The sequence below is a fragment of the Schistocerca nitens genome, chromosome 8, assembly GCF_023898315.1.
Source record: "Schistocerca nitens isolate TAMUIC-IGC-003100 chromosome 8, iqSchNite1.1, whole genome shotgun sequence".
In the NCBI taxonomy this organism is placed as follows: Eukaryota; Metazoa; Arthropoda; class Insecta; order Orthoptera; family Acrididae; genus Schistocerca; species Schistocerca nitens.
In genome coordinates, this window is record NC_064621.1 from 136,907,008 (window position 1) to 137,051,186 (window position 144,179).

At 43.5% G+C, this 144,179-nt stretch overlaps 1 protein-coding gene across 1 annotated transcript; it reads left to right on the forward strand.

Moving 5' to 3' along the window:
• Positions 1-20,139: 20,139 nt before the first annotated feature.
• LOC126199449 (uncharacterized) lies at positions 20,140-109,177 on the forward strand. Its single transcript, XM_049936368.1, has 3 exons — positions 20,140-20,262; positions 52,476-52,660; positions 109,066-109,177. Exons 1-3 carry the CDS (start codon positions 20,140-20,142, stop codon positions 109,175-109,177), a joined length of 420 nt encoding a protein of 139 aa, XP_049792325.1.
• The last annotated feature ends 35,002 nt before the right edge of the window (positions 109,178-144,179 follow it).

Consider the following 144,179-nt stretch of genomic DNA (forward strand, 5'->3'; position numbering starts at 1 on the left):
TTCCCGAAACATCTACGTAACACCTGCGTGTTGTCCGAACCTGCAGGTGACAAACTAAATTTTAACGTCGTGCAGCGCCTCACACGAGGCGACTGGTGACACTAGTGGGCGTAAGCTTCGGGATCGCCGCGCGCCAGCGCCTCTGGCCCGCAGGTAACGGTCTGAGGCGGACCAAACCAGTATACTGAGCGCTCCTCAGTCGTTCCGTGGTGCGCGGACAGCAATGCAGCTCTAGGTGACACTTCACTGCTGTGCGTTTGCTAGTGATTTCAGTAGAGTTTGTGCGATCGGCTGGTGTACAGTGATGCCTCACCGTTAACGCGACCGGCCTGAACTCTTGGAGCATAAAGAAGACATTGTCGCGGTATAACAGGTGCCACATCTCACTGTAGTTTCCTAATAATGTCATAATCTCATTTTAGTTTGTTCCCCCTTAACATTCTGCAAAGTCAGTAGCCTTCGTATGACTAGAAAACGCATTTTTATTGGATTCGTTTCCTTAACCCACTAATTGCCGAATTTTCTTTTTTGAATCTACATTTAATTCTGGGTTGGTTGACTGACATAGAGACTGAAAAAAAGAATGTAAAGTAAAAACGTTAAAAAACTTGAAATAAACAATGTAGTTTAGTCGATTCCCAAATGGAGATCATGGCACATGCCAATCTCTTTTTACATTTTCTTTTATTTTCGTGCCAGGCAACGCATTCCATATGGAGTCCCACACTGCACATAGAGCACTACTTCCTTGCATTTTTCTAGCAAATCCCTCATTTTCTTTGATTCCCAAAATGTCATGCGTTCAATCACGTGTCCAATTCCAGATATCGTTTATTCAGTTGCTGCACGTGAAGTGGATGCTTTAGAATATGATGGATGTCCTGCCGTTTTTGGATCAGAAGCAGCGGATGATTGAGCAAGATACACCATTGCCACCATATTTCTGAATAGGAGCAGTGATATATTTTCGTTTGCGATGCAATAGATATAAGAACAAGAGATGGCCCACTGAATCCAAATCTCACTGCTTCCGCGTGAAAGAATTCTTCCTACTCAAGAGTGGCGCCACAGGCCAGGGACTATGTGATACTTTCAACTGTAATTCAGTAGTTGCCTTTACAATTCACCAGTCGTTGAGAGAATGAGCGTGTCATCTCAATCCAGAAGTCTTTGTTTTTCAAAATGTAACTAGATCTAAAAGCCTTAACATCTCAAATAAATTGTCAAGGTTTACTCCTAGATGATCAGCACATGTCATCTTTGTCAAGCTGCCGAGCCGTCGAAACACTTGCGAATTTGCAGCTTTAGTGCGTCCATCTACTGCAGCATATCTGTAGAAATTACCCAAAATCAGCATCCTTGCAAAACGTAATTCTGTTGGAGTTGTGTCGTGGTCTTCAAATGAAGACTGGTTTGATGCTAATCCGGCCTATGCTAGCACCTCTTTGCATAACCACCTCAACACTATCCACTTGAACCTACTTATTATAATCAAATCTTGGTCTCCTTCTACAATTTTTACCTACCAAACAACAATTCCTTGATGGCTCATGACCTGTCCCGTCAAATGATCGCTTCTTTTAATCATTCTAATAAAGTCGTGTCAGAAATCTTTACTTCAACACCCCTTCGTTATCACATCCGTCCATCAAACCTTCAGCATTCTTTCGTAGCACCACATTTTAAAATCTTCTATTCACTTCTTTATCTGAACTGCTGATCGTCATCGTTTCATAGTCGTTCAAGGCTAATCTCCACAAACGCTTTCATCGATGGTTTCCTAGTACTTACTTAAATGTAAGTTAGCAAATTTCACTTTTTCAGAAAAGCTATCCCATGCTATAGCCAGTCTGCATTTTATCTCCTCTGTAGTTCAGTCGCCGGCCGCCGTGGTCTCGCGGTTCTGGGCGCTCAGTCCGGAACCGCGCGACTGCTACGGTCGCAGGTTCGAATCCTGCCTCGGGCATGGACGTGTGTGATGTCCGTAGGTTAGTTATGTTTAAGTGGTTCTAAGTTCTAGGGGACTGATGACCACAGATGTTAAGTCCCATAGTGCTCAGAGCCATTTGAACCATTTTTGTAGTTCAGTCACCGTCAATTATGTTGCTGCCTGAATAGTAACACTCGTATATTAGTTTTGCAGTCTTATTCCCTAATCTACTTCCTTCAGCATCGCCTATTCTAATTCAGTTAGATTCCATTACTCTAGTTTTACTTTTGTTAATATCCACCTTACAACCACTTTCCAAAGCGCTAACCATCTCAGTTTCTGTGTAATGGCAAACCTTAAACTTTTTATTCCTTCTCCACGAGCTTTAATACCTCCTCCAAATTTCACCTGGTTTATTTTACTGCATCATCAATGTACAGTATGAATAAGGTAGGAGATACGCAATAGCCCCATCTCACATTCTTCTCAACTATTGCTTCCCTTTCGTATCCGCCAACTCTTACAACTGCAATCTGTATCTCCAAATCTACATATGCTGATAAACATAGGTTTGCCTATCTTGTAAAGTAGTGGAATTAATACAGTAGTTCTTGACTTGACAAAAGTCTGTCGTCTTTCCCTCAGAAAGCGCTAAACAGCACTGCGACTGAACAGATCATGAAATGAGTGTTAACGGCAATATTTCTCGGAAAATGAAGAAGCGGTAGAAAACTGTGACAGCAACTAAACTGCTGTCGGCTGCGCGTTCCTCCTAGTGATATAAAGCAAACAGGACGCGAAATTTTGAGCTCTGTTTCATTCTGCAGTGCTCAGTTTCCCAATTCTTTGATGTTATTTTACACGCACTATCCTCAGTAATATGTGTTACATGCCATAATCCTTGTAATTTCCACAACGTTTGTAAGTAGGCTGTTTAGGTTTTTATGCTGGTAACGCCACGTAGCGCTCTATATGAAAATCACTGACTGTGCTGTGTGAAGTCTGTGGCTGGTTTGCATTGTGGGAATATTCGCTATTGTAGTGTTGGGCAGTTGGATGTGAACAGCGAGTAGCGTTGCGCAGTTGGAGGTGAGCCGCCAGCAGTGGTGGATGTGGGGAGAGAGATGGCAGAATTTTGAGAGCGAACGATCTGGACGTGTGTCCATCAGAAAGAGTAAATTTGTAATATTGGATATCATGAACTGATATATATATATATATATATATATATATATATATATATATATATATATATATATATATATATATATATGATGACTTTTGAACATTATTAAGGTAAATACATTGTTTGTTCTCCATCAAAATCTTCCATTTGCTAACTATGGCTATCAGTAGTTAGTGCCTTCAGTAGATAGAATCTTTTATTCAGCTGGCAGTATTGGCGCACGCTGTATTGCAGTAGTTTGAGTAACGAAGATTTTGTGAGGTAAGTGATTCATGAAAGGTATAGGTTATTGTTAGTCAGGGCCATTCTTTTGTAGGGATTATTGAAAGTCAGATTCAGTTGCTAAAAAAAAAAAATGATCAGAATAAGTAAAGAGAGAAATGTCTGAGTACGTTCAGTTTTGCTCAGGTGTCTGAAAATCAAATAACGTAGAGGTTTTCCAGCACTGCCATTTATAAAATTTTTCTAAAGGGATGTTTCACGTTTCATCTCTGCTTCTCGCTTCACAACCGTATTACTTAGCACCCGAACTCTTATCAGTCATATAATTTTGTTTTGGAAAGGAACTCTGCCGTGAGCAAACGTAAACAGTCTTCTTTTCACGCACACTTGTTTCAGAAAAGTTTCACCATCTCAGTAAAGAGTGAGACAGTTTGCTCCTCAACACAATTTCACAAGGTCATGGTAACATGGAAACCACAAAAACTGCAGATTACAAAGTGAATAAAAATATCAGTTATACAGCAGAAAACAGATCGTTACATGGACATTAGTATGTTTTTTTAATCATCAGTCTTCTGACTGGTTTGATTTTGCCCACCACGAATTCCACTCTATCATACATATCCCAGAGTACCCTTGCATCCTACACCCTCAATTATTTCCTGGATGCATTCCAAACTCTGTCTTCCCATGAGGTCTCTTAAATATAATAGATGTTATTTGCTGATGTCTTAACACATGCCTGTCATCCTGTCTCTTCTTCTTATCACTGTTCTTTATACGTCCTTTCCTCACCGATTCTGCAGAGAACTTTATCATTTCATATCGTCAAATTCCACCTTATTTTCAAAATCCTTTCCTAGCACAACATCTCGGACACTGTGTTTCTCTTCTGTTCCAGTTTTCCCACATTTTGTGATTCACTGTCACACAATGCTGTGATCCAAACGTACATTCTCGGAAATTTCTTCCTCAAATTAATTGATATTAGTAGTCTCCGATTGGCCAGGAATGCTCCCTTTAACTCTCTAGTCTGCTTTTCGTGACCACCTTCCGACGTCCGTTATATGGTTCCAAGGTAGCGGAATTCCTTAACTTCGACTACTTCGTGATCACCAACTTTGAAAAGTTTATCATTAATCTCATTTCTCCTACTCCTCATAGCTTTCTTTTCCTTCACGTTAGTCTCAATCCATATTCCGTACTCATTAGGCTGTTCATTTCATTCATCAGATCCCGCAATTCTCTACACTTTCACCGAAAAATAGAAATGTCATCAGCGAATCTTATCGCCGATACCCATTCACGTTGAACTTTAATCCCACTCTCAAAACTTTCTTTTATTTCCTTCACTGCTTCTTCGATGTACAGCTAAGTAGTAGAGGCGAAAGACTACAATACTGTTTTCAACATATTTTTTGAATCCGAGCATTTCCTTCCATGGTTGTTTTGCTGTCTGGCTTCTTGTATATATCGTCTATTACTCGTCTTTCTTATGTCTTGTACTTATTTTCCTGAGCATGCATTTCGAACATGTTGCAACTTTTTACATTGTCCAACGCTGTTCCTAGATCGACAAACCCTTTAAAGGTGTCTTGATTTATCTTAAATCTTGCTTCCCCTCTGCTGCCTTTACTTCTTTGAAAGCAAAACTGATTGTCATACAAAATATCCTCAATTTTGTTTTCCATTCTTCTTTATTTCTTGTCCTCTCCTTGGATGCATGACATGTTTGGCTGATTGTGCGTTAGCTGCCCTTGATATCTTTGAGATGTGTAGGTGATATTTTTGCAAAAATTTCATGGTATGTCTCCGGTCTTACAGATTCTACACACCAACTTGAATAGCCATTTGGCTGTCAATACCCCAATGTTTTAAGAAATTCCGAAGAAATATTATAGATCCCTTCCGCCTTATTTGATCATAAGTCTTCCAAATCACGGTTGAATACTGCCTCTAATATTGGATCTCCTATGACACCCGTTTCTTTTACTGTCACTTCATCAGAAAAGTCCTCCGCCTCATAAAAGGCCCGCCATGTGCTCTCTCCACATATTCGCTCATCATCTGCATTTAACAGTGGAATTTCGATTGCACTCTTAATGTTGGCATTCCTGCTTTTAGCTTCATCGAATGTCGTTTTTACTTTTCTGTAAGCTGAAGCCTTTCTTCCGGCGACCATTTGCTTTTCGATTTCTGCAGATTTTCCTTGTAGGCATTTAGCCTTGACTTCTTTGCGCGCTGCCTAAAAATGGTTCAAATGGCTCTGAGCACTATGAGACTTAATATCGGAGGTCATCAGTTCCCTAGACTTAGAACTACTTAAACCTAAGTAACCTAAGGACATCACACACTGCCATGCCAGAGGCAGGATTCGAACCTGCGACCGTTGCAGCAGCGCGGTTACAGACTGAAGCGCCTAGAACCGCTCGGCCACAACGGCCGGCTTGCGCTTCCTATCTATTTGATTCGTAAGGAATTATATTGCTGTCTTTCTTTCATTCTTTGAATATTCTTCTATTTCTTTCTTTCGTCTATGAACTGAAATATTTCTTCTGTTACCTGTTGTTTCTCCTCAGTTACCTTCCTTGTAGGCCTATCTATATTTCTTTCACTTCAGTGATTGCGACTTTAATGATAATCATTCCTGTTCAACTGATCTGCCTACTGTGATATTCTTTGTCGTGGAATCTACAACCTTAAAGAAATTCAAGGTCATCTCAGAGTATAAAACCTTAAAGAAATTCAACCTCATCACTCCTCGTCGCTTCAGTTTCCGATTGTTTCAATACGATTCTCTTTCAATTTCAGTCTAGTCTTCATCATTACTAGATTGTGGTCCGAATCTGTATATGCTCATGGGTACTCGTTACACTGACATATCTGATTTCATAATCTCTGTCTGACCATGCTGTAATCTTCCCGTGTCTCCTGGCCTTTTAAATGCAGAAATTTTTGAAAATTTTGAAATTTCGAGGAACTATCCTCTCTCATCGCTTCTTTCGGCCTATAGTCCCCATTACCTTTGCTTTTATTCGTATCAGCTTCGTTCGCGGTTGATTCCAGTCTGTCTTAAAAACGCGACATGTGAAAATACTGCAGATCCGCAACGTTGATACCCGTTGATGTATTCTAAGAATATGAAGAAAATAAAACGAAGTCATTGACGATGATGGAACTTCACCAAAACATGTATGCAAGGAAGAGCAGTAATTGTGTTTATTCGAAGCAAATGCCGTGTGTAAAAAGTATTTACTTGAAAGAAAGTAAGTACAAAAAGTGAACTTTAACCTCAAGACTTAATAGACAAATCACTGATGTCTGTATTTTGCTAGAAAATGACTTCTTTACATCTCCCGGAACTATTTGCACAGTGATTAATTACAACAGGGGACACACTATTCGCAAGAGTTTTGGTCGAGACTTTCAGCCATAGAATAACAGTGGTTTCCGTAATAATTTAAGCGACTGCTGAGAACAGTCTCATTGAAAAGCCTGCTGCTTATTTTCTACTCCACCTTCGCCAACTCCTAAATTCTCATTCATCTCTAATGACTCCTCCCATTGTTTGTACCTTTGTTCTGCTTATAGTATATCATTGTTACTTTTCGGAATCTATCCATCCACTTCAGTTGTAACATCCATTTATAGCACTACGATTCATCATCAGTCTTCAATATAGTTGATGTCTTACTTTTTTATTTTACTTCATTTAAATTTGTTCTCCCGTAACTGATTTCAGTTTATTCTTCACTAAGAATAATTAGGTGACAATTAGCGCATATGATAATATTAATAAACAATAGAGTCGTTAAAATATTTTAACGATACGTTGTTTAAATACATTTTCGTATTGCAAGTTCTCCTGTAGTCTGCTAAGTCTTAAGAGTGACGATACGAATTTATAGGAAGAAGGTTCAGAAGCGCGATCACAGTTGAGAGGGACATGATGTCAATGATAAGATCCGCTGATCACGTTGCTCTCCATTGTGGTAGTAAGGAAGAATTACGGGACGTGTTGATACGATTGTACAGTCTAATGAGCTCGTTATATGGCCTGACGGAAAACCAAAGAACGAGGAAAGTAAACAGGTGCAGCAGGAATGAGACTTGTCACAATCTTAGTAGCAATATTTAGGACGACGTAGTACACGAAGTGTAACCTTGAAAGTAATATAATGCATGAAGGAAGAAGAAAGGACGAAATAAAAATCGGACTAGCACGGTAAAGAAGCATTTTTCACTGAGAAAAGCCTATTAGTATTGATCATAGATTTGAATTTGACAAATAAATTCTATAGAAAGCTGCAAAAGTAGAGAATCGAAACGTGGGAGATGTGGCGTTATAGAAGAATTTGAAAAATTAAGTAGCTACGTTAAATAAGGAACGAAGAGATCCAGAGTAGAATCGGAGCTAGGATAATAAAAGGAGGCCAACACTAAGTAGAAGAGAAAGAGAGTGAGGCAGCATGGGCTTTTTTTTTGGGGGGGGGGGGAGGAGGGAGAAGTACGGAGGGCATGATAAGACATGTGCTATGACGTCAGGGAATAACTTTCATGGTGCTGAAGTGAGCTGTGGACGGAAAAACAGAACAAATAACCTAGGACATTAGGTGTAAGTGCTACTCTGAGATTAAGATACTGGCACAGGACAACACGTTATGGCAGGCAGCACTAAACAAGTCAGAAAATTAACGTCTCCGCAGATAAAACAGGAATCGCTGTGTCGAACGCTCAAGCCGATTGTGGGCGTTCGTAAATCCTTGGGTGCTGAAAAACAATTTTACGTGATTCGTAACAGACTCTTATGCAACATATGAGGAATACATGCGTGTTCAAATACATAGTACATATGAATATACAACTTCCAGTTTTAGCAGGTGATAAGTAAGTAACCTTTATTCGAGCATGTGCAATTTTCGCAGTGTGTCCATGCATCTTCTCGGGTTATTAACTGCGTCTGTTCGTAGAGTGTTCACTTTGCCAAAAGATTGGAGGAGACACCATGCAAATTGTTAGTTAGTTGCTTATTAAGTCACAGAACTTTTTGCAGAGATTTTAGACGTCAAGTTCATACAACAATAATACACTCCTGGAAATTGAAATAAGAACACCGTGAATTCATTGTCCCAGGAAGGGGAAACTTTATTGACACATTCCTGGGGTCAGATACATCACATGATCACACTGACAGAACCACAGGCACATAGACACAGGCAACAGAGCATGCACAATGTCGGCACTAGTACAGTGTATATCCACCTTTCGCAGCAATGCAGGCTGCTATTCTCCCATGGAGACGATCGTAGAGATGCTGGATGTAGTCCTGTGGAACGGCTTGCCATGCCATTTCCACCTGGCGCCTCAGTTGGACCAGCGTTCGTGCTGGACGTGCAGACCGCGTGAGACGACGCTTCATCCAGTCCCAAACATGCTCAATGGGGGACAGATCCGGAGATCTTGCTGGCCAGGGTAGTTGACTTACACCTTCTAGAGCACGTTGGGTGGCACGGGATACATGCGGACGTGCATTGTCCTGTTGGAACAGCAAGTTCCCTTGCCGGTCTAGGAATGGTAGAACGATGGGTTCGATGACAGTTTGGATGTACCGTGCACTATTCAGTGTCCCCTCGACGATCACCAGTGGTGTACGGCCAGTGTAAGAGATCGCTCCCCACACCATGATGCCGGGTGTTGGCCCTGTGTGCCTCGGTCGTATGCAGTCCTGATTGTGGCGCTCACCTGCACGGCGCCAAACACGCATACGACCATCATTGGCACCAAGGCAGAAGCGACTCTCATCGCTGAAGACGACACGTCTCCATTCGTCCCTCCATTCACGCCTGTCGCGACACCACTGGAGGCGGGCTGCACGATGTTGGGGCGTGAGCGGAAGACGGCCTAACGGTGTGCGGGACCGTAGCCCAGCTTCATGGAGACGGTTGCGAATGGTCCTCGCCGATACCCCAGGAGCAACAGTGTCCCTAATTTGCTGGGAAGTGGCGGTGCGGTCCCCTACGGCACTGCGTAGGATCCTACGGTCTTGGCGTGCATCCGTGCGTCGCTGCGGTCCGGTCCCAGGTCGACGGGCACGTGCACCTTCCGCCGACCACTGGCGACAACATCGATGTACTGTGGAGACCTCACGCCCCACGTGTTGAGCAATTCGGCGGTACGTCCACCCGGCCTCCCGCATGCCCACTATACGCCCTCGCCCAAAGTCCGTCAACTGCACATACGGTTCACGTCCACGCTGTCGCGGCATGCTACCAGTGTTAAAGACTGCGATGGAGCTCCGTATGCCACGGCAAACTGGCTGACACTGACGGCGGCGGTGCACAAATGCTGCGCAGCTAGCGCCATTCGACGGCCAACACCGCGGTTCCTGGTGTGTCCGCTGTGCCGTGCGTGTGATCATTGCTTGTACAGCCCTCTCGCAGTGTCCGGAGCAAGTATGGTGGGTCTGACACACCGGTGTCAATGTGTTCTTTTTTCCATTTCCAGGAGTGTACGAAAGCAAAAGTTATCCCACAAGTAGGCATAAAATTACCTACAGTCCTAGTGAATTACATTCTAAGACAAAGAAAGCGACACACCACGAAGGATTTATCCGAATGGGACAGAAATTGGCAGATGCGATGTACATGTGCAGTGAAACAAACGCTTACAATTTCAGAAAAAATGCATGATTTATTCAAGAGACAGAGTTTCACAAACTGGCCCACATCTGGCCCTTATGCAAGCAGTTATTCGATTTGGTATTGATTGACAAGTTGTTGGGCGTTCACCTGAGGGATATCGAGCCAAACTCTGTCCAATTGGCGCGTTAAATCGTTAAAATCCAGAACTGGTTTCAGGGCCCTGCCGATAATGCTCCAAAATTTCTTAATTGGGGAGGTATCGCGTTCCGGAGTAACGACAAGCGCCGGTATTAAGAGCAAGATCGTAACCGCAGAGAAGGCGGTGAGGCGACGTCAGCAAATAGTACGCCGACTAGGACCGCACCACGAAAGGAGCGGGCTCTAGAAGAAGAGAATATAAGCGCCGCTCCTGCCACCCTCGGCCGGATACCAACCTCCACATCCGGTTCAGCGACAAAAATCTCCCATGGTCAGACACAGCAAAATACCTTGGCATCAAGCTAGATAAGAGGATGACATTTCGAGAGCACGTCACAGACATCTGCAACAAGACTACAGGAACGAATTTCAGACTCTACCCCATCATTAAATGCAACAGAATAAACATGCAAGCCAAAAAGAAGATCTTTAAAACCACCATCGAACGAACCATCACCTACGGTTCTGAAATCTGGTCAATGGCCGCAGACACCAACATAGCAAAACTACAGAAAATCAAAAACAAATACTTCAGAATTGCTGCTGATGCTAGCCAGTACCAGTCAAACAGAGACATCTACACATATCATAACATACCTAATATTCCGAAAATCATCCAAAAGAAATGCATAAAATTTTTCCACCAAACTTCCGACTCCAACCACCTGCTCATCAGGAATTTGGGACAAAATCCACCCAACCCCAGAACAAAATTTCCCACCATGACCAATACCAGGAACTTTAACATACCATTATAAGTATTGCACCTTAAATGCAAACACCATAACACTCACACTCAAACACTAAATATACATGCGCAATCACGACAGTCTCATCCCATCATTTCGATACCATCAGACAGAAGGAGGGATCACATCAGATCCAATCCTTTGAACATTTAAATACCCATACGACCATCTCCCCCCCCCCCCTCGGCCCCTCGGCCCCTCGGACCCCTCGGCCCCTCGTCCGAACGGTAGAAGACGCGCACTATCAGAGACACTAATAGACCCGGACTACAAGAGAGCACTAGAAGTGCCTTCATCGCAACTTTTATACTGACTTGTGCCTTGTACTAAATGCTTGTATGGGCATTGATTATTTGCGTGTCGCCATTTGATTGCGACCCAATGTTTTGTCAATCTACATTATTGTAATAAAAAGCATTAATGTGATTTGCTTGTGTGTTGTTTAGCTATCCGAGAACAGCTTCCTAGGCACCCTGTAAGAGACGAGTGGGCAGGACCCCACATGTCGGTCGACCTTGCGGGCCAAGATAGGGTTGACAAGCAGGAAGACAAGCAGTAGAAACTCTCACCGTGTGCGGGTGGGCACTACCCTCATGAAGTGTAAGCTTGCCACGAAGGGCAACAAAACGGGGCGTAAAATATCGTCGACGTACTCCTGTGCTGCAAGAGTGCCGCGGATAAAGCGAAAGGGGTCATGCTATAAAATAAAATGGTAACCCAGACCATCATTTCTGGTTGTTTGGCAATCAAGTTGGTATCCCACCACCGCCGGTGGCGACTCCACACATGTATTCGCTGGCCATAGGGATTCAGTTCGAAGCGGGTCTCATTGCTGAAGAAGAATGTTCCCGCTATCGTCGCAAACGGGCTTCTTGGTGTGCAGAAAAAAATGTTCAAATGTGTGTGAAATCTTATGGGACTTAACTGCTAATGTCATCAGTCCCTAAGCTTACACACTACTTAACCTAAATTATCCTTAAGGACAAAAACATACACCCATGCCCGAGGGAGGAATCGAACCTCCGCCGGGACCAGCCGCTCAGTCCATGACAGCAGCGCCTTAGACTGGTGTACAGAGGTCAATGGTAGTCGGCGCAAGGTGCGCCATGAGCTCAACCACTTTTCAGTCAGCCACCTGGTAATGGTCCTTATGGTCACTGAAGCACCAGTTGGACGTCGGATCGATGATAGTGAGCCGGCCGAAGTGGCCGTGCGGTTAAAGACGCTGCAGTCTGGAACCGCAAGACCGCTACGGTCGCAGGTTCGAATCCTGCCTCGGGCATGGATGTTTGTGATGTCCGTAGGTTAGTTAGGTTTAACTAGTTCTAAGTTCTAGGGGACTAATGACCTCAGAAGTTGAGTCCCATAGTGCTCAGAGCCATTTGAACCATTTGATGATAGTGATGGTTCCGGGGCTGTGAGCGCCTCTCTGACTACTGCTCGGTCCACGCGTTCAGTAGCCTCTCTGGGTCGAACACTTCCTTCTTGACAATGTGTGCGGCCATGTTTCTCAGAGTGCTACCAACATCGTCGAATAGTGGTATCACTCCTATACAAAACGCTGACGTCTGCTTATATTGTTCACGTACCTGTCTGCGAGGAGTAGTTATTATCCAACTGAGAACACCGAATGAAATTCGCAAAGACTTTATATCCTAGTGTCGAATGTCCCCTGTCCCAGCTGCGTGGTGAAACTGCTCTGCTACTTCACACATTTATCCGTCGGCCGCCGAAGTTTACAGTTCTGCATTTGCCGTCGACACCTGTATGAACACCAATCTGTCACGAATTTGCATAACTCCTTCGTTGTGTCTTTTTTTCTTAGCGTGTACAAAAGAAGTGCTACGCTATTTGCACACATCCCATCATGCGACACTACATATATATTGCACTCAGTGACAAGCTAAAAGTGGCAGACACATTTACGCGGTTGGTAACAACTTAATAGTTTCATCGATGAAATAATAACTCGCAATATTCACGAAACTTTCGCAATTTCTAGCCACAACATAAGCAAATTGTGTCTCAGTCTGTGATTTCATAACCAACCCAGCAGCTTTTACGAATTATCCATATGTTTTTCAACTTCAAAACGCCTTGTGTATATACGTCTGTTAATCAGACGTGTGTTCCCATAATTTCATAATACAATATTTTTTCTTTAGGTACTGGCTAAATACTGTCAGCTAGCAATCGGAAAAGCAGGTGTGCCGTATGCGTAGCGTCAGTGTTCGGACTCTTCACTACCCATCTTCTTTTAAACATATTCAAGTTAGCATGGTTGGAACCGACTGTTACCAGAACACCATAAAAAATAAAAATTATCTGTAAGCAGGTATCGAAGTTACTTGTGAATCCCTCACGACGTTTCTTAACGAACTGGATGAAAGATTCAATACACAACAAGTTATTCCGACACAGAGCCTACTTTATGTTGAGTTGTGCGTTTGTGAAAGGACTTGAACAATGTTTCTTGCATTCAACTTATTTAAATGGCTTATATTTTGCCATATAAATAAATACACTCCTGGAAATTGAAATAAGAACACCGTGAATTCATTGTCCCAGGAAGGGGAAACTTTATTGACACATTCCTGGGGTCAGATACATCACATGATCACACTGACAGAACCACAGGCACATAGACACAGGCAACAGAGCATGCACAATGTCGGCACTAGTACAGTGTATATCCACCTTTCGCAGCAATGCAGGCTGCTGTTCTCCCATGGAGACGATCGTAGAGATGCTGGATGTAGTCCTGTGGAACGGCTTGCCATGCCATTTCCACCTGGCGCCCCAGTTGGACCAGCGTTCGTGCTGGACGTGCAGACCGCGTGAGACGACGCTTCATCCAGTCCCAAACATGCTCAATGGGGGACAGATCCGCAGATATTGCTGGCCAGGGTAGTTGACTTACACCTTCTAGAGCACGTTGGGTGGCACGGGATACATGCGGACGTGCATTGTCCTGTTGGAACAGCAAGTTCCCTTGCCGGTCTAGGAATGGTAGAACGATGGGTTCGATGACGGTTTGGATGTACCGTGCACTATTCAGTGTCCCCTCGACGATCACCAGTGGTGTACGGCCAGTGTAGGAGATCGCTCCCCACACCATGATGCCGGGTGTTGGCCCTGTGTGCCTCGGTCGTATGCAGTCCTGATTGTGGCGCTCACCTGCACGGCGCCAAACACGCATACGACCATCATTGGCACCAAGGCAGAAGCGACTCTCATCGCTGAAGACGACACGTCTCCATTCGTCCCTCCATTCACGCCTGTCGCGACACCACTGGAGGCGGGCTGCACGATGTTGGGGCGTGAGCGGAAGACGGCCTAACGGTGTGCGGGACCGTAGCCCAGCTTCATGGAGACGGTTGCGAATGGTCCTCGCCGATACCCCAGGAGCAACAGTGTCCCTAATTTGCTGGGAAGTGGCGGTGCGGTCCCCTACGGCACTGCGTAGGATCCTACGGTCTTGGCGTGCATCCGTGCGTCGCTGCGGTCCGGTCCCAGGTCGACGGGCACGTGCACCTTCCGCCGACCACTGGCGACAACATCGATGTACTGTGGAGACCTCACGCCCCACGTGTTGAGCAATTCGGCGGTACGTCCACCCGGCCTCCCGCATGCCCACTATACGCCCTCGCTCAAAGTCCGTCAACTGCACATACGGTTCACGTCCACGCTGTCGCGGCATGCTACCAGTGTTAAAGACTGCGATGGAGCTCCGTATGCCACGGCAAACTGGCTGACACTGACGGCGGCGGTGCACAAATGCTGCGCAGCTAGCGCCATTCGACGGCCAACACCGCGGTTCCTGGTGTGTCCGCTGTGCCGTGCGTGTGATCATTGCTTGTACAGCCCTCTCGCAGTGTCCGGAGCAAGTATGGTGGGTCTGACACACCGGTGTCAATGTGTTCTTTTTTCCATTTCCAGGAGTGTAGGTGCTTCCTAACCCTTTCTATATTTAGTTAATGGTCAAAAAATTTTATTTGCGTTTTCATACAGTTATTTTGCGTTTGGTGCAAAATTATGCCGAGCAAAGAAACACATAGGTTTTATAGTGCTTTAGTGTAAATTATGCATGCGAGTATTTTAAGTATCGTCAGAAATTAGGGAAAATACTAAGAGAAGACAAATCAAGTACATGTAGTTTTATTTACATTACTTGATATGATAATAAGGATAACAATCTTTTCTTATTAGGCAGAGAATCACATTGCAAAATGAAGATTTAGAATGAGATTTTGAATGTATTTTTCGCTTTGAACACATTTCACACCGCCCGGTCTTTTGAGGACTTCAGGCATAAGATTTTGCTTCCTTCCTTCAGACACATAAAAGCCACTCTTCCTTCTCTTATTTAGTTTCTCCGGCATGGTGCTGACTGCTGGATGTCGTCGTTACAGAGCTACAGCGCCATTGCACGCTGACGTATGAGAATTGCACGCCAAAGATGAAACGCTCATAGCACAAACATGGAGGTTTCTGCGTTCAGCCACAGTATAACATAACAGTCGAGATGCTTCGTCTCGTTTTTCTTCCATCCAGCGACAGCAGCGTCCCAATCGGCCAGCAAACGACACTTGTCAATACGATATCGGATGAGTGCAAGTACTAACGTTTATGTTGATCTACATCATAATTCTTCCAGTAGGGAGTGTATTTAGTGCCATAAAAATCTATAATAACGAAAAAATTACATCACATTTGTCATTGTTTAGTGTCCTAAGGACCCTGGGATATACGAACCGTCCGTTACAGGACAATTTATTTCCGATTCTCTTGTAACGTACAAACTTTTACTGACAAGGGAACCTCCCCATCGCACCCCCCTCAGATTTAGTTATAAGTTGGCACAGTGGATAGGCCTTGAAAAATTGAACATAGATCAATCGAGAAAACAGGAAGAAGTTGTGTGGAACTATAAAAAAATAAGCAAAATATACAAACTCAGTAGTCCATGCATAAGATAGGCAAGAGCATGGCTAATGTAAACACAGGAGCGCCGTGGTCCCGCGGTTAGCGTTAGCAGCTGCGGAACGAGAGGTCCTTGGTTCAAGTCTTCCCTCGAGTGAAAAGTTTACTTTCTTTATTTTCGCAAAGTTATGATCTGTCCATTCGTTCATTGACGTCTCTGTTCACTGTAATAAGTTTAGTGTCTGTGTTTTGCGACCGCACCGCAATACCGTGTGATTAGTAGACGATAGGACGTGCCTCTCCAATGGGAACCAACCGAAAACATTTGATCGCAAGGTCATAGGTCAACCGATTCCTCCACAGGAAAACACGTCTGATATGTTCTATACGAGAATGGTGACGGCATGTGCGTCACATGACAGCAATATGTTGTCGACCCACCTAACTTGTACCCTTGGCGAATGGGTAAAAAGATTCTTCTACCTTGCCCGATTTAGGTTTTCTTGTGGATGTGATAATCACTCCCAAAAAAGTTAAGAAAACATAAGAGTTTGTCACATAAACTGCAACGAATGAATGCAACAGTTTCACAGTCGCACAGTTTTCCCTGTGCTCTGTCAGAACACATGTTTTTAACGTTTTCAAATTTTTCCGTGTGTAGACCATCAAATCCTGCATATGTCCAAGGAAATCTGAACATGTCCTGGAATATTGGAGAGCGAATTTGATTATGTGTGAGTGCCTGAACTTTGATAATTGTCTGAAAATAAAAAATTAAACTTTTCACTCGAGGGAGGACTTGAACCAAGGATCTCTCGTTCCGCAGCTGCTCACGCTAACCACGGGACCACGACGCTCCTGAGCTCAGATTATCCTTGATGTTGCCTATATTCACATGGACTACTCAGTTTGTATATTTTGCTTATTTTTTCATAGTTCCACTCAACTTCTTCCTGTTTTCTCGATGTGTTCAGTTTTTCAAGGCCTATCCACTGTGCCAACTTATAACTAAATCTGAGGGGGGTGCGATGGGGAGGTTCCCTTGTGAGCACTGTCGTTTTGTTTTAATAACAAAGAAATTGCTAGCAAACACCAGAAGACCTGACATTTTAAGGAAAGGCGTCGTATCTCTGTCCCACAAAGCAGAATTTTGTTCGTTACACTTTCAGTCAAATCAGTGAATATGCAACGTAGGAAACTTATATGCAACGTAATACCAATATTATTTAACCTATCAAACAAGCCACCACAACTGTAGTTTAAGCGAAAACCACGCAGACGTGATAGTACATCGTCAAAAGTAATAAAATTGTTTCCAACACAAAAGAAACCAATTCCTCAATAGTTGCTAAATATGAGGCAAAAACGGCAATAATCTTTAACGCATTTGCTTTTGAAGCAAAAGTAATTACATTTACAAAATATACGTGTACTAGAGAGTCGAGTGAAGCGTAAGAAGGGGCGAATCATCGGACTTCATTAAAAAATTTTAAGTATTTCTCATGCATGAAATTTGTTTATATTCGCTTGCTTTGAATGGAATAAGCTGCAAGTCTAAGCATATTCGAAAGTATTTCTTCATGAATTAGTTGTAGCTTATGTCATTGAGTCAGTGTGATATGGCGGTTTTTACAAGTATTTCAGGACAATTCATGTCTCTCGGTAACTTACCAACACATGGAACACAAAAATATAACATTTATTCTGTTACTTAAATAGAAAATAATTAAAAACAAACATCATCTTTGCAAGTGACCGTTAACTTTCTCACCACTTGAAGCGCTAGTGTCGCTCCAGCTGTCAAACTGTAACAAATTTCGCACCAGGGAGTGTCGTGACTGTATTTATTAGACTGTGGTTCTACCGTCATTTCTTATCTTCTGTTGGAACTAGAATTTTTGCTTATTTGTGAGCAACGTCAGCGTAAGTGGTGTTACTATGAGTATATTAAAATTAAAGGTGGCGGTTGTTAAAAGTACCGTCAGTATCAAAATATTAAAGCTCTCTCTTCGTGGCCGATGACTGTTACTTTAGGAGTAGATGAAGTGTATCCAGTCGATTCAAAATCCATTTGGTAAATTAAACACATTTTTATCCCCAAATTAAGTGCAAGAGAAGTAAATATAACGTCGTCCATTTTCTTGTAATCTTACTGCACGCAATGGTCCTGCAATGAATTCAGCGCATTCCGCGATGTGTTTTAGGAAATGAGAGGCACACGAAGTGGCTGTTTGTGATCCAGTTTTCAGAAGAGGCAGTTAGGTACTGTGACCTCTTGCTGAATTTCAGCAGCAGTAAGCAGAATGTGGGCACCGGATTGACAACTCTTCTATCGTTTCTTTAGTGCCAGAACTGGGACAGTATTATTGTGAATAAAAACTTCTTATAACAATACACGGGAATCATTAGGTATTGGCTGGCCGGTGTGGCCGTTCGTTTCTAGGCGCTTCAGTCTGGAACCGCGTGGCCACTACAGTCACAGGTTCGAATCCTGCCTCGGGCATATATGTGTGATGTCCTTAGGTTAGTTAGGTTTAAGTAGTTCTAAGTTCTAGGCGACTGATGACCTCAGAAGTTAAGTCACATAGTGCTCAGAGCCATTTGAACAATTTTTTCGTTAGGTATTTGACTCTTTAGTACAGGCCTGAAAAGAAGTAACAGTCCCACTGAAACATTATCAAGACATCAATGGAGGATTACCGAGTGGGTTTTCCATTTCTTAACTTCATTGTGACCATCAACCATATGTCACACACCACTTGATAAAGATCTCCTCTGTATTCTTCAACGCAATACTATTTCCAATGATAATCATACATATTTCTTCTGCACGTTCCCTGATGTTAGACACGCACCTTTCATTCAGTCGTCGTTCCTTTCTCATCTCTGTTACTAAACAGCTAAAGCGATCATCCGATTCCAGGTGCAGGCTGCTCCCATTGACAACAAAAATTTGGTTTTCAGTATTTCATACAATTATTCACAGAATTCAAAAAATTTAAATACTACCATTGCATTGTAACGTATTGTATGTTAACCGGGGACCTAGAAACGACGGAGAAGCTTCGTCCCCGCCGCAGCCGCAGTGGTCCACAACCCCACGACGACTACCGAGGTTCTAGGCGCTACAGTCTGGAACCGCGTGACCGCTACGGTCGCAGGTTCGAATCCTGCCTCGGGCATGGATGTGTGTGATCTCCTTAGGTTAGTTAGGTTTAAGTAGTTCTAAGTTCTAGGGGAGTTATGACCTCAGAAGTTAAGTCCCATAGAGCTCAGAGCCATTTGAACCATTTGAACGGCTACCGCTGTCCACCACTCCGCCGCATCACACAGAACCCAGGGTTATTGTGCGGTTCGGCCCCCGGTGGACCCCCCAGGGAACGACTCACACCAAATGAGTGTAACCCCTATGTTTGCGTGGTAGAGTAATGGTGGTGTACGCATACGTGGAGAACTTGTTTGCGCAGCAATCGCCGACATAGTGTAACTGAGGCGGAATAAGGGGAACCAGCCCGCATTCGGCGAGGCAGATGGAAAACCGCCTAAAAACCATCCACAGACTGGCAGGTTCACCGGACCTCGACACAAATCCGCCGGACGGATTCGTGCCGGGGACCAGGCGCTTCTTCGCGCCCGGAAAGCTGTGAATACTACCATAGTCTATATATACACACATAAAAAAAGTTTTGCATCACCCCAGTTCGCAGAACTCCTGAAGATAGACGTTGACAGTGGATATTGTATCACAGACACAGTCCCTTTGAATGTTCAGAGATGTCATTAAACGCGCCCAAAGATGTGAACAACCATGCATGAGCAGCGCCTATTAGACGGATGGTGCCCGATCTGTTCGTCATTCCACCAGGAAGGAGGTACACGGCGCGTGTTGTCTGTAGTTAAACCATGTCTAGACGGTCAATACCGAGGTACGATCACGTCCGCATTGTTACTTTATTCCGTCTTCATCTATCCTCGCAATGGTAATAGATGCATTAACCCCACCCACCTCTTTACCTTTTCGTTCTATTTCTTTTACTTTTTCTACTACCTAATTGTGCTATCTAACACAATGATAAACGTTTCTAACGCTCTTTCTTTATTTTTGTTGAAGGCAACAAAGAAACGTAGTACACCATTTTTTTCCCTTATTACGAGTCAACTTGTTTGAATGTTTTCAAATTTGGAATACCTCACCATTTGTGCAGAAGAAAAGAAATCGCAAACAGCACCGATTTGCTAAAGTTTTGCTTCCCTACAGGAGGAGAGCGGACGACACGACTGCCGGGCAGGATGAGGCGGGGCTGCTGCGTCGCCCTGCTGCTGGTCCTCCTTGCGTTCCAGCCGCAGAGCTGGGCGCGCCGGGGGCGGCTGCGCAGACACCTCGTGTGGCCAGACGCCGGCCCAGTGCTGGAGGTAAGCCGCGGACCCCGCACTGCAGCGACATGCAGGTGTGTGTGTGTGGCGACTGTGATGCAATGCTCTCATTAGCACTATCCACATTTTCTTCCCAGCTCACAGCATGACAGCAGTAACATTCGTTCTCTGACATTAAGACCTTTCCCTGTGTAACACGTAACTAGCGAAAAGGTGACACAGCCTTCTGGGTTACCTACACGGTCCAACATAGAGTATGTGAAACAACTTGTTCCTCAGCGGTCGCTGGTTCGTCGCTGGAGGAACAAACTGTTCGAAGCAATAGGAAAACCGCGCAAGTCCTTCCTGTTATTCAAGAAAGGCCGCTGAACATACACTACTGGCCATTAAAATTGCTACACCAAGAAGAAATGCAGATGATAACCGGGTATTCATTGGACAAATATACACTCCTGGAAATGGAAAAAAGAACACATTGACACCGGTGTGTCAGACCCACCATACTTGCTCCGGACACTGCGAGAGGGCTGTACAAGCAATGATCACACGCACGGCACAGCGGACACACCAGGAACCGCGGTGTTGGCCGTCGAATGGCGCTAGCTGCGCAGCATTTGTGCACCGCCGCCGTCAGTGTCAGCCAGTTTGCCGTGGCATACGGAGCTCCATCGCAGTCTTTAACACTGGTAGCATGCCGCGACAGCGTGGACTTGAACCGTATGTGCAGTTGACGGACTTTGAGCGAGGGCGTATAGTGGGCATGCGGGAGGCCGGGTGGACGTACCGCCGAATTGCTCAACACGTGGGGCGTGAGGTCTCCACAGTACATCGATGTTGTCGCCAGTGGTCGGCGGAAGGTGCACGTGCCCGTCGACCTGGGACCGGACCGCAGCGACGCACGGATGCACGCCAAGACCGTAGGATCCTACGCAGTGCCGTAGGGGACCGCACCGCCACTTCCCAGCAAATTAGGGACACTGTTGCTCCTGGGGTATCGGCGAGGACCATTCGCAACCGTCTCCATGAAGCTGGGCTACGGTCCCGCACACCGTTAGGCCGTCTTCCGCTCACGCCCCAACATCGTGCAGCCCGCCTCCAGTGGTGTCGCGACAGGCGTGAATGGAGGGACGAATGGAGACGTGTCGTCTTCAGCGATGAGAATCGCTTCTGCCTTGGTGCCAATGATGGTCGTATGCGTGTTTGGCGCCGTGCAGGTGAGCGCCACAATCAGGACTGCATACGACCGAGGCACACAGGGCCAACACCCGGCATCATGGTGTGGGGAGCGATCTCCTACACTGGCCGTACACCACTGGTGATCGTCGAGGGGACACTGAATAGTGCACGGTACATCCAAACCGTCATCGAACCCATCGTTCTACCATTCCTAGACCGGCAAGGGAACTTGCTGTTCCAACAGGACAATGCACGTCCGCATGTATCCCGTGCCACCCAACGTGCTCTAGAAGGTGTAAATCAACTACCCTGGCCAGCAAGATCTCCGGATCTGTCCCCCATTGAGCATGTTTGGGACTGGATGAAGCGTCGTCTCACGCGGTCTGCACGTCCAGCACGAACGCTGGTCCAACTGAGGCGCCAGGTGGAAATGGCATGGCAAGCCGTTCCACAGGACTACATCCAGCATCTCTACGATCGTCTCCATGGGAGAATAGCAGCCTGCATTGCTGCGAAAGATGGATATACACTGTACTAGTGCCGACATTGTGCATGCTCTGTTGCCTGTGTCTATGTGCCTGTGGTTCTGTCAGTGTGATCATGTGATGTATCTGACCCCAGGAATGTTACAATAAAGTTTCCCCTTCCTGGGACAATGAATTCCCGGTGTTCTTATTTCAATTTGCAGGAGTGTATATGCATAGATCCTGAGAAATCAGTACCCAGAACAACCACCTCTGAACGTAATAACGGCCTTGATACGCCTGGGCAATGAGTCAAACAGAGCTTGAATGGCGTGTACACGTAAAGCTGCCCATGCAGCTTCAACACGATACCACAGGTCGTCAAGAGTAGTGACAGGCGTATCGAGACGAGTCAGTTGCTCGGCCACCATCGACCAGACGTTTTCAATTGGTGAGAGATGTGGAGAATGTGCTGGCCAGGGTAGCAGTCGAACATTTTCTGTATCCAGAAAGGTCCGTACAGGACCTGCAACATGCGGTCGTGCATTATCCTGCTGAAATGTAGGGTTTCGCAGGGATCGAATGAAGGGTAGAGCCACGGGTCGTAACACATCTGAAATGTAACGTCCACTGTACAAAGTGCCGTCAGTGTCAACAAGAGGTGACCGAGACGTGTAACCAATGGCACCCCATACCATCACATCGGGTGATATGCCAGTATGGCGATGACGAATACATGCTTTCAATGTTCCTTCACAGCGATGTCGCCAAACACGGATGCGAGCATCATGATGCTGTAAACAGAACCTGGATCATCAGAAAAAAATGACGTTTTGCGATTCGTGCACTCAGGTTCGTCGTTGAGTACACCATCGCAGGCGCTCCTGTCTGTGATGCAGCGTCAACCGTAACCGCAGCCATGGTCTCCGAGCTGGTAGTCCATGCTGCTGCAAACGTCGTCAAACTGTCCAGATGGTTGTTGTCTTGCAAACGTCCCCATCTGTTGACTCAGGGATCCGTTACATCCGTGCGGATAAGATGCCTGTCTCTCGACTGCTAGTGATACGAGGCCGTTGGGATCCAGCACGGCATTTCGTATTACCCTCCTGAACCCATAAATTCCTTATTCTGCTAACAGTAATTGGATCTCGACCAACGCGAGCAGCAATGTCGCGATACGATAAACCGCAATCGCGATAGGCTACAATCCGACCTTTATCAAAGTCGGAAACGTGATGGTACGCATTTCTCCTCCTTACACGAGGCATCACAATAACGTTTCACCAGGTAACGCCGGTCAACTGCTGTTTGTGTATGAGAAATCGGTTGGAAACTTTCCTCATGTCAGCACGTTGTAGGTGTCGCCACCAGCGCCAACCCTGGGTCCTCTGAAAAGCTAATCATTTGCATATCACAGCATCTTCTTCCTGTCGGTTAAATTTCGCGTCTGTAGCACGTTATCTTCGTGGTGTAGCAGTTTTAATGTCCAGTAGTGTATGTACACAACTTTATATCTGTACTGCTGATGTGAAACTGTTGTAGAACTTTGGAACACCTTCTACACTCACGTATAACTTTGTACAGACTAAAATATCTCCTCTGTAGCAGTCGACATGGATTCAGCATACTAAGCTGCTGCCAGCCCGCCCCCTTCGGGGGGAATTGAAATTCAATAAAGAAAAAAAAAACATGGATTCCGCAACGATCAATGGAATCCTAACTCTGTTCTTGCGTGTCACTCAGAGGCAGGAAGATAGATACGGATGCCCAGGTTATTGCCTTTTCCTTTACTTTCGGAAAGTGTTCGCAACAGCTCCGCACTGACGGCAGATGAACAAAATATGAACGTACAGAAAATCAACTAACTTTTTGATTGGACAGACATTCCAAGCCAATAAAACAGTCTCACCCGTAATCCTTGTCTCGCACGTACCCTCTCAAAGTAAATAAATAAATAGTTACGAGGGAAACTCACAACAAAAAATTATTAATGTTGAGTAATGAAATTTCGGGAACACATCTATCTAGGTAACATACTTAAATGATTAACATTGCAAGATCACAACGTAACCGTGAAATAAGCCTTTGCCATGGTACATTAACAACCAGTGTAACTGCAAGGATGTTGAATGCAAGCCTGCAAATGTGAATGCATTGTGTTGTACAGGCGCTGGATGTCAGTCTGTGTGATGGAATTCCATGCCTGTTGCATTTGGTCGGTCAATATAGGACGTTAATGCTGTTTGTGGATGACGCTGGAGTTGTCATCCATTGATGTCCAATATGTGCTCGACTGGAGACATATACTCCTGGAAATGGAAAAAAGAACACATTGACACCGGTGTGTCAGACCCACCATACTTGCTCCGGACACTGCGAGAGGGCTGTACAAGCAATGATCACACGCACGGCACAGCGGACACACCAGGAACCACGGTGTTGGCCGTCGAATGGCGCTAGCTGCGCAGCATTTGTGCACCGCCGCCGTCAGTGTCAGCCAGTTTGCCGTGGCATACGGAGCTCCATCGCAGTCTTTAACACTGGTAGCATGCCGCGACAGCGTGGACGTGAACCGTATGTGCAGTTGACGGACTTTGAGCGAGGGCGTATAGTGGGCATGCGGGAGGCCGGGTGGACGTACCGCCGAATTGCTCAACACGTGGGGCGTGAGGTCTCCACAGTACATCGATGTTGTCGCCAGTGGTCGGCGGAAGGTGCACGTGCCCGTCGACCTGGGACCGGACCGCAGCGACGCACGGATGTACGCCAAGACCGTAGGATCCTACGCAGTGCCGTAGGGGACCGCACCGCCACTTCCCAGCAAATTAGGGACACTGTTGCTCCTGGGGTATCGGCGAGGACCATTCGCAACCGTCTCCATGAAGCTGGGCTACGGTCCCGCACACCGTTAGGCCGTCTTCCGCTCACGCCCCAACATCGTGCAGCCCGCCTCCAGTGGTGTCGCGACAGGCGTGAATGGAGGGACGAATGGAGACGTGTCGTCTTCAGCGATGAGAGTCGCTTCTGCCTTGGTGCCAATGATGGTCGTATGCGTGTTTGGCGCCGTGCAGGTGAGCGCCACAATCAGGACTGCATACGACCGAGGCACACAGGGCCAACACCCGGCATCATGGTGTGGGGAGCGATCTCCTACACTGGCTGTACACCACTGGTGATCGTCGAGGGGACACTGAATAGTGCACGGTACATCCAAACCGTCATCGAACCCATCGTTCTACCATTCCTAGACCGGCATGGGAACTTGCTGTTCCAACAGGACAATGCACGTCCGCATGTATCCCGTGCCACCCAACGTGCTCTAGAAGGTGTAAGTCAACTACCCTGGCCAGCAAGATCTCCGGATCTGTCCCCCATTGAGCATGTTTGGGACTGGATGAAGCGTCGTGTCACGCGGTCTGCACATCCAGCACGAACGCTGGTCCAACTGAGGCGCCAGGTGGAAATGGCATGGCAAGCCGTTCCACAGGACTACATCCAGCATCTCTACGATCGTCTCCATGGGAGAATAGCAGCCTGCATTGCTGCGAAAGGTGGATATACACTGTACTAGTGCCGACATTGTGCATGCTCTGTTGCCTGTGTCTATGTGCCTGTGGTTCTGTCAGTGTGATCATGTGATGTATCTGACCCCAGGAATGTGTCAATAAAGTTTCCCCTTCCTGGGACAATGAATTCACGGTGTTCTTATTTCAATTTCCAGGAGTGTATTTGGTGATCGAACAGGCCAAAGAACTCCTGTGGAGCATGATGGATTGTAACAGCGGCATACGGACGAGACCTGTTGGAAGACACACCGTGGAAAGCTGTTCACGAATGGCAAGATAACACGTCGAATCACCACACTGACTTTCAATTCTGCAATCATGGTTAGTGGAATAACCACAAGAGAGCTCCTGCTGTCATATGAAATCGCACCGCCGACCATGACTCCAGGTGTAGGTCCAATGTGTCTAGTGTGCAGACAGGTTGGTTACAGGCCCTAACCAGGTCTCATTCGAACCAACACACGGCCATCATTGGCACCGAGGCAGAACCAACTTTTATCAGAAAACACAGCAAACCTCCACCCTGCCCTCCAATAGCTGTCGTCTGATACCGAGTGGCGGTGGTATGGAGTCAGTGGAATGTACGCTACAGGGCGTCTGGCTCTGAGCTATCCTTGAAGTAGCATATTTGTAACGCTTCGATGTGTCACAGTGGTGCCAACTGCTGCTCAGATTGCTGCTGCAGATGCTGTGCGACGCGACAGAGCCATACACCGAAAACGATGGTCTTCCCTCTAGGAATTGCCACGGGGCAGTCCAGAGCCCAGTCTTCTTACGACAGTACATTCTGGTGACTATCGCTGCCAGCAATCCTGTACAATGGCTTCATTCCTGCCAAGTATTTCTGCAGTATCGCAGAAAGAACATACAGCTACTCGTAGTCCCATTACACGACCTCGTTCGAACGCAGTGAGGCGTCACCTTAAAGACATTTTTTGACTAACAGCAACGCATCATGTCCAATCTCAAAGGTAACTAATGCTCACGAACGTTGCAACATGTATCCAAAGCAAATCTAATTTGCGCCCCCATAGTAGCCCTAATAGCGCCGCTCTTACGCGATTGGTGTGAAATTTGAATAGACGTCATCCTTCAGATGCAGAAATACGCCTACCATCTTCAGTTTATGTTGACCAACTCTATTCATTTTAACTGAAGACATTGAAATAGCTCTAAAACCACACATCGGATCAAAAAAGTCATAATTCGAATTTCTTTGTCTTGGACATCCAATTACACCACTCTCGAACCCTACCCTGCCCTGTGCGTGGGTGGCTGGGGGCAACTTTTAAATCTTCAATGGAAACACTCGTTATTTATTGCAAATTACGATTCTATACAAAATTCTGCATCTGTTTTGCCCGAAGAATTTTCTTCGTCTCGCCACAGATGGCGCTGTAGTCATAGGAATCGAAATGGGTACGCAGTCGTGCTTTACGACATTCTACTCAATGGTCCTCGAATATACACTGCCACGTGGGACCCCACCTCCATGCTGCGAGCACAGGATAGTCCAGTATTTCATAACGTCTAATTCTAAATCCTATTCGCAACGTTGTATTCCTCCGACATACCGAACATGGGACTACTCGACGTGCCTCTGGGGCCTTAGCTCGAGGCGAACTCTACTCTACTTTTCCAATTAGAGTAAGTGTTCAAACATAATATCGCCATCTTCAATACTCCTTGTGAACCGCTTTTCAAATGACCGTACACAGGACAGAGCCTTATCTGCGATACAGTACAGGCGTTTCTGATGCGGTCGACCATGTCTTCACGACCTGTTGGCACTTGCTGGTACATCTTATCTTTTAAATTCCCACAGAAGGAAACCCGGAACCGTCAAATCCGTCAATCCAGCGGGAGGGCGACGTCTTCCGATCCATCGACCAGTGTGAACATGGTCTAATACCTCCTGCGCTTCAATTGCGTAATGCGCCGGGTAACCGCCATGCTGAAACCACATGCGTTGTCGAACGTCCAAGGCAACATTTTGCAGTATTACCGGTAGTTCCTGCTCCAAAACCGTTCGATATTTGCGTTTATATAAAGTGCCGCCAATAAAATGAATTGTTCGCCGTGATGCCACACCATAGTCAACCGACAAAGGACGTTGATGGTCAGCTTGGCGTTATCAGTGGAGATTATCTACTGTCCAGTAATGCATGCATGTTATGCCGGGCCGGCCGGTGTGGCCAAGCGATTCTAGGCGCTACAGTCTGGAACCGCGCGACCGCTACGGTCGCAGGTTCGAATCCTGCCTCGGGCATGGATGTGTGTGATGTCCTTAGGTTAGTTAGGTTTAAGTAGTTCTAAGTTATAGGGGACTGATGACCTCAGATGTTAAGTACCATAGTGCTCAGAGCCATTTGAGCCATTTGTTATGCCGGTTACCACTACCAAAGTTGGTGAATGTAGATTCGTCGGAAAACAGTGCCTTGGCAAAGAACGTGCTCTTCGTTTGCAGTTGTCGACGTGCCTATTCACAAGACACTACCTGGTTATTGAAATCGACTTCATGAAGTTCTTAATGCAGCGACACGTAGTATGGATGATACTTATGACGATGCAGTATTGTGACAATACCACCTAGGGACATAACGGAATCGCTAGTTGTGATGCACGGCCGCTAGTAGAGCTATTTCATTAGCTTCTCCTGTAACACGGTTTCTTCGCTCCCTTTCGCCGGTCTATACAGGGTGGCCCATTGATAGTGACCGGGCCAAATATCTCGTGAAATAAGCATCAAACGAAAAAACTACAAAGAACGAAACTCGTCTAGCCTGAAGGGGGAAACCAGATGGCGCTATGGTTGGCCCGCTAGATGGCGCTGCCATAGTTCAAACGGATATCAACTGCATTTTTTAAAATGGGAACCCCCATTTTTATTACATATTCGTGTAGTACGTAAATAAGTATAAGTGTTTTAGTTGGACCACTTTTTTCGCTTTGTGGTAGATGGCGCTGTAACAGTCATAAATCTGTAAGTACGTGGTATCACGTAACATCCGCCAGTGCGGACGGTATTTGCTTCGTGATACATTACCCGTGTTAAATTGGACCGTTTATCAATTGCGGAAAAGGTCGATATCATGTTGATGTATGGCTATTGTGATCATAATGCCCAACGGGCGTGTGCTATGTATGCTGCTCAGTATCCTGGACGACATCATCCAAGCGTCCGGACCGTTCGCCGGATACTTACGTTATTTAAGGAAACAGGAAGTGTTCAGTCACATGTGAAACGTCAACCACGACCTGCAACAAATGATGACGCCCAAGTAGGTGTTTTAGCTGCTGTCGCGGCTAATCCGCACATGAGTCGCAGACAAATTCCGCGGGAATCGGGAATCTCAAAAAAGTCTGCGTTGAGAATGCTACATTAACATCGATTGCACCCGTACCATATTTTTATGCACCAAGAATTCCATGGCGACGACTTTTAACGTCGTGTACAGTTCTGCCACTGGGCACAAGAGAAATTACGGGGCGATGACAGATATTTTGCACGCCTTCTACTAGCGACGAAGCGTCATTCACCAACAGCGGTAACGTAAACCGGCATAATATGCACTATTTGGCAACGGAAAATCTACGATGGCTACGACAAGTGGAACTTCAGCGACCTTGGCGGGTTAATGTATGGTGCGGCATTATGGGAGGAAGGATAATTGGCCCCTATTTTATCGATGGCAATCTAAATGGTGCAATGTATGCTGATTTCCTACCTAATGTTCTACCGATGTTACTACAAGATGTTTCACTGCATGACAGAATGGCGATGTACTTCCAACATGATGGATGTCCGGCACATAGCTCGTGTGTGGTTGAAGCTGTATTGAATAGCATATTTCATGATAGGTGGATTGGTCGTCGAAGCACCACACTATGGAACGCACGTTCACCAGATCTGACGTCCCCCGAATTTCTTTCTGTGGGGAAAGTTGAAGGATAATTGCTATCGTGATCCACCGACAACGCCTGACAACATGCGTCAGCGCATTGTCAATGCATGTGCTAACATTGCGGAAGGTGAACTACTAACTGTTGAGAGGAATGTCGTTACACGTCTTGCCAAATGCACTGGGGTTGACGGACATCATTCTGAGCATTTATTGCATTAATGTGGTATTTACAGGTAATTACGCTGTAACAGCATGCGTTCTCAGAAATAAGTTCACAAAGGTACATGTATCACATTGGAACAACCGAGAATAAAATGTTCAAACGTACCTACGTTCTGTATTTTAAGTTAAAAAACATACATGTTACCAACTGTTCGTCTAAAATTGTGAGCTATATCTTTGTGACTATTACAGCGCCATCTAACACAAAGCGAAAAAAATGGTCCAACTAAAACAATCACATTTCTTTACGTACTACACGAATACGTAATAAGAAATGGGGGTTCCCATTTAAAAAAAACGCAGTTGACATCCGTTTGACCTATGGCAGCGCCATCTAGCGGGCCAACCATAGCGCCATATGGTTTCCCCCCTTCAAGCTAGACAAGTTTCGTTCTTTGTAGTTTTTTTTCGTTTGACGCTTATTTCGTGAGATATTTGGCCCGGTCACGATCAACTGACCACCCTGTATATGTATGAGACTAATCAGACTATTGAAATGGCGGACATACTGGAAAGTGAAGATACCGAACGTATGGAATAATTTTCAAACTCTTCTGACCTAAATCCTACGCTCTTGGCAGACGTGTGTATCAACGAGCACCTCTTCCCCGAGCCGTGCAAAAACTGAAAACCGCCCTGAGAGAGCAGTTGAACAATATTCCCCAACGATTCCTCAACAGTTTGGTAGCCTGCACGAATACCATGCGCTTACGCTGATTTCCCATGTGGTGAAATCTGTGCCGTTTTTCGTTGTTACTCTGTTACGTATGCGCTGTGTTTCATGTCGTCCATAACTACATGTGATTATTCCCGTCGAGCAGTGTCTCTGTTCCTTAGAAATTGTCAAAGAGTATACGAGTATTTTGACCAGCTTAAACACACACACCCTCTTAGACAACAGTACAGAGAGTGCCTAAGGGAAGCTTGCCCTGTGTCATAACTACATCACTTCTCTCCACACCCAGCATCGCGACTTCACTATTGTCCACTACGTATCAAACTTTCTCACAATTCTTGAGCTGGGCTTGTTGTACACTACAGTGCAGTTAAAACGTATAGAAAAGGGAGCTGCATTGTTTTTAATCCTGAAGGACAAGGGTAAAAGCTATCATGCAAAGCGCCATGTGTGCAATGTGTAGTAACCTTAGTCATAAAGTTAATTATGAGACACACCCGTAAGACCGAAGCTAAATTACTATACGCTAACCGATTAATTAAAGCAATTATATGTTAAGGTCTTAGCTGTGGATTCTACAGGGGGGGAATTGCCTAATACCAAAACTTAAAATATTTGAGGTGTTAACAAAACCAAGATTTGAATGTGCACATTAATTTATTCAAAGAAAGAAAGACCTGTCTGACAATAAACATAGATAAAAATACATAAATGTACCATGAACTTCAAAAAACCGATTCCTCCTGTAGGGAAGCAGCCTACTCACGCTGTAGTAAATTCACATCAGTTTCCATTGTGTGCCAGCCAGTCTGCTGTAACAAGCTCTGACGTCATAAATGTTGCGCAATACCTTAAAAATCAAGCAAATAACCTAAAACTTTTCTGGCATGTCAGAAGTAATACTAAATTAATATGTGTTAAATATCAGTTCGATAACTTAAGCCATTTCCGAAATTTGGACGTTTTTCTGTAAAAATCATTGGCGCAACAGAAAAGAGCTAGAGATTTCAAAATTTATATTTAGATTCATCTTTCATAATGATTTAATAAAAACAGTACTTTGGATTTCACAAATTAAGATTTTAGTGGAAATTCATGATTTTCTGGTTTTCGTCTCAAAACTGAAGGAAGCAAGATAGATTAAGTAGGCTAATAAATAAGGTTAGGATGTTTAGATTTAAATAGGTTGGAGGTCCGCTATGACTATGAAGATGTGAAAAGTTTCTTTTGACTACCTATAAAATTATAGCGATAGCGGATCTCAAAAGGGCCAGTTCAGAGCTCATCTACTGCGTGCAGGGCAATTAAATTAATTCTCTCGCCCAAAATACTTAACTTAGCCACATCAAAATTTTATTATCAATACTTACCTGCGTGCTGAATGCACATTTAAATTAAGAGCTTCATCGGCCATCAGCAAAAGAAGCTATAATTTATTATGTAACTTGAAGTGGTGCGTTACTAGCCCAGCGGCTAGTCGGGAGAGCCGATTTGATCAGGCATTCCCTTATCCGTCCGCACCGCGGCTCTATATATAAGAACGTTGCGCGAGGAAGCAAGGCCCCAGTTCTCTCCAGACGCTGAATAACACGCCATCTGTGTCGGGAGTCGCGTCGCATCGGTATCACTGCGACAAACAGCCTCGGGTGCCGTATTAAGTTACTAGAGATACGCGGAACCATGAAATCATTTCAAGTGAAGTGTTAATTCTGGGATGATTTTCATTATCTAGCTTCAGTTTGCGTATTGTCGTATTTTCACGTGCCGTCGCGGGACAGACATTCTACCAATAATTTAGCGTGGCGTTTGATGAAATATTCTCATCAAATTATGGCGAGCATTCATTTCAACATTTAATTCGGACATTTATAGTTGCATCAGCGCATTAGACTCTGAACTGCTCTGTTAGTTAGGTTGTAGGTTGTGTTTTTTATCAGTGACTTTCAGAATATACTCAACTATTTTGGAATATCGTTTTTGATTATAAATCCCGGACAATCTCCTAATTCCTCAGAGCTATAAGCTGCAGCTATAATTGTATTCTCAGATGAAGTGGGCACTAGGAACTCTAATTACAGGCTTCACGTTTTGTTAAATCACTTTATGGGGGCTAAAAAGTAAATAGAGAGCCAGTGTTGAGAACGGCGAAAGACAGCATTAATAACATTCTAAAAGCCAGAAACTGATTCAACATTCAAACTTTTATACAGCAATTTAATTTTCAATACAAACTATCCGCCGCCCCACACTCCGCTTGGCAAAGTTACTTCGAAAGTTTGAAATGGTATCTATAACCGCAACTGATGTTCTGAAATAACAATTTTCCTACTAATCGACCACAGCAACTGCTTGGTTGAATGCTTCTTTTAAAAAAAAGCAGCACACGAATTTACCAGTGCACTGATGGACGTGTAGCAATTAACTGCAGAGCTCAGACTGAATTCTGATCAGGCACTGTCTCAACGTGCCGATGCTCCCACTACCGCTCACTATGAATGATCAGCAAAGGACGAGCGGAGGCGTGGCTTCCCTCTCTGGCTTTCTGAAGTACGACGGTAGGATTGCGCTTCTGCAGACCCAAACTTAAAACGACACGAACTTAAAACCACAGTCGGCTTCTTCAATGGAGATCGTCCACCGTGCATTCGATTCTCTAATTAAAACAAGAAGTCACCAAGAAGTCAGCACAAACAGTCACTGCACTCATACTCTTAAGGACTACTATTGCTAGATCCATCACATTCATTCTCCAGTAGCCGAGTTAATTATCATATTGAATGAAATGAGACAAGCCGAATGACTTGTTGCTTTTCAAACAAACGCACGTTGAGGTAGGGAGTAAATAGGTAAGGGAACGAACTGTACACTTCACTTACTATTATTGCAAATGATGAGTTAAACCTCTGCGCTGCTAAGTTACACCTGTGCCCAACAAATTAAAATAATTTAAATGGCTTGAGAAAATATTTAATAACAATTAACTTCTTTTTTTAGTTGTCTAGGTCATAAACAATATACTTCTTCCCAAAATATGGAAGACAAACAGCTTGCAGAATAAGACGAAAAAGTTCTCACAGCTCTTATGCGTTTAGATCCCATATTTACTACACTACTGGCCATTAAAAGTGCTACACCACGTAGATGACGTGCTACAGGTGCGAAATTTAACCGACAGGAAGAACATGCTGTGATATGCAAATGATTAGCTTTTCAGAGCATTCACACAAGGTTGGCGCCGGTGGCGATACCTACAACGTGCTGACATGAGGAAAGATTCCAACCGATTTCTCATACACAAAAAGCAGTTGACCGGCGTTGCCTGGTGAAACGTTATTGTGATGCCTCGTGTAAGGAGGAGAAATGCGTACCATCACGTTTCCGACTTTGATAAACGTCGGATTGTAGCCTATCGCGATTGCGGTTTATCGTATCGCGACATTGCTGCTCGCGTTGGTCGAGATCCAATGAATGTTAGCAGTATATGGAATCGGTGGGTTCAGGAGGGTAATACGGAACGCCGTGCTGGATCCCAACGGCCTCGTATCACCAGCAGTCGAGATGACAGGCATCTTATGCGCATGGCTGTAACGGATCGTGCAGCCACGTCTCGATCCCTGAGTCAACATATGCGGACGTTTGCAAGACAACAACTATTTGCACGAACAGTTCGATGACGTTTGCAGAAGCATGGTCTATCAGCTCAGAGACCATGGCTGCGGTTACACTTGACGCTGCATCACAGACAGGAGCGCCTGCGATGGTGTACTCAACGACGAACCTAGGTGCACGAATCGCAAAACGTCATTTTTTCGGATGAATCCAGGTTCTGTTTACAGCATCATGATGGTGGCATCCGTGTTTGGCGACATCGCGGTGAAAGCACATTGGAAGCGTGTATTCGTCATCGTCATACTGGCGTATCACCCGGCGTTATGGAATGGGGTGCCATTGGTTACACGTTTCGGTTACCGCTTGTTCACATTGACGGCACTTTGAACAGTGGACGTTACATTTCAGATGTGTTACGACCCGTGGCTCTACCCTTCATTCGAGCCCTGCGAAACCCTACATTTCAGCAGTATAATGCACGACCGTATGTTGCAGGTCCTGTACGGGCCTTTCCGGATACAGAAAATGTTCGACTGCTGCCCTGGCCAGCACGTTCTCCAGATCTCTCACCAATTGAAAACGTCTGATCAATGGTGACCGAGCAACTGGCTCGTCACAATACGCCAGTCATTACTCTTGATGAACTGTGGTATCGTGTTGAAGCTGCATGGGCAGCTGTACCTGTGCACGCTATCCAAGCTCTGTTTGACTCAAAGCCCAGGCGTATCAAGGCCGTTATTACGGTCAGAGGTGGTTGTTCTGGGTACTGATTTCTCAGGATCTATGCATATAAATTGCGTGAAAATGTAATCATGTAACCACATGTCAGTTCTAGTATACTATATTTGTCGAATGAATACCCGTTTATCATCTGCATTTCTTCTTGACGTAGGATTTTTAATGGCCAGTAGTGTAGATTTTTTTTTTTTTTTTGCTTCTTCTTCGATTCTTCGAACGATCGTCCCTGCCAACAGACCTGAGGTGAAATACGGTAATAATGGATACGGGGTCTTAAAGGGGAGTTACTAGATGTTTTGTTAAAATGCATAATTTTCAGCATCAGAAAACAACGTCCAGATTATATTATGACAAAACAATGCGAGTTTACTCACTAATTTTGCTTATTTATTCCTACGATATTACGTATACGCTCACTATGGATTTAGGTAACTGGAGTGCGGTGCTTTGAGGAGAGCAGTGCGGGGCTTTTCAGTGTACACCCGCTGTCGGAAGAGGAAGGGCTATTATCCCGCCTCGTCTGCGCTTTTTGGCGGAACACCAGGAACCGAGAACGGCGACAGGAAGCAAGCACCAGCCAGAAGTTGAAGCGAAATACTGAGACGTCGGGCGTCTTTTTGTATTTCAGAATTCTGTATCTTAGTTCCTTTTGTTTTGTGAGGAAGTATTTTTCTTTTATTATTTTTGTATTTTTCTGTATAAAAGAGAAACAAACATGCTTCTCTGTTACATCACAATTATACGAGGGACGTTCAATAGGTATTGCGGCATATTTTTTTCTCGGTCAATATCGTTCAAAAAAATGTTCAAATGTGTGTGAAATCTTATGGGACTTAACTGCTAAGGTCATCAGTCCCTAAGCTTACACACTAAACCTAAATTATCCTAAGGACAAACACACACACACACACACACACACACACACACACACACACACACACACACACACACACACACATGCCCGAGGGAGGACTCGAACCTCCGCCGGGACCAGCCGCACAGTCCATGACTGTACCGCCTAGACCGTTCGGCTAATCCCGCACGGACAATTTCGTTCGAAAAGATGCGGAAGTTGTCATGTCCATTATAATTATCCGGGCTGTTATGCCTTGGTCGGTTGATTAATTCTGTGTCAATTCCCAACGTTTCGTCCCCGTCTGCGGGGGACATCTTCAAGGGGGGTCTGAAGCTCGATGGAAGATCCAACACACCCACTGGCAGGGAGGAACTAAGCCGGTTCCACCAACATCTGAATGGTATAAACTCGAGAATTCAGTTTACAATGGAGGAGGATGTAGACGGCAAATTACATTTCCTCTGTGTGCTTGTTTTTAGAAACGAAAATGGTAGTTTGGGGCACTCAGTATATCGCAAACCCACGCACACGGACCGTTATTTGCACCGGGATTCGAACCACCACCCACATAAGAAACGGAGTGTTATCAAGACGTTAGCGGATTGAGCTAGAAATATTTGTGAACCTGACTTGCTCGACGCTGAGATGGAACATCTCCACTATGCACTAAATGAAGAACGGATATTCGTCCGCCGAAATAAAACGTGCGCTGAGACAGTCACGCAGAAACCATAGTGACGTACAGGCTACTGCATTATCTAAGGTTCTCCTGCCGTTTGTTAAAAATGTAACGGAAAGAATAGGGAGGATCTTGACGAAGCGGAATATTACCGTAATTTACAAGCCCACCAGGAAGATACAGGAATATCTTAAGCCTGCCAAGGACGCTCGCAAGCCATTGGAAAATAGCTGTGGAGATGTTTATGTGGGTACCACTAAAAGAACTGTTGCAAAACATTTGGAAGAGCACAAGCCCAATTGTAGAAGAGGATAAATGGAACGGTCAGCTGTTGCGGAGCATGCTTTCCAGCCAGGGAACCACAATATTCGTTTCGAGGAGACGCAAGTACTAGCGGCCACGAGCGGATATTACGAAAGGCTCTACAGGGAGGCAATCGAAATCGCCACACACCCTAATAATTTCAGTCGAAAGGAGGAGGGCGTGAAATTAAACGGTATTTGGGTGTGGGTGTTGAAGAAGATGTGTACCACCCGTCCAGCACTGAGTGATGGCAACGGCGATCGACGGCAGCGGACAGCGGCCAATTGCACTGACATTTGCAAAACACGTACGTCACGCCTCGGCGAGGGAGCGCGCGGACACGGAATTTAGCGGCAGTCAGTAGCGAGCCAGTGGGTGTGTTGGACCTTCCATCGAGCTACAGACCCTCTTGAAGATGTCCCCCGCAGACGGGGATAAAACGTTGGGAAATGACACAGAATTAATCAACCTACCACGGCATAACACCCCGGATAATTATAATGGACATGACATTTCCGGCAGTGAAAGTCTACATTTTAGATGCGGAATTTGTTGTCGAACATTGCGGAATATTCCCACTTCGGCCCCTACGCTTTGATAAATTTCCGATTGGTGGCAGCGCGAAACGTAGTCTTCAAAATGTCGTGTACAATGGAGATGCGTCCCAAAAGAGAGTTGTCATTGAATTTCTTGTGGCGGAAAACCAGATCATTGCGGATTCTCGTAGGAGCTTGCAGAATAACTACGGAGATGTGGTAATGATCAAAAGCACAGTGAGTCGCTGGACGAGGCCGCGTAAACCTGTGCGATCTCACGCGTGCCTGCGTGCAGCACGCACCTGTGTCTCCTGCAGTGTTGGAACGTACGGGCGTTCGCATTCGAGGTTATCGACGGATCAGAGTCAAACACCTCACTGTTCACTTGGACGTCTCCGTTGAAGTGTTGACACACTCGTCCACCAGTTCGGGTAATCAAAGGTGCATGCCCGCTGGTTTCCCCGCCGCGTAACATAAGACCATAACCAGCAACGAAAGACCATCTGTGAGGAATTGCTTGAACGTTACGAGACTGATAGTAACAATTTTTTTTCGAATTAGTATCGAAAAAATGGCAATCCTTGGAGTGGTACCACACCATCTCTCCTCCGAAGAAAAAGTTCAGTGCCAGACTGTAAAGCAGTGGCGACGGTCTTCCAGGACTCTTAGGGGGCTATTCTGTTTGATACTCTCCGTCATTGCTTAGTGATCAACTTTGAAGTGTATTGTGGTATCGTCAGGAAACTGAAGAAGCAACTTCAGCGTTTTCTTAGACACAAAAACGCAAACAGACTTCTCCTTCAGCATGACAACGCAGGGTCTGACGCAAGTCTGCACACCAGAGAGGAGCTCACAAGACTTAATTCAACTGTTCTGCCTCAGCCTTTCCTACTGCCTGGATCTCGCAGCTTCCATCTGTTCGTCCCAACGAAGAATGCAATCCCCGGTAGCAGTACGTGGATGATGGGGAGAGTATTGATGCAGCTCCAACGTTGACCAGTAGAGTGGTACCTATATCTACATCTACATCTGCATTTATACTCCGCAAGCCACACAACGGTGTGTGGCGGAGAGCACTTTACGTACCACTGTGATTACCTCCCTTTCCTGTTCCAGTCGCGTATGGTTCGCGGAAAGAACGACTGCCGGAAAGCCTCCGTGCGCGCTCTAATCTCTCTAATTTTACATTCGTGATATCCTCGGGAGGTATAAGTAGGGGGAAGCAATATATTCGATACCTCATCCTGAAACTCACCCTCTCGAAAGCTGGACAACAAGCTACCCCGCGATGCAGAGCGCCTCTCTTGCATAGTCTGCCACTTGAGTTTGCTAAACCGTAACGCTATCACGCTTACCCTGTGACGAAACGCGCCGCTCTTCTTTGGATCTTCTCTATCTCCTCTGTCAACCCGACCTGGTACGGATCCCACACTGATGAGCAATACTCAAGTATAGGCCGAACGAGCGTTTTGTAAGCCACCTTCTTTGTTGATGGACTACATTTTCTAAGGACTCTTCCAATGAATCTCAACCTGGCACCGGCCGTACCAACAATTAATTTTATACGATCATTCCACTTCGAATCGTTCCGTACGCATACTCCCAGATATTTTACAGAACTAACTGCTACCAGTGTTTGTTCCGCTATCATATAATCATACAATAAAGGATCCTTCTTTCTATGTATTCGCAATACATTACATTTGTCTATGTTAAGGGTCAGTTGCCGCTCCCTGCACCAAGTGCCTATCCGCTGCAGATCGTTCTGCATTTCGCTGCAATTTTATAATGCTGCATATTCTCTGTATACTACAGCATCATCTGGGAAAAGCCGCATGGAACTTCCGACACCATCTACTAGGTCGTTTATATATATTGTGAAAAACAATGGTCCCATAACACTCCCCTATGGCACGTTAGAGGTTACTTTAACGTCTGTAGACGTCTCTCCATTGAGAACAACAGGCTGTGTTCTGTCTGCTAAAAACTCTTCAATCCAGCCACACAGCTGGTCTGATATTCCGTAGGCTCTTACTTTGTTTATCAGGCGACAGTGCGGAACTGTATCGAACGCCTTCCGGAAATCGAGGAAAATGTCGTCTACCTGGGAGCCTGTATATAATATTTTTTGGGTCTCATGAACAAATAAAGCGAAGTGGGTCTCACACGATCACTGTTTCCGGAATCCATGTTGATTCCTACAGAGCAGATTCTGGGTTTCCAGAAATGACATGATACGCGTGCAAAAAACATGTTCTAAAATTCTACAACAGATCGATGTCAGAGATATAGGCCTATATTTTTGCGCATCTGCTCGACGATCCTTCCTGAAAACTGGAACTACCTGTGCTCTTTTCCAATCATTTGGAACCTACCGTTCCTCTAGAGACTTGCGTTACACGGCTGTTAGAAGGGGGGCAAGTTCTTACGCGTACTCTGTGTAGAATCGAATTGGTATCCCGTCAGGTCCAGTGGACTTTCCTCTGTTGAGTGATTTCAGTTGATTTTCTATTCCTTGGCCACTCATTTCGATGTCAGCCATTTTTTCGTTCGTGTGAGGATTTAGAGAAGGAACTGCAGTGCGGCCTTCCTCTGCGAAACAGCTTTGGAAAAAGGTGTTAAGTATTTCAGCTTTACGCGTGTCGTCCTCTGTTTCAATGCCATTATCATCCCAGAGGGTCTGGATATCCTGTTTCGATCCACTTACTGATTTAACGTAAGACCAGAACTAGGATTTTCTGTCAAGTCGGTACATAGAATTTTACTTTTGAATTCACTGAACGCTTCACGCTTAGCCCTCCTTACGCTAACTTTGATATCGTTTAGCTACTGTTTGTCTCAGAAGTTTTGGCTGCGTTTGAATTTGCAGTGAAGCTCTTTGTTTTCCCAGTAGTTTCCTAACTTTGTTGTTGAACCAAGGTGGGTTTTTCCCGTCTCTCACAGTTTTACTCGGCACGTACCTGCGGACATGTAGATCCTCACAGTAAGGTGGCGTAAGGCCGTCACATTCAATGGAGATGATGTTGAAAACTAGTTTTTTGTAGCCAAAAAAGTCGGGAATAATAATGTGTATTGGAATCTTGCATAAAACCAACCTACTTTCAGAAAAAAAATACGTTGCATTACAATTTGAATACCCATCGTGTCATGATCGCTAACTCGATGTACTCGATGACGTTTGGGGTGAGCAGCTGGTCCTCCTTCACTACCATGCACGATGTTTCAGTTGGGCACCTGCTAGACATCGTCAGAGTTCGGAGACAGAAGACTGTTTTTGACGTCTCACCTGAAGAAGCCTAGTGTGTGTCCAGATGAAACTTGGTGCTTGTTGGCAAACTGTTGCGATAAAATGGGTAACAGCGTACAATGAAATATAATGAGCAGTTACAAATGCGGTCAGATATGTATTTTATATTGCGTTCGTCTAGTGACCGCATTTTCTGCAGCTGGCAGATGTGACGCCAGGCTGTGGGAGCAGAAAGGGGGCTCTGGGAGCCAGCAGCGTGCACCCTGATTTTTGTGATCAAGAGAGCTGCATCTTTCGGATATAATAGGAACCTATGACTTCAATAATGCGCTCACCACAGATGGAACTTTTACTTCGACCTGGCAGCAGTTATTATTTTAAAACTCAGAACTTGATACGACAGCTGGCTGAACTCCTGATATATCATCGAGTATTCAGAACGCCAGAAAATTTTCAAATTCACACTAAGTCAAAATGTTAATATACAATGTCTATTTGTGGCTTTTTATATCTTTTTAATACTGAAATTTAGGTTATCGTTGTTACCTTAACTGTTGTTATGCGAAGAGCCACGAAGATTACATTTACGTACGTCTGTACATCTCTTTATATTGACTGTGTTATCTGTGCGTCTCCGACTGGTCATTCGTCTTCCCCTTTTAACAATAGTGTTGAGACAGGCACTGCAGTTCAGTTTACACAACGTATTCACCTATATCTACACCTACATCTACACGCATACTCCGCAAATCACACTTAAGTGCGTGGCAGAGGATTCATCGAAACCACCTTCATACTAATTCTCTATTATTCCACTCTTGAACAGCAATGCTTCTCCTTGTTTTATTGTGATAATCGTTTTTTCCTATCTATGTCGGCGTGAACAAAATATTCTCGCATTCGGAATAGAGAACTGATGATTGAAATTTCCTGAGAAGATCCCGACCCAACGAGAAACGTCATCCCAAATCCTGTTTCAAGGTGACACTTATTTCTCGATGATCTAAAATGTGTTGCTGTTTTTGAACTTTCTCGGAGGATTCCGCTAATACTATATGGTAAGGATCCTACACCGCGCAGCAGTACTCCAAAAGAGGACGGACAAGCGTAGTGCAGCCAGTCACTTTAGTAGATCTCTTGCATCTCCTAAGTGTTCTGCGAATAAATCGCAGTCTTTGATTCACTTTCCCCTCCACATTTTCCAATTCAAGTGTTTTTTCATTCTAATTACTAGGTATTTAGTTGAATTTACAGCCTTTAGATTTTACTGATTTGTCGTGTAACCGAAGTTTAACGGATTTCTTTTAGCACCTACGTGGATGACTTCACACTTTTCATTATTTACCGTCAATGGCCAATTTTCGCGCCATACCGATATCTTTTATAAATCGTTTTGCACTTTGTTTTGATGTACTGATTATTTTACTAGACGATAAACGATAGCATAATCTGCAAACAACCTAAGATTGCCGCTCAGATTGTCTCCTAAATCGTTCATATAGAAAAAGAACAGCAGAGAACCTACAACTACTTTGGGGAACGCCACAAATCACTTCTGTTTTACTGGATGACTTTGCGTCAATTATTATGAACTGTGACCTCTCTGACAGGAAATCCCTGAGCTGATATTCCATAAGCACGAAATTTTTCAAGCAGCTTCTGAGGTACCGTGTCAAAAGCCTTCAGGAAATTTATAAATATAGAGTTAATTTGAAACGCCTTGTCAACAGCGCTCAACACTTCGTGTGAGCAAAGAGCTAGTTGTGTTTCACAAGAACGATGTGTTTTAAAACCGTTTTGACTGTGTGTCAATAGATCGTTCTCTTCGAGGTAATTTATAATTTTCGAACACAACATACGTAACAAAATCGTGCTGCATATCGACGTTAATGACATAGACCTGTAATTTAGTGGCTTTTTTTGAAGATTGGTATGACCTGTGCAACTTTCCAGTCTTTGTCGAGCAAGCGGTTGTATAGGATTTTTAAGTATGCAGCTGCAGCATCAGAATATTCTGGAAGGAAACTAGTTGGTATACGGTATGGACAGGAAGACTTGACTAAGATGTGTTACTGCTTCAATAAGGAAGGCTAAGTATGTTTTCCCTTTTTTCTCTCTTGTTTATTTCAAGTTATTCTTCATAATGGTGACATTGTGTGATTAGTGCTGAAAACCTGTCTACTAATTTAACCTGGAAATTCATAAGAGAATATGATTCTAGTTTTATGCCGTGAAATGTTACTGCTTTATATGATATCTGGCCTGCATACGAATAAAGTCAATCTCATTTAATTTATTTAAGTTTCGGAATACAAGGTCTTTTGCAACATGCAACGGAATAGTAAAATGAAAGGAGGGTTTGCCAGAATTAGTGAAGACAATACTGAAATTAGAGTCCTCACTATAGACTGAAAAGGGGGGGGGGGGTGTAATATAAGTTACCCTATGCCTCGATTAATCGTAAGCTCAACCCAGGTACGGTTACTGGGGGTAGTATCAAGATTTACTGATTTGTCTAATAAAACCTACATAGTAGTATCCATCAACTTCACTGGCCAGCATGCTTATCACCCATTAACACGGGTTTGTATCTAAGAAGCGGCCCTTAAATCAGCGTAATTTCAGTATTTATTAAATGCATCGGAGAACTCGGATGATAAAGTGCGACTTCCCGATAGGTATGGGAGGAATTGGAAAGATGACGCACCAAAGGGCAATCGATTGGGGAATATAAAAACTGTTCTCTCTCATTGCTGGAAAAATTACAGTTCCATATATCATGGCATGTAGAATACAGAGTCCGTTGAATGGAAACTGAGATTATGAATCTTGAGAGCGCATTAGAATACCTACAGATTTAGAAATCGACTGTGGATGTGTTTCTCGACAATACCTACAGATTTAGAAATCAACTGTGGATGAATTGCTCGTCAAAGAGAATCACTCTTATACATATAGTCGCAAGGTATTTGTGAAGCTCAGGATGGTATCTTTCTATAATTATCAGGACTCTGCAACCAAACTCCACACGGATAATTCCATTCACGAACACTCGTTGGCACTCAAGACACGCAGGGAAGGTTAACGAACAAAAAATGCACCATCTCACGAAAATTAAGAAATATGAAAAATTTAACAGGCATACAAGCAGTAGTTCTATTTACCAGTTCCTTGTCTACATTTTAAACTTTGTGGATTTACTCTGGGATCGTTTGGATGGGGGAGGGAGGCGGGGGGGGGGGGGGGACACGTGATGGACTGAAGTTCAAATTCTCTTTAACTCCGGAAAAATCCAAAAGTGGACATTCAGTGGAGTCATGTGACTCTACCTTCTGAAAAACACAGCTAAGCTCCACTAGCACATTGGGGCCACGTGACAGGCACAAGAATTTACATGAATTCGGAAAAATCTGAAAGTAGACAAATAAGGGACTTTCTGCCCTCTGTCAGTGTTCGTCCGAATCTATAAACAGTGATCTACCTTTCTCACAGCACATTTAAGCTCTAATAGCTCATCACGGCACGGCTAAAAATTAAGTTGCGTGCTTATGGAATATCGTGTCAGTTATGCGACTGGGTTCCTGGTTTCCTGTCAGAGAGGTCTCCTTTCGTAGTAACTGAAGGGAAGACATAGACTAAAACAGAAGTGATTTCTGGCCGTCCCCAAGGTAGTCTTATAGGATATCTCCTGCTCCTGATCTATATAAACGCCTTAGAAGACAATTTGAGCAGCCTTAATAGGTTTTTTTCCAGGTGATGCTGTCGTTCATCGTCTAGTAAAATCATCAAAAGTTCAAAGCTAATTGCAAACTGATTTAAGTAAGGTACCTGTATGTTGCGAGAACTGACAGTTGACCCTAAAAGGGAAATTCTGAGGCCATCCACATGAATACTAAAAGGAATCCGTTAAACTTTGGTTACACGATAAATCAATCAAATCCAACGGCCGTAAATTCAACTAAATACCTAGAAATTACATCTACAAACAACTTAAATTGGAAAGAACACATAAAGAATGTTGTGGAGAAGGCGAACCAAAGACTGTGTTTTATTGGCAGAACTCTTAGAAGATGCAACAGATACTAAAGACACTGGCTACACTACGCTTGTTCGTCCTCTTTTGGAGTACTGTTGCGTGGTGTGGTATCTTTACCAGGTAGGATTAACAGAGTACATCCAGAAAGTCCAAAGAAGAGCAGCATGTTTTGTATTATCGAGAAATAGGGGAGAGTGTCACGGACATGTTACACGATTTGGGGTGGAAATCATTAAAACAAAGGCATTTGTCATTGCGTTGGGATCTTCTTACGAAATTTCAGTCACCAACTTTCTCCTCCTAATGTGAAAATGTTTCTTCTGATGTCGACCTACATAGCCAGATAAGATCAATGTAATAAAATAAGGGAAATTAGAGCTAGCACGGAAATACAAAGTGTTCGTTTTTCCCCGCGCTGTTTGAGAGTGGAATAATAGAGAATTAGAGTGAAGGTGGTCCGATTAACTATTTTTCAGGTACTTAAGTGTGATTTTCAGAGTAACCATGTAGATGTAGATGTGGAAGTAGACGATATGGATCCCCAAACACACAAGCAGAGACCTAATGTTTTCCACATTAAACATGACTCCAAAATGAATCACGGCAATAAATCTAATACTACATAATCTGAAAAGCCACGTAATGTGCAGTCCCGTATGTGATGTGCAGATGAGCAGAGCCAGCAAATATCACACCAACATTCAGAATGAAGTTGGATGCATATGCCCATTTACATACAAGTCTATATTTCTAGTCAGGTCGGTATGTCATCATCACCGCAGCAGCAAGAAGAGAGTGTCTCTGCAAGCAGGCCACGAGGGCCACGCGAAAACGAACTCTCCCGCCTACCTTCCTTAGTGGCTGGTTTGCATCAAAGATAACACGAGCCGTCAAGAGAAAATGTGCAGTTTCCACACAGAGATGTACTACCTATGAATCGCTAAAATCAGTGCGGTACAATTGGCGTTAGGTTGAAATCAGTCGATTTGCTTGTGGTTAACAGACTGATTTGTAATGTATCTCGAGGCCTACGTTAGGTTGAAAGATGACAATATGGTTGGCGAAGCCAACGAACGTGAGTGCCTGATAAAGGCAGATGTAACGGTTGACCTGTAGTGTAGCCTATGTTTACACTTTCACGCTATTTAACCAATTTCAGCGAAATGATAGTTCTACCAGGGGAGACTGGGGCTAGTTGTTACACGAGATGACTTCTTACACACGAATTTTGAATTAACTACTGATAATAGCGCTCTTTCCTCTGGTAGCACCTGATAGTACAGTTATCCTGCCGAACTCGCGTGCGCGGGCTGTCATAATTAGAAAGACTGCAAGAGAAAACATTTTCTCTCCGTTTATTTGTAATTTTTTTCTTCCATTAACATTTTTTAACACTTTGAAGATCGGCTGCTTGAAGGCATATTGGATCAAGAGGACTGGCCATTTAATGTCAATAATTATAACATTATTGGCACATGTGTAGTTGATATATCTTCAAGAGCAATATGTACTAAAAAAGGACCAGACTTCAAGATTTATTTTTCAAACTCACTCTAGTTCTTAGATAGGTTACAAAGCTTAGAATAATGATTGCAGAAAGAATTATTATCCATCGAGAAGAAAGTATGAGGCGATTTATTGAGGAGATTGTTCCTGTTAGGGGTCCAAAATTTCTTGCTCACTCAACAAACTCGATGCATTTGTAGCAGAATTACGGCGGACTCGAGACGTAACAGAAATTATGTCAATATGATGGCATTTTGGCTCAACCATCATGACAGCAGCTCTTCCATTCGCTAACATTTCTTTCGAAATTATTCTAGGAACTGACAACAGAAGGCACTACGCCGGCCGGAGTGGCCGTGCGGTTCTACGCGCTACAGTCTGGAGCCGCGAGACCGCTACGGTCGCAGGTTCGAATCCTGCCTCGGGCATGGATGTGTGTGTTGTCCTTAGGTTAGTTAGGTTTAAGTTCTAGGGGACTGATGACCTCAGAGCCATTTGAACAATTTAGAAGGCAGTACCTGTCAAGGGACATGTAACGAGAAGTCCGTACATTGTTCTCACATAAATGAGTCCAGGTTTCGAGCAATAGGTGGCTCGATCATTGAGGAAATCGCAGCACGAGGTACACTCGGGCGCTGTCTTTTCAACATAGCGATGCGGCCCAATCTATGTCTGCGCTCGGTCTCCAAAGTGTTAGTTACAATATAGCCTTTTGTATACTAGTGCAAGTGCTGTAATTTAAAAGTCTTAACTTCAGCTGAGTGATATAATATTTAAAATTTTTCTACAGTTGAAAATTAATGCTTATCTGTTACCTTGTATAAAATGGCAGTCTATCGGAAAATTTATTGTAATTTCTTCGGGGTTGGTTCTTAAGTTATAACAATCTGCCCTGTGTCACATGCAGTTTCTTATTACGTTTCTTATTGTGAGAGCAACATGAGAAACTACAAAAATGACAAACAGAGCACAATGTCGAAAGGTACACATAGCAAAGTGGCAAAAAAGTAGTGACTGCTTCCCCACCGAGAAACGCCACTAATGAACAGCGAATAAATTTCATGATGCTACGGCAAAAACGAAGTTATCTCTCATTGTAAGGGAGAAAACGAGCCCAAAGACAAAAGGGCATAAGATAAATGTGTGACGAGACAGAGAGACTGACTGACTCTGTATTGAGTGAGCTCAGCCCTATTACAAATCAGTGCAACCAACAAAAATATATCAGTGTATTACGTGTGGAGAACGGGCTCATGATTGTTGTGCAAACTTTGATAAATATAACATTTGCACTGTTAAAGCTCTGATAATGAAACAGAAGTTAGTTTATCAGAATAGGGCCCCTTGAAAATGTCAGATTACTAGTAATTTGTGAAAACAAAACAGACTTTGTTTTACTATTGCACCTAAGAGAAAAACAACAATAAATGATACATAAGTACCCATTTTTGATCAGTTGCTTGGTAGGTTACAGTATTTGTAACAACCTACTACTGTAACAACCAGCCCCGTTGTGCGTTAACTTGTTACGATGCGTATAACCAAAATTAATGCCAAGTCAGTGAGAATCCAATAGCTGATCATGAGGAACATATTACTATGGTGCCACATTCTAAGATATTTCGCAATAAAATACCTTCTTGTACAAAAATTAAAGAAAAAAATTATACGCTCATGCTCATAAATTAAGAATAATGCTGATACATGGTGAAACAACGCTCTGGTGGGCGGTTTGCGGGTTTAAATCACCTCGGGGTATTACCATGCGATGCATTTGACCTGCGGTCGTCGTACGGTGGCGTGGAAGCAGTTCACATACGCAGAGGTGTGTTTGTGCATGTTAGAGTACGGTGCAGTCAGTAAGTGTGCAGGCGTTTTCAGACGTGCTGGTGGTGACTATGTGTTGAAACTGGTTCAAAGAACACATATTGATGACGTTATGAGGCGACTGGACGACTGGAGGCTGGTCAAACACAGCAGGTCGTAGCACGGGTCCCCCGTGTGCCACGAAGTGTGATCTCGAGATTATGGCAACGATTCCAGCTGACAGGAAACGTGTCCAGGCGCTACAGTTCGGGACGTCCACAGTGTACAACACCGCAAGAAGACCGATATCTCACCATCAGCGCCCGCAGACGTCCACGGAGTACTGCAGGTAGCCTTGCTCAGGACCATATCGCAGCCACTGGAACAGTTGTCTCCAGACACACAGCCTACAGACGACTGAACAGACACGGTTTATTCGCACGCAGAGCTGCAAGGTGCATTCCACTGTCCCCTGGTCACAGAAGAGCCCGTAAAGCCTGGTGTGAAGAACACAGTGGTCCCAGGTTACGTCCACGGACGAGTCCAGGTGTAGTCTGAACAGTGATTCTCGCCGGGTTTTCATCTCGCGTGAACCAGGAACCAGATACCAACCCAATAATGTCCGTGAAAGGGACCTGTATGGACGTCGTGGTTTGATGCTGTGGGGTAGGATTATGATTGGTGCACGTACACCCCTGCATGTCTTTGACAGAGGAACTGTAACAGGTCAGGTGTATCGGGACGTCATTTTGCACCAGTATGTCCGCCTTTTCAGGGGTGCAGTGGGTGCCACCTTCCTCCTGATGGATGATAAAGCACGGCCCCGCCGAGCTGCCACAGTGGAGGAGTACCTTCAAACCGAAGTTATCAGGCGAATGGAGTGGCCTGCCTGTTCTCCCGACCTAAACACCATCGAGCACGTCTGGGATGCTCTCGGTCGACGTATCGCTGCACGTCTTCAAACCCCTAGGACACTACAGGAGCTCCGACAGGCACTGTTGCAAGAATGGGAGGCTATACCCCAGCAGCTGCTCTACTACCTGATCCAGAGCATGCCAACCCGTTGTGCGGCGTGTGTACGTGTGTATGTTGATCATATCCCATATTGATGTCGGGGTACATGCGCAGGAAACAGTGGCATTTTGTAGCACATGTGTTTCGGGACTGTTTTCTCAACTCAAAAATGGTTCAAATGGCTCTGAGCACTATGGGACTTAACATCTATGGTCATCAGTCCCCTAGAACTTACAACTACTTAAACCTAACTAACCTAAGGACATCACACAACACCCAGCCATCACGAGGCAGAGAAAATCCCTGACCCCGCCGGGAATCGAACCCGGGAACCCGGGCGCGGGAAGCGAGAACGCTACCGCACGACCACGAGCTGCGGGCTGGTTTTCTCAACTTATCACCAATACCGTGGACTTACAGATCTGTGTCGTGTGTGTTACCTATGTGCCTATGCTATTAGCTCCAGTTTTGTGTAGTGCCACGTTTTGTGGCACCACATTCTGCAATTATCCTTAATTTATGAGCATGAGTGTAATTACTAGCCCCGGTCTCCTACTCATTTTAGTGTACTAACCCAGCAGACATGTGGGTGGCTTCATGTCTTTGAGGTGGAAAGTGCCTATCGTTTTGTCTATGGTTGTGATCGTTTTGCTTTCGAGTGCCTGACAACAAATCTCAGTATTTCTCATTGTTCACTGGGACTGCTCTCAGACATGCAGCAGCCTCCTATGTACCGATGACACGAGCATATCGGTTCTTAGTTTCATGTTCCGAGCATCCTTTGTGCGATTAATCTTAATTATGTGTAATGAGTCATTTTACTTTCACATCGCTAGAACAAGCAGAACATTTACGCGGCTATCTTTGAATACGGATGTGAGTAAATATTTCGTATCCACTACGTTTCACAGATACGGAAAATTCAAATTCTGCTGCGGAATGGATGGAGTTCTCGAGAAAAAAGAATTTCAGCTTTTTTTCATATTTGTATTTTCTGTCTCCCCCCAACCCCCTCCCCCAATGAACCTTGGACCTTGCTGTTGGTGGGGAAGCTTGCGCGCCTCAGTGATAAATATAGCCGTACCGTAGGTACAACCACAACGGATAGGTATCTGTTGAGAGGCCAGACAAACGTGTGGTTCCTGAAGAGGAGCAGCAGCCTTTTCAATAGTTGCAGGGGCAAAGGTCTGGATGATTGACTGATCTGGCCTTGTAACACTAACCAAAACGGCCTTGCTGTGCTGGTACTGCGAACGGCTGAAAGCAAGGGGAAACTACAGCCGTCATTTTTCCCGAGGGCATGCAGCTTTACTGTATCGTTAAATGATGATGTCCTCCTCTAGGCTAAAATATTCCGCAGGTAAAATAGTTCCCCATTCGGATCTCCTGGAGGGGCTCCTCAGGAGTACGTTGTTATCATGAGAAAGAAAACTGGCGTTCTACGGATCGGAGCGTGGAATGTAAGATCCCTTAATCGGGCAGGTATGTAAGAAAATTTAAAAAGGGAAATGGATAGGTTAAAGTTAGATATAGTGGGAATTAGTGAAGCTCGGTGGCAGGAGGAACAAGACTTCTGGTCAGGTGAATACAGGGTTATAAATGCAAAACATAGCGGTAATGCAGGAGTAGGTTTAATAATGAATAGGGAAATAGGAATGCGGTTAAGCTACTACAAACAGCATAGTGAACGCATTATTGTGGCCAAGGTAGATACGAAGCCCACGCCTGCCACAGTAGTACAAGTTTATATGCCAACTAGCTCCGCAGATGAAGAAATTGATGAAATGTATGATGAGATAAAAGAAATTATTCAGATAGTGAGGGGATACGAAAATTTAATAGCCATGGGTGACTGGAATTCGATAGTGGGAAAAGGAAGAGAAGGAAACGTAGTAGGTGGATATGGAATGGGGGTAAGGAATGAAAGAGGAGTCCGCCTGGTAGAATTTTGCACAGAGCATAACTTAATCATAGCTAACACTTGGTTCAAGAATCATAAAAGAAGGGTTGTATATATGGAAGAAGCCTGGAGATACTGAAAGCACTCAGATAGATTATATAATGGTAAGACAGGGATTCAGGAACCAGGTTTTAGATTGTAAGACATTTCCAGGGGCAGATGTGGACTCTCGGGACCTGTTGCTGTGATGACCGGGCGTGAGTCATGCTTCGGTAGCTCAGTTGGTAGAGCACTTGCCCGCGAAAGGCATAGGTTCCGAGTTCGAGTCTCGGTCGGGCACACAGTTTTAATCTGCCAGGAAGTTTCATATCAGCGCACACTCCGCTGCAGAGTGAAAATCTCATTCTGGATATTAGGACGTGTTTTTATAAAACAGGTATGCCTCTTCATATTTAAAGAGCACAAATGCACATTCATGTTAGTAATACTTTTCATTAGGGTCTATTTTATTGTTTTAAGCTGTAGACAATCTGCTAGCGTGATTGTGTTTTTCCCATATTGTGCTGCACGTCTGAAGATGGTCATTATAGATCGAAACCGGCAGATTGATGAGAAAAAAATTTGTGACCATACACGTGAAGTAAAGGAAATCTATTCTATATTCAGATCACTGTTCAATTCGCGACCATTTCGCAGCTTGTGAAATTGTCTTCGATTGATCCAGGCAAGGACGTGCCCTTGATCGATCCCCAGAGGAGAGTCGCGCTCACGCTGTAGTCCGCTCTCTCCTGGACACGCAGCTTCTACGTTTGCGATCAGGTGGACGAATCACAGCGATAGCGACTTCTGAGGAATGCGTGTTCCACTTCGCCTTTTCTATTAGTGCTCAGCCGTAATTAACTCTCAGACATGCAGTACTACAGAAATTCTCAGTACGTGGTGGTAGTCAGCGTCAGCCAATGAAATGATTAATAATCCGACAGTGAATCGTAGACAGTAATTTAATATAAATATACGTCTACGAATATTAACCCGCCAGGGTAGCCGAACGCGCTAACGTGCTGCTTCCTGGACTCGGGTAGGCGCGCTGACCCCGGATCGAATCCGCCTGGCGGATTAACGACGAGGGCCGGTGTGCCGTCCAGCCTGGATGTGGTTTTTAGGCGGTTTTCCACATCCCGATAGGTGAACACCGGGCTGATCCCCGCGTTCCGCCTCAGTTACACGCGTCGCAGACATTTGCAACGCGTTCGCACTATTTCACGATTTACACTAGACGCAGACATTAGGGGTACACTGATTCCGTCCTGGGGGTACGGGATGGCGGCAGGAATGGCATCCGGCCATCCCTAACACTAACACTGCCAAATCCGTTGTAACCACGCCGACCCTGCGATCGCTGCGGGACTACGGCGTAAGCGAAAGGAATAAGTCTACGACTATTCAATGTATGATGGCGAAAGCTTGCGCCTTACACACTTTTCGTTGGTGTAATACCTCTAGCTGTAAAGAACTAAATATGTAGTGTCTTTTTGAAACTGAGAGTAAGATCATTCACAGAAAACGAAAGAATATTACTTTCAAGAAAATGATTTACAATTTCCTCTGTTGCTCTATGTATATTGAGGCTGATCACAATACTACTTTCATCCGCAAAAAAAATTTTAATTCTGCTTTTTGTATGCTAGATAGAAGATTGTTTCGTATATGACAAACAATAGAGGGACTAAGGTTCAACCTTTTGAAATTCCATAGAGGTGATATTCCCCCCCCCCCCCCTCATCTACTGAGACCGCTGGCTTTGCCTATGCCAGCTTTGTGCAGCATTATTGTAATAATATACTGGACTTTTCCTTGAGACGTTTTCTTGCTCAATTCATGTAAAACAGGGCCCAAAAGTACATGTGTCCCTCAAACCTTCCATTTAAGATGTCTTGTCGAGCGGTAATTAAATGCAGATTTTGTTCATCTAGATTAGAACGTATCAGAGGCCTCTGTTTTTTGTGGCAGTAGCTGATCCTCGGTTTGGCCCTGCCGGCCAACGTGCAGGGCCAGGACTACACGGTGGGCGCGACCATGAAGATCGACTACGACCTGCCCAGCAATGCGACACAGCTGTTCGGTCAGGCGGCGGAGCGGGCCCTGGGCAGGCTCACACGGTGGCAGCTGTACGCCACCGCCGAGGCTGCACTGTCCAGGTGAGGAGAGCCATGTCCAGCTTCACCAAGTCTGCTTTAGGAATTTAAAACTCTGCAACGACAAAAGGCAGAGCTAAGCACTATCTGTCGGCGAATTAAGGGAGCTATAAAGTTTCATTTAGTTGTACATTTGTTCGCTTGAGGCGCTGTTGACTAGGTGTCAGCGTCAGTTGATGCTAAGATGGCGACCGCTCAACAGAAAGCTTTTTGTGTTATTGAGTACGGCAGAAGTGAATCGACGACAGTTGTTCAGCGTGCATTTCGAACGAAGTATGGTGTTAAACCTCCTGATAGGTGGTGTATTAAACGTTGGTAGAAACAGTTTACAGAGAATGGGTGTTTGTGCAAAGGGAAAAGTTCTGGACGGCCGAGAACGAGTGATGAAAATGTAGCACGCATCCAGCAAGCATTTGTTCGCAGCCCAGGAAAATCGACTCGCAGAGCTAGCAGAGAGCTGCAAATTCCACAATCAACTGTATGGAGAGTCCTACGAAAAAGGTTAGTTATGAAACCTTATCGTCTGAAATTGGTTCAAGCACTGTCTGCAGCTGATAAGATTAAAAGAATCGATTTCTGTGATTTTATCCTTGCTCAAATGGAAACAGATGAATCTTTCGTTTCAAAGATTGTGTTTAGTGATGAAGCAACTTTCCACACTAACGGGAAAGTCAACCGTCACAATGTCTGTATATGGGGCACTGAGAATCCGCGGGAAACAACTCAGTATGAACGTGACTCGCCTAAGGTGAACGTTTTCTGTGCCATTTCAGCCAATAAAGTTTTTGGTCCCTTTTTCTTCGAAGGTGCTACTGCAACTGGACTACAGTATCTGGAGATGTTAGAGAATTGGCTGTTCCCTCAGCTCGAACAAGAAGCACAACAATTCATATTTCAGCAGGATGGAGCGCCACCACATTGGCACTTATCTGTCCGTAACTACCTTAACGTCAACTACCCGAGGCGATGGATCGGCCGCCAGGCAGCCCGTGACAGAGCACTTCATCACTGGCCTCCAAGAAGCCCTGATCTTACACCCTGTGATTTTTTCTTATGGGGGTATGTTAAGGATATGGTGTTTCGGCCACCTCTCCCAGCCACCATTGATGATTTGAAACGAGAAATAACAGCAGCTATCCAAACTGTTACGCCTGATATGCTACAGAGAGTGTGGAACGAGTTGGAGTATCGGGTTGATATTGCTCGTGTGTCTGGAGGGGGCCATATTGAACATCTCTGAACTTGTTTTTGAGTGAAAAAAAACCTTTTTAAATACTCTTTGTAATGATGTATAACAGAAGGTTATATTATGTTTCTGTCATTAAATACACATTTTTAAAGTTGTGGTATTCTTTTTGAATCACCCTGTATTATGTTTATACTGTGTCGTGTCTTGGACGTTCGCTTAGTTTTTCTAATCTGACGTAGTGTACACTGCCCGACAAAAAAAGAGAAGCACGCAGAAGACATGCTCTGGTGTCTTCGTACAAGTACGCACCTCCAATGGGGGTCTATACGATTAGAGTTTCAATTTTCTGTGAGAAGTAGATTGGCCACCGAGTATATTAGTGTCGTGAGGGTTTAGTGTTATTAGAGTGGTAGTGTTGTTACTAGAGCCGAAAGGCTGTTAACAATGTCAGATATTGAGTAATCACTGTGAAGGACATGAAGATCACGCATACTCGCGTGAGACAGCATTATCAGCAACTGACATACTTTGAAATGGATCTCCTTCTAGGTCTCCATTTGGCCATATGGTCCAATTGGAGAAAATCCAGATTCGTGGGGCATTTGGATGTGACAGTGGCTCGATGTTGGAATGCAGGGGACGTGGAGCAGGCGTACTCGCCCTCAAGATCGACCATCTCTGACCTCCACAACGGAGGACAGCCGTATTGCGCACCAAGATTATTGTCACCCTTTCACACCTGCACGTGCCAAAGGAGAACAAGTAATGGATTCCCTGCACCATTCTGTGTTGTCCCATACCACTAGTCAGAAATGGAGCAGCAGGATTAGAGGATTATCGTCCCATGTATAGGCAGCTGTTAACACAAACTGCTGCGTTTTGAGTGGTGTCACAGCCGGGCAGCGTGGACTGCTGACGGATAACGTCGCATTGCGTTCAGCGATGAGTTGTGGTTCTACACGATCTCGGACGACCATCTTCGGCGCCTATGGCGATGACGTGTGGAGACGTCCCATTCTTCCAATGTTTTGGAGAGGCGTAGCGTTGTACTCCTGGCGTCATGATATGAGCAACCCTCGGGTATGACTTCAAGTGACGGCTGTTTGTTATTCAACAGGGCAACGCTCGTCCACTCATGGCACGTGTGTCTATCACCTGATACTGAAGAACTCCCGTGGCTAGCAAGACACCCAGATCTGCCCCCAAAAGAACATATGACGGACCAGCTCGAATGTCAACTCCGCCCGAGTGCCAGTAACGGGGGTGTCGAGCATTATCTGCAATTGTTGTGGGTCAGATTGCCTCAGTAAACGATACAACGGCTCTATGGCGATCTGCAATTGAATCAGCACACACACTCAGTCCAGAGGGGAAACAGTGTCGCACTGATATGTGGGCCCTGCAAATTTGACTTTATTTTGTAATCGCTGAAATAACCTCACAACGCCACTTAACCTCATGAAGTTTCATTTCGTTACCTCCTCTCCCTCTGGGACCTTCACTTTTGTTTTAGCAGACAATCTGATCACAAGAGTACGAAATCTTTGTTGTCTCACATCCAGTGTACAAGATTAAACGGAAATCCACGGGCTAAATTTCCAGCTGTCGTTCAGGAATGTTTTCTTTTTGTTCCAGTGTACGGAACTCGTGGTCTCCGGGTCTCGTTAGCAAAGTAATAGCATAACTACGGTTGTTATTGTTACAGCAATTCCCTCTGATGGTTCTGTGAGAATACCTTCACAACAGTGAGAAAGCCTACCGTATGCAATCAGTGTAACATGGATCGCGTGTCCCGTAGGCGTCCATGTACAGGTGCAAAACACCTGTGATGTGACTACAGCCGCAGCTTAATGTCGTTTTACTGCTCTTCCACTGTATTCAGTGAATCCACACCCGAGGTGTACATCGGTCAAATTATCATCAGTGAATCTGTCCACACTGTTCCGCAAGACAGTTAACGTACAACTAACACTGCCGGGAAAACAAATCTGACTCGGAAACCGTGGTGTACTGAATGAAAGCGTAAGGATAAAGAATAAAGTGACGTTCCTATCGTCAGCAGCGAGTACCTCGAATGGATGGATCAAGTTTCTTTCCAAACAATACGCACACGACGTATCGTCAGATTTGCACCTTTTTACAGACATTTTCGCTCAAATGCAGCTACAAAAATTAGTGGCTGTAAGAATAATTATTCTAAAAGGAGCCGACGGAGACCACGGATTCCTTACACCAAAATACTTAGAAAATATTACTGAACAAAATATCAGTGTACTTCCTTTCAAATGCAAGTGTAAAATAACAATGTTTTCTGTGAGTGATAAGTAACAAAACAATCATCGTGCCCTAAAATGTTGCAGTGGTCACTTTCAAGTTTACACTAATAACGAAGAACCTTATACACAAGTGCACAGAGGTCTATGAGGCAGATTAACACCGACATTTGCTCTACTTACCTGTGTAATGCTTCAGTATGGATACTTCCGTTCTCAGAAATCTTAACATCTGCCACTTCAAAGTATACTAAATTTTACTAAAAATCAAAATGTGTTCCGAAATCTCGCTTTACAGCCAAATAGTTAAGGTCAATTTTCTTCAGCTTCTTAAACAGAACAGAGGTGACAGATTAGAAATCTTATTTCAGTTCCAGAAGGACAAATGAAATGTTATTAGTTTGACGTATCTTGGTGGTGGTGTTTCGGGTTCCGCTAAATAGCTCATGAGTCCATTGCACGCAGCAGTCGGCTACACGGGCAGCGAGGGCTGCGTGGCGTGGACTGGACGGTTTTTTAGGTTAGAAGGTCCAACAGAAACATGAAAAGGGCTTCAGTCTCAAAGGGTGCAAGTCAAACACAGGAAGAAAGTAGATCTAGGAACCACAGTATAGCAACTGTAAAATGCCGTAGTTGCGTTGGGACAAAACCAGAGCACCAAGGGCTAATAGAAAGCACTGATACTCAAATCATTATAGGCACTATCAGCTGATTGAAACCAGAGAAAAGGTCAGCCGAAAATTTTGGCAAGGACCTAACAGTGTTCAGAAATGAAAGGACGAATACAGTTGGCTGTGCCCGCATCTCGTGGTCGTGCGGTAGCGTTCTCGCTTCCCACGCCCGAGTTCCCGGGTTCGATTCCCGGCGGCGTCAGGGATTTTCTCTGCCTCGTGATGGCTGGGTGTTGTGTGCTGTCCTTAGGTTAGTTAGGTTTAAGTAGTTCTAAGTTCTAGGGGACTGATGACCATAGCTGTTAAGTCCCATAGTGCTCAGAGCCATTTGAACCATTTGAACAGTTGGCTGTGGCGTGTTTGTTGCTGTTGGAAGTAGTTTATCGTGTAGCGAAACTGAAGTAGATAGACCCTGTGAGTTAAAATGGGCAGAGACCATTCTTGGCAACCGGAATAAAATGACAGTTCCATCCTTTTACCGACCTCCCAACTCAGACGATACAATTGCTGGAAGGTTCAAAGGAAACTTGTGTCTCATTTCAAACACATACCTGACTCATACAATTACAGTTCTACACCTACCTGTACACCTATACTGTGCAAACTACCGTGAAGTGAATGGCAGAGGGTACGTCCTATTGTACCCACTACTAGGATTTCTTCCCGTTCCTTTGATGTATAGAGCGAGGAAATCATGATTGTCTAAATGCCTCTATCGTGCTCCTCAGGGTCCATAAATGAGCTATATGTAGCAGATTGCAGTATATTCCTAATGTAATCATTTAAAGCTGATTCTTGAAGCTTTTCTCGAAGACTTTCTCAGAATAATTTACTTCTGTCTTCAAGAGTCAGCCAGTTCAGTTTCTTCAGTATCTCTGTGATACTTTCCAACCTGTGACCATTCGTGCTACCGTCCTCGTATACGTTCAATATCCCCTGTTAGTCCTGTTTGCTGTGGGCCCCACACACTTGAGCAGTATTCTAGAACCGGTCACACAGGTGATCATCAAGCAATCTCTTTTGTAGACTCACTGCTCTTCCCCAGTATTTTACCAATAAACCGAAGTCTACCACCCGCCTTACCCCCGACTGAGCCTATGTGGTCATTCCATGTCATATCCCTACAAAGTGATACACCCAGGTATTTGTATGAATTGCCCGATTCCAGCAATGACTCACTGATATTAAAGTTGTAGGATAGTATGCCTTTTCGTTCTGTGAAGAGTACAGTTTTACATTTCTGAACATTTAAAGCAAGTTGCCAATCTCTGCACCACTTCGACATCTTATCAAGATCTGACTGAATATTTATGTAGCTTCTTTCAGACAGTACTGCATTACAGAGCACTGCATCATTTGCAAAAATTTACTATTAATATCGTCCGCACGGTCATTAATATACAACATGACCAGCAAGGGTACCAACACATTTCCCTGGGGCACAACTGAAGCTACTTCTACATCTGACGACGACTCTACATCCAAGATCACATGCTGCGTCCCCCTACCAAAAATCTTCACTTGATAACCCATATGATCGTACTTTTGACAGTAATACTAGGCGTGGTACTGTGTCAAATCCCTTTCGGAAATCAAAAAATACTGCATCTACCTGAATGCCTTGATCCAAAGCTTTCAGTATACCATCTGGGAAAAGTGCGAGTTGAGTTTCGCATGATCTATGATTTCGAAATCCATGGTGGGTGGCATGGGAGGGATCATTCGGTTCGAGATACCTCATTATGTTTGAGCTCAGAATATGTTCTAACGGTAAGATTCTACAACAAATCGATGTCGAAGATGTTGGACAGTAGTTTTGTGGATCACTTCTGCTACGCTTTATTGTAGACTGGTGTGACATGCCCTTTCCTCCAAGAACTGGGCACGGATTTTTGGTCGAGGGATCTACGATATATTATAGCCAGAAATTCAGTATAGAATCGGATAGGGACTCCGTCAGGCCCCGGAGCTTAATTCAGTTTTAACGGTTTCTGCTATTTCTGAACACCACTGACACTAATACTTATTTCGCTCATCTTTTCGATGAGGCTATTCTCCTTGATTTTCCTTTGTAAAAGAAAATTTGAAAACGAACATTTCAGCTTTTGCTTTGCTACCCTCAATTTCAGTTCGTGTCTCATCCGCTAGGGACTAGATACTACGTTTGGTGGCACAAACAGGTTTCACATACGATCAGAATTTCATTGGGTTTTGAGAAAGATCATTTGACAATGTTCTGCTACAGTAGTCACTGAAGGCTTCACGTATCACTCTCTTGACAGTCAAACGCGTTTCAGTCAGCATCTCTCTGTCTATAGCCTTATGCTCTGTTTTATACTTCATAATACAGGGGTAGCCGTGGTCCAGGGGTAGCGTCTTTGATTCATAATCAAAACGTCTTCGGTCCCGGGTTCGATCCCCGCCACTGCCTAAATTTTGATAAATAATCAGCATTGGCGGCCGAAGACTTCCGGCATTAGAATTCAGCCTCATTCTGGCAACGGCCTTGTCAAAGAGGGCGGAGAAGCGGATAGAGGTTCAGGGCACTCTCTTGTCCTAGGGGTGGGAAATTGCCCCTAAAGGCGGAAGAATCAGCAATGATCAACGACATGAGGATGCAGAAGGCAATGGAAACCACTGCATTAAAGACACGTAACGTGTATCCACAGGACATGTGGCCTGTAATTGAAGAAGTGTCATGATGATCTCTCCATTGGCAAAAGGTTCCGGAATAGTCCCCATTCGGATCTCCGGGAGGGGACTGCCAAGGGTGAGGTCACCATGAGAAAAAGATTGAATAATCAACGAAAGGATAACGTTCTACGACTCGGGGCGTGGAATGTCAGAAGCTTGAACGTGGTAGGGAAACTAGAAAATCTGAAAAGGGAAATGCAAAGGCTCAATCTAGATATAGTTGGGGTCAGTGAGGTGAAGTGGAAGGAAGACAAGGATTTCTGGTCAAATGAGTATCGGGTAATATCAACAGCAGCAGAAAAAGGTATAACAGGTGTAGGATTCGTTATGAATAGGAAGGTAGGGCAGAGGGTGTGTTACTGTGAACAGTTCAATGACTGGGTTGTTCTAATCGGAATCGACAGCAGACCAACACCGACAACGATAGTTCAGGTATACATGCCGACGTCGCAAGCTGAAGATGAACAAATAGAGAAAGTGTATGAGGATATTCAAAGGGTAATGCAGTATGTAAAGGGGGACGAAAATCTAATAGCCATGGGCGACTGGAATGCAGTTGTAGGGGAAGGAGTAGAAGAAAAGGTTACAGGAGAATATGGTCTTGGGACAAGGAATGAAAGAGGAGAAAGACTAAATGAGCTCTGTAACAAGTTTCAGCTAGTAATAGCGAATACCCTGTTCAAGAATCACAATAGGAGGAGGTATACTTGGAAAAGGCCGGGAGGTACGGGAAGATTTCAATTAGATTACATCATGGTCAGACAGAGATTCCGAAATCAGATACTGGACTGTAAGGCGTACCCAGGAGCAGACATAGACTCAATTCACAATATAGTAGTGATGAAGAGTAGGCTGAAGTTCAAGACATTAGTCAGGAAGAATCAATACGCAAAGAAGTGCGATACGGAAGTACTAAGGAATGACGAGATACGTTTGAAGTTTGTGATGTTACAAAATAAAAGTGATGTTGTTATTCAATGGAAAGTTGGAAATTGAGATTTAGCTTACTGTTTTATCAATCACAATTGGCGTAAGAATCATGGATTGACCATTGTCATAAAATATTGCATTATGAGATGTGATTAGTTTTTACTTGCAGTTTCGCGTGGCTTGAGGCAGTCACAACTAGCGTGCTATTGATTAAGAAATCGCATTATCGTCTTTCTAATTACTTCATGATTGTAGATACGATCATACATGGTTGTGAAGTTATTGCTATGACAAAACAATTTCCTAAGGGACCAGAAAGTTCTTAAGGGCGCAAAAACAACTGTAACATCACACAAAAGGGAAATTCAATATTAAAGCTGATGCAAGAAGACGATAAAACAGTTTTATTTTTATCAATGTAACACGCACATTCGACTGCTGATCTTGGTGTCTGTAATATTAGCAAAATGCATAATTAAAATGAAAATAATACTGAGAAGATAATAGGAATGAGCACTGCTAAATGATTCAGTATTCCCAGAACAAATATTTATTATAACTAAAACATATATCGTACCTTAAGCTTAGTACTACAATGACGGTAGATTTTTATGTCCGTATCATGTCCATTGAGCGCTCTTTTATATAGCCATTGTCTTCTTTGAGTCGCTCGTGCGTCGTCACGGTAAGTTATAACAGTTATTTACACTTCACTCAAACTTAGACATAACACGTTTTTATACGTTTAGTAAAAAATTAGATCAGACCGCCACAAATCTGCGTCCGTATTACTCAAGAAAAACAGTTGAAGTCTTTTTAGCGCTCTAGGCTTCATTTGTTCTCCAGCGAACAAAATAGTGAAGGATCGCATATCTATCCGTATTTTTCTGTTTATATTGCCGCCCAAAGACGACAAATTACATTATTTAGAAAATTCCACCGTCGCCATGCGACGCCTCATTATACATTAATCATTATTTACAAGCAAGTATTTGCCTTCTGGCTGAAAGTATTAACTACTCGTATTTGCTGTTTTAATTAAGTCAAAAATAGAGAATATCACATTGGCTCCCATGAGGAGAGAGGGAATGCCGAAGGATTACCTCGATCCTCATGTCCTCATGAGATATTCGTGATTTTTGGTGTGACATTCACATCATGTTACTGGCGTACTATGTACATAAATTGAAATTACATTTATAAACATATATCAGATATTTATCATTTTTCAAAATAAACTTTTTCATTCTTTGTTCATCAGTCACTTCATTCCATAATACCAAGATTAACATTTATGAGCATATTTAAGTTTGGTCCATATTTGCTTACAACAATAAGTGAACGTTCGTTTCGCTCTTCAGGGGATAGAATTCAGAAATTACTTTCTCTTGAGCTTAACAACTAATACATGAGTACAGTGAGTGCTTATTTTCACTAAACTAGAGTGGACAATGTTCGCGCATCTGTTGACTCATTGTGGTTCAATTACAGTTTAATAGCGTAGCACTACACTTCGTGATGCTTTCACTTTCTGTGTTAGCTGTCTACGGCGTTCATCATGCAGTACATCTGTCCTTTCCACTGTGGTGCCAGGAATTCAAGTGGCTTCCCGGGTTTTTATTTACAATATGAAACAGAAGAAGTGGAAAATTATTAGTATAACTTACAACTTATTGGATACATTTGTTAAGGATCGGGACTGGTCTGGAGTTTAGGGTCTTCCTATAGTGCACATTCATTTTCTTTGTCCATCAAGAGACATGATATAATTCATTTTAGCAGTGTTCAGGAGTGCCGGTATTAATTGCTTTAAGGCCTGAGTAATCTAACAATCTACTTCTCACTCATCTTAACTACAATTCAAGAAAATTGCTTAATTTACGTATGAAAATGTAGTCACACAAGTGTACAAATGTCTTTCCTCCAGTATGTTCGATGGAAGTCATGGCGGTTAGCAGTTTAAAGTTTGGATTGTTTCGTCACCCACACGTCAGCCACTCACAGCGGCTGCACAGTGTTGCATGAGCTGTAACAGAGCTGCTGGTCGTCGATTGCTCCTTTTTTTTTTTTTTTTTGTGAACTTCGTATCACACGAGTGCATCGATACACACACCTCGCGCGCGTTTTCCATCGGAAGAGCCGGACACTGAAGCTGCCTCCATACTTCTCTGTCAACTGCCTCCCATGAGGCTCACAGGTAAGTGACGACGAATGTTTTAGCTGTCGCTGCACTTAGAACAACACTGAACTTTGCGTTGCACCTGTTGTCGTAGCCCTGACTTCTTTTTACACATGCAGTACAACACTACCACTAATATACAGTGAACAGTAATTTTTATTATGCACGTCGCACTTTAGTGTGCATCTTCACACAGCATTCGTGCTTAGTTCCTTCGCCGATAGAGATCAATTTTGCAGGTTTCCTCCATTGCTACAGAAAGACTTATATTCTACTATTTACAAAAGATCACTTACGAGCTAATATTTACAATTAATGGTCACTCCTTTTGTTAAGTCCAGTGAACAACTGCTTTATGAATGGACATTTACTTTCACTAGTGAACCTAAAAATATTCTTTCAAACTTTCTTTTAAGGGCTCATCTCCTCATTATGAAAACTACAGGTTTCGCAACAGTTGTTGCATTTATTCTTTAGTGCACCCAAGATCATTTTCTACTGCCACGCAGCATATCTACTACTTAACGAGTACGCATTTAACGCTGAATCTTTTTTTTGTGCTTTCCTTTGTGCTTGCCAATTTTTTTTTTTTATATTTGAGGGCAGACTGGATAACAATAGGTCTCCCTCTTCGCTTCATGTACTCAGCAATCGTTCTCTGGTTGAAAAAAAAAATAGGTTAACGCGTGTCTACTATTTTTCGCATGAATGGAATTACCGACAGTTCACTGGGTTTTCGCAACCGGTCCATAACAAACATTACCAAAGCTAGCGAAGTTCATCACGCTACGTGTCTCATTTCTCATAAGCACTGCTTTGCCTCGAAGCACACGTGCCTTTTACAAGTCGACCCTTGGTCTGGGTTAATGAACCAGGATCAAAAGGAACGGGCACAAGGAAAATGGATTTCATAAGAGGAGTGTCTTAGGAGACATTTTTGCAATAAAATCTGTATGTAAATAAAATTATCATAATAAACATAGGCACATATATAAATTTCTACCTCTTTCATTACAGCATGCTTTGCTACTTCTACGTCTTACTCTGGTTATAGTCAGTATTAAGTTTAAATATCACTGCATTGCTTGTTCTTTAGATTAGCCTTCAATTAGGGTATTGAATGGTCGCTAGATTACACTACAAATCTTCTGAAGATCTTTACTTGGACTTATTTATGATACAGGGGGCTTGCTGTGTGGTTATTTGGTACCTTGATTCTACTGAAATCAATTCGTCAGCTAACATTCCTCATATACTCTTTACATTGGGCTCAGATCACAGGGAAATAGTTTACTTTCATAGCAATTAATGGCCTCGTGGAGTACTTACACTACATTATTGATACTTCATGGTTTGCCTCTATTTGTACTGTATTTCACCTAACTTAGTTTACTACTGCTTATTGTCTCCTTGCGTGAACACATGCGGGTTACCACTTGTTTTTCCATTTAACAGCACGCTTTAACTGAACTTTAAGCTATTTCTTCTACTCCTGTCCACTGTCTGGACTGTTTGACCATGTACCTTTTTTTTTTTTTTTTTAAGCAGGTAATTTGGGCTTTTACAACAGAACTTCAAGTACTTACATTACTAAAAATAAATCTATAAATCTTCTTGTACCTTGAGAGAAGTGCTTATTTACGCATCCTCCTCCATTTCTCACCTTTACATATTTATATAGCTCCGGGCAATCACCTCGCAAGCACATTTTTTTATACTAACTTAAAGCTAAATTGAAATTCTTTCTGCAATCTTAATTTCCTGCTTCAGCTTGTTGAAGAAATATCAGTTCATGTCCATCACTATAAACAATTTTTCCATACATAGCATTTAATACTTAAAGTTTACATGTAGTAGCCGTTACCATGTAGTCAGTGCGCTGTTCAACACAATACTTATCATTAACAGTTCACACAAGGAAATTTCCAATAAGCAAGAATTCATTTCCACGACAGTATTTAACCACTACCATTATAAAACTTCTTTAAGTCTTGGTGGTGAAATAAGCCTTTTACTCTCCCCGTAGCCGGGTCAGTTAATAAATAACTCCCTATGTGCGGTTTCCGTAAAATAAGGTAAGGACCTTGGTACATATGTTGCCACTTGCGATTTTTCTTACATATTAAGGATGGCTTGAAATGAGTCTTAAGTAATACCTTTTCACCTACATGGTAATTTACAACTTTGTTTACTTTTTTATCATAGCCTTTCTTCCTTAATTGAGCATTGGTGGTAATGGAACTTAAAGCTTCTCGAATTTTGACATCTAGATCTACCTCAGGGCTAGATATCTTGGGAAGAGGATCAACCCACTCATTCTGTTCCTTCTTTCGAGATATCAACTCGTGTGGAGTAAAACCTGTGGAAGTGTGTGGCAAATTATTAACTATCTCCTCAAAAGGTGTCACAAAATCAACCCAACGAGTTTGCTTGTCTGGAATGTACGTCCGAACAAATCTGTTAAACTCCTTGAAGATCCGCTCAGTCAAATTCGACTGAGGCCTAAAACGTGATATTAAGATCTGCTTGACATTGTGATGGGCCAAAAACTCACGCCATTTGCGGCAAGTAAAGTTGGATGCATTATCTGAAAGTATAGATTCGGGGACTCCGAATCGAGGGAAATAGTCATTTTCAAGACAGCGTATAATAGGCGCAGCACAAGATGTCTTCATAACATACATTCGAACGTATTTAGTGAAGTTGTCGAGAACAGCAACGAGGTATTTGACACCTCCCCTACCCATCGGTAGAGGGCCAGCCAGGTCAATGCTAACGAGCTGATTAGGTCTTTCTGCGATGATCGGATTCAATGGAATTAAAGTAGGAATATTCAGAGCTTTCGCCTTTTGGCAGAGGACACAGAATTTTAGCAACTTGTGTATCCGACGATGTAGGTTGGGCACATAACAGTAAGTAGCAATCTTCTTTTTACACTTCTCTGGACCATATTGGCCCCAAGAAATGTGGGTATACCACAAAAGATGTTCGACAAAACTGCTAGGTATACAAACAAGCCAGTTGTCTGATGACACAGAGGTACGATGAAATAATACCTGATTATGAATCTTGAAGAATTTGGACAACTTATGGTTTGGATTTTCTTGAAGAAGTCTGATTACTTTTCCCCACTTAGGATCTGTGCTCTGTAGTGTCTGGATTTGCTTGCACAGTTCCAAGAAATATTTTCTATGAATGGGATCCTGCATAAGAAGAACTTTGTAATTCGACATCTGTTCTACCAACTCACTTGTCTCAGGCAGACCTTCTGGTGAACGAGAAAGTGCGTCTGCAATAATGTTATCCTTGCCCTTTATATACACAATATCAAAGTCGTATTCTTGCAAAAATAAACACCACCTGGTCAGGCGCGGATGTTGTAATTTACAGGTCAAAAGATACGAAAGTGCTTGATGGTCCGTAAACACTTTTATCTTTCTGCCAAAAATGTAATAATTAAACCTCTTGAAGGCCCAAATAACTGCAAGTGCCTCCAGCTCAGTAACTGAATAGGACTTTTCACATTCTGTTAAGACCCTACTCGCAAAACTAATCACTCTGATCTGCTCTGTTTCGTCTACTAATTCAATCTGAAACAAACAAGATCCAATTCCAACAAACGAAGCGTCTGAGGTGATACAAAATTCTTTGTCCATTTGTGGATGACAGAGAATGTTATTGTTTAAAAGACCATCTTTAATTGCCTGAAAAGCTTTCTGACACTCTGGTGTCCAAATCCAATGCGTACTTTTCTTCAGAAGATTGTGCAAAGCGGGATTGTTCATTACTTGACCAGACAGAAATCGTCGAAAGAAAGACGAAAGACCGAGAAATCCTCTTAGTTGCCTCTTAGTTACCGGTGTAGGGAAATTCTTAATCGCAGACAACCTTTCCGGGTCGGGTTTAATCCCTTCAGGTGTAATCACATGACCTAAAAACTTTACCTCACGTTTTCCAAATTTTGACTTTTTCAGATTTGCTGTAACACCATGTTCTTGAAATCTCTGAAACACCTTTCGTAGAATAGCTAAATGATCTTCCCAGTTCTTAGTGGCTATCAACACGTCATCTACATAAACAGTTACCTCATCCAGAAGTTCAGGTCCTAACACAAAATCGAGAGCAGAAATAAATATTCCCGAGCTTACATTTAAACCAAAAGGCATGACCTTAAACTGATATGAGCGGCCGGCAAATATAAAAGCAGTATATTTTCTGGATTCCTTGGCCAATTTCACCTGCCAATAGCTACTTCTTAAATCAAGTGTACTCAAAAATCTAATGCCATGAAATTTTTGCAAGTGCTCCTCAAGTGCTTCAGGTCGAGTCCTTATCGGTACAATTATTTTGTTTATTGATCTGGCGTCCAGTGCTAGTCTGACACTACCGTCCTGTTTAAGTACGGACAACAAGGGACTTGAGTACGGCGAATTTGATAACTCGATAACATCCCAACACAGCATTTTCCTAATCTCATGCTTTACAGCTTCTCGTCGGGCGTAGGGTACTGAATAGCTTGCTTTGCAGAACGTTGAGTGGGGAAGCACTTCCATTTTATACTCGAACCCTTTTATTACTCCTGGTTTCTTTGAAAAGATTTTCTCGTAACTTACTATTAAATGGAACAACTCATATTTCTGCTCCCCCCTGAGTTCAGTCGATTCCTTGGCTTTAGCATCGATCTCGTCTGTGTCAGGAAGTAAGTCTTCATACTCATTGTCATTTATGTCATGCCATTTACTCAGGTCATTTGTCTGATCAAAGCACGGTTTGCCGGTCCTCTGTCGTCTCCAAACCGGATGCAATGTCAACACTGCCTTCACTTTACTCCTTAACAAGTTAACAACAACTTGTTGTTGATTTACGATAAAGGTACACATTCCAGATTCAATATCTATCACTGCTTTTGTTTGTCGAAGAAACTCCATCCCCAAGAGACATGGAACTGACAAGTTCTTTACTATTAGAAAGTGGCAAAAAACCAAAACAGATTCTATCTGCAGTTGAAGCTGCGTCTGTAAACTAACTTTCTGTTTCAATGGACCAATCGCTCCCGATATGGAGCAACCCTGATTCAGCAATGATAAAACTTTTGAAACAGAAGACACCTGTCTGAAGAGACATGATGACATGACATTGATGTTTGCTCCTGTATCAACAATGGCTGTGACAGGAACGTTGGCAATAGAAATCTTAATCGAAGCCTGGACCTGTTCATCATAAATGTCATTAATGTCTTGAGCTTCTAGGTCAGGTGCAAGGTCATCTCGTAAGTCGGTCTCATGGTCGTACCGTATCGCATTAACATACTCAGAATCAGAGTATTCGTTAGTACCCCCACTGGAACCGGCAGCGACCTCTAGGAGGCTGAAAGGCGCTGCCTCTAATTTTCCGCAGGATGCTTAGTCTGTTTGTCATTCATGGCCTTAAGTGTTTGTTCCGTTTCATATTGGTGCTGGTTATGTGGTACAAATGCCGGTGTAAAGGGGTAAAATCCACTGGGTGCATTCACTTGTGAATAAAATACTTGAGACGGCTGCTGTCGCCCGATCTTTTGGTTGCCGGCAGAACCATTTCCTTGTGAAGGAAAGTTCGCATTTGGTACCGTTTGAAAATTGTTCCGCGGTCCTCTATTCTGTGAAAAGTTGTTCTGATGTGCTGGGTGGCCTCCGCCTTGCCCATGCCACTTGCTATTTTTCGACCTATAATTTTGATTGTACACTGGCCCATTTGAAAAATTACCACTAGTTTGTGGAGAATTTCCATGCTGCTCAGGCGCAGAATTAAAGGGTGGGTTTCCGTACTGATGTTGTACCTGGTGGTTGTAAATTGGGTGGTATCTCTGCTGATTACTGTAATTGGTTTTCTGCTTCCGTTTAAAGTTATTGCCGTTTGCGTTTTCATAACGGCTGGCAGGTTGGCAACAGCGGTCGCAGTAGCTCGCTCTCTCCTTCGGCGCATTGTTGTCCGCGTGCGATGCATTCTGCTGGCTGCCAGGGAAGAATTTGCCGCTGCCAACCTTGGAGCGCACATCTTCGCTAATTAAATCTAAGGAATCCAGCACAGAAAGGAATGCATCCGTGTCTTCTTCGGACACATTTACTAGTTTCTCTCTAATAGACACAGGGAGTTTGCTTTTGAGAATCATAATTACGTCCTTGGAAGAAATCGGAGAATCCCAGAATTTAATTTTTGCTAGATACTTCTCGAAGTATCGCCGGAGACTTCCATGCTTCTCATTGAAAATTTCCGCACCATACACCTCCTTCCTTAATCTTTGCTGTACCCCATTACTCCAAAATTTTGCCAAGAACATTTTCTCAAACTCTTCATAATTCCTACACGTGTCTACCATTTCCGTTCCCCATAATGCTGCATCACCAGAAATAAAGCCAGTGACGAACTGAATACGCTGTCTGTCTGTCCAGCTCATGGGAAATATGCCGGAAAAATTCTTTAGGAACACGATGGGGTGTATTTCTCGCTTCTGCGGATGAAAAACAGGAAAAGTGCGATGCTTAATCACACTTTCCTCTTGCATTAAACTCACGATTGTGGGCGGATCATTTATTTTCCCTACTCGGGGCTCAACAGGACTGTTGTTTTGAATGTAATCAGGCGGTGAATGATAAGGAGTTGACTGATATTCGTCACCGTCTGTAGAGTTGTTCCCTATAGTTTGCGTATGCGTGTGCGGATTTTCTACCCAGTTTCTCAGCATTCTGACTTCGTCCACTACTTGCTGCTTCCACTCGGGAAGATCCCGTGTAAGTGTTCTCCGAATCTGTCCCAATTCAGAAACCACTGTGTCTCCCGACTTACCAGGAGCAGCTAAGATTTCATAAGTTACATCCTTGACAGTCTCCCTAAGCTCCTCCCTGACCTTCTTTTCGATAAAAATATCTTTACCCTTTATCCATTCACCGTAGTGTTCCGACAATGCCTCCGCGTGTGCTTTCACGGTGCTCTTAACCTGTTCTTCAATATTGATTGAGTCCATCTGCCTCGACAGATCCTCCACTACACCTTCAATGTCAGATACTGCATTTCTAACTGAGTTTATTTCTTTGGTAGCTGCCTGAATTTTTGTGTTGAATGTTCCAGATACTTCAGCTACTTCACTTTTCACCTGTTCCTGCATTTTCTGAATTTGATCACTGATCTTAGTTTGCACCTCACCCAAATGGGTATTTAATTCAGCCGTAATTTCTTTATGCAGATCTGTTTTGATTGTGCCTAGCTGTGTTTTTAATGATTCGCTTACAGCATCTAATCGGGCGTTAACAGTCTCATTTTGTGTTTTTATAGTCTCATTTAATGCGTCAAACTGTTGTTTCAGCATTTCCATTAACGCACCGAGGTCATTTGTAGCTGCAGCGGGAAGAATTTGGACTTTAGGGTCACTTTCCCCTGTTACAGACATGGTTAGTTCAGTTTCCACACGGGAACCTCCCGTTCGCGATCGTAAAGGGTATGGAATACTATTAACGTCTTCACTCCCGTCTCCTGTTGTCACCTGTCTGTGTTTACTATCTGCCATTTTCGTCAGTAAACCACGTGCTACGCAAGGCTTTCGTCGTTTGTCAGTGACGTGGTGAGTCCGCTAAGAGCAACGCTCTCGCGTGAGCAACAAATGAAATTCTATCTAGCGAGAAGACAAGATGGAACCTAAACGTTTCAGACAAATGAATGAAGATGCTCTTCACTGCAAATTGCACACACTATCCACCATATTGAAAATGTAATACAGCTATACTAACAATGGGGAGAAATAATTTCTATCATCAAACTACGAAGAATTTTACTTTGAAAGATAAAATAAAGCAGATTTTCTATAGCGGGAAGGAGATAGAAAGGATGTGGATCGACTTGGAAAAGCAACGTTGCTACTGAAGCACTACACTGCGTATGCAAAATTCTGACTTACTTTTTGATGGCTTGGTTAGCACTATGTTGTCTCAGCAAATTCGCGTCTCTTTTCTTTTCCTTTCTCTCGATAGTTAAACTGCGTTATCGAGCAGCGTATTTTCCGTCTTTCTCTCAGAGGGATGATGTGTACATGAAACGACAGAACATTTATTAACATAAGCACATAGAAAATTTTCCAAGAATTTGAACTAATTTTTGGTCAAGTCCCTGTTCGGGCGCCAAGTGTGATGTTACAAAATAAAAGTGATGTTGTTATTCAATGGAAAGTTGGAAATTGAGATTTAGCTTACTGTTTTATCAATCACAATTGGCGTAAGAATCATGGATTGACCATTGTCATAAAATATTGCATTATGAGATGTGATTAGTTTTTACTTGCAGTTTCGCGTGGCTTGAGGCAGTCACAACTAGCGTGCTATTGATTAAGAAATCGCATTATCGTCTTTCTAATTACTTCATGATTGTAGATACGATCATACACGGTTGTGAAGTTATTGCTATGACAAAACAATTTCCTAAGGGACCAGAAAGTTCTTAAGGGCGCAAAAACAACTGTAACATCACACAAAAGGGAAATTCAATATTAAAGCTGATGCAAGAAGACGATAAAACAGTTTTATTTTTATCAATGTAACACGCACATTCGACTGCTGATCTTGGTGTCTGTAATATTAGCAAAATGCATAATTAAAATGAAAATAATACTGAGAAGATAATAGGAATGAGCGCTGCTAAATGATTCAGTATTCCCAGAACAAATATTTATTATAACTAAAACATATATCGTACCTTAAGCTTAGTACTACAATGACGGTAGATTTTTATGTCCGTATCATGTCCATTGAGCGCTCTTTTATATAGCCATTGTCTTCTTTGAGTCGCTCGTGCGTCGTCACGGTAAGTTATAACAGTTATTTACACTTCACTCAAACTTAGACATAACACGTTTTTATACGTTTAGTAAAAAATTAGATCAGACCGCCACAAATCTGCGTCCGTATTACTCAAGAAAAACAGTTGAAGTCTTTTTAGCGCTCTAGGCTTCATTTGTTCTCCAGCGAACAAAATAGTGAAGGATCGCATATCTATCCGTATTTTTCTGTTTATATTGCCGCCCAAAGACGACAAATTACATTATTTAGAAAATTCCACCGTCGCCATGCGACGCCTCATTATACATTAATCATTATTTACAAGCAAGTATTTGCCTTCTGGCTGAAAGTATTAACTACTCGTATTTGCTGTTTTAATTAAGTAAAAAATAGCGAATATCACAAGTTCTCTAACGCTATGGATACACCAATAAGGAATAGCGCAGTAGGCAGTACAGTTGAAGAGGAATGGACATCTCTAAAAAGGACCATCACAGAAATTGGGAAGGAAAACATAGGTACAAATAAGGTAGCTGCGAAGAAACCATGGGTAACAGAAGAAATACTTCAGTTGATTGATGAAAGGAGGAAGTACAAACATGTTTTGGGAAAATCAGGAATACAGAAATACAAGTCGCTGAGGAATGAAATAAATAGGATGTGCAGGGAAGCTAAGACGAAATGGCTGCAGGAAAAATGTGAAGACATCGAAAAAGATATGATTGTAGGAAGGACAGACTCAGCATACAGGAAAGTCAAAACAACCTTCGGTGACATTAAAAGCAACGGTGGTAACATTAAGAGTGCAACGGTAATTCCAGAGGAGAGAGCAGATAGGTGGAAAGAATACATTGAAAGCCTCTATGAGGGTGAAGATTTGTCTGATGTGATAGAAGAAGAAACAGGAGTCGATTTAGAAGAGATAGGGGATCCAGTATTAGAATCGGAATTTAAAAGAGCTTTGGACGACTTACGGTCAAATAAGGCAGAAGGGATAGATAACATTCCATCAGAATTTCTAAAATCATTGGGGGAAGTGGCAACAAAATGACTATTCACGTTGGTGTGTAGAGTATATGAGACTGGCGATATACCATCTGACTTTCGGAAAAGCATCATCCACACAATTACGAAGACGGCAAGAGCTGACAAGTGCGAGAATTATCGCACAATCAGCTTAACAGCTCATGCATCGAAGCTGCTTACAAGAATAATATACAGAAGAATGGAAAAGAAAATTGAGAATGCGCTAGGTGACGATCAGTTTGGCTTTAGGAAAAGTAAAGGGACGAGAGAGGCAATTCTGACGTTACGGCTAATAATGGAAGCAAGGTTAAAGAAAAATCAGGACACTTTCATAGGATTTGTCGACCTGGAAAAAGCGTTCGACAATATAAAATGGTGCAAGCTGTTCGAGATTCTGAAAAAAGTAGGGGTAAGCTATAGGGAGAGACGGGTCATATACAATATGTACAACAACCAAGAGGGAATAATAAGAGTGGACGATCAAGAACGAAGTGTTCGTATTAAGAAGGGTGTAAGACAAGGCTGTAGCCTCTCGCCCCTACTCTTCAATCTGTACATCGAGGAAGCAATGATGTAAATAAAAGAAAGGTTCAGGAGTGGAATTAAAATACAAGGTGAAAGGATATCAATGATACGATTCACTGATGACATTGCTATCCTGAGTACAAGTGAAGAAGAATTAAATGATGTGCTGAACGGAATGAACAGTCTAATGAGTACACAGTATGGATTGAGAGTAAATCGGAGAAAGACGAAGGTAATGAGAAGTAGTAGAAATGAGAACTGCGAGAAACTTAACATCAGGATTGATGTTCACGAAGTCAATGAAGTTAAGGAATTCTGCTACCTAGGCAGTAAAATAACCAATGACGGACGGAGCAAGGAGGACATCAAAAGCAAACTCGCTATGGCAAAAAAGGCATTTCTGGCCAAGAGAAGTCTACTAATATCAAATACCGGCCTTGATTTGAGGAAGAAATTTCTGAGGATGTACGTCTGGAGTACAGCATTGTACGGTAGTGAAACATGGATTGTGGGAAAACCGGAACAGAAGAGAATCGAAGCATTTGAGATGTGGTGCTATAGACGAATGTTGAAAATTAGGTGGACTGATAAGGTAAGGAATGAGGAGGTTCTATGCAGAATCGGAGAGGAAAGGAATATGTGGAAAACACTGATAAGGAGAAGGGAGAGGATGATAGGACATCTGCTAAGACATGAGGGAATGACTTCCATGGTACTAGAGGGAGCTGTAGAGGGCAAAAACTATAGAGGAAGACAGAGATTGGAAAACGTCAAGGAAATAATTGAGGACGTAGGTTGCAAGTGCTACTCTGAGATGAAGAGGTTAGCACAGGAAAGGAATTTGTGGCGGGCCGCATCAAACCATCAAACCAGTCAGTAGACTGATGGAAAAAAAAAAAGACAGGAATCTCTGTTTCTTTAGAAGTTTCTTTACAGTGACTGTACGCCATGGTGGATCCTTCCTATTTAGAACTGTTCTACTGGGTAGGTAGCTATGCAGCGCATGGTAAATTACACTTTTAAACTTCAGCCATTATTCCTCTACATGCTCCTGCCCTGTGCTGAAATTTTCACGTTCCTCACTGAGATATGACACTAATGATTTTTTATCTAGTTTTCTACTTGTTTTCTGATTGTTTTAGTTGTCCTTTGTACTTTGGTAATAACTGTCCCCACTACTACTGGTACCAGTTTCGACGTTGGCATCTTCAAAGAAATTAGGTCTATTTGTTGCCATTAGAACCAATATACACTCCAGGAAATTGTAATAAGAACACCGTGAATTCATTGTCCCAGGAAGGGGAAACTTTATTGACACATTCCTGGGGTCAGATACATCACATGATCACACTGACAGAACCACAGGCACATAGACACAGGCAACAGAGCATGCACAATGTCGGCACTAGTACAGTGTATATCCACCTTTCGCAGCAATGCAGGCTGCTATTCTCCCATCGAGACGATCGTAGAGATGCTGGATGTAGTCCTGTGGAACGGCTTGCCATGCCATTTCCACCTGGCGCCTCAGTTGGACCAGCGTTCGTGCTGGACGTGCAGACCGCGTGAGACGACGCTTCATCCAGTCCCAAACATGCTCAATGGGGGACAGATCCGGAGATCTTGCTGGCCAGGGTAGTTGACTTACACCTTCTAGAGCACGTTGGGTGGCACGGGATACATGCGGACGTGCATTGTCCTGTTGGAACAGCAAGTTCCCTTGCCGGTCTAGGAATGGTAGAACGATGGGTTCGATGACGGTTTGGATGTACCGTGCACTATTCAGTGTCCCCTCGACGATCACCAGTGGTGTACGGCCAGTGTAGGAGATCGCTCCCCACACCATGATGCCGGGTGTTGGCCCTGTGTGCCTCGGTCGTATGCAGTCCTGATTGTGGCGCTCACCTGCACGGCGCCAAACACGCATACGACCATCATTGGCACCAAGGCAGAAGCGACTCTCATCGCTGAAGACGACACGTCTCCATTCGTCCCTCCATTCACGCCTGTCGCGACACCACTGGATGCGGGCTGCACGATGTTGGGGCGTGAGCGGAAGACGGCCTAACGGTGTGCGGGACCGTAGCCCAGCTTCATGGAGACGGTTGCGAATGGTCCTCGCCGATACCCCAGGAGCAACAGTGTCCCTAATTTGCTGGGAAGTGGCGGTGCGGTCCCCTACGGCACTGCGTAGGATCCTACGGTCTTGGCGTGCATCCGTGCGTCGCTGCGGTCCGGTCCCAGGTCGACGGGCACGTGCACCTTCCGCCGACCACTGGCGACAACATCGATGTACTGTGGAGACCTCACGCCCCACGTGTTGAGGAATTCGGCGGTACGTCCACCCGGCCTCCCGCATGCCCACTATACGCCCTCGCTCAAAGTCCGTCAACTGCACATACGGTTCACGTCCACGCTGTCGCGGCATGCTACCAGTGTTAAAGACTGCGATGGAGCTCCGTATGCCACGGCAAACTGGCTGACACTGACGGCGGCGGTGCACAAATGCTGCGCAGCTAGCGCCATTCGACGGCCAACACCACGGTTCCTGGTGTGTCCGCTGTGCCGTGCGTGTGATCATTGCTTGTACAGCCCTCTCGCAGTGTCCGGAGCAAGTATGGTGGGTCTGAGACACCGGTGTCAATGTGTTCTTTTTTCCATTTCCAGGAGTGTATTTCCAACATGGGTGGGGTACCGAACTATCTGTTCTAGGCAGTTCTCAGAGAAGGCATTTAGTAATGTTTCACAAGATGTCTTATCACGCCTGCAAGCAGCTAAGGGTGTTCATTTCATTGTAATATAATTGGGGAGCTTACGTTTAAGTGAAGTGAGGTTTTCTCTAAACTTTTCTGTTACAACAGGACATGAGTGTGGAGGGAGACAGGAGGTTCCGATCATCAAATTAAGCCCATCCTTGATACTGTTACAACAGGACATGAGTGTGGAGGGAGACAGGAGGATCCGATTATCATATTAAGCCCATCCTTGATACTGAGTCTTGCCCAATGTCACGCGCAGCTTCAATTTCTGTCTCGGTGTATTTGAGTTTCTTGTCTACTGCGACAAATACACCACCTCCATTTCCCATTTGATTATCTTTCATTATACATTTAAATTTTCCCGAAAAATTTCAACCCTGTCAGTTTCAGCTTTCTGTACCTAGTTTTATGTGAGGTTCACTGCTTTTCAGAACTTCAAACTTCAAACTCTCACTTTGCTCTTCACCTGTCTCGATATTTTGCGTCTTGCAGAGCCCGGGCTATTCCACTGGGACTATTGTTGCTTTGTCTCCCAAACACTTGTTGAGCCATTGCAGGGATCTCTGCAGCACTTTTCCCGAGATTCACACAGAATTTGATACACACGCTCTGTTCTGTTGGCGGATCCATTGTAAAATCGCCACACACCAAACACAGAGTAGTGCGGAAATCACTGTGGATACACAACACATCCTCCCAGCTGAATGCCACTTCGCAGATATGCAGCTCTCGCCACCTAGACGTACAAAGATCTACTACTCCTACTTTCCAGATGGCAGCACCAGTCCCGAAAATTTTGGATTCCACCACGTATAGTGCACACCTCACCCATTTATGGGGACGCTATAGTACTCAAATTGCAGCCTAGCTTCTCGCGGAACCTTCGAAGTCTCTGGTTTAGTCTTTCCACTCGACTCGGAACCACAGGGTCACGATCATTTCTGAAGACAATGCTGCAAATTACGAGGTTCGTTAAAACACCATAAGTAAGGCTTATCATCTCAACCTTCTCTGACAGTCGCTGGCATGACACAAGTATGACCTGGGGCTCCATTTGTTCCAACGAGCGCCACAATCTGCAGCTAGTTGCACCCTGTTCCCTCAATGGCTGCCGGAATAGCCGCTTCACAGTGAGAGTGCGCCTGGTTCCAACGAGCGCCACAATCTGCAGCTAGTTGCACCCTGTTCCCTCAATGGCTGCCGGAATAGCCGCTTCACAGTGAGAGTGCTTGAGCGCCACAATCTGCAGCTAGTTGCACCCTGTTCCCTCAATGGCTGCCGGAATAGCCGCTTCACAGTGAGAGTGCACCTGGTTCCAATGAGCGCCACAATCTGCAGCTAGTTGCACCCTGTTCCCTCAATGGCTGCCGGAATAGCCGCTTCACAGTGAGAGTGCGCCTGGTTCCAACGAGCGCCACAATGTGCAGCTAGTTGCACCCTGTTCCCTCAATGGCTGCCGGAATAGCCGCTTCACAGTGAGAGTGCGCCTGGTTCCAACGAGCGCCACAATCTGCAGCTAGTTGCACCCTGTTCCCTCAATGGCTGCCGGAATAGCCGCTTCACAGTGAGAGTGCGCCTGCTTCCAACGAGCGCCACAATGTGCAGCTAGTTGCACCCTGTTCCCTCAATGGCTGCCGGAATAGCCGCTTCACAGTGAGAGTGCGCCTGGTTCCAACGAGCGCCACAATGTGCAGCTAGTTGCACCCTGTTCCCTCAATGGCTGCCGGAATAGCCGCTTCACAGTGAGAGTGCGCCTGGTTCCAACGAGCGCCACAATCTGCAGCTAGTTGCACCCTGTTCCCTCAATGGCTGCCGGAATAGCCGCTTCACAGTGAGAGTGCGCCTGGTTCCAACGAGCGCCACAATCTGCAGCTAGTTGCACCCTGTTCCCTCAATGGCTGCCGGAATAGCCGCTTCACAGTGAGAGTGCGCCTGGTTCCAACGAGCGCCACAATCAGCAGCTAGTTGCACCCTGTTCCCTCAATGGCTGCCGGAATAGCCGCTTCACAGTGAGAGTGCGCCTGGTTCCAACGAGCGCCACAATCTGCAGCTAGTTGCACCCTGTTCCCTCAATGGCTGCCGGAATAGCCGCTTCACAATGAGAGTGCGCCTGGTTCCAACGAGCGCCACAATGTGCAGCTAGTTGCACCCTGTTCCCTCAATGGCTGCCGGAATAGCCGCTTCACAGTGAGAGTGCGCCTGGTTCCAACGAGCGCCACAATGTGCAGCTAGTTGCACCCTGTTCCCTCAATGGCTGCCGGAATAGCCGCTTCACAGTGAGAGTGCGCCTGGTTCCAACGAGCGCCACAATCTGCAGCTAGTTGCACCCTGTTCCCTCAATGGCTGCCGGAATAGCCGCTTCACAGTGAGAGTGCGCCTGGTTCCAACGAGCGCCACAATCTGCAGCTAGTTGCACCCTGTTCCCTCAATGGCTGCCGGAATAGCCGCTTCACAGTGAGAGTGCGCCTGGTTCCAACGAGCGCCACAATCTGCAGCTAGTTGCACCCTGTTCCCTCAATGGCTGCCGGAATAGCCGCTTCACAATGAGAGTGCGCCTGGTTCCAACGAGCGCCACAATGTGCAGCTAGTTGCACCCTGTTCCCTCAATGGCTGCCGGAATAGCCGCTTCACAGTGAGAGTGCGCCTGGTTCCAACGAGCGCCACAATGTGCAGCTAGTTGCACCCTGTTCCCTCAATGGCTGCCGGAATAGCCGCTTCACAGTGAGAGTGCGCCTGGTTCCAACGAGCGCCACAATCTGCAGCTAGTTGCACCCTGTTCCCTCAATGGCTGCCGGAATAGCCGCTTCACAGTGAGAGTGCGCCTGGTGTTCTTTCCTGTCCCTTGCTGCCTTTTCTCTAAGGGTACCATCATTCGCTTTACGTTCGAATTGCCGACGACTAATAGATCCCTACCCTTCTGCGTTTGCCTCCTCTTGACACGGCCAAAACAAGTATCCACAGAACAATTGAAGTGAGTCCCACTGGCACAGTTTCAGTGAAAGACGGCACCTCAAACTTGTCGATTAGGGGGATCGATACAACAATCTGAGTCCTCCCTGGTCCACGTCCATCCTGCACAGGACGCCTAGCTCTGCCACCGACACGCCACCCGCAGTCAAGTGGAAGAGTAATGACAGTTCCTGTACTTTCTGCAGAGGAAACATGATCCACAGCAGCAGACAGTACTTAAGGTACCTTTGGTACCGGTAACATACGTGCCCGACTTTCGGGAGCTCTTCCAGCACAACAACTCGCAGCAGCCGCCAATCGTTTGGCACTAGTCAGGGCGATTTCAGGCTGGTTACGAATTCAACAAACTCATTCTGTGTTCGAGAACAGCATTCACAGGGTGGGGGTGAGGGGGGGTGGGGGTGGCGGGGGTGGCCTACATTTTAGCTGGTGCTATCTATTACAGGACAGTGACCCAATAAATAACTTTAAATTAAGCCCGCTGGTTATGTTTTAATCTATTGAGCTACGAAGTGGCTAATTCCCTATAAGAATTGAAGCAAACACACAGAAGGAGATTTCTATTAAGGGAACAGAAAACCTGTGATAAAAATTACTGATTTCCTGAAACTTTTTGAGTTTAATTATAGTTATTAGCAAACTAGAAAATAGAGTTAATTTACGGCAAATGTATATTATATATACTCCACTTTAAGGAAAAACTAGATGTAACACAATTTGTTATTTGGACTATGTGCTACAGTAATTAAATTACAAACGCCGACTTACTACAAAATTAGATTATGCACAGAAAAAAGTCAGCTTCCGAAAATTCTCAAAACTGCTTCTTTATCTGATTTTATATACTTGAAATTCGATTGTGATCTGCTCTTTGGCAGTAATTGTGAACCACAAACCCTGATTTTCTACGAACTAAAATACGTATCCAAAGCACTAGTGCAGATAACTTACGAAAATATGTTTTTGCAAGCGTCCGAAAATTCTTAAAAATAACCTATTTCTCACGTAATAATACAATGAAATTAGAGAACGATTGTTTTGAACGAGGGCCCGCATCTCGTGGTCGTGCGGTAGCGTTCTCGCTTCCCACGCCCGGGTTCCCGGGTTCGATTCCCGGCGGGGTCAGGGATTTTCTCTGCCTCGTGATGGCTGGGTGTTGTGTGATGTCCTTAGGTTAGTTAGGTTTAAGTAGTTCTAAGTTCTAGGGGACTGATGACCATAGATGTTAAGTCCCATAGTGCTCAGAGCCATTTTTTGAACGAGGATAGGCCTACTATTCTCAAAAATTTTAAAAGAGCGCAAATAAGTTTAAGCTTGCAATTAACGATAACTGTACGAACTTAGCACGGCATTCGCGAATCTTAGAAATTTCACAATATATCACAATAAAACGGGTACTGATACAGTCAACGAAATATTATACAGAAGCAACGGGAACAGTAAAATATGCGAATATGACTTCGATTTACCCTCGATATGTTGGCAAAAATAAGTGTCTAAATCCGGAGGTAGTATAAAACATCGTCCGAAATTGGACTAAGACATTCTCTAAAAATTATTTCGAGCATTTAGTTCATGAACCCATTCGTATAGTAAACGGCTGTGTAACAAATAATCCTTAGCTAATAACGAGCATCAGAACTGATACAGGGATTGGAGAACACAGGGCTGTCGTAGCGAGAGTCAATACCCTAATTCCCAAATCCACCAAAAATGAAAGAAATACTTATCTATTCAAAAAAGCAGATGAAAATTCGTTTGACGCCATCTTGAGAGACAATTTCCACTCCTTTCAAATTAACAATGTACGTATAGAACAGAAGTCAAAGAAACACGGGGTGTTCAAAAAGTCTCTCCGCAGTGTCGTATGATTGTTAGCCGCGCGTGCCGTATGATTGTTCGCCTGCCCGAGTTACTTCCCTTCAAGTGGACTCTCCCAACATTCCTCTGTTTCGTTCATCTCAGCCAGCGTCAGTAGTATCGTTGGTGTGTGTCGTTACGTGTTGACATGAACTATTTAGTTCCTCTGTTCGTTTGTTTCGTTTTTGTCACTGTCAAAATGCTAACCATTGAAGAACGTGTGTTTTTAGTCGAACAAGTGTTCGAATCTGGCGGTAAATACACAGTTTCACTTCTTCAAACATTTAATTCAGTTTTCCCGGAGACAATCCTTCCACATCGCGATACTGTGTGGGATTTGATTAACAAATTTCGAAGTACGGGTTCAGTGACAGATACACCGAGAAGTAGTCGTCCTAGCGTTTTGTCTGAGGATAAACTACTCGATATTTCCGATAAATTGTCCATGAGTCCGAACAAGCCAATAAGAAAACTTGCCCAGGAAATCGATGTTATTTCCCGGCGGGGTCAGGGATTTTCACTGCCTCGTGATGGCTGGGTGTTGTGTGCTGTCCTTAGGTTAGTTAGGTTTAAGTAGTTCTAAGTTCTAGGGGACTGATGATCATAGATGTTAAGTCCCATAGTGCTCAGAGCCATTTGAACCAAATCGATGTTAATGTCGGACCGGCGCACACAGCTGTAAGGAAAAAATTAGAACTTTTCCCATACAAAGTGACAGTCGTGCAAGAACTGAAAAATACTGATCATGGCAAGAGTCTGCATTATTGTCAATGGTTCAAAAATTTCGTTCAACAAAATGGAAGGAATATCCTTAATGAAACGTTTTTCACTGATGAGGCGTCGTTTCATTTATCCGGGTACATGAACTCGCAAAATTCTCGTATGTGGAGTACTGCAAATCCATAGTGTATTCATGAGGGACCACTTCATTCTATGAAAATAGGAGTTTGGATTGCAATTTCTAGGCGTCGGATTGTGGCTCCCATATTTTTCAACGAAACAATAAACGCAAACGACACTGCAGTGATATTCTCTACCCAGTCATAGGAGAACTTGTGTTAAGCGAAATACTGAACGATTTTTTCAACACGATTGTGCAACCAGGCATACAGCTCGCGTTTCAATGTCATTGCTGTTTTTTGTGATCACATAATTTCACGGGGACTTTGGCCTCCACGATCGCCTGACCAAACTCCACCTGACTTTTTCTTCTGGGATGCAACGAAAGCAACTGTCTATAAAAGCCGTCCAAAATCCATCGATGAATTGAAAACTGCAGTATCCACTTTCAGTGCTTATGTTACAGAAGAAATGTTACAGTTAGTTATTGGAAACATGAGCCGGCCGAAGTGGCCGTGCGGTTAAAGGCGCTGCAGTCTGGAACCGCGAGACCGCTACGGTCGCAGGTTCGAATCCTGCCTCGGGCATGGATGTTTGTGATGTCCTTAGGTTAGTTAGGTTTAACTAGTTCTAAGTTCTAGGGGACTAATGACCTCAGCAGTTGAGTCCCATAGTGCTCAGAGCCATTTGAACCATTGGAAACATGATTAGACGAATTTAATTGTGTATTCAATAACAGGTGGGACACTTTCAGCATTTAATGTGAAAATTTGTAAGTAAAAATGAATATTCAATAAATTAATAACTTGTATACACTGAGTTTCATTTCGATATATTCACTGCGGCATACGACACGCGCGGCTAACAATCATACGGCACTGCACAGACGCTTTTTGAACACCCCGTAGTATCGACAGCAATTGAGAGATTTGCACCAGACAAATTAACAAAAGCCCAGGTGATCCCCCACGGTACGCAGAATAAGGAAAGAACATTGTTGCAGAAACAACGAAAAAAGTATGCCAAAATTCAACTAAAGCAAAATCGCCAGTCTTGGGGATTTACAGTAGCTCGAAGTTTAGCGCGTACTTAACTGTGAGGTCCTTATAATAGTTTCCACAACGACACTTTGTCTCGAAAGCTGGCAGAAAATACAAAGAGGTTCTGGTTGTATGTGAAGTATGCTAGCGACGTGAGACAATCAAGCGTTCTCTGCGCCATAGCAATGGAAATACTATCGATGGCAGTGCTGCTAAAGCAGAGTTACTTAACACAGCCTTCCGAAATTCAGTCACCAAAGAAGACGAATCAAGAACAGCTGCCAGCATGAATAACTTAGTAGATATCTTCGGAGTAGTGAATTAACTTAATAAAATCATGTTTGCCGGTCCAAATTGTATACCAATTAGGTTCCTTTCAGAGAATGCTCATGCAATAGCTCCATACTTAACAATCATAATATAACCACTCGCTCAACGAAAGATCCGTACCTAAAGACTGGAAAGCCGCACAGCTTACATCAATATTCAAGAAAGGCAATAGGAGTAAACCACTAAATTACAGGTCCAAATCATTAACGTCAATGTGCAGCAGGAGTCTGGGACACACTCCTGGAAATGGAAAAAAGAACACATTGACACCGGTGTGTCAGACCCACCATACTTGCTCCGGACACTGCGAGAGGGCTGTACAAGCAATGATCACACGCACGGCACAGCGGACACACCAGGAACCGCGGTGTTGGCCGTCGAGTGGCGCTAGCTGCGCAGCATTTGTGCACCGCCGCCGTCAGTGTCAGCCAGTTTGCCGTGGCATACGGAGCTCCATCGCAGTCTTTAACACTGGTAGCATGCCGCGACAGCGTGGACGTGAACCGTATGTGCAGTTGACGGACTTTGAGCGAGGGCGTATAGTGGGCATGCGGAAGGCCGGGTGGACGTACCGCCGAATTGCTCAACACGTGGGGCGTGAGGTCTCCACAGTACATCGATGTTGTCGCCAGTGGTCGGCGGAAAGTGCACGTGCCCGTCGACCTGGGACCGGACCGCAGCGACGCACGGATGCACGCCAAGACCGTAGGATCCTACGCAGTGCCGTAGGGGACCGCACCGCCACTTCCCAGCAAATTAGGGACACTGTTGCTCCTGGGGTATCGGCGAGGACCATTCGCAACCGTCTCCATGAAGCTGGGCTACGGTCCCGCACACCGTTAGGCCGTCTTCCGCTCACGCCCCAACATCGTGCAGCCCGCCTCCAGTGGTGTCGCGACAGGCGTGAATGGAGGGACGAATGGAGACGTGTCGTCTTCAGCGATGAGAGTCGCTTCTGCCTTGGTGCCAATGATGGTCGTATGCGTGTTTGGCGCCGTGCAGGTGAGCGCCACAATCAGGACTGCATACGACCGAGGCACACAGGGCCAACACCCGGCATCATGGTGTGGGGAGCGATCTCCTACACTGGCCGTACACCACTGGTGATCGTCGAGGGGACACTGAATAGTGCACGGTACATCCAAACCGTCATCGAACCCATCGTTCTACCATTCCTAGACCGGCAAGGGAACTTGCTGTTCCAACAGGACAATGCAAGCCGGCCGAAGTGGCCGTGCGGTTAAAGGCGCTGCAGTCTGGAACCGCAAGACCGCTGCGGTCGCAGGTTCGAATCCTGCCTCGGGCATGGATGTTTGTGATGTCCTTAGGTTAGTTAGGTTTAACTAGTTCTAAGTTATAGGGGACTAATGACCTCAGCAGTTGAGTCCCATAGTGCTCAGAGCCATTTGAACCATTTTGAGGACAATGCACGTCCGCATGTATCCCGTGCCACCCAACGTGCTCTAGAAGGTGTAAGTCAACTACCCTGGCCAGCAAGATCTCCGGATCTGTCCCCCATTGAGCATGTTTGGGACTGGATGAAGCGTCGTCTCACGCGGTCTGCACGTCCAGCACGAACGCTGGTCCAACTGAGGCGCCAGGTGGAAATGGCATGGCAAGCCGTTCCACAGGACTACATCCAGCATCTCTACGATCGTCTCCATGGGAGAATAGCAGCCGGCATTGCTGCGAAAGGTGGATATACACTGTACCAGTGCCGACATTGTGCATGCTCTGTTGCCTGTGTCTATGTGCCTGTGGTTCTGTCAGTGTGATCATGTGATGTATCTGACCCCAGGAATGTGTCAATAAAGTTTCCCCTTCCTGGGACAATGAATTCACGGTGTTCTTATTTCAATTTCCAGGAGTGTATATTCTGTTCGAACATTATGAATTACCTCGGAGAGAACGGTCTATTGACACATAGTGAACACGGATTTAGAAAACATCGTTCTTGGGAGACACAACTAGCTCTTTACTGACACGAAGTGTTGAATACTATCGACAAAGGATTTTAAATTTATTCTGGTATTTCTAGATTTCCAGAACGTTTTTGACGCCGTACCTCACAAGCGGCTTGTAATCAAATTGCGTGCTTATGGGTTCGGGATTTCCTGTCAGAGAGGTCACGGAAAGTTATCGAGTAAAACAGATGCAATATCTGGCGTTCCACAAGTAAGTGTTATAGGCCCTCTGCTGTTCTTTATCTACATAAACGATTTAGGTGATAATCTGAGGAGCTATCTTGCAGAAGATGCTGTCTTTTATCATCTAGTAAACTCATCAGAAGATCAAAACTAATTGCAAAACGATTTAGACGAGATATCTGTATGGTGCACAAACTGGCAATTGACCTTAAGTATTGAAAAGTGTGAGGCCATCTGCATGAATAGCGAAAGCAATCAGTTAAACTTCGATTTAACGATAAATCAATCAAATCTGAAGGCCACAAATTCAACAAATTACCTTGGAATTACAGTTACGAACAATTTAAATTGGAAAGAGCACACAGAAAACGTTGTCCGGATGGCGAAACAAAGACTGCGTTTTATTGGCAGAACACTTAGAAGGTGCAACGGATCTACTAAAGAGACTGCCTATACTACGCTTGCCGGTCCTCTTTTCCATTGCGCAGTGTGGTATCCCTATCAGATAGCATTGACGTAGTACATCGAGAAACATCAAAGAAGAGCAGCACTTTTTGTATTATCGGGAAATAGGGGAGAGATTCTCACGGACATAATACAAGATTTGGAACGAACGTCATTAAAAGAAAGGCGCTTCTCGTTGCGTAGGAATCTTCTCACGATATTCCAGTCACCAACTTTCTCCTTCGGATGTGAAAGCATTTTGTTGACTCTGACCTACATAGGGAGAAACGATCATCATAATGAAGTAATCGAAACCAGAGCTCGCACGGAAACATACAGGTGTTCGTTTTACCCGCTCGCTGTTCGGGAGTGGAATAATAGAGAATTAGAGTGAAAGTGGTTCGATGAAACCTCTGCCAGGCATTTAAGTGTGATTTGCAGAGTAGCCAGGTAGATGTAGATGTTTCTTAAAGTTCTTTACGTATTCTTCTTATTGTCAACACAGCAGTCTTTAGGTGCGTAAGAATGCTGATTGATGCAGAAAGATATTGGGGTTCTCTAATGTTGAGTATTAATACGAAAAATGAAAGTCGCAGGTGAATTATATATTCGAGACAAAGTTGCAGGTGTTCATACTCACTGTTGGCCCATTTATTGCATATTTCCAAATGATCATCCCTCCAATACACAATTACAGACACAATTCAACATGTGTGTAATACAGACTCAGTTCGCAGGTCTCTCTTCCCCTTCAACACGCGAGTTCCAACTACTAGGCAAGAAGTACAAAGATGATACAGTCAGTGTCTGTACGCTCCGGGACATCCCGAAAATCCGGGGAAAACCCGGGGATTTTTTCATCAGGGAGAAAACCGGGAAAAGCTCGGGAATTTTTTAGAATTCCGAGAATTTTTCTCTATTGTAGACTTCGGTAAAACTTTTAATTTTGACTGGTAAGAACTTATGAGCAGCGGAATGTGTCAGCGACTTTAGACCGGAGACTGTGAAATACTTCATAACAATAAACAGCTGCCGACGAGCGTGACGTCTCAACTGTTTACATTACGTTCGTGTGAGTTGTTGCCCGCAGGCTCATGCGCATGCGCAGTTGAGTTGCGTATGAGCTAACAGTAGCTACAAGCAAGCGGATGCTACCAGGAAAAGCTTTTCTGGAGCGCACAAGCTGCCAGACAGCCGCATGCACAGAGTAGTCTGGGTTGTAGTGGGCAGGGGGTTAGTCTCCACGTAAGCCGTGTTTACGTTTAGTGATCTGCTGATTCCTCTTCGTTTACACTTCTCGCATCAAATGAAAACAGAATGGATTTCTGTGGTTGGGAGCTATTAAGTGATAATTCATATTCACATAATTACGGAAGGCTAACATGTTATTAGTTTCAGTTTTCTGATTTTATTTTATGTCCACGTGTTGGCAGTCAGCCGCCTTGCAGAACAATGGAGTTATTTTTGTCGGTTTGCTAAATAAATGTGGATTTTATTAATCTTTTACCCAGGTGCAGTCAGTTTATTATAAACGAAGTGTTTCATTCCGCACTATTGGCTAATTTCAACTGTTCACTGAATTTCAAGTGCACATTTTCATCTTGTGGCATCTTATGGCATTATGCCATAATAAAGGACCAAGTATGAGATAATACAGTGTGGGTACTCAAGAAAATTTGCATTCCGAAAACCGCACTGAAACCTTAATACCAGATTGGGGCCTACTTCATTGTGAATCTGGACATTTGAATGTGCACTTTAAGCCGAATTATGCATTTTAGTATGGTGTACGAAATTCCGCTGCTGCTGGAGTGTCTTATTTCTTTTATGACGTCATGTGAGACCTCTTAATAATATGTATCTGCCGGCCGAAGTGGCCGTGCGGTTAAAGGCGCTGCAGTCTGGAACCGCAAGACCGCTACGGTCGCAGGTTCGAATCCTGCCTCGGGCATGGATGTTTGTGATGTCCTTAGGTTAGTTAGGTTTAACTAGTTCTAAGTTCTAGGGGACTAATGACCTCAGCAGTTGAGTCCCATAGTGCTCAGAGCCATTTGAACCAATATGTATCTACGAACATATGGGCTTTCTATGTCATCGTAGCTGCTCACGCATAGTAACACCTGTTTTCTGGCGGCTCTGGCAACTGCTGTAACGAAGCTATTTCTAACAGGTCGCGGGAACATACTGTGAATGGTGCTTTGAAAAGCGTTGGTTTCAAAGTAAATTTCTTTTTAGCAAGATGAATTATGTTACTTGTGCGAATGTGCAATGAATTTCTTAAATTACAGTGTGTTTGACTGTCATTTAAAGCTTAACACACTGAGTACTAGCCTCTTAGAAGAATTTCAAACCCAGAAGACCAGACTGAAATCTGGTTTCGCAGGACAGAGCGGACCAGGTTGTGGAAAGGGGCCAAGATCAGTTACTGTTAGCTACGTAAGAACACACAACTTTATTCCTCGAAAACCAATGCACGGTTTTCGCTTTAAAACAACAAGGATCAATTCACGGCTGAGGGCCCAAGTAACTTAATAATAATGTTTAAATAATTCCTTTTAAAACACAAGGATTTAGAGAAACTGATGAAGGCCTTAATTAAGTAAAATTAAAATGTCCTTGAATAATTCCTTTTAAGACACAAGAATTTAGACAAATGGCTTAAGGCCTTACTTAAGTAACATTAAAATATCTTCTCAGCTAAAGGCCCAAATAATATTTCAGATCAGCAAAGGAAATTCTTTAAAAGGCAATAATTTACCAGTTTCGGCTAAAAGCCATATTAAGCAAAATTTAAATTAATTCCTCGGCTGAAAGCCCAATAATATTTCAAAATAATAAAGGGGAACCTTTAAAGACAAGTATTTACACAGTACAACAGAAAACCATCTTAAGAAAACTTGAAATACCTTGATAGCTGAAGGCCCCAAACAATTATTCAAAATAATTAAAGACAAACCTTAAGGTAAGAACTTACACAGTACAACTGAAGGCCATATCCTGAACATAGAACAGACAAAATTAAAACATGGCTGAAGGCCTGGTACAGTACTTGCGACAAAAGAAACTCACAATCCCAAACACTAGAACAGTGGTGCTCAGAAATGTTCTAAGGGTCGGCCTGGGGAGGAAACTCTAACAACAGTTTAGGTGAGACAGACAGCCAGGCATAACACTAAATAATCGGAAGGCAGCACGACCTAGCGACGGCTGAAGAACCAACGAACAACCTAATCAATTCCCTTCCACCCGACCAATGACACGACAACCATAATACACTCCTGGAAATTGAAATAAGAACACCGTGAATTCATTGTCCCAGGAAGGGGAAACTTTATTGACACATTCCTGGGGTCAGATACATCACATGATCACACTGACAGAACCACAGGCACATAGACACAGGCAACAGAGCATGCACAATGTCGGCACTAGTACAGTGTATATCCACCTTTCGCAGCAATGCAGGCTGCTATTCTCCCATGGAGACGATCGTAGAGATGCTGGATGTAGTCCTGTGGAACGGCTTGCCATGCCATTTCCACCTGGCGCCTCAGTTGGACCAGCGTTCGTGCTGGACGTGCAGACCGCGTGAGACGACGCTTCATCCAGTCCCAAACATGCTCAATGGGGGACAGATCCGGAGATCTTGCTGGCCAGTGTAGTTGACTTACACCTTCTAGAGCACGTTGGGTGGCACGGGATACATGCGGACGTGCATTGTCCTGTTGGAACAGCAAGTTCCCTTGCCGGTCTAGGAATGGTAGAACGATGGGTTCTATGACGGTTTGGATGTACCGTGCACTATTCAGTGTCCCCTCGACGATCACCAGTGGTGTACGGCCAGTGTAGGAGATCGCTCCCCACACCATGATGCCGGGTGTTGGCCCTGTGTGCCTCGGTCGTATGCAGTCCTGATTGTGGCGCTCACCTGCACGGCGCCAAACACGCATACGACCATCATTGGCACCAAGGCAGAAGCGACTCTCATCGCTGAAGACGACACGTCTCCATTCGTCCCTCCATTCACGCCTGTCGCGACACCACTGGAGGCGGGCTGCACGATGTTGGGGCGTGAGCGGAAGACGGCCTAACGGTGTGCGGGACCGTAGCCCAGCTTCATGGAGACGGTTGCGAATGGTCCTCGCCGATACCCCAGGAGCAACAGTGTCCCTAATTTGCTGGGAAGTGGCGGTGCGGTCCCCTACGGCACTGCGTAGGATCCTACGGTCTTGGCGTGCATCCGTGCGTCGCTGCGGTCCGGTCCCAGGTCGACGGGCACGTGCACCTTCCGCCGACCACTGGCGACAACATCGATGTACTGTGGAGACCTCACGCCCCACGTGTTGAGCAATTCGGCGGTACGTCCACCCGGCCTTCCGCATGCCCACTATACGCCCTCGCTCAAAGTCCGTCAACTGCACATACGGTTCACGTCCACGCTGTCGCGGCATGCTACCAGTGTTAAAGACTGCGATGGAGCTCCGTATGCCACGGCAAACTGGCTGACACTGACGGCGGCGGTGCACAAATGCTGCGCAGCTAGCGCCATTCGACGGCCAACACCGCGGTTCCTGGTGTGTCCGCTGTGCCGTGCGTGTGATCATTGCTTGTACAGCCCTCTCGAAGTGTCCGGAGCAAGTATGGTGGGTCTGACACACCGGTGTCAATGTGTTCTTTTTTCCATTTCCAGGAGTGTATCAGCGAGGACGAGGATCACAGCCGGACTATGTCTCAATAATTGGCGTCTAAACACAGTCAAGGTACAATAAGCACTTAACGAAAAAAGGGGAACAACATCAAGCTGTCGAACTAAATGCTGTGCCAGACAGCATCAACACAGCGAGAAAAATACACTGCTGGATAACTATGCCAACGCCCAGGACAGGTAATTGGAACATTAATGGCCACTAGGCAGAAGATACCGCAGGTGCATTTCACTAGAAAATTATAATCATTTCAAAAGTTAAACATCGTACAGGAAAATGACTGCAAAATTTTGCCAAATTCAGCACACCACCACGTTGCTGCTTGCGGGAACAGCCTAGGAAGCAACAACCAGCAGTCAACAAAGAGATGTCACAGCAGTTGAGATTTCATAAAAGGTTCACTGATTACTCAACTCCAGTATGCAGGTTCAGTGGGCGACGAACTTTGCAGCTCTCGAAGCTAGTACCACACAACTCCGGCCGCGTGTGCACACCACTAGCGGCCCCGGCCTGACCACACGCCGTGGAGACTTCCTCGCTGCTCCATCGCAACTGAGCAACTGCCTACTCCAGTACGTAGACAGCATTCATCCGCTCAGTGGAAATCACAGAAGCTACACACAGTTCCACTTGCACCAATAACTCCGACAATCCTAAAACCAATCACCATGGAACAACAAGAAGAAATGACAAGTCACACGCACAGAGTTTCCATAAGCGGTCTGCAACCAGATACATAACGTCTGATGAGACGTCCGACCGAACGACCAACTAAGGTCGTCCCCAATCAAGTTATGAGTGTCGGCAATGGTCGATCGAGTCTTGGCCGTCCAGAGCTCACTGTAACTCCAACCTGACTCAACACGATGTTCGTTCGGAACTCGGAGAGACGACAACCCGGGCACACTGGCTCAGACCCAACCATGCAGAGGTAACTCTTGCCCATTGGCCACGACATCTCTGCAGAAGGAAGGAACTGACCCATGTCCGGCAAGATGACCAACTGACAAGACTCAGAAACGGTCAAAAGACTAAATACACATCGCCCATTGAGACGACCAACCGAACGACCACCCAGCGGTCGCTCCTGCTCCAATCTCCTTCTGTCAGACAGTTCATGTGTGTGGCCAGCTTTCGGCAAGTACTGGCTGTCCGCGCCTCACTGGCGCTCCGTCCCCCGACTGAACTCCCGACAGACGACGATCCGGAAATACTACCGGTCGCTCCAGAGATAGTACGACACTGCACTTAAGCGCTGCTGATGCCGCTCACAGTCAAGCAAACCAGCAACTTAGTGACGCCAAAAAAAATCGTATAAGAAGAAGGCGACAGAAACATAAAAACAAGATGACGAGCAATAAACGGCATGACCGTGAGCCGCGCACAGCTCACAGACATCAATGTCATTATTTAAAATTTTCCTGGCACATTTGTCTGATGTATCTTAAAGTGTAGCACACCCAGAAAAGACCAATAACGCATGTGAAAGCTTAGGTTTTCTCGTAGCTTGTTAATCTTCAAGACCAATATTACGAGGATGAGTCGAATGAAAGCCTTAAATTTTTTAAAAAAATATTATTTATTGTGCAGAAGTGGTATATAGCTGTATCACTTTTCAACATAGTCACCCCATGCTCAGTGCAAGTCTTCCAGCGCTTACAAAGTGCATAAATTCCTTTAGAAAAAAATTCTTTTGGTAGTCCACGCAAGCACTCATGCACCGTGTGGCATCAGAACATATACATGCTGCAATGTCATTCAGCGTCACTCGGCGGTTTTCCTTCACTATGGCTTCAACTGCTGCAACGTTCTGTGGAGTCACAACTCGTTGTGCCTGACCTAGACGAGGAGCATCTTCCACTGAAGTCACACCATTTGCGAACTTCCTACTCCATTCGTAGACTTGCTGCTGTGACAAACATGCATCACCGTACTGAACCTTCATTCGTCGATGAATTTCAGTTTCACTACGCAAAAACCGAATAACAGAACGCTGTTCTTCCCTGGTGCAAGTCGCAAGTGGGGCGGCCATCTTTATACTGATACTGCGACGGTATGTGTGCATCTGCACTATGCTGCCACCTACAGGCCATTCTGCACGCTGTTTATAGCACGCTTACCAACTTACAGGATAACGGCACGAAACTTCGATTTGTTATTACAAATTTAAGGTTTTCATTTGACTCACCCTCGTATAACTGAAAGCATAACTTTTCTTGTAGCTATTCTATGTACATTAATTTAAGCTTTTGCTGTTTGTGTGTTCACACTAATTAACAGTGATGTTGCTATTGGCTGACTACGTCACGCTTCTTATGCTCTGAATATCTGCTGTCATTGGCTGGCGAGATCAGGTGACATAAGCTGTGACTGGCTTACACAAGCGCATTTCAATCTCGATTTCGATGCTTCGAATCAATGTTTCGAATCTATACTTTCGTAATACGAAAACAAAAATATGCAGCTTATCGTAATATGAAGATACGCAGCGCAAACATTGCTGCATATCATAGATCTTCCCAAAGCTCTTTTTTCGAGTTTTTTCGTTCTATGTAGTTCAACGTTGCTGTATAAAGTTCCACATTGGTGTATAAAGTTCCACGCTGGTGTATAAAACCTTTGCCATTCAAAGGATTGATATTTTTACAGTCTAAGGGAAAAAATGACATGAAATGTCGTATGGCTAAGGCCTCCCGTCGGGTAGTCCTGTCACCTGGTGCAAGTCTTTTGTCGACGCCATTTCGGCGACTTGCGTGTAGACAGGGTATGTATGATATGATGATGAAGACAACACGACACCCAGTCCCTGAGCGGGGAGCAGACCCCTTGCACAACATTCTGCCGCGCTGACAGCTGAGCTGTCGAGGCGGACATTCCAAGGGAATATATACTGTCACTTATCATAGAAAAAGTGTATTTTTCACCTTGGAAGAAGTGTATTTTCACGTGGGAAAAAGTCTGTTTTTACCCAGGAAATCTGGGAATAATCCGTGATTTTTTTTTCTTGTCCGCGTATACACCCTTTACTGTACATGTCTCAAAGACACTCTTTTACATAACAAATTGGTTATTTAATAATAATCTTTTCTGGAGTTATTTTGAAATTTTTTAATGAACAATTTTGCTGTCATTGTTTTAAAAGAAATTAAATGATGGATAACCAAATGTTGAAATTAATCCAACATACGAAAAATAATTAAGTTGATTAAAATTATAAAATTATTATTATTTACGTCAGATTCATGTTTGAAAACGTGTTCTGGATATGAATGTATAAAATTATGGTTCAAATGGCTCTGAACACTATATGACTTAGTATCTGAAGTCATCAGTCCCCTAGAACTTAGAACTACCTAAACCTAACTAACCTAAGGACATCACAGACATCCATGCCCGGGGCAGGATTCGAACCTGCGATCGTAGCGGTCGCGCGGTTCCAGACTGAAGCGCCTAGAACCGCTCGGCCACAACGGTCGGCTATAAAATTATGTTATTGATGTTAAAACTATACGAAATGCGAGAGTACAGTCTTTTATCTTGTCTGTATCGTATGGTAAACTGATGGAGTCTACTGAATAATTATTTTCTTTAAGTGTATCGAAAATACAACACACAGCGACAGATGATCCATTGATCAGTTCCGTTGACGACTGCAGTGTCAATACTTACAACCGAGCCATGTACCAGTATAACTCACCTTTAGATTTTTCAACTGTCAATTTGTTATATTTAAGAGCTGTTACCAGTCCCAATAGGACGAGTGTACTTTGTTTCCCGTGAGTTTTCTATTTTTGCACAAAGCAAGACGATGAGAAAAGTAGTAGCACCGCACCTTCATATCGGTACCATGTGTCTTTCCGCACTTCAAAATCAGCTAAGTTCTAAGTTTTACTAAAACGACTGAATTAGTTCGAGATCTCTATACACATCATTCGTGAAGAAGCATTTATGAAGTAGAAATTTTTCTGTTACTAAAATATCTAAATGTATAGCAGTGTAGTTTGTGGCTCTTTCAGTTTACTACACACGGTAACATAATAAGACTTTGACTGTTGTCTCATTGAACTTATGTAAGATAAAGCAGTGCTTTGAAACGAATCAGTTGGCAAAAGGATTGTAAGGATATCTCACATAAAGTTTTTCTTAATCAGAAAACAATCACTTATTACCCATGAAATGAAAAGAATTAAATTTAAAATACAGATCTCAACATCTACATGTACACTTGTAATAATATAACGTACATAGGTTCTGTTTTCTTCGCAGATGACAAGTAGAAAGAAAGCTAATCTCCTTTTACAAAATCATATGAAACAACTAATTATCTTCCATTATTACAGTTGACAAATGACCTTCAGCGTCCAGTCAGAAAAAAAACTAAGCTGCAGGCCAGCAGGATTATTTGATGTTTTCCAATTTTCATAAGACGATAGGACATGTGTTAAGACATCCAGAAGAAACTCCCATGGTACTATTGGGAGCTGCTGAGGATAAAAGTAGTAGGGGAAGAAAAGAGATTGAAATGCACACAATAAATGATAAAGAACGTTTGGTGCAAATGGTACGCTGAGATGAAGCGGTTTGTACATGAGAGGAACTGACCGCGTCCAAACAGTGAGAAGACCGGTGACCCCAGATTGGCCACTGTTGCCAGATCGTGAAGTGAGCTTCAATATGGCCTGCCTACACCGTTGTTCTTCCATCCAAAGCGTCTGAAATACGAGGTACATTCAAGTTCTAAGGCCTCCGATTTTTTTTCTCCGGACTGGAAAGAGATAGAAACATGTGCATTGTTTTAAAATGAGGCCGCGTTCATTGTCAATACGTCCCAGAGATGGCAGCACCGTACGGCAGATGGAATTTTACCGCCAGCGGCGAGAATGAGAACTGTTTTAAATACTTAAAAGGGCAACGTTTTCCTTACTTGTACAGCGTGCAGTCATTCGTTTTCTGAATTTGCGTGGTGTGAAACCAATTGAAATTCATCGACAGTTGAAGGAGACATGTGGTGATGGAGTTATGGATGTGTCGAAAGTGTGTTCGTGGGTGTGACAGTTTAATGAAGGCAGAACATCGTGTGACAACAAACCGAAACAACCTCGGGCTCGCACAAGCCGGTCTCACGACATGATCGAGAAAGTGGAGAGAATTGTTTTGGGGGATCGCCGAATGACTGTTGAACAGATCGCCTCCAGAGTTGGCATTTCTGTGGGTTCTGTGCACACAATCCTGCATGACGACCTGAAAATGCGAAAAGTGTCATCCAGGTGGATGCCACGAATGCTGACGGACGACCACATGGCTGCCCATGTGGCATGTTGCCAAGCAATGTTGACGCGCAACAACAGCATGAATGGGACTTTCTTTTCGTCGGTTGTGACAATGGATGAGATGTGGATGCCATTTTTCAATCCAGAAACAAAGCGCCAGTCAGCTCAATGGAAGCACACAGATTCACCGCCACCAAAAAAATTTCGGGTAACCGCCAGTGCTGAAAAAATGATGGTGTCCATGTTCTGGGACAGCGTGGGCGTAATCCTTACCCATTGCGTTCCAAAGGGCACTATGGTAACAGGTGCATCCTACGAAAATGTTTTGAAGAACAAATTCCTTCCTGCACTGCAACAAAAACGTCCGGGAAGGGCTGCGCGTGTGCTGTTTCACCAAGACAACGCACCCGCACATCGAGCTAACGTTACGCAACAGTTTCTTCGTGATAACAACTTTGAAATGTTTCCTCATGCTCCCTACTCACCTGACCTGGCTCCTAGTGACTTTTGGCTTTTTCCAACAATGAAAGACACTCTCCGTGGCCGCACATTCACCAGCCGTGCTGCTATTGCCTCAGCGATTTTCCAGTGGTCCAAACAGACTCCTAAAGAAGCCTTCGCCGCTGCAATGGAATCATGGCGTCAGCGTTGTGAAAAATGTGTACGTCTGCAGGGCGATTACGTTGAGAAGTAACGCCAGTTTCATCGATTTCGGGTGAGTAGTTAATTAGAAAAAAAATCGGAGGCCTCAGAACTTGAATGCACCTCGTAATATTGATCTGGTTTTCATTGCTTCGTACCATTGACAGCTTCTGAAGTTGACTCACTTCGATGGTGACTTTCACATACACCAAGGTTTAACGCGCCAAAATCATCGGTACTTCACCAGTCCTGCGGTAGAAGAGTCTGTTCGAAAATTAATGGTATTTTTGCCTTAGAGAAATATCAGCCTGTATGCTTAGAGAATTTAAAATAAATAAATATTTGAGATACAGTTTCATAACAACTTTCACATCATTTCTTTTATAGAAAAAAAGTCAATTAAAATGCTGTTAATGCAGTCAGTGACATACATAATACACTATAGACAGTCGCATGGAAAAATTTTACAGATGGTATTGCTTATAAGGATAGAATACATCACTGTATAAGTGTATGTGGTGTTGTTACCTTGGAAGTGTGGGTTCTGGGTGACGAGTGAACTGCAGTCCAACCACTTTAGCAATGGCGGCAGAACTTAGAGATGTAGTCGCTCCTAATACGCACTGAAAACACAGGAAAGCCACGTCGCACTTGGACCGCTCCCAGGGAGAGATCACAACAGAACCCAAGCTGCGCACATTCCTCTTAGAGTGGTGTGCATATACATTAGTGTGACCCTTAGCAACATTCTTGTTGTTAGCTGTATTCTTATTTTTGAAAGCGAACTTGTTGTTGCTCGCAATCCGTTACCCCCTTCAAAACAATAAAAAAAAGAGTTGTGTAAAATTTCTGCTCAATTCGACGACTATCAGGCGATCACCAAACGCCTTGAAGTTGAAAAATACCAGACCCCTCTATGTGTCGTTTAATTCCGTTAGAAACTGACACAGTCTTCCAAATTTTCTTTCTTATTCTCGTCAAAAAACATTTTGAGCCTAATTTTCCATTAATAATTTCCAAAAATTCCTGAAAACATGTGAAAATTACATTTTCGTTAATAATGAGTACAACTTGTATTAGAAAAACGCATTTAATGTAGAATTTATATAGAAGCAAAATATGATGTATGCGAACAGCAGTCGGGAATTTTGTACGCTGGCCGACGAAGAACTGCAAAGCAAATTGTTTAATCATTTGTGAGACTGTGTTTTATACCACATTGGCTTATACATTTTTCTGAAAACAACTGTCGTCCTACTTTTTACAGTTTTGAAACCAGGATCATCCTTTGTGACTATGTAGACTCCCAGGAATATTAACAGGTCAAATTCTTGAGCGGCTTAGCTTTCCTCACCTGATAACGGGGGCTAAGTGGACCGCGGAAATATTGTGTGCAGATGACAGTTTCATCCGGCTGAAGATCTGACAAGAATTTAGTCAAGAGTATCCTTTCATGTTAATGGATCTTTGTTACTGACAGAAAATCTGTAGAAAGTTTCGCCAAGCGCTACAAAAGACACACCTTGATGTTAACAAGGGAAAGAGAATCAACTTTGGCACATACTGTACCTTTGGCCTTGTTTTTCTTCCCTTCTGCGTTTTCGTCATCTTTATCTGCTTACTGGATACCCTGTGCGATAGTTTTCAATACTTGTGAGTCCTGGAAGTAGGTTACCGTGGTAGTTCAACATTAATTTTGGACAGTCGTTAAGATTAAATTTACATCTTATACCTATTTGCCTCGTTTCCCTAACATTTTTCTTGGGAGAATTGATGATAGAGCATGCGTTTAGGTATCAGGGAGCAACTTCCATGCTGCTAGACAGAACTTTAGAGGATAAAAACCGTAGGAGAAGACAAGGATTGGGCATATTGAATAAGTAATTGAAGACGAACAGTGTAAGTGTTTCTCCGAGATGAAGAAGCTGGCACAAGACAGGAATTATCAGCTGCTATTGTAATCATTCCAATTGTTGATACCTTTCGTTCTTTTAGTTTTCAGAAACCGAATGAAAGTTTTCCTTATGGATAACATATTCTATACACTACTGCAAATGGTTTCCTTACAAACTACCCTTTCTTAGTTTCAAAACAGTGTGTTATTCCTGGATTACGAAACTGGTCTGTGGAATTTCACATTTTGCAGTTAATGCTGTGTCGTTCTCTTTCATGTGTATTCCTGTCCGTAGCTCGTGGTCTTGCGGTAGCGTTCTCGCTTCCGGTGCACGGAGTCCTGGGTTCGATTCCCGGCGGGTCAGGGATTGGTTTGGTTTGGTTGTTTGGGGAAGGAGACCAGACAGCGTGGTCATCAGTCTCATCGGATTAGGGAAGGATAGGGAAGGAAGTCGGCCGTGCCCTTTCAGAGAAACCATCCGGGCATTTGCCTGGAGTGAGGTAAGGGATTTTGTCTGCCTCGTGATGACTGGGTGTTGTGTGTTCTTCATCATCATTTCATCATCATTGACTTGCAAGTCGCCGAAGTGGCGTCAACTAAAAAGGACTTGCAATATGGCGGCCAACAATGCCATACGATCATTTCATTTCATTTCATGTGTATTCCTTTGTTTTGGGAGTAGTGCCAAAAACAGTGTTCTTAAGAAGAACATTTTATATGTCTACAATGATCGAAATACATGTTTTCTACTCTTAATGTTTACAGTATAACCACTTAAGATTCTCCAAAAAAATGAACCATATCTGGTGAATGAGCTTAGTTTACAGTGTGCTTAAGACATAAGAACAAAAATAATTGCGACAGTTGTTGATTAACGATGTTTAGTTTACAGTCAGAGCATGGGTGTGCTATTGATAACTGAGCCTCTAATCCTAGCTACAAAAATTGGAATAAAGCTCGTTGGCTCATACATTCAATATTCTTGGCCTTTGACGGCAACTTGTGCTCCTCACTTCTGCACCCACTCCAGAAACACAATGGCTATGGAAATGTATTCTTCCGCCCACCAGTATAATATAGACTTGGTAACAGTGCAGAGTATGTTTGATAGCTCTGTGATCACATAGTTGCTTCCTGGATGCCACAGAACTATCCTACCAAATTCGTCTGATACTTTCTTGTCATTTCCATTGAATGATCTGAGCGATTTTCACCTAACTGGTGACATCGGGTTATTAGTTTATGGTTTTGGGTGCAGGAAAACCATTGCACACAGAAACTACAGTTAGTTTCATCATTTCCGTTGTGAGTATCTATATTAGTCACCACTGGGACAATGTGAGAGAGAGATAAATGACGCAATTCTTCGCTAGCTACATGTTCGCGCCAAACAGTGAAGATACGAGGGTCACTCCAAAAGAAATGCACACTATTTTTTTAAATCCATATTTTATTCTACATGATTGAAAGTTTTACAGTGTGTAGATACATTCTTTAGGAACAATATTTTCATTTCTCGACATAATTTCCATCCCTCTCAACTGCCTTACGCCATCTTGGATCGAGCGCCTGCATACCCGCACGGTAAAATTCTGGACCAACCTGTTGGAGCCACTGTTTGGCAGCGTGCACAAGGGAGTCATCATCTTCATACCTTATTCCACGAAGAGACTCTTTTGGTTTCCCAAAGACATCATAGTCACATGGAGCCAGGTCAGGACTGTAAAGTGGGTGTTTCAGTGTTGTCTATCCGAGTTTTGTGATGGCTTCCATGGTTTTTTGACTGACATGTGGCCGTGCATTGTCGTGCAAAACATCCTACTTTTGGCGATGTGGTCGAACACGACTCAGTCGAGCTTGAAGTTTCTTCAGTGTCGTCACATATGCATCATAATTTATGGTGGTTCCACTTGGCATGATGTCCACAAGCAAGAGTCTTTCGGAATCGAAAAACACCGTAGCCATAAATTTTCCAGCAGAAGGGTGGTTTTGAATTTTTTTTTTCTTGGGTGAATTTGCAGGATGCCACTCCATTGATTGCCTCTTCGTCTCTGGTGAAAAATGATGGAGCCATGTTTCATCACCTGTCACAATTGTTCCAAGAAATTCATCTCCACCATTCTCGCACTGTTCCAAAAGTTCGCTGCGTACCGTTTTTCTTGTTTCTTTGTGAGCCACTGTCAACATCCTGGGAACCCACCGGGCACAAACCTTTTTTTACGCCAACACTTTCAGTATTCTGCAAACACTTCCTTCCCTTATCCCATCGTAGCGTGACATTTCGTTCACTGTGATGCGTCTGTCAGCGGTCACCAATTCGTTAACTCTCTGCACATTGTCTGGAGTTTGTGCAGTACGAGGCCTGGCGCTGCGAGGATAATCCTCAATATTGTCGTGCCCGCTTTCATCACGTAACCTGCTTGCCCACCGACTAACTGTACTGCGATCGACAGCAGCATCTTCATACACCTTTTTCAACCTGTTGTGGATGTTTCCCACTGTCTCGTTTTCACAGCACAGGAATTCTATGACAGCACGTTGCTTCTGACGAACGTCAAGTGTAGCAGCCATCTTGAAGACATGCTGTGACGGCGCCACTCACGGGAACATGTTGAACAAGTTTGAAAACAAGCGGGAAGGATGTATCTACACACTGTAAAACGTTCACACATGCAGAATGAAAACTGTACTTTTACAAAAATAGTGTGCATTTCTTTTGGAGTGACCCACGTACCAACAGCTCCCTCTTCCAATCTTGATGGAGCCAAGCTTTTTTCCTTTTCTACACAGAGCTACAAGCAGCAAGATAGAAAATTAATAAGGAAAAACTTCACAAAATCCTCCACCGTGAGTTTTCCCGCTATTTTCAGCATGTCGTATATGTGGCTGAGAAACTTACAGTATTGCATGCTTTTTAATGGCTGTAGTTTTCGCTTCTGCAAGGGATATTGTAGGTTTTTTGTGAATATACAGTTATGGCACAATATTTTGTGCTGCTAGATATCCATTCCGTCTGAGTCTGATTCAGAACAGCACCTAGATGCAGAGTGGTTTCAATGTTCAAAGTGCATAATGTCTTATTAATTAATTTGGTACCAATTTAGGCACTTCATCCTTAATTTATTATGCTACTTTGCTACTCATATGTATCAGTAAAATGTTTAATTTTCACAGTTTTTCCAATAGTTTATTATACACAACAGTGAAAAGAGAGAAATTAATCTTCCCGGGTTCGATTCCCGGCGGGGTCAGGGATTTTCTCTGCCTCGTGATGGCTGGGTGTTGTGTGCTGTCCTTAGGTTAGTTAGGTTTAAGTAGTTCTAAGTTCTAGGGGACTGATGACCATAGCTGTTAAGTCCCATAGTGCTCAGAGCCATTTAGCCAGAGAAATTAATCATAATAACAATAATTTTCTCACATATTTGTAAGCAGTCTCTCAGTGGTCAGGTATATAATACTGTCCACACTTGTAGAAAGCTACTGATTCTGTGGTATCACGAATCGACACAACCCTATCAGCGTATCAGAGTTGGTAACAGAATTAGAAGATTCTGTCCATTGCCTGTAGCAATCGTGTAAGATCTGGCGGACCCAATGGTGCACACCCACTGAGCCATGCCTCCAGGAGCTCTGCACTTCAAGCGCCCTGTCTTGCCACAATATAGGAAGGCCTGCGGAAGACACTCGGTACATTCCTCCTTGGAGGCTCTTCCTGTTGACATTGATAACAGGACTATTTCTTCTTGCATCATTTCTAATGAGTGTTCGTACATTTGGGGAATACAAGTTAAGTAAAACTTCTGTCTGCTGTGTTACTTTTTCTCTGACCATTTCTGCTTCTGTCCAGCTTTCCTACAACGACAGTTGCTGCATCACTGTGTAGCCCGTAATTTACCTTTGTGTACAAAGTGGTACACACCAGATTCGGAATGAACACTGTCATATTCACAGTGACTCTTCGTCCTGAAACCTTTCTCCTTGACAGGTCCTTCTGTAAAATCAGTTGATTGCAGGCGAGCGTTAACGCGCAGTAGCAACACTCGATGCACTGTTCTTGGTTCTTTTTCTTGCACTGTCACCGAAAGGTGTCTCAGTCATTGGCAATAAGAGACAGCTTCCATGGACACACCCCTCGGGAGCAGTTCATAGTACACAATAACCTTATTGAGTCACGAGATCCAAATCATTGTATATTCAGACTACCCTATTGTTAGAGTTTAGCCATTAATTTCTTCTTATGAGGTTAACATTGTAGTATCCTGCTCACTCGTCTAATATACGTTGCCTAGGAAGATGTTTTCTTGGATCGCTAGACAACAATTCAAGCAAATCATATTAACGGAGTTTACTACAGTAAGTTAAATTGACAATACACTACTGGCCATTAAAATTGCTGCACCACGAAGATGACGTGCTAAAGACGCGAAATTTAACCGACAGGAAGAAGATGCTGTGATATGCAAATGATTAGCTTTTCAGAGCATTCACGCCAGGTTGGCCCCAGTGGTGACACCTACAACGTGACGAGATGAGGAAAGTTTCCAACCGATTTCTCATACACAAACAGCAGTTGACCGGCGTTGCCTGCTGAAATGTTGTTGTGATGCCTCGTGTAAGGAGGAGAAATGCGTACCATCACGTTTCCGACTTTGATAAAGGTCATATTGTAGCCTATCGCGATTGCGGTTTATCGTATCGCGACATTGCTGCTCGCGTTGGTCGAGATCCAATGACTGTTAGCAGAAGATGGAATCGGTGGATTCAGGAGGGTAATACGGAACGTCGTGCTGGATCCCAACGGCCTCGTATTACTAGCAGTCGAGATGACAGACATCTTATCCGCATGGCTGTAACGGATCGTGCAGCCACGTCTCGATCCCTGAGTCAACAGATGGGGACGTTTGCAAGGCAACAACCATCTGCACGAAAAGTTCGACGACGTTTGCAGTAGCATGGACTATCAGCTCAAAGACCATGGCTGCGGTTACCCTTGACGCTGCATCACAGATAGGAGCACCTGCGATGATGTACTCAACGTCGAACCTGGGTGCACGAATGGCAAAACGTCATTTTTTCGGATGAATCCAGGTTCTGTTTACAGCATCATGGTGCTCGCATCCGTGTTTGGCGACATCGCGGTGAACGCACATTGGAAACATGTATTCGTCATCTCCATACTGGCACATCGCCCGGCGTGATGGTATGGGGTGCCATTGGTTGCACGTCTTAGTCACCTCTTGTTCACATTGATGGCACTTTGAATATTGGACGTTACATTTCAGATATGTTACGACCCGTGGCTCTACCCTTCATTCGATCCCTGCGAAACACTACATTTCAGCAGGATAACGCACGACCGCATGTTGCAGGTCCTGTACAGGCCTTTCTGGATACAGAAAATGTTCGACTGCTGCCCTTGCCAGCACATTCTCCAGATCTCTCACCAATTGAAAACGTCTGGTCAAGAGTGGCCGAGCTACTGGCTCGTCACAATGCGCCAGTCACTACTCTTGATGAACTATGGTATCGTGTTGAAGCTGCATGGGCAGCTGTACCTGTACACGCTATCCAAGCTCTGTTTGACTCAATGCCCAGGCGTATCAAGGCCGTTATTACGGCCAGAGGTGGTTGTTCTGGGTACTGATGTTTCGAGATCTATGCTCCCAAATTGCGTGAAAATGTAATCACATGTCAGTTCTAGTATAATATATTTGTCCAATGAATACCCGTTATCATCTGCATTTCTCCTTGGTGTAGCAATTTTAATGGCCAGTAGTGTACTTTGTGTATTCATAAATGTGTGTCGCAAGCAAATGGCGACATGCAAGTAATCAATGTCCTTCGGTATACGCTATTTCAATGCAAACAAAACGAAACAGCTCATAGGTCACTGCTGTAGCATTTGTATGACGGCTAGTCCCCCTCTGCGGCCGCGGCTAGGCCGCGCGGCGCTTATATTCTCATCGTATAGATGTCACTCCAGCCGTAGTGCCGGGTTCGTCAGCGTACTATTGGCTGACGTCGGCTCACAACCCTCCCTGCTCTTCCATTCTTCATCGTCGTGCCGGCGCTTGTCTTTACGCTGAAACAAACACAAAGGCGTTAACAATACTGCATAGGGACACTCGATGTGTGAACTGAGTACAGTAACGCAAAACTGATGATACAGTCACCCACTTGAACTTTCCTGTGTTGAATTATGGCTTGCAGTACTCCTACGCATTGCGCATTGAATGCAAACGTCGAACGAATGATAAATGGTACTACTTCATTACATTTTCTAATTGTTGGGACTTCTTGAACGTCTAAAATCATTTATGTCATCTCTCGTGAATCGGAAAAACCATTTTATGTCGTGATTCCTCTGACAAAACTCGATCTAACCACGACATAAATATTTCTAATGGCCTACGCTGCCTTCACCCCTCTGCTAAAAGCAAAGCGGACGACGTTTCACAAATGTTGGACTTTCTTCCACTTGGGACTCTATTTTGTAACACATAAACTTTTAAGTATGCAAAATTCAAGACATAATTGCAAGCTAAATCTAGAATGTAAAGTAAAAAACGATATAAGAACGTAGACTTCCGCGGCCGGTGTCATAGTGATTAAAATTCTTCTGGGTATTACGCCGCGTCATTGCTAAAAACTAACAACAATAATAAACTAAAACCGACATTTCGGCCGAATTGCAACGGCCTTCCTCAGGGCACGAGTAAGGTCGTTGCAATTCGGCCGAAACGTCGGTTTTAGTTTATTATTGTTGTTAGTTTTTAGCAATGACACGGCATAATACCCAGAAGAATTTTAATCACTATTGAAATCGATAATTTATAAATACACTCATAATAATCTTCTAGCCATCAAGCCTAACATAAACGTTTCGAATTTACATACCTACTCAATTTTGCCGCAGATAACTCGTAGTTCGCACATTTCATTATTCCTCACGATATCTGGCTCTGAGCACTATGGGACTCAACTGCTGTGGTCATAAGTCCCCTAGAACTTAGAACTAGTTAAACCTAACTAACCTAAGGACAGCACACAACACCCAGCCATCACGAGGCAGAGAAAATCCCTGACCCCGCCGGGAATCGAACCCGGGAACCCGGGCGTGGGAAGCGAGAACGCTACCGCACGACCACGAGATGCGGGCTCACGATATCTGCTGCAAGAGGAATGGCGGCACCCTAGCTGTTACTGCATTGTGTTCAGTGGGTTTATTGAAGTTATTTCACGCGGAAAATAAAACTACAATAATAAACAGTTATATGCTTGCCAGCGTAAGAGCAGTAACGAGCCCAATGTGTGCCATTCACGATCACTTGATCGGATGGCGGCTGGCGTCGGGAGGCCCGTGGCTTGTGGCCTTAGCGTGCTCTCTGAGCATACATTGTTCTAATATTGATGCAGCCAGGAATTCTTCTGTGGAAACCCTCCTCGAAGGTTCAGTATTACTTATAGGCTGAAAAGTGAACCAAATTGCCTTTGAATTTGGACATCGGAATGGTACTTCTGGCAAACTAACAATTCTGGGTTTAAGAAATTAATGGTAGTAGGAGACTCGAACTCGTGACTTCGCGTCTGTAGTGTACGAATTGCTGTCACTACGCCACAAGTCGGTACAGTACTACAACATCATTGGAAGACAACACTTCCTCCAGAAACTTCTGCATCCTGCAATATTGCCAGACTGTATAAATGGCTTGACTTCTGAAGAATCCTCAGGGACGGCCACTTTTATTGGCACATTAACCGTCCGTCGCTCGCGTGGATGACACTCGTCATCCACATGACTTTCCCGCTCAATTTTGTCTGACAGGGCAGGATTGAGACCGCGCCATTTTCAGTACCTTTCTGTTAACTCACCAGCAGTTAGCTCCAATCATTGTTGGCTTTCAGTCACATCATTATAGTCTGGAGGACACCAGTCATCCGCGCGAGCTCTGCTGCCACAATCTGAAACAAAGTAAGTCTGTATTACTTTATTGCTTTCCAAGATTCAATTGATCTTTCATTTGCGTAAATTTGGGCTCACTGAAACTGACTGCAGTTACCTTCCGTGTTGCCTAGTATTCTCTTTATTTTTACATTGTGGAGGAAATGTTAAAAGCAAAAAAACCTCGGACAGAGTTTAGTAGAGATCCTAATGTATGGTTGAAATGATTCAATGACTGAAAGATGAAGACGCCCACAGTGATAGCGCTGACTCAGAGACTGAGGACTGTGTTAATTAAAGTGGTCATGATTCAGGAACAGAACAAGAAGTGCCAGAGAATGATGAATATGAGTCACTCAAGAGGATGCATTTCTTTTAGGGAAAGATGGAATAACTAAACGGCGGAAAAATAAATATCCTACCATTGTTACAAGCAGATCCTGCAATGTTATTACGCATTGGCCTGGACCATAATATCAAACACTTATAAAAAAGACAGAAATAGAAATTCTTAATTTGTTCTTGGACGAAAACATAATAAGCATTACCGCAACATGCACTAATATATCCATCAGTGAAGTTCGTGGTAACTTCTCTAGGGAAAGGGATGCTAAAGAAACAGATGCGATAGAGATCAGAGCTTTCATTGGTTTGTTATATCTGTGTGGATCTTTGAGATGTTCTAGGAAGAGTATATCGAAATTGTGGGATAACTCAAAGGGAAAAGGACTTCAATCATGTTATTTATGCGTAAGTGGAAACTGATTCAGGTTTCTGTTGATGTCTTAGGTTTGATAATATCCATGATAGAGGTGTTCGCAGAGAGACTAACAAGTTGGTTCCTATCAGAGAGGTAGTTGAACCTTTCACGAACAATTGCCAAAAATATTTTTCACCTAGTGAATATCTTACTGTTGACGAACAGCTTTTGGAATTTAGAGGAAACTGGCCATTCATTCAGGCAATATATCCCTAGCAAACCACCAAAGTATGGGTTAAAAGTGTTTGCTTTGGTTGATGTAAAAACAGCTTACACTTTTAATTTAGAACCGTACGTCGGTAAGCAACCAGAGGGACCATGTAATGCTAGTAATTCAGATGAAGATACTGTACTTCGAATGGTCGAACTGTTTCAAACGTTGGAATATATTATACTGTGTACGAATATTAAATTATTATATTTAGATTTAATAAAAAATCATAAAATCAGTCATAAAGACCGTTCAAAGTATTCAAATAGACAGCTTGCTTTGTGGATGACGCCCGTCATCCGCGCGAGTGACCATCTCACGAATTTTCGCGCGAGTAACGGAGGGTTAAGTGAGCGACTCAGCTAATAGTAACTGCAGTGACCAGCCGGCAGCCAAGGTTTGTGTCAAAACACTGTACCACCACCTTTCAGACAAAGCGACTTTTTTAACAAATTTTGTATATACGGGGTGTTCAAAAAGTCTCTCCGCAGTGGCGTGATGATTGTTAGCCGCGCGTACCATATGCCACAGAGAATATACCGAAATAAAACTCGGTGAAATACAAGTTATTAATTTATTGAATATTCATTTTTACTTACAAATTTTCACATTATATGTTGAAAGTGTCCCCCATGTTCAAAATGGTTCAAATGGCTCTGAGCACTATGGGACTTAACTTCTGAGGTCATCAGTCCCCTAGAACTTAGAACTACTTAAACCTAACTAACCTAAGGACATCACACACATCCATGCCCGAGACAGGATTCGAACCTGCGACCGTAGTGATCGCGCGGTTCCAGACTGTAGCGCCCAGAACCGCTCGGCCACCCCGGCCGGCGTCCCCCATGTTGTTGACTACACAGTTCAATTCGACTAATCATGTTTCCAAACACAAGCTGTAACATTTCTTCTGTAACAGAAGCAGTGAAAGTGGATACTGCAGTTTTCAATTCATCGATGGAAATGGCCGGTTTTTATAGACAGTTGCTTTCGCTGCACCCCAGAAGAAAAAGTCAGATGGTGTTAGGTCAGGCGATAGTGGGGCCAAAGTCCCCGTGAAATTATGCAATCACAAAAAACATCAGCAAGCAGTGGCATTGAAACGCGAGCTGTATGCGCGGTTGCACCATCTTGTTGAAAATAACCAGTATTTCAAAAATGTTCAAATGTGTGTGAAATCTTATGGGACTTAGCTTCTAAGGTCATCAGTCCCTAAGCTTACACACTACTTAATCTAAATTATCCTAAGGACAAACACACACACCCATGCCCGAGGGAGGGCTCGAACCTCCGCCGGGATCAGCGCTTGAGACCGCTCGGCTAATCCCGCGTGGCAGTATTTCACTTAACAGAACTTCCTCTATGAATGGATACAGAATATCACTGTAGTATCGTTGTGCGTTTATTGTTTCGTTGAAAAATATGGGACCCACAATCCGACGTCCAGAAATTGCAATCCAAACTCCTATGTTCACAGAATGAAGTTGCTTGGTTGGTTTTGCGGAAAGAGACGAAACAGCGAGGTCATCGGTCTCATCGGATTAGGGTAGGAAGTCGGCCGTGCCCTTTCAGAGGAATCATTCCGGCATTTGCCTGGAGCGATTTAGGGAAATCACGGAAAACCTAAATCAGGATGGCCGGACGCGGGATTGAACCGTCGTCCTCCCGAATGCGAGTCCAGTGTGCTAACCACTGCGCCACCTCGCTCGGTGGGCAGTATGAAGTGGTTCCTCATGAATACACGATAGATTTGCAGTACTCCACATTCGATAATTTTGCGAGTTCGTGTACCCAGATAAATGAAACGACGCTTCATCAGTGAAAAACGTTTCATTGAGAATATCCCTTCCCTTTTGTCGAACGAAATTTTTGAACCATTGGCAATAATGCAGTCTGTTGCCATGATCAGTATTTTTCAGTTCTTGCACGACTGTATTTGAAAAGTTCTAATTTTTTCCTTCCACTTGAAGGGAAGTAACCCAGGCAGGCTAACAATCATACGGCACTGCGGAGAGACTTCACGAACACCCCGTACAAATGGATTTACTTTGATTATTTGAGGAACCTGTATGACATGGTCACTTTAGTGCCCTATTTCAAGGGAAATATCATCTGTGATGTGGCTGCCCAAACGTGTTTTTCGTCCCTTATTCAACAGATTTCATTCGTTTTCATCTGTTGCTACCTCAGCTTCACGGGCTAGCTCTGTGCTGTCCTGATTACAGTCTAGTAACCTGTAGCTCCCGCATTCGATATATGATGACTACTATGATTTTTGTAACTTTACCAACCTGCTCGTTTACAGCATGGGAGTGGACGGACGAGCGTGTGTGCTGCGCGCCATATGTGAGGCCGCCGAGACGCCACTGCGCCAGGACTCGCTGCTCGCCGAGCTCAGCCACCTGCTGCTCACGTGAGTCCCTCCTCGTCCTGCTGAACTCTGTCACGACACTGATGTTTTACATTAGACGTAATTAGTCTTCTACTTGTATTTTACAACTGTTGCGTCCACATGTAGTAAGCATTGCTTCACGCAGTGGAGAATGGCAAAACAGAGGCACGCCAGCGACCACAGCACAGATAGCCTTGCTGACAGCAGCAGTCTACCAACAGGCTGACGCAAGTACGCACACAGACCGAGCGCCGAGCGAAGCCTGGAGAGTGCTGAGTAAGGGGAAGTGAGGTTCAAAAATGGCTCTGAGCACTATGGGACTTAACATCTATGGTCATCAGTCCCCTAGAACTTAGAACTACTTAAACCTAACTAACCTAAGGACAACACACAACACCCAGCCATCACGAGGCAGAGAAAATCCCTGACCCCGCCGGGAATCGAACCCGGGAACCCGGGCGTGGGAAGCGAGAACGCTACCGCACGACCACGAGATGCGGGCAAGGGGAAGTGAGGCCAGCACATTAAGTTACGCTGCAATATACTGCTGGAGTAATAACAAAAAGCTACCACCAAGGGTAAAAAACGTCCTCCTGCCAGATATAAATAGTGGAGCGCAGGCAGCAACAGACAGAAGCCATTAGGAAGCAGTTCGGATCTGAGGACGGACCTGGTCCGTGTCCGATTGTTCAGTCTTCGTAGGTGACGATTCCGGAAGTCTGCTCCAGCTTGCAGGAGTCATCTGTTCACCGCCAGGTGTCAACTTCAGCTCTGGAGGTCGGCCCGAGTTCGGTCGGCAGCATGGCTGACTAACTACAGCGAGAACTTCCAGCAGGACCGGCCGCAGCGTGGTCTTGGTCACAGGCGCCGCCGGGGACTGACACCTAGACTTCACGGCAACCCGGCCCCATGGTGCGTGGTCCGTCCATGACGGGACCTCATGGACATCGTGACTGACGGCTTCCCAGCTGCCGGTGCAGCAGGTGTCGGCAGCTGGCCCCACGGCGCGTGGTCCGTCTATGACGGGACCTCGCGGACGTCGAGACTGACGGCTTCTCAACCGCTGCTGCAGCAGGCATCGACAGCTGATCTCACGGCGACGTGGCTCCGTGGGCATGCCCGTACTGGGACGCCGAGCGGCGACGAGTTCATCTCAACCACAGGGCATCTTGGCTTCAGCGGAGCACTGGTGGCCTGAGGCTCCCAAGTGCGATCAGCGGCGCTCGTTGCGCGCATTGTCGGAGAATCTACACAGCAGCAGCTAGGCGGAGCGATCCGCAGGGCTGGGCAGCGACGACGAGGGAAAAATTGTAAAGAAAGTTCAATAAATAATTGTCTGCTGCTAATGAGTGGTGCAGAAGTCGTAACACAACATTCAAATCAAAAATTGAAATTTGTAGCACAGTACCATATAAAAGAAGACAACATAACTGCACATGAAATAATCCGTTCTATTGAGAAAGCTCGCAAGTATCGCCTCCTGCCATCCTGTCAGATATATCTCAATGTTCAGCAAGAGCTTTGAAAGCACTTCCAACAACATTCCTGTAAATACCTAACTTTGCACATATCCCTCCCTGTCAACCAGTATGTCCTGGCTTCGCATTTTCCAGCGTGCCACAAATGTGACTCAGTTCCTATTCCGCCATATCAACAATTGAAAAATGCCATCTTTGTTTCCCTCGGCCATTGAAGAGTATATGATTATGTGTAGCACGCCGATCTCCGTTTCAAATTATAGACCTGTGAACTTCTAATAAAAAATTTCCACCTCAATGGATCCTTTATATCACCCGACTATGCCATGTAACCATAAAACCACCAGCTCCCGCGTCTTACACCTCACTGCGGGTGTGGAAATAGGCCCTGTCTATTCTTTACTCCTGTACACATCTTCTAGAGGAAGAAAGCATGAAGTGCTTATATCAATACTCACACCGGAATTGCAAATCGTTGAAACTAAAGACAATATTGAAGAAGAGTGGAAAGATTAAAAACAGCAATGTTGAAAATAGCTAACAAGGTACTAGGGAAAAGAAAAGTGTCAAATTGGAATAGGGGTCTGAAAAAGTGGAATACTGTAAAGATTAGAAACAGCAATGTTGAAAATAGGGTAATGAGGTACTAGGGAAAAGTAAAGTATCAAACTGGAATAGGGGTCTGAAAAAATGGAATACAGAAATAGCTAAAAATATTAAACATAAACAAAATGTTTATAACACTTATTCACAAGCACGAACAAATGAAGCCTGCGAAAAATATAAACAGACAAGAAATAAAACAAAGAATTAAAAAAAAAGATACCATAGTGAATCCTAGGAAAGATTCATTGCTAACATTGAACATGACATTCTCAGAAGACAGAATATAGTGTTTAAACTCACGAAGCATACAAATAAAATGGAAAAAGATGCTGCAAATACTAACATAATAACAGAAAACCAATGGACGCAGTGTTACAAAAATTTACGGTATGATGAAGATTGTGAAGAAAGTTATTCCATAAAAATTAATAATAACTCTGTAGATCAAATAGACACAACAGAATTAAAAGTAACCTTAAATTAACAAAAAATAGGAAAGCTACTGGCCTAGATGGCTTTAATGCTAAATTACCAAATACTGGGGAACCATTTTACGATTTTGCTTCCTCTGTTTCTTAAATACGTGTTGGAAGAACTGTTCTCTACCTGAAGAATGGAATACAGGTTGATGAGGTAACAAGACCTCTTTTGTGAAAAATATTTGAAATAAAACGTTTTCCAAAACGTCTTATTAATACCATAAAGACTCTATATGTAAATACAAAAATAGTTGTGTGTTCACATTCGAAAATGTCAGATGAAATAATAATAAATCAAGATGTTCAACAAGGCGCAGTCTCTAACCTACCTTATTTAACTTATATATTGGCGACCTAGTTATGAAGTGAAAGGATGAAATACACTTAGGAATTAAAATAGTATTTAGTGTACTACTAAATACACTGTTAGATGGTGCTGACCAGATAATTATACAGGAAGCAGAAGATAATTTACAAAGAGCTGTATATAGATTGAGCCAAACTCAGTATATTACAACTTAACTATATCTGCATATAAAAGAAAGATAATGGCTTCCAAAGGAAAGAAACCACCCAGATCGAAAATGACAATAATGAGAAAATCTTAGAACAAATATCCCGCTTCAATTATCTAGGATGTAAAATTAGTTTCAACTATGACAGAGACACTGAGAAAAATACTAATAAATATAAGGACATCTTCGGATCAGTTGGAAGAACTTTGGGAAGAAAAACAAGAAAAAAAACACAAACGAAATTGTATAAGGTTATGGCTGTACTTATCTTTGTGTATAGTTCCAAGTGATGCACAGTAACAAAAAAAGAAAAATCACGTATGCAAGCAGCAGAGATGAAGCTCATGAGATATTTAAGAAGCTGTAATGAAGTTGATAAAACAAGGAATGAAACAATCAGATCAGATTTAAAAATGACCAGATAGAAGAAAACAGAGTGAAATGGAAGGATGATGTTGACAGAATGAAAGAAAATAGAGTGCCTAAAACGATAATGAATTAGCTGCCGACTGGAAAAAGAGAGCTAGGTAGACCTCATAAGAGATGGATGGATGGATGATTGAGATCGGAAAAGATGATTACAGTGCCTAATCCTTGCCAGGAATTGATGATGATTCATGGGAAAAAAGTAATAAAGCGACATAAGTTACTTAGGGATGAAATAAAAAGAAAGCGCAGGGGAGATATGGCGAGATATCTGTAGGAAAAATGCGAAGAAATCTAAAAGAAACTGTCGTCAACAGTACTCATTCAACAAATAGAGACATCGAGGCAACCTACGGTGAAATTAAAAGGAATTGCGTCAACATTAAGAGTGCTGCGGGAATTCTATTGCTAAACGCACTGAAGAAAGCGGATAGGCGGAAAAAGTATACTAAAATTTTTACAGAGTCCTGAAATACCGACTATCATATGAGGCAGAAGGCATAGGTAACACAACTTCGAAATTTCTAAAATCTATTGAGGCAAATGGCAACCAAACCACAATTCAGGTTGGCTTGTAGTACATCTGAGGATAGAGACTTTCGGAAAAATACCATCAACAACATCCTAAAAATAGTACGGAGAGATAATTGCGAGAACTGTGGGACAATCAGATTAACATCTCGTGCGTCCAAGTTGCTGACAGAATAATGTAAGGAGCAACGAACCGCCACTAGCTTTGGTATGAAATATTCATCTAATTAGAACAAATGTATTTGAAATATAAACTGTTCGGTGATGACCCAACGCAACTGGGCTTTCCCCCTTGAAAATACAGTTGATGACAGTTGTGTTACTGAACGACTATTGCAGAACCCAGTTCTAGTTGCAGGTGGCCCACATGACGGCTTCCAGGAATCACAAAAATTTGATTACCAATATTTCGCCTAATTATTGACCGAATTTAAAAATTTAAAGTGCTGTCATAAACGACTTCCTAATAGATGTAATCTTACGTTAAAAGTTTAACACAATAACACAAGTATTACAGTGAAAAAAGAAATGATCGCATGGCATTGATAGCCGGAGTCTTCAGCTGAGGAAGTTCGGCCGCCGAGTTGCAAGTCTTAGACGTCACGTTGGGCGACTTGCATATAGAAGACGATGAAATGATGATCAGGCCAATACAACACTCACTAGCCCCGCGCGGAGGAAATCTGCGGCCCCACCGAGTATCGAACCTGTGCCCGCTGCATGACATTCAGGTAAAGGGACCGATAGTGTTTCACTAAGAAACTGTATCCTAGTCTTAATGAAGTGTAACTAACGGCACGCAGAGACACGGATTTTATACATCCAGTATTTGAGAATAAGAGCTCAAAGGGAATTCCAACAAATTTTTATGCATCATTTCAAACCATTACCAAGTTTTCTCTTCGCTGACATCCCTCACGTAATGACGATCCACATATAGCACGGAATGTACTTGCAAAATTAAAGCATTTCACGACAGATGATTCAGGCGCTATGATGTCATAAACATTGAGATGAGAAAGTAGCTTTTGCGTAAAATGGAACACAAATTACACACTCTGTATTCATCCAGCGTTTAACAATTAGAGAACTTTAAGCGTAATTTTACACATTTGCTTAAGTTTCTTGTTTACGTGCATAAGATCGAATATTTAACGCTTCAACTAATTTGTAATCAGTAGTTTGAAGTTGTTTTACACGTGAGCATTTGATTCTTTAAAGAATTGAGGCTCTGTTGGTGTCTATTAAAATAACAGTTATGCATGGATTTTTGTTATACGCGCTCTCCTTACCCTATTATAACTAAGTACCCTTCTTTCACGACCTATACCTTTATTTTCGAAGTCTTTAGTTGGTGCAGTCTACCTAAATTTATCTCTTTCGGAACCTGCTATGTCACGTTTCCACATCTGTAGATACATTTTTATATGGTACTATTCTATTACTATTATTATTGTTTCTTTCCTTTCTCAGACGTTATCTCTGGTTAAAAACGGAAAGTGAAGCGGACCTTGATCAAGCGTGACTTCCTTTTTAACTGTACGGTATATGTTACATTGCAGTTAGGAACTTTCGGGTAATTGAACATGTATCAATAATTGCAGATTTCTGTAGTTGTATATATACGTTTGGATGTAGCTGTATTGCGTTGATGTACTGGTGGATATTGTGTGGTATGACTCCTGGAGTTGAGATGGTATAATGTCAACTTTATCCTGATGCCTCATGTCCTTGACTTCCTTACCCAGTTGGCTGTATTTTTCAATTTTTTCTCCTGTTATCTTCTGTATCTTTGTTTTATTGGGTATGGATATTTCGATTAGTTGTGTTAATTTCTTCTTTTTATTGGTGTGTATGATGTCAGGTTTGTTATGTGGTGTTGTTTTATCTGTTATAATGGTTCTGTTCGAGTATAATTTGTATTCATCATTCTCCAGTACAAATTGTGGTGCATACTTATGTGTGGGAGCGTGTTCTTTTATAATAGTTTATGTTGTATGGCAAGTTGTTGATGTATTATTTTTCCTACATTGGCATCTCTTCTGGTATATTCTGTATTTGCTAGTATTGTACATCCGCTTGTGATGTGATCTACTGTTTCTATTTGTTGTTTGCAAAGTCTGCATTTATCTGTTGTGGTATTGGGATCTTTAATAATATGCTTGCTGTAATATCTGGTGTTTATTGTTTGATCCTGTATTGCAATCATTGCATTATTATTATTATTATTATTAACAGCAGTTGTAGTAGCAATACCGCTAGTATTAACGTTATTACTTCTTACGCCAGTCCTGTAATTCACATAGACACATTCAAATCATTTATAACTCTACAAATATCTTTTTATTACTATTATTGAAATTATCGTCATTCCTCAAATAACTGTGATGTAAAAAGTATTGTACTTGATCCAATGTAAGATAGGGCATAAAGGACAAAATCTGATCAAGATAAAAAATATATTGTTGTCCTATAAGTCTCATTTCATATATCAGCCTACGTATGCTGCTGCAGTAGTGTGTGTCATCATTTAAGTGTCCAGAAATAGCAAATAACGGAGATACGGGGCTGTATTCTTACACTGTGTGTTTCAGACCGTCGACGACGGATTCGGGCAGCAGTGAGGGGCGGCGCTACCTGGCGGCGGAGCACGCGGGGGCGGCTGCCGGCGGTGGGGGTGGGGGTGGAGGTGGAGGCGAAGGCTGCGCCGCGCTGTACAGGGAGTGTGCTGCAAGCCCGCTCCACTACCTCACCGTGCTGACGTCATCGTAGGCTAGTCTCGTGCGCAAGTGCGAAAGGCAGTCAAGCTGAAGCTGCTGGTGCCTCGACTTGCACCCTGCCTCATACCAGCCTCCAGAGACAATGTAGCTGTGTAATTAAGAAAACAGATATAATTAAAACGTAGGTAGAGATATCGTGTTGCAGTTCCTCATTACCTCGTAGATACTGCATGTTTCACTGTCAAGAATACTTAACCAAAACAATAAATAACATTGCAGGTATTACTACGTTTTGATATAATGTTTAAAAAATATACTGTCGAGATGTCTGCATAAATTAACTTATTCTATGTGCAGATGAACTGAAAAAAACAATGTGGTAAACAAGTGTGTTTAACTTTCTATGGAACACAGCACTAAAAATTGCGTAAGTACCATGTAAGCACATGAGAAAATAACTTTCTGCTCTCAGAAGACATCGCTACTGTCACGTAAAAATGCCATAGCCTTGAGAATGAACTCAGTTCGGCAAGGAAGAGAATTTAGGACTTTCCTCATTTAGTCACCATCCAGTTGAAGCCACGTCCTGGTCCCAGATCCCGTACGGCTACCAAATTATAGGAATGTTGAATGCTACGTTTCACCCACTGTTGCATATGGTTCCAGATAATTTCAGTAGTATTCAGATCGAATGATTTAGTGGATCAGCCAAGATGATGCCAGAGTGATCGTGAAACGAAGAGCGTACGAGTTTCCAGAATGAGATTTTCACTCTGCAGCGGAGTGTGCGCTAATATGAAACTTCCTGGCAGATTAAAACTGTGTGCCGGACCGAGACTCGAACTCGGAACGAGGTACTGGCAGAAGTAAAGCTGTGAGGACGGGGCGTGAGTCGTGTTTGGGTAGCTCAGTTGGTAGAGCACTTGCCCGCGAAAAGCAAAGGTCCCGAGTTCGAGTCTCGGTCCGGCACACAGTTTTAATCTGCAGGGAAGTTTCAACGTACGAGTGTCCATAGCTCACTCTTCATGAAGACGTAGAAGAAAGAGCAATACTTGAACATCGAGAACGTGAAACTAAACAAAGTTGTTGAGGATTTCGTGGTCACCTGCTACGTTTTAAAATATTACTATTTAAGACATCAGTAGTGCAAATCTTGTGGAAAATAACAGGACGCGCTCAGTGTAAAGACACTTCGGCTATCAAGATATTAGCAGTAAATTTTCAGAGTGTTCGGAAAAAAGTTCCTGAATATACTGCCCTCCAGGAAGCGTGTGGCGCACAAATTATTCTCGGGACTGAGACCTGGCTGAACCCTGAGATAGGAAGTTCTGAAATATTTAGTGAGGGTTGGAACGTGTATCGGAAAGACAGATTATACACCGTAGGAGGTGGTGTCTTCACTGCAGTTGACAAAAATATTCTGTCTACTGAGGTCGAAGTAGTGTGATTGTGAAGTTTTCTGGACGCATTTGACAGGACTAGGAGAAATAAAGTTAATTGTTGGGTGTTATTACCGGCCACCAGGTTCCACCGTGAAATTCTAGAATCATTCAAAGGGAGTCTACACTCTGTATCGCAGAAGTACTCGGTTCATGCTATACTAGTCGGAGGCGACTTCAACCTACCTGGTATAGACTGGGATGTCTATGGATTCATTACAGGTGGTACTTTTGAACACATTATCCGAAAACTGTCTTGAGCAGCTAAATCGACAGCCAACGTATAATGGAAATATTTTAGATCTGATAGCCACGAACAGACCAGACCTCATCGACTGTGTCAGTGTTGAGACAGGGATTAGTGATCATGATGTTGTCATTACGTCTATGGTTACGAAAGTTAAAAAGTCGGTCAAGAAGGCCAGGAGAGTATTCTTACAAGAAAGAGCAGATAAGCAGTTCTTAGCATCCCACTTAGTAAATGAATCGACTTCATTTACTTCCGGTACGATGGACGTGGAAGAATTATGGGTAAATTTTAAACACATTGTAAATAACGCATTGGAGAAGTATAGGCCGAAAAAGTGGGTTGCGGACGGAAAAGACCCACCGTGGTTTAACAGCGCAATTCGGAGAATGCTCAGGAAGCAAAGACAGTTGCACTCGCGGTACAAGAAAGATCGGGAGAATGAGGACAGACAAAAGTTAGTAGAGATTCGTGCTGCTGTAAAAAGAGCGATGCGTGAAGCATGCAACCACTACCACCGTCATACCTTAGCAAAAGATCTTGCTGAAAACCCAAGGAAATTCTGGTCTTATGTAAAATCGGTAAGCGGGCCGGAGGCTTCCATCCAGTCACTCACTGCTCAGTGTGGACTGGCAACGGAAGACAGCAAAACGAAAGCTGAAATTTTAAATTTAGCATTTGAGAAATCTTTCACGCAGGAGGATCGTACAAACATACCGCCGTTTGAGTTCGTACAGATTCCCGTATGGAGGACATAGACATACCTGGGGTTGTTAAGCAGCTGAATTGGTTGAAAATAAATAAATCGCCAGTTCCTGATGGGATTCCAATTAGGTTTTACAGAGAGTACTCTTCTGCATTGGCTCCTTACTTAGCTTGCATTTATCGTGAATCTCTTGCCCAACGTAAAGTCCCGAGCGACTGGAAAAAAGCGCAGCTGACGCCTGTATATAAGAAGGGTAGAAGGACGGATCCTCAAAATTACAGACCAATATCCTTAACATCGGTTTGTTGCAGGATTGTCGAACATATTGTCAGTTTGAATATAATGAATTTCCTTGAGACAGAGAAGTTGCTGTCCATGCATCAGCATGGCTTTAGAAAGCATCGCTCCTGTGAAACGCAACTCGCCCTTTTTTCACATGATATCTTGCGACCCATGGACGAAGAGTATCAGACGGATGCCATATTCCTTGACTTCCGGAAAGCGTTTGACTCGGTGCCCCACTGCAGACTCCTAACTAAGGTACGAGCATATGGGATTGGTTCCCAAATACATGAGTGGCTCGAAGACTTCTTAAGTAATAGAACCCAGTACGTTTTCCTCGATGGTGAGTGTTCATCGGAGGTGAGGGTATCATCTGGAGTGCCCCAGGGAAGTGTGGTAGGTCCGCTGTTGTTTTCTATCTATATAAATGATCTTTTGCATAGGGTGGATAGCAATATGTGGCTGTTTGCTGATGATGCTGTGATGTACGGGAAAGTGTCGTCGTTGAGTGACTGTAGGAGGATACAAGATGACTTGGACAGGATTTGTGATTGGTGTCAAGAATGGCAGCTAACTCTAAATATAGATAAATGTAAATTAATGCAGATTAATAGGAAAAAGAATCCCGTAATGTTTGAATACTCCATTGGTAGTGTAGCGCTTGACACAGTCACGTCGATTAAATATTTGGGCGTAACATTGCAGAGCGATATGAAGTGGGACAAGCATGTAATGGCAGTTGTGGGGAAGGCGGATAGTCGTCTTCGGTTCATTGGTAGAATTTTGGGAAGATGTGGTTCATCTGTAAAGGAGACCGCTTATAAAACACTAATACGACCTATTCTTGAGTACTCCTCGAGCGTCTGGGATCCCTATCAGGTCGGATTGAGAGAGGACATAGAAGCAATTCAGAGGCGGGCTGCTAGATTTGTTACTGGTCGATTTGATCATCACGCGAGTGTTACGGAAATGCTCCAGGAACTCGGGTGAGAGTCTCTGGAGGAAAGGAGGCGTTCTTTTCGTGAATCGCTACTGAGGAAATTTAGAGAACCAGCATTTGAGGCTGACTGCAGTACAATTTTACTGCCGCCAACTTATAAATCGCGGAAAGACCACAAAGATAAGATAAGAGAGATTAGGTGTCGTACAGAGGCATATAGGCAGTAATTTTCCCCTCGTTCTGTTTGGGAGTGGAACAGGGAGAGAAGATACTAGTTGTGGTACGAGGTTCCCCCCGCCACGCACCGTACTGTGGATTGCGGTGTATGTATGTAGATGTAGATGTAGATGTAAAATAATAATTTCAGATACTCGTCGTGTTCAGATCCCTTCTGCTAGTCACTTGAAACATCACATATATTAATTTTACACATTGAATGTACAAACTTTAGATGACTAAGGCTGGGAAGAATATCTGGCGTAGTTAAATATACGATAATTTTGATGTTTGATGTTTAGCAACGGTGCTATTGCAATTTTAATTTAGTATACTTTACACCAAGCACTCTGTGCAATCGAAGTGTTGTTTCTATATTGCTTAACCATGAACCAACAAATCTCAGATTCTGTTGCCGCTGAAATACAACAGAGCGTTTCCTTGCACTAAATTATTCACTGCAGATTAAATCAAACGATTAAATCGAATGCCATTTCACAATATTCTTGATACTGCGACGCACAGCACACGTAAGTATGAGCATAAAGTTCTCTTAAACGCCTGCGGTCAGGGATTATACAGCTTTGTAGCACATACTACATTCATGTTACAATTATAAATAATACACTAAATGAAAGAGAAACAAAAAAAAATGGCTCTGAGCACTATGGGACTTAACATCTGTGGTCGTCAGTCCCCTAGAACTTAGAACTACTTAAACCTAACTAACCTGCCCGAGGCACGATTCGAACCTGCGGCCGTAGCGGTCACGCGGTTCCAGACTGAATCGCCTAGAATCGCACGGCCACACCGGCCGGCAAAGAGAAACACAAACAGTTTTTCTTACAACTATTCAGTGTGAACACCGATCAAATATCGAGTCGATAGGCGAGTTGCTCCGAAACCTTGAACAATGTGTCAGGAGTAACTGTTGCAATAATACTGTTTCTAAAGTTGGAAACATCAGTTACAGGTCATTCACCGAAAAGGAAAGGCTCATAAACTTTCCGCCGAGATATTTCTTGGGGCTAAGCGTGAAAGACTGGCACTCGTTCAACACGTATTTCAGCCACTCTTTGTCATTCCTAATCTTCCCATTGCGCATATGTATACAAACAAAACTGTTTGAGTTGCTCTTTCATTTGGTGTGTTATTTACAATTGTAAGTTGAACGTAATAAATGCTACAACGCCTTAAAAACGGTATGTTCATTTAGAAACACCCTGTATTTACCGCGCCAAAGTCTTAGGACATTTCCTTCGTCGTTACCGCCGTGTTCTCCCCTTGCTACCCACAATGACGGTTCGCTTCAGCGTATGAATCCACGATCCGCTTACCCTGAAACTTGCATATTTCTTCTTCAAATTATTGTCATGTTTCTGAATTTCTGTGACTTTTCTGAACAAGAGGGCGTGGTAGCCCTTCTACACAACGAGAGTCTACGTGTCGACGATTTTTATTATGCGGTCTATCTCACAAAGCGTGCGTCCACCACGATCGATTTCTCCATCTGTCCCAACCTGCCATACCGTTTGTATTCGGTGATCCTGGTATTCATGGATCGTCCAGTTAGTTTAATGTTCCACGGATGATCTGTAACAGGAATCCTGATAATGTGGAAGTAGTCTTTTGAATTCATAATGCGCATTCATATTCCTACCCATCGCCTAGTGCATACTACAAAAATAAACAACAGTATAGAAGAAGTTGCCAAGGTGTATTTTTCCCAAATCTTGCTTTGCTTCCTGTCAGTCATTTTGTAGGTGGCCAAAATGTTTGGTGGCACCATCGTATAACCCTTTTTTTGCTAAAGAAAACCTTCATATGGAAGAATGAACATCATTTTCCCTTCTGGTATTGTAATTAGGCACATCGTTGTCGCTTTTAAATTGCAGAGCATTATCTACAACACTGAATATACTGTGTAAATATACCAATTACTTAAACAGATGTCTAAAAGATGATCGTGGGTAAGCATCACATATTACTCTTAGAGCACTTTTGTTGACCAATGAAGACTTTATTTCTTAAAGAGTAGTTCCCCCAAAACATTATTCCATGTGTCACTGTTCAATGAAAGACGCACAATAAGTCAACTCACTGCTTTGTGTGTACCAAGGTTTGCGATTATTCGAAGGGCAAATGTGGCTGTGCTGTGTTGTTTTAAGAGTTCCAAAATGTGTTTTTTTCTCAGTTTAAATTCTCGTCAACATGGACACTTAAAAATTTCGAAGTGTCCCCCCTAGTTATTAATTCCTCACCGTGTGTTACACTTATCATTGGTATATTACACCTAGACGTGCTGAAGTAAATTTGGTGCGTCTTTTTTGAAACTGAGAGTGAGACAGTTCAATGCAAACCACTCAATAATAGTTTCTTTTATTTCTGTACGTATGTTTGAATTGGTTACAATGCTACTGTCGGCGGCTGCTAAAGGAATTCTGCTTGGTTATACAAACACAGAACATATAATTTTCTTAATTTCAGTTGGAGAAGTGGTAAGACACTCGATGACTGAATTTTATGAGAGCTGCTTTTGCAACATGCTGCTTTGACTTTTCTCTTGAACTGTTTGACTCTATACTTTCTGTTGCATTAAATAAAAGATTATTAAATATATCTGCTGTCTTTGAATGATTCATATAAATCCATAGTGATGTTATCCTGTTCTGTGGCTCGTTGTCCTGTCTCATGGTTCACTACATTCGATATAAAATTAAATCCGTTATCGGAATTACTGATTTCTGATATAATGCACATGTTCCTTGATTATTTTGTAAGTTTTCTTAGTAATTCTGAGCGATTATTGTTGTGTGGAAATACTGTAGGATCTTCGATTATTCTTGCCAACAGATACATTTCCCTTTTCTTTTTATGAGATGCTGTAATCGAGGTAGTAATCCCTGTATTTTTGCGTGAGTATTTAATGTCCTTTCTGATTAGCTTATATAGGAATAAATTTTCAAATACTGACGTGAATTTAGCATGGAATAGATTAAATTGTATGCCAGCTTTTGGTTCCTTATAAATTTCACCCCTGCTCATCTATTGTAAATTATTCTTGAAAACATTTGTCACTGCTACGGTCGCAGGTTCGAATCCTGCCTCGGGCATGGATGTGTGTGATGTCCTTAGGTTAGTTAGGTTTAAGTAGTTCTAAGTTCTAGGGGATTGATGACCACAGATGTTAAGTCCCATAGTGCTCAGAGCCATTTGAACCATTTGAAAACATTTGTCCTGGAGTCGTTAATTATTCTAATTTCCACTGGAGAGTATCTACACTGTAAGACACCGCCTTATTTATACTAAATGTGCGTCATGATCAGAGAGAGAATTTATTACTGGATATACAGTTTTTTCTTGCTTTGAACTTCATCAAAGAAAACATTATGAGTTACACTTTTATAGCTTTTACTCGCCCATATTGCAAATTCAGTTTCTGAGAGCAAATGGTAGGCTCAAAATAAAGTTTCCAGATCTTTTTCCTATCAGAGCATTTAGAAAGTCTGTATTGCAGTCGCCACAGACTATTAACTGCTTGCTGTTGTCTGACAGAAGGCATTGTAAGGAATCTACACACTTCACAAAAATTTCAACATTCCTAGTGCAGATACTTTTATAATTAAAAGTGTACAATTTTTAAGTATTAATTCACTAACACATGCTGCGTATTTATTACTACCAAATCTATCTGCTTCATTGTTTTTGAACTTGTGTTCCATCGTAATATGCAGGGTAAACCACCTATAACTCTCACCGCAAATATTACGGAAATGGAAAGTGATATCGATGTGTAGGTTTTACAGAATGGATTGGTAGTCAAGGGCTCGTATTGTTAGCCAATAAACAGGTAAATAAAAGTAAATGTCGTGTGACTAGGGCCTCCCGTCGGATAGACCGTTCGCCAGGTGCAAGTCTTTCGATTTGACGCCACTTCGGTGACTTGAGCGCCGATGGAGATGTAATGATGATGATTAGGACAACACAACACCCAGTCCCTGAGCGGAGAAAATCTCCGACCCAGCCGGGAATCGAACCCGGGCCCTTAGGATTGACAATCTGTCACGCTGACCACTCAGCTACGAGGGGCGAACTAATAAACAGGTTGTTATAATACTTAGAAAGTGAATTTTTTGTGCAAATACAAACTTTTTAAAATGTAACAATACCTAATGACATTAACAAACTATAAGTTATGTAAATTTGAATTAGGTGGTGTTTATTGCAGGATTCTAGTGAGAGTCGTTTACGAGATATCATATTTTGAAAAGTTTCCACACCGACACTTGTTTGTGCCATTCAACCTGAGTAACTGCTAGATACGTTGTTATGTTTGCTTACAGTGTGCTTGTGTGTTCCTTGAGTGCTTCGCGACTTGTTGATCAGTTGGTGTGTGTGATAGTCCATGCAGTAGGTCGTGAGTGGACGATAGGATTAAAGAACGCAGAAAAAGTCCACATGCTCATGGTGTATGGAGAGTATAGAAAGAATGCAGTTTGTTCTTGTGCGGTGTATGCGGCAAGATATCCCTATAGACATCAAACATAGGGGCAGTTATTTATCAACCTCATCAATCAGTAACATGAAAGACGTATTGTAACACCTAGACAACGTAACAGAAGGAAACAAGTGCCGTTGCAGTTGATCCGTACGTTACCCCCTGTGCAATAGCATGAGGAAATGGCATGAGTCAGGCAAGTGTCCAACGCATTCTCCATTGACAAAGGTTCCATCCCTATTACATGTCTCTCAATCAAATGCTGCCTCGAAATGATTATGAGACTCGTGTTAACTTCAGTACAAGGGGCTTAAGACAGGCTGCACCAGATGTATCGTGTTTAGTGATGAAGCTACACTTAAACCGCCGAAACATGCGCTATTAGTCTGTTGACAACCCCTCGACTTCGTAGGGTGGAACATCAGCGTCCGTGGAATGTAAATGTCTAATGTTGGATAGCGAACCATCAGCTCATAGACGGAGCACTTATCGCGCACAGGTATCGCAAGCTTCTAACAGACCGTCTTCCACGGATTCTAGAAGACGTTTGTCTGTAGACTAGGAGGAACCTTTGGTACAAACATTATGGCTGTCCAGCCACTAGCACGAAGTATTACAGCATGTCTTCAATAATTGTTTCAAATCGGTGGATTGTACGCAGGGGACTTGTACCTTGGACGGCTCGTTCCCCAGATTTGACGCCTGTACACTTTCTTTTCTGTGGGGAAGCTGAAAGACGCTGTCTACAAGGACATTCAAACTACACCCGATGATATGCAGCGACGTATTACTGCATCCTGCTCGGACATCTTCGCTGAAATGCCAGCACGTGTGCCAGGTCTAGCGCCTATGGATCAGCTATATCTACGAACAGCTGGGAGGTGTCACCATAGATAACCCACTTAGTCCAGTGGTCGCAGTTTCTTCGTGGAGAATTTCGAAAGGTGGGCACTGGACTTGGTACCTTGTAACGCTGAAGTGTGTTAAAGATAAGTGGCGCGATACCTTCATCGTGTGAAGTCATGGTGATAAACAGCTGGTGACTTCCTAAGACACCCAAAAAGTCTCCACGCCGACATTAATTTACTGTGGAGGTAGGGAAAAGCCAATAGATACCTTTTCTAGAGGTTCTGGTTCGAAGAAGCGGTGGGAGTCTGTGCTGTAACGTGTGTCAGAAACCGATACACATGGACCAGTAGCTGCAGAAACTGACAAGTCATTACCCGAGCCAGAAAACAGGTACGATTAATACATCTGTAACGCGCGCAAGACGAGTATGTGAGCCGCAGAACCTCGCACACGTAATACTAAACATGGAAAAGCTTTCTGTAGAATTATGGGTACTCAGCTAAATGCATAAAAAGTAGAACGGAACCTCACACTCGGCGAAGTGGCGCAAAGGAAGAAGAAATGTCGGGTATGGCCTTTCTGCCATTCATCCCCAGTGTGACGGACAGAATATGCCATATATTGCGCAACACACCCAGTCTAAAGACTATTTACAAACAGATCAAGCAGATTAAAGTGTGTCTCAGATTGGCAAAGAACAATAGTGATACGCCCTGCTAAACCCGCAGGACAGGACAAATAGTAGGAATTGTGGAAAGGGACCAGAATGAGCAGCTGTCAGTTACTCTTCAAACATAACACTTTATTTAGCTGTCCAAACATTACAACGCAACTTCTAAGCTTTACTATCGAATGAAAAGTCTTTAATTCTGAAACGGCTGAAGGCCCATGAATTAAATACAAATGCTATAACTTTTTTTCTAGAGGCAGAAGGCTCTAGGCTTTAACCTAAAATAGTATTTAAGCCCAAGCGATGTAAGACTTGATTAGTCAGATAGATTAAGTTTTAAAAGCGGCTGAAGGGCCATAAATTTAAAACAACATAACTGTTGTGTCTAGACAAGACAGCCTAGACACAATGACAGGAAGCCGAAGGGCACGCGCTTAAACTCACGCAGGCTGGCGTGAGGTCTGAAACAGGATACGTAATGAATGCTATAAAGAAAAGTACGTAGCTTCTGGAATACTTAACTTTAATCCACATTTGTAGAACATCGCTCTTGATGATACATAAATAGAATCTCAATATCAATTGAATACGGCGCCTTGCTAGGTCGTAGCAAATGTAGCTGAAGGCTATGCTAACTATCGTCTCGGCAAATGAGAGCGTATTTGTCAGTAATCCATCTCAGGCAAAGTCGGCTGTACAACTGGGGCGAGTGCCAGGACGTCTCTCTAGACCTGCCGTGTGGTGGCGCTCGGTCTGCTATCACTGACAGTGGCGACACGCGGGTCCGACATATACTAATGGACCGCGGCCGATTTAAAGGCTACCACCTAGCAAGTGTGGTGTCTGGCGGTGACACCACAATAACTACAATAACTTTTCAACAGGCACAGGGCCCAACCTTACATAAAAACGGCTGAATCCCTTTGTTTGAAAAAAGCTGCAACCAATTATCCAAGGCAGAAGGCCCAATGCTTTTAACCTGAAACAGTATTTAAGCCCAAGTGATGTAAGACTTGATAACTAAGAATCCAAAATTTTAAAGCGGCTGAAGGCCCACATTTTAAGAACAGCACAACTACAATAAGTTTTCAACAGGCAGAAAGCCCACAGCTTTATCTTCCAAAAGGTAATACTTGATAAATAAGATCCTTAAAACTTAAAGCGGCTGAAGGCCAATGCTTTTAAAAAACAACATAATAAATTTTCAACAGGCAGAAAGCCTTTGGTTTTAAAAACACAATTACAAGCATACAAATTCAAACCATTGGCTATGAGCCATTAAAACACACAATTAAACGCCAATAAGAAAGACATTATAGGCAACGGCGTTCAGAAGTTTCCAGGGGGCTCGGTCTGCCCTAGAAACCCTAACGTTCACTTAGGTGAGACAAGAAGTCGGCCCAGCTACACTCGATCCACCGGCAACACAACCAAGAGACTGTCAGGGACCCACCGACAAGACGACTTGCTAACCACCGACCAGTATACGAGGTGTGGCTAGAAAAAAACCGGACTAGTACTGGTGAAACAATAAAACGAATGCAATAAGGCTGAAAGTCGCGTGGCCTGTCACGTGACTCTCGCTCCGCCTACTGCTCGAGTTTCATCTGCCTCCTGCACTCAGTCTGCCCGTGGCGTCTGTTTTAAGTAGTTGACGTTTTGTCTGTGCGTCGGAAAATGTTGAGTGTACAGAAAGAACAGCGTGTTAACATCAAATTTTGTTTCAAACTAGGAAACTCTGCAAGTGAAACGTTTGTAATGTTACAACAAGTGTACGGCGATGATTGTTTATCGCGAACACAAGTGTTTGAGTGGTTTAAACGATTTAAAGATGGCCGCGAAGACACCTGTGATGACACTCGCACTGGCAGACCATTGTCAGCAAAAACTGATGCAAACATTGAAAAAATCGGTAAACTTGCTCGACAAGATCGCCGTTTAACAATCAGAGCAGTGTCTGAGTTAACAGGAGTTGACAAGGAAAGTGTCGAACAAGTTTACCGATTTTTTCAATGTTTGCATCAGTTTTTGCTGACAATGGCCTGCCAGTGCGAGTGTCATCACTGGTGTCTTCGCGGCCACCTTTAAATCGTTTAAACCACTCAAACACTTGTGTTCGCGATAAACAATCATCGCCGTACACTTGTTGTAGCATTACAAACGTTTCACTTGCAGAGTTTCCTAGTTTGAAACAAAATTTGATGTTAACACGCTGTTCTTTCTGTACACTCAACATTTTCCGACCCACAGACAAAACGTCAACTACTTAAAACAGACGCCACGGGCAGACTGAGTGCAGGAGGCAGATGAAACTCGAGCAGTAGGCGGAGCGAGAGTCACGTGACAGGCCACGCGACTTTCAGCCTTATTGCATTCGTTTTATTGTTTCACCAGTACTAGTTCGGTTTTTTTCTAGCCACACCTCGTATGCTTCATATCGGCTACATGCGGAAAAGTCTATGTTGAAATGACTGGACGATCCATCAGTCCCAAAAATGGCTCTGAGCACTTTGGGACTCAACAGCTGAGGTCATCAGTCCCCTAGAACTTAGAACTAGTTAAACCTAACTAACCTAAGGACACCGCGACCGGCTATTGTTATTTATACCTGAATTAACTCTCCCTTTACCATAAACTTACTTTACAAATCCATTCTACAAAAATCCCCTTTGTCCACATCCATACTTCTTCGAAATGTTCCCCCACTAAATCCCACTACATAACTCGTTAAACAATTATCTTCATCTTAACCTTAAACCACACTCAAGCATCATTCAAACCGCTAAAACACATTCATAACATTTTACATACACAAAAAGACGTAATAACACATTATGAAAATACTAGAACAGTTTATGAAAAACATTCTATTACTTTAGTGGGCACAATCGAAACTAAATCACAGTCCCCTATCCAATACTGTCGTCTATCGGCTGATACATAAACTAGTGCGCGTCCAGTCTCGCGTCACCATCTGTCACTATCCAGATCTGAGACACATCTCCCACTGAACCGCCTCCAAGGCAGGATCGGTATACGGCGCTACGCCTCACCACCACTGCTACTGCCACCACTTGCCGCCTGTAAGTGGTTATTGCACGTTGACCTCGAACACAGGCTTTGCTCACATTAATGTGATTGGACCGTGTGTAATCGCAAGTGAGCTGCTAATAGACTGCAAATTTCGTACAAAAAGAAACACACGTGCAGGCTGCCGCGAATTGCGCAGCTAAACGCATTATCATAAATCGCAACAGGTGCCGCATGACAATGAAACTGTTTCTCAATACGCGGCGTGCGGAAACTATACTAAGTAATTTTATCTTAAAAGTAAAACTTGTTTTCCCTTTTCTCCGATTTGGCAACAATTTCACAGTGCAAAATTGTTAAGGCTTTCGTGGCCACTTGTTGACAAACTGCCTATTGGCTTCTGTCTCGGGTTATTCGGCCGACGTTCATGTAATGATTTTTCTGACGTTTCGCCAGCACGAGTGGCTGGCATTGTCAAAGCTTCACCCTCCATTGCCGGTGGTGAACTGAACGTCGGCCGAAGAACCCGAGACAGAAGCCAATAGGCAGTTTGTCAATTTCACAGTGGATCAAATAAAGTAGGAAATATTGTTGAGTTATCTGTTACAGCGACGAGACAAATACTCACACTTTCAGCCACCCAACAGCTAAGTGCTATTCCCCATTGCTCGACCTTCTGCTGATAAAGAACTGCAGTGCGGCTACACAGGAGATTCGTCTCGAAAGTGTGGCAGACTGTCGCGAAGATAATCCTGTAGTAACAACCTCTTACTGTACTACGTCCTGCATTCATCTTTTTGGGCAACTAAATACTACGAGACACAGGAAACTCTCTAATAATGTGAGGTCCAGCATTTCGATGGCAGCAATTTACTTCTGAACAAAGTTGGTTCTGGTGTCGAGACTGCACAGTCACTCGCGCACTGACCATAACACTGTAACCATCTGGACGCTTCTTTTTCACGTAATTCACTCTTGAAGTCCGTCTCCTCCTACACTCAAGCAAAATACGGAGTGTCCATATGAAACTCCCCTGACTTCCAAATTCGATTAAAAAAGTCGAAAAGTTTAGTGCACGTTATTTTTCAAACGATTGCTATTGTTTTGTTTCAGGTCCTAAATAATTACCAGAAATGAGTACACCTCAAGATAAAGCCCAATGCGTGGTGTACTGTGTGGAAAGGGAATCACCTATTGCTATCCAAAGAAATTTCCAACGTGAATTTCAAAGGGAGCCACCAGACGTTAAGACGATTAAGCCTTGGTACAAATGGTACAAGTTCTTATCCATTGGCAATGTAAACAAACAAGTCAGTTTCTGGCACAAAATGAAACCATAGAGCAGATCAGAGAGATCTTCCAACGCAGCCCATCAAAGTCAGTTCGCCGAGCATCACCAGAGCTAAACATCCCTCGCCCAACACTTCATGCCGCGCGGGATTAGCCGAGCGGTCTTAGGCGCTGCAGTCAGACTGTGCGGCTGGTCCCGGCGGAGGTTTGAGTCCTCCCTCGGGCATGGGTGTGTGTATTTGTCCTTAGGATAATTTAGGTTAAGTAGTGTGTAAGCTTATGGACTGATGACCTTAGCAGTTAAGTCAAAAAAAATGGTTCAAATGGCTCTGAGCAGTATGGGACTCAACTGCTGAGGTCATTAGTCCCCTAGAACTTAGAACTAGTTAAACCTAACTAACCTAAGAACGTCACAAACATCCATGCCCGAGGCAGGATTCGAACCTGCGACCGAAGCGGTCTTGCGGTTCCAGACTGCAGCGCCTTTAACCGCACGGCCACTGCGGCCGGCGCAGTTAAGTCCCATAAGATTTCACACACATTTAAAAAAAACTTTTCACAATGTGCTACATAAACGAGTTAGCTTGCACACTTACAAAGTTCAAATTGTTCAAGTTCTAAATTGAAACGACTTTCAGCCTCGCCAGGAACTTGCTATTGAGATTGTAGACGTGATCGGATAAAACTCACCTTCCACATATGTATGAAAGTTAATCACCACAAAATTCGCATCTGTGGTTTGAAAACATATCAGAGTCGATGAAAAGGTGAATGAGTGATGTGAGCTGATGAGAAACAGCATACTTGGATCATTTTTCTGTATCGTGTAAATAGTAACAGGTACCTTTTATCTGGGCATGCTTGAGCAGTTTACTGTCCCTGTGCTTCTTTTACTGCAGCCAAATGTGATCTTCCATCAGTGGTACACAAACGCACTAGGGGTTGAGCCACTGTGGTCTCCGGACATAACTGCTCTAGATGTCTGCCTGTGGGATTATAGGAAAGACATTGTGTGTGCCTCACCTGTAAGTGACATTGACGATCTCCCCAGAAGGAATTTGGATACAATAGCCTCCATAGCCCCAGACATACTTTTGCGCTCACGGATTGAGACAGAGTATCGAAATTTTAGGGTTATGAAAGGACGTCATATAGAAGTGTATTAATGTATTGTACAAAACTATCTGAGTTACTTTACATGACGTCGCAAACCACAAGCGTTTGTATCGCACAGTTTTTTCAAGTGCATTTGGAAATCATTTGCGGACAACCCATATTACAAACTGCTCAAAAAAAGCACTAGTCCACATTATGATTTGCATGTCTTTTGAAAAAAGAAAAATCGGAACCTCAGTAGCTAAGTACATCATCTGCATAATTGAGGTAAATAGGAATGGCCAAGAATTGAGCATGCAAGCAGTGCTCCTGCATTTGTGCATAGTTTTCTCGCCTGGTTACACACTTACGTCATCGCCACACCACGCTTCTGAGGAGGGAGGAGGGTCTGAGGGCGAAACTGCAAACACGCCGCATTTAGACGGCAGCGCAATCGCACTGCATATAACTTGGCTTTATATTTCATGTTTCTCAACAACATAGATCACAAACAAAATAAGATTTCAGTATTATTTATTTTTGGTGCGCTGAAGACATAATACAGTCAGCATATGGCCACATGCAGAAATTCCATACATTTTGCAGCTCAGTTTGCCACTTAATCGTAACTTATTTAGTTTCAAAAGCTAAAAAACCCTATCACACAGATATGTTGATCGAAATATGTTACCACCATTGCAACGTCATTATGGGGACATAGAAATTATCCCCAAGGAAAACAACGTATACTTCCTGAACAGTTTTAGCACCAAACAATTTGTCTTTTAAACGGAGATTACGTTGCAGATAAATCAGTTCTATCCTCACATGCACAGGAGTGCTTTCCGCTGAAATGTCAAATGGTCTCGAAAACAGCTCGGAAACTTATGTAAGATTAGCAGTGTTCTCAAAACTGTTAGACAACTATCATTGTAATTCTTCCAAGGTCCGAATGTTATCTTCAAAAGGGGGTTTTCTTTAACGTCAGTGAGCTTAGGGAAACGGACGGTGTTTTTTGTCAGAATTTGTCCCTTCCACAATGAGATTTTCTTTTTAAATACATCCCCATCAGATCAGAAATAAGTTGTTTCTTACTTACAATGTCTTAGTGTGAGCAGTGTGCGGTCAAGTCCACTTCAAATGCAAGATCCGCAATCCATTCCGGATTTTCCAGTTTTCGTTCCTGCTTTTCTTTTTCCTCCATTTTCCTCCATAAATTCCACAACATAGGTGTTTAAACCGAAAAATCACTTCAGGCATGCCCCCTTGAGTTAACCAACCTACATACCAGTCTGTACACTCTTCGTTCACTTCCATCGAAAACTGTTGCAACTGGCAGCGTACTACTCCAGAAAATTTACTGTTCGTACAACCAATTTCATCACGTGCTCCCGTGCCTGCTAGTTTAGAAGAAAGCTTCTTCTTGATGTACAGAACTATGAGTCTAATCTGTCGATTATCGCTAATTTTTAGCTCTTTGAATGCCAATTAAATCTTTACATTGTTTCTATTAGTGCGTAAAGTCATCGCCGGCACACCAGTCGGGAACGACAGGGAAGAGAAGGCTGTGAGAAGAGATCAGCCAATTGCACGCTGATCGACCTCCATCCAAGACGACAATGCGACGGCAGCGGCCCCTATGTGATGAGGACGAACGCCGCTGCCGATTGGTGACACCCCACTTCGATAGCAGCTTCAACGTTAGCCACTTCGTTAGCATTTCAAGACAGACTTTTGTCAGTTAAAGAAGAGCAGTCACTGCAGTTCAGTTTATTTTTTATGTCGCCCTTTACTTGCGACACATATCAAAGTTAAGTATTGCAATTGTCCATTTGTAATAAAACTCATTAATACGAGTTGTTTGTCTAGCGAACCGACTATGCAGGATTCCTAGATGCAACAGTTTCTCCATGATGTTGTAGTGTCGATTTGTGAGGGCATAATAGATATTGGTTATTCTTATCCTTATCGTCTATCATTCCTATTCATTGTTTAAAGGCTTGTGGCTATAGGTTACTAGACAGCCTCCTTCTCTGCAAATAGCCTGAACTGTTTTCTCTCTCCGGTTTCTGAATTTTCAGAGAGGTGATTCAGTTGAACTAATTTCATTAAATGGCATGAATGTAGTCTGTGTAGACAATGTTCGCCACGAGAGGACATCACTTCCTTTACTGGTGGTGACTCTATTATCGTATGAGGTACATGCTTCGGGAAAAAAGTACATGTTCAGTATAGAGTGCTGATGAGAATATTAATCCGAAAAAAGTACATGTTCAGTATAGAGTGCTGATGAGAATATTAATCCTTTTTTTATCACTATCGATTAAAATAGTACAGTGGGGCCTGTGTCTGATTGGTACTGAAGGTCGACAATGTCATTAATTGGAGGCCAATGACCGAGTAATTCTCGGCACAGATTACACGAAAATTACTGAAAGCTACTTTAAATGACCAGTGATGTATCTCAGAGCCGCATTTTATATTCTTCACAGGCAAATTAATGACTGAACACTGTACGTGATTGGTCATTTCGTCTCCCAAGGATCTGTTGCCGACTTCGCTGTTCCGGCCATTGAATATTCTGAATAACAGAGAACAAATACATACGCATTTCAAAATAAGAGAAAAGGAAATTATTCTATACATAATAAAAATAGTGTAAATTGCATACTCAAGGTTAATCCCACTTAAAAGCAGCCTAGAGTGTGTACACGAACAGACACTTACAGAATAAGTCAACTCGGCAGCGCAGAAAATAGAAGACAAGACAGGAGCGAGCCAGCATTCAAAAAACAATTGAAATGACTCTTTATTTTCTTGTTTTAGCAAACGAATTCTGTGTATCTTTGAACATCTGGAAAGCTCTGATTTGAAATGCAGATCGTTGGTTTCTTTCGTAGCATATCTGCGTTTTATAATATAAACTCAAACGAAATTCATATTCACGTAACTAAGAAGGAAAGTACACATATGCACTAGAGCTAGGTTCTTTTCTTAATATTACCAAAAAAACTGTATTTTCGAAAGAAACATCTCCTTGCCCGCATGAAGACTTGAAGATATTCTACAAGGCAAATATGCTTCAAGGCTTCGCTCACATTTGGTAATATTCTGTTACTTAGAAGTCTATTATTTTATCATCTTGGACCTAACATCAAATTGAAAACCATGTTAGATATTTACATTTGAATGGTGCTCAAGCAATGATTACAAAAAAGAAAACATCTTCTATAAGGTTATATGCAGTGAAGTTAAATAACGTATCCTATAATTACGCTGACTTTCAATTGCTGAAACAAATTTCAATTAATTCTTATGTAACAAAGTACCAGACAAGTTAGATTAGTGGATCCCTTTTTTAATAATGATATGCACAAGGTATCATGACATTTTTATTTCAAACTGATTGATTATGACTGATGAAGATTGTTATCAGTGGTACAACCTGATTTTTCTACATAAGTTTTCAATAGCCGACTTCCTTTTTTTACTGTGAGGTGGATTCAAGGTACTCCTGTAGCTGACTGATGATGGATTAAAGGTTTGACTAACACAATACTGTGTAGACACGATTATTCATGTAATGGATGATTGGTAAGTGGACTGTAAAATCTTGACTCGATACAGTGCTATGTAGGCTCGATTTCTACGAGGGCAGTTCAATAAGTAATGCAACGTTTTTTTTCTGAAACAGGGGTGGTTTTATTCAGCATTGAAATACACCAGGTTATTCCCCAATCTTTTAGCTACACAACACTATTTTTCAACGTAATCTCCATTCAATGCTACGGCCTTACGCCACCTTCAAATGAGGGCCTGTATGCCTGCACGGTCGATGTCGGAGCCAACGTCGTACTGCATCAATAACTTCTTCATCATCCGCGTAGTGCCTCCCACGGATTGCGTCCTTCATTGGGCCAAACATATGGAAATCCGACGGTGCGAGATCGGGGCTGTAGGGTGCATGAGGAATAACAGTCCACTGAAGTTTTGTGAGCTCCTCTCGGGTGCGAAGACTTGTGTGAGGTCTTGCGTTGTCATGAAGAAGGAGAAGTTCGTTCAGATTTTTGTGCCTACGAACACGCTGAAGTCGTTTCTTCAATTTCTGAAGAGTAGCACAATACACTTCAGAGTTGATCGTTTGACCATGGGGAAGGACATCGAACAGAATAACCCCTTCAGCGTCCCAGAAGACTGTAACCATGACTTTACCGGCTGAGGGTATGGCTTTAAACTTTTTCTTGGTAGGGGAGTGGGTGTGGCGCCAAAAGAAACTCGATCACTGCCCGTTGTTTGCAACGCACATCCATTACAGACGCCATTTTAACAGCTCCGTACAGCGCTGCCACCTGTCGGAAGTCAATGAAACTATACGAGACGAAGCGGGAATGTTTGAAAATATTCCACAAGAAATTTCCGGTTTTTTCAACCAAAATTGGCCGAGAAAAAAAATGTGTTGCATTACTTATTGAACTGCCCTCGTACATGGTACTGGACCAGTGGATTCCATGCATGCTATTTTCCCCTGGCTTAGGTGCGAGGATTGAGTGCTATGGTATTTCGCTAGATACGTTTGTAGGTTTTGCCTTCTGACAAATGAGGCAAGTTTGTAATAGATGATGTACACTACTGTGAAGGTTAGGGAGAGACAGTAAGATGAAATCATTCATTTGCACTTCACCACCCCAAAGTGTCCCATAACATGTGTGTGTACAATATCAGGTGGTCTTGATAGGCATTTAGTATGCATACACACCACAGTTCGGACTCGGTTTATTTTGATGGAACAGAACCTGTAAAATTTCGCTAGCCTTTGAGATGCTTGTTGTAGCAAGATCTGCTTCACCTTCCAACCATTAGGATCAACATCCTGCAATGCTTGCATATTTTCGCACATCTCAAGATAGTAAAAATGACGTACAGGATCCTTCATCAACAACACTTTATAATCAGTCACCTGATCAACAAGTTCAGTGAACTCAGGTAACCCCTGTAGCAACGTGAAAAGTACACCCGCAACAATGTTTTCACTGCCCTTGATAAATACAATTTCTAAATCTTCCTGTAGGATTAAACACCAAGTGGCTAATCATGGATGTCGTATTCTGCCAGTTAGGAGAAAACTTAGAGCTTTGTGGTCACTGAAAACGCCGATATGTCGCCCATAAATGTAGTAATTAAATTATTTGAACGACCAGACTTCAGCGGCAGTTTCTAACTCTGCTGCCAAGTACAACGTTTCACATTCATATAAAACCCTGCTAGTAACACTGACAATATGGATTTTGGTCTTACCGTCCTTCTCTATTGCTTGAAACATTCAGGTATCAAGCCCAGAGAAGACTGCATCTGATGCGATACAAAAGTCTTTCTCCATGCCGGGGTGGTGTAATGTGTCTGAACATACTAAGGCTTCCTTAATTTTATTGAATGCTTCGTGGCACTGAGTTCCCCAAATCCAGGCAGTGTTTTTCTCTAACAAATTAAATAACTCTTGACATACAAAAACCCAATTTGGAACGAATTTCCTAAAAAATGAGGCTACCCCCAGAGGAGGGAACTTTCCGGTGTATTTTACCGTGTCTGGATTGGAGACAATCCCTGTTAGAAATATGAGATGATCCAAGAATTTTATTTGAGCTTTAGGAAATTAGTATTGAAGTTGTTGGAGACTATTAAATCTAAAAATTTATGTAATGCTCTCTCCAGTGACCTAACGTGCTCCCTCCATGTAGGCACAGCAATTAGCAACTCGTCTACGTATACAGGGTCTTTGTCCAGCAAGTCTGGCCTGAGAAAGGTGTCAGAGGTAGTCACAAACAAACATCAGCTGATATTTAGTCCAAAGTGCAGGACTTTAAATCGGTATAACCTTTCTAAAAAAATGAACACAGTGTACTTCCTGGAATCTTCCCATAAAGCCACTTGCCAAAAAGACGATCAGAAATTGATTGACTTGTGAAATTTTGCTTTGTGGAAATTTTTAATTTGCCCTTTGATCACTTCTGGTTGAGTCCTAACAAGTACAATGATCATATTAATTGAATGGGCATTCAAAATCAAATGTGGTGACAGAAAGTATCGTTGGTAACAACATTTATGTGATACTCATATTCTTCAACTACTCTGAGCTTGCCAGAGAATACTTGACCGTATGACAACAACAGGTTGACAGTTTAGCTTATGGTCTTCGTCAAGGCACTCAGATCCTTGAGTCTTCGAGTGGCTTTTGCTCGAATCAGAGAGTTTGTTGTTTTTAGTCATTGAAACAGTTTTTTGATCGTGGTTTGCCGGGTAACTTCCCACAGTACCTTACTACCTACCAATTTTAGCTGAAGATTCTGGCAAAATCCGCCTTGACGTCCCTTAGTACAAATCAAATTTAAAATTATTACATTTCCTCCTATCTCTAAGCAATTTCTTCATCTTTGGAGGTCAACCTTCACATTCCTCCGGTTGCTGGCACGACACAGACAACCCTTTCACTACGAGAAACGTGCATTTTATTGCTCCATTTTCGAATTTTATCACACCCTGTGCCTGCTTCTCAGCTATTTGTGCACAGGTACAAACAGCTCCCTACAATACGCATTTCTGTACAGTCTTAGTCTTTTCACCAATCCTTTTTAAGAACTGGCTAGTCGTCATTCGTTTAGCTCCTGTGTCAATCACTATGGTAGTCAGCACTCCTCCGACAATACAATGGACTGCGACCTGAACTTGTCCTCACACTGTTCCATGTACGATACAGCATCACCACAACGTTCTTCTTGTACATCTATATTGTTGCTATAATGTAGCATGTTCATTGATTCATTATAACACGGGTTCCCATCCCATCCTGCAGTCGCTATCAGGGAGCTTCATGAGACCGCCTTTAGTTTGTCATCTGATTTGTGGCTGAAGATCGCTCTTTGGCAACCTCGACAATCCGTAATGGGGCTGAGGGCAACCGGGAGGTAGTCCCAGATTTGTCACCTACCGATTTCGTTTATCGTTCACGTTTTGTTCTGGAGCTGGCCAATGAAAATTTTAACGCCGCTGATTACTGTTATAAGGAGGAGCCCAGCGTCCTGTATGTGACCCACCTTTGATCATATGGTAACCAGGGTTCTATCGGTCATGATTATTTGTATTTCATATTGTAAAACTTGCACCGTTTTGCATCTGCTTATTTCTGTTCATCTAGAGATATTACCACAACAGAAGTCATTCCAGCCATTATCGTAATGGCTTGCAGAATGGAGTGATGCTGCGCCACCATTGCTACAACGTTTGGCGTCATCCTGAATTAAATCTAACAAATGCACCACGGACAAAAAAATTTCTGTGTTGGGGTTATTTCAATAGTGGCACAAATCCACTTTTGTTCATTCTGAGATACAGAGGCCTAAAGCTAAATGAGCGCTGAAAAATCTGCAGTTGAGATACCAGAAATATTCAAGCATATGGCTTCTTCCTAGAGATGAACCTTTCTTTCTGTTTGTTTGGACCATTAATGTCAGCAGTATTATAGACAGAAAAATGGAGGTAATGGACTTGTACCACTATTGAAATAAGCCCTTCATATTTTCAGGAAATACTGTGAAACGCCCGCTGAACCCGCTGGGTAGAACAGGTGCTTACGATTGTGGAAAGGGCCAAATAAGTTGGGGTCAGTTTCACCTTAAAATTGTAATTTATTGTAATTTAATAACACATTTACAACCAAAGCGGCACATAGCCGAACCTTTACAGCTACGAATTTCAAAATTTAATTCTTTCACAGCTGAAGGCCTCCAAACAAGAAATCTTAAAAATCAACAAGATAAAAAACGTAGTTAAAATAGCAAATAAAATAATTAAAATATATATGGTATCACAGCTAGGGTGGAAGCCTCAAGGCAAGGGTGGATAGAAAAACATAAACAAGATGCAATACAAACGGCTGAAAGCCCACAATCAAATTATCAAGATTTTAAAATAAATTACTATAACCTTTCAAAGGCAGAAGGCCGCAATGTTTAAGCTTGAAAGGCAATTTTAAGAATAAGGTTCCAAGGCTGAAGGCCCACAATTAATTTTCCAAAATTAAAAAAAATAACCATAAGCCTTAAGTTTTAAGTAGCTAAAACCAGACTAAAAGAAAAGACAATACAACGGTAATAAGGTTTCAGCGAATATTCACTTGCCGGAATTCAAACTTACTTACATAAAACAGAGTAAAACCAAGAGTTTTTTATCATCGGCTATGATAAAGTATAAACCGACAATTAAACATCGGTGAGAAAGCCAGTAAAGACAACAGCACCCAGAAGCCTCCAGGGGGTCGGTCTGCCCTCGTTCACTTATGTGAGACAGATGGTGAGTCCAACTACACTTAATCCGTCGGAACCCAAGCAAGGGATAACTATGGACCGACCGACAAACGACTTGCTTGCCACCAATCGTTACATGAGAATTCAAACACAAAATGTTACGGGCGTGATTATCCACAATCAATAATTATATGTATTAAGCTGTCAAAACTACATACCGTGTTGGACAGCGACAACAGGTGAGGAAAGGACACTGCCTGAAATTACGTTAGTGGCCAGGGCATGTAACCAGAACAAAAAAATGGTTCAAATGGCCCTGAACACTATGGGACTTAACATCTATGGTCATCAGTCCCCTAGAACTTAGAACTACTTAAACCTAACTAACCTAAGGACAGCACACAACATCCAGTCATCACGAGGCAGATAAAATCCCTGACCCCGCCGGGAATCGAATCCGGGAACCCGGGCATGGTGTAACCAGAACACAAACGGCCACAAGGCAGAAAATTCCGCTGGTGCACTTGAATTGTAGTCAACCAATATAGTTAATGCAACCGCATGGCGGTTAAATTCCAGCAATAGAAACACTTGGTGTTGCTCATAGGAAAACCTCCCCACAAGCGAACCACCGAAACGAACCACATAACACGAATGGACGTGGCTTGGCTACTTGAAACCACTACTCAACTTGAGGTCCTGGGTGGGTGAACCACGAAGCTCGTAGCAATCGGACAGTTCCACACACACTCCGACACTGCGCAGGGACCACCAGCGGACCCAGCCGACAGCACCACGCGGAGATAACTTCCATGGTCCACAGCAACCGACCGACTGCACACAGACGCCCTAGCCGGAAACTATATGCACGAAACCAAAGATGGTACACAGTACAAATATCGATATATATCGCTGCTGCCACACTTAGAAGGAAGAAGAACCACGGCGTAACCGCAGGAAGGGCAGGAAACCAAACACAGATAGACAGCCAAGTTCACGAAAACGCATAGTTGGGAGTGAGTACAGCTCATACTGATCGGTAATTTACCTTTCAACATTTCGATAACGTCTTCGTGCGCAATCAGGTCGTCCCAATATCGACATTTCCCGAGGCATCCTTCCTGAGATTGCCTTTCTTTGGATTACTAGTTTCAAGATTGATCACCTCATGTCTTAGGTGAGCTCGCACAAGCACCGACCAATATTTTGCAAGGAATGCCTCTTCCAACCAACCATAGGTTGAACAAGTTTCAGATGTTTCCGCAGACTACAGCGCGGATTCAGCTTCGGATTCAGCTTGCACTTAAGCTACTGAAAATTGAATCTTTTGGCGTTCACTCCAAGTTATGGATATTTCCTCTAAAACTCCGCATGAATACGATCGGATGGGGATATTTCTTTTCAGGCACAAAAACCTGAAACTACTGATGCTTACGTAAACTTTCTCCCGGAACCAACACAATGTTGATGTCGCCCACACCGATTCGTATGGGCATTCTGCAAATTGGTTGTCTCGGCTGTTATGGTGAGAAATACTTCTCGCACCATGCACAGCCGACAAAACAAGTTTGCAGAAAGTTACACAGACTTACTGTTGCTTAATTTTCGTTCGTGCACGCCGGCAGAGGTGACATCTCTTGCAGCGAAAATCTGATCATTTCTGGTTCTCGCTTCATGCTAGTGATCAATCCAGGGACGTTAATCAAGCAACTCGTGCGTCAGTGTGTCTCTGAACTGACAAAAGTCACGGCGAATGGTTTTCCCGGTTCAGGTAACTTCCGCGCTAACGGACAGCACTCCTGCACGTATCTCATTTTCTGCTTTCTCTATGATACCGGTATTCTTTTCCGAAATCCAACTGTCGAACGTTTTTGTAAATTGTTCTCCTTGGGCAGTGAGGTTTGTTTATCTTCTGCTGCTCATATCTCAGGTCACTAATTTGCTGTGTCAATTTTCACATGTTGTTCTCAATCATAGTGTGAACATTTTTTAGCGCCTGAACATCCTCAGACAGTTTCTTCAGTGTATCCGGTATTTCGCAGTAAGCCACCACAAAACTTGTTGTTTCTGATTTGATGGCATCTAGATTTCTAGTTATTTGATAATTAATGTCCTTTCCACTTTATTAAATTTTTTATCCATTCTAATGGATATCTAGTGAAACGAGGAATGCTATGGATTTTGCAAAAACATAAGTGAAGACTTACACATTTAATTTGTATCGAGGATGTGCTGAACTTATTTTTCCTCAAAACTTTTCTGGTTTGATTGCATCTAGCTTTGTAGTTATTTGATCATTACCGTCCTTAACCACTTTGTGAGACTTTTTATCCATTCTAATGGATCTTTCTTTCACGATACTAGCAAAGTTTTTCTTCATCTCGGCAGCCTGTTTCTCTGCAATACATCTCTGTCCAATTTATTGGTTAGTTCAGTATCGCGAGCAGCTATCATTATGGCTAATCTTTCATATAAATCACTGAATGAGGTCACCTGTTGACTGTTCTGCGTAATCTTCGCATTGACATTCTGTTGTACATCAATCTTCTCAAATAAATCGCTAATACTTGCAATCTCGGTTTCCAATACAGCAGTATCAGAGTCCTCATTCGCCACTGTCGGATCGGCAATGTTGCCGCCGTCGACATTGGCCTGATTTTCCATTTCGGGTATCGTACTCATGTTTTGCGGTTTACCAAATTTTTTCCCCTCTCAATGTGTAAAAATGTCATTACAGTCAAAGAAAAGGGAAAGTGCTTACAGAGTAACACGCAAATACTTTTTATAATTATGTGCTGCAGTAATTATTAAGCAAGGAAATGACACAAGATAGATACTAATATAACAAAACATAATAATGTTAACCTAAACCATCTTTCTAACAGGTGGCATGAAAGGGGCCATGTTTGACAACTTTAATCAATTATATACAAAATTATTGAGCGATTAAAAATTACTATCAAAAATCAAAATGAGTTATGGGTCATTCTTTCAGTGTTTAAAAAATTGTCGAACACGTAAAACAGGCAAAGAATTATGGTATTCCTTACCTTTTTAACGTGTCTGTGAGGGTGCTTTTTCTGGTATAGCCGTGCTGCCTCTCGACCGTTTCCATCTGCTTGGCCGTACACAAACACCATCTCGGCTTCTTCCCGACGTGAATACCGGACCGTTCTATTGCTCATAGTACGTGGCGTCAATCACACAGCCTGCAACACACAAGGAACACACAGCACGTGGTCAGAGGAACTTTCATTCGTCATCGCCATCCACCGTGACAACGACGCATTTCTGGACATGTGTCCATAGGACCTTTTTCCCTCCATTTCCAGTGTGGAATCCTCCCTGCAGTTTGTCGGGTTTTTTGTTGTTCACCCTGTACAATACAGTTTTATTCATATTTTCAAGAAAAACTTGTTATTGCTAACGAGAAAAATGAAAGTTTTCGCATAAATTGTCATTTTCGTCCTCACCAACTGCCGCTCTTCATGAGCCCATATTGCATATCTTGGCCTCTTGACCACAACCTCAGTGCTGGTAGCCTTCTCCGCGAACCAGCAACCCATCCCTCTCCAGCCATTCTGGTCACATTATCGAAATAATGCGTAAGATTGTTCCTCCCGGACATTTCAGTTCTGCGCATCGTAGTGACTTAACTGTCACTCTCAAAAATCTTGTATCTAACAGCAGGATATGGCCGTAAATTACATTTTCCCGTTCTGAGTTAAAAATGTCTGACAGCTTTCAAGTACCTTCTTGCTGTCAGTATTCAATATTTGTTCACAAGAAGAACAGTAAAAACGGAAGAAAGAAGTTTCAGCTCAGAGCAGCTATATGGGCCACTAGCTGGCCATTATGCCCGGGAAGACACCATTCCACAAAAGTTGTTTTTAGTTGGCTACGTCACCCTATAAAACAATCGTTGACTTGGTGGTTTGTCCCTATGTAACACAGTTAACTGCGAGACAACGTGATATCCTGGCTTCTTCAAACGACTATGCATAACTGAAGGAGGTTCGAGTGACACCTTTATGCAATTTCCGAATGGTTGCAGCACTGTGCGGACACACAGATTCAAACGACCGTTATGCCACCCTTCCCCTGAGGATGTCGGAATGCTCTTATGACCACAGAGGGCAATTTGAGGGCTGACCAGTATCCGGACTGGATCCTACAGCACGCTGTCCGAGCCTCACAGTCAACATCTATTCTATGTGCTTCAAAACGTCTGACAACGCTGCTGCTAGCTGCTAAGCACCTTCGTCCAGGGGGCAGGACTCAAACGAATGGAATGATCTGATGTATCCTCTGTCATAAGCCCGACTGAACATTTATGGATCCAGCCGTGACGTCGCAGGAATCCTCTCCACGCGCTGGATAAGCTCAGGTGGCCACTGCCAAAGAGTGGAGCTGGCAACGGGTGTGTGTTACAGTGCATAGGGCGAAAGAGCAACAGATTTGGGTTTCACAGATGTGCAAAGACGTACCGTTTCCAAAAAAACTGCCATTGTTTTGGTTATCCGGATATTGCTTTCAAGGTGCTCACTGACATAGTTTTCAGCATTATGAATCACCTCGAAGGGAACGATCTATTGATACGTAATCAGCATGGTTTCAGAAAACATCGTTCTTGTGCAACACAGCTAGCTCTTTATTCGCACGAAGTAATGGCCGCTATCGACAGAGGATCTCAAGTTGATTCCGTATTTCTAG

Coding starts and splice junctions, on each gene's coding strand:
- LOC126199449 (XM_049936368.1), top strand. CDS start 20,140: ATGAGGCGGGGCTGCTGCGTCGCCCTGCTGCTGGTCCTCCTTGCGTTC. Junction 20,263..52,475: donor ACGCCGGCCCAGTGCTGGAG/GTAAGCCGCGGA, acceptor TTGTGGCAGTAG/CTGATCCTCGGTTTGGCCCT. Junction 52,661..109,065: donor GCCGAGGCTGCACTGTCCAG/GTGAGGAGAGCC, acceptor GCTCGTTTACAG/CATGGGAGTGGACGGACGAG.